The following is a 144179-nucleotide window of genomic DNA, read 5'->3' as shown; positions in this document are numbered from 1 at the left end:
AACTCAAAAAAAGGTTTAAAGAAATGTTGACTTTATACTGCAAGAACTACTGTACCCTGATCTTTATATCTCCCCTGCCCAGGAACGAAGGATCCTGAGCCAGTGGTAGAGTGAGATTATGGGCGATGTTTTTCTTTTTTGTGTGTTTTTCTGGGTACTTTCATCTTTATGTAATGAGCAAGCATTCGTTTTTAACAAAGTTGCATAGTATCTTTATCAACATGTAAGGAACACAGCTGGATTTTAGTCTCCATTCAAAAGCATTCTTCTGTTTCTCCACAGGAGGGCAGCATAAGCACACTAAATAGCAATAATAGTTTCAAGGTATTCAGTCTGAAATTGAACGCTGCTGCTCAGTTGTTTAGTTTGACAGGCTTCTGCACAAATTATTCATTAAAAAGTTTATTTTTCTGATAAATGACGACGTATTCATTGGAAAAACTGACATATAGGAGACAAGACGAGTAACCTATAGTCAGTGACAATTTTAGATTTGGTAGATATTTTCAGAGCATTACACCCCCCACAAATAGGATATACATTCTTTTCAAGTGTACATGAAACAATTTCCAGGATTGATCATGTCCTTGGGCACAAAAGAAGCCTGAACAATTTTAAGAATACAGAAATTATCTCAAGCATCTTTACTGACCACAATGCCATGAAACGAAATCAACTACAGAGAAACAAAGGAGAAAAAAGAGAAAAGCATGGAGATTAAACAACATGCTATTAAAAAAAAAACCAATGGGTCAATGATGAAATCAAAGCTGAAATTAAAAAATACCTTCAGACAAATGAAAATGAAAACATGACCACACAAAATTTATGGGACACAGCAAAGGCGGTGCTAAGAGGGAAGTTTATAGTGATACAGGCCTTCCTCAAAAAAGAACAATAATCTCAAATAAACAATCTAACCCATCAGCTAAAAGAATTAGAAAAAGAAGAGCAAAAACCCCCAAAAGTCAGCAGAAGGAAGGAAATAATAAAGATCAGGGAGGAAATAAATAAAATAGAGATTAAAAAAAACATAGAAAAAAATCAATCAAACCAAAAACTGGTTATTTGAAAAAGTAAATAAAATCGACAAACTTCTGCCCAAACTCAAAGAAAAGAGCACAAATAAGCAAAATAACAAAAGAAAATGGAGAAATTACAACAAATAAAATAGAAATACAAAATATCATACGAGAATATTATGAAAAACTATATGGAACCAAAATGGATAACCTAGAGGAGATGGACAAGTTTCTGGAAACATACAGTCCACCAAGACTGAACCAAGAAGAAACTGACCACTTGGACAAACTGATCACTAGAAATGAAATCGAATTAGCAATAAAAAAACCTTCCTACAAATAAAAGTCCAGGATCAGATGGCTTCACTGGGGAATTCTACCAAACATACAAAGAACTCATACCAGTCCTTCTCAAACTCTTCCAGAAGACTGAAAAGGAGGGAATACTCCCAAACTCATTCTATGAAGCCACCATCACCCTGATACCAAAACCAGGCAAAGACACAAAACAGAGCATTATAGGCCAATATCACTGATGAACATAGATGTAAAAATCCTCACCAAAATATTAGCAAATAGAACGCACCAGCACATAAAAAAGATTATACATCATGATCAAGTGGGGTTCATCCCAGGGACACAAGGGTGGTTCAACGTACGCAAATCAATGTAATACATCACATCAACAAGAGAAAGGACAAAAACCACATGATCATCTCAACAGATGCAGAAAAAGCATTTGATAAAATTCAACACCCATTTATGACAAAAACTCTCACCAAAGTGGGTATACAGGGAACATATCTCAACGTAATAAAAGCTATATATGACAAACCTACAGCCAGCATAGTACTCAACGGTGAAAAGCTCAAAAGCTTCCCACTAAAATCTGGGACAAGGCTGCCCACTCTCACCACTCCTGTTCAACATAGTCCTGGAAGTCCTAGCCACAGCAGTCGGGCAAGAGAGAGAAATAAAAGGGATCCAAATTGGAAAACAAGAGGTAAAAGTGTCACTATATGCAGAAGACGTGATACTATATACAGAAAACTGGTTTTCTAAAAGGTCCACACAAAAACTACTAGAACTAATCGAAGAATTCAGCAAGGTAGCAGGTTACAAGATTAATGTTCAAAAATAAGTTGCATTTCTTTACACTAACGATGAATCAACAGAAAAAGAAAGTAAAGAAACAGTCCCCTTTAAAATGGCACCCAGAGTAATAAAATACCTAGGAATAAATCTAACCAAGGAGGTGAAAGACTTATACACAGAAAACTATAAACCATTGATGAAGGAAATTAAAGAAGACTTAAAAAAATGGAAAGTTATCCCATGCTCCTGGATTGGAAGAATCAATATTGTTAAAATGGCCACACTGCCCAAGGCAATCTACAGATTTAATGCAATCTCTATCAAATTACCCAGGACATAGTTCACAGAACTAGAATAAATCAAAATAAAATTTATATGGAACCACAAAAGACCCAGAATTGCCAAAGCATTACTGAAGAAAAAGAAAGAGGCTGGAAGAATAACTCTCCCAGACTTCAGACAATACTATAGAGCTACAGTCATCAGACATCATGGTGTGGGTACAAAAACAGACATATGGACCAATGGAACAGAATAGAGAGCCCAGAAATGAACCCGCAAACTTTTGGTCAACTCATCTTCGACAAAGGAGGCAAGAATATACAATGGAATAAAGACAGTCTCTCCAGCAAATGGTGTTGGGAAACCTGGACAGCTGCATGTAAATCAATGAAGCTAGAACACTCCCTTACACCATACACAAAAATAAACTCAAAATGGATCAAAGACTTAAATGTAAGACAGGATACAATAAACGTCCTAGAAGAAAATATAGGCAAAACATTATCTCACATACATCTCAAAAATGTTCTCCTAGGGCAGTCTACCCAAGCAATAGAAATAAAAGCAAGAATAAACAAATGGGACCTAAGTAAACTTACAAGCTTCTGCACAGCAAAGGAAACCATAAGTAAAACAAAACAACAACCTACGGAAGGGGAGAAAATTGTTGTAAAAGATGAAACCGACCAAGGCTTGATCTCCAGAATATATAAGCAGCTCATACAACTTAATAAGAAAAAAACAAACAACCCAATCCAAAAATGGGCAGAAGACCTAAACAAGCAATTTTCCAAGGAAGAAATACAGATGATCAACAGGCACATGAAAAAATGCTCAATATCACTAATTATCAGAGAACTGCAAATCAAAACTACGATGAGGTATCACCTCACACCAGTCAGAATGGCCATCATTCAAAAGTCCACAAGTGACAAATGCCGGAGAGGCTGTGGAGAAAAGGGAACCCTCCTACACTGCTGGTGGGAATGCAGTTTGGTGCAGCCACTGTGGAAAACAGTATGGAGATTCCTCAAAAGACTAGGAATAGACTTACCATATGACCCAGGAATCCCACTCCTGGGCACATATCCAGAAGGAACCCTACTTCAAAAAGACACCTGCACCCCAGTGTTCATAGCAACACTATTTACAATAGCCAAGACATGGAAACAGCCTAAATGTCCATCAACAGATGACTGGATAAAGAAGTAGTGGTATATTTATACAATGGAATACTATTCAGCCATAAAAAAGACAACATAACACCATTTACAACAGCATGGATGTTCCTGGAGAATGTCATTCTAAGTGAAGTAATCCAGAAAGAGAAAGAAAAATACCATATGAGATTGCTCATATGTGGAATCTAAAAAAAAAAAAGGAACATAAATACAATACAGAAACAGACTCATAGACATAGAATACAAACTTGTGGTCGCCAAGGGAGCGGGGGTGGGAAGGGACAGACGGATTTCAAAATTTGTAGATACTGACAGGCACATGTAGAATAGATAAACAAGATTACACTGTATAGCACAGGGAAATAAAGTGACAATGAATATATGTATGTTCGTGTATAACTGAAAAATTGTGCTCTACACTGGAATTTTACACAACATTGAAAATGACTATAACTCAAAAAAAGGTTTAAAGAAATGTTGACTTTATACTGCAAGAACTACTGTACCCTGATCTTTATATCTCCCCTGCCCAGGAACGAAGGATCCTGAGCCAGTGGTAGAGTGAGATTATGGGCGATGTTTTTCTTTTTTGTGTGTTTTTCTGGGTACTTTCATCTTTATGTAATGAGCAAGCATTCGTTTTTAACAAAGTTGCATAGTATCTTTATCAACATGTAAGGAACACAGCTGGATTTTAGTCTCCATTCAAAAGCATTCTTCTGTTTCTCCACAGGAGGGCAGCATAAGCACACTAAATAGCAATAATAGTTTCAAGGTATTCAGTCTGAAATTGAACGCTGCTGCTCAGTTGTTTAGTTTGACAGGCTTCTGCACAAATTATTCATTAAAAAGTTTATTTTTCTGATAAATGACGACGTATTCATTGGAAAAACTGACATATAGGAGACAAGACGAGTAACCTATAGTCAGTGACAATTTTAGATTTGGTAGATATTTTCAGAGCATTACACCCCCCACAAATAGGATATACATTCTTTTCAAGTGTACATGAAACAATTTCCAGGATTGATCATGTCCTTGGGCACAAAAGAAGCCTGAACAATTTTAAGAATACAGAAATTATCTCAAGCATCTTTACTGACCACAATGCCATGAAACGAAATCAACTACAGAGAAACAAAGGAGAAAAAAGAGAAAAGCATGGAGATTAAACAACATGCTATTAAAAAAAAAACCAATGGGTCAATGATGAAATCAAAGCTGAAATTAAAAAATACCTTCAGACAAATGAAAATGAAAACATGACCACACAAAATTTATGGGACACAGCAAAGGCGGTGCTAAGAGGGAAGTTTATAGTGATACAGGCCTTCCTCAAAAAAGAACAATAATCTCAAATAAACAATCTAACCCATCAGCTAAAAGAATTAGAAAAAGAAGAGCAAAAACCCCCAAAAGTCAGCAGAAGGAAGGAAATAATAAAGATCAGGGAGGAAATAAATAAAATAGAGATTAAAAAAAACATAGAAAAAAATCAATCAAACCAAAAACTGGTTATTTGAAAAAGTAAATAAAATCGACAAACTTCTGCCCAAACTCAAAGAAAAGAGCACAAATAAGCAAAATAACAAAAGAAAATGGAGAAATTACAACAAATAAAATAGAAATACAAAATATCATACGAGAATATTATGAAAAACTATATGGAACCAAAATGGATAACCTAGAGGAGATGGACAAGTTTCTGGAAACATACAGTCCACCAAGACTGAACCAAGAAGAAACTGACCACTTGGACAAACTGATCACTAGAAATGAAATCGAATTAGCAATAAAAAAACCTTCCTACAAATAAAAGTCCAGGATCAGATGGCTTCACTGGGGAATTCTACCAAACATACAAAGAACTCATACCAGTCCTTCTCAAACTCTTCCAGAAGACTGAAAAGGAGGGAATACTCCCAAACTCATTCTATGAAGCCACCATCACCCTGATACCAAAACCAGGCAAAGACACAAAAAAGAGCATTATAGGCCAATATCACTGATGAACATAGATGTAAAAATCCTCACCAAAATATTAGCAAATAGAACGCACCAGCACATAAAAAAGATTATACATCATGATCAAGTGGGGTTCATCCCAGGGACACAAGGGTGGTTCAACGTACGCAAATCAATGTAATACATCACATCAACAAGAGAAAGGACAAAAACCACATGATCATCTCAACAGATGCAGAAAAAGCATTTGATAAAATTCAACACCCATTTATGACAAAAACTCTCACCAAAGTGGGTATACAGGGAACATATCTCAACGTAATAAAAGCTATATATGACAAACCTACAGCCAGCATAGTACTCAACGGTGAAAAGCTCAAAAGCTTCCCACTAAAATCTGGGACAAGGCTGCCCACTCTCACCACTCCTGTTCAACATAGTCCTGGAAGTCCTAGCCACAGCAGTCGGGCAAGAGAGAGAAATAAAAGGGATCCAAATTGGAAAACAAGAGGTAAAAGTGTCACTATATGCAGAAGACATGATACTATATACAGAAAACTGGTTTTCTAAAAGGTCCACACAAAAACTACTAGAACTAATCGAAGAATTCAGCAAGGTAGCAGGTTACAAGATTAATGTTCAAAAATAAGTTGCATTTCTTTACACTAACGATGAATCAACAGAAAAAGAAAGTAAAGAAACAGTCCCCTTTAAAATGGCACCCAAAGTAATAAAATACCTAGGAATAAATCTAACCAAGGAGGTGAAAGACTTATACACAGAAAACTATAAACCATTGATGAAGGAAATTAAAGAAGACTTAAAAAAATGGAAAGTTATCCCATGCTCCTGGATTGGAAGAATCAATATTGTTAAAATGGCCACACTGCCCAAGGCAATCTACAGATTTAATGCAATCTCTATCAAATTACCCAGGACATAGTTCACAGAACTAGAATAAATCAAAATAAAATTTATATGGAACCACAAAAGACCCAGAATTGCCAAAGCATTACTGAAGAAAAAGAAAGAGGCTGGAAGAATAACTCTCCCAGACTTCAGACAATACTATAGAGCTACAGTCATCAGACATCATGGTGTGGGTACAAAAACAGACATATGGACCAATGGAACAGAATAGAGAGCCCAGAAATGAACCCGCAAACTTTTGGTCAACTCATCTTCGACAAAGGAGGCAAGAATATACAATGGAATAAAGACAGTCTCTCCAGCAAATGGTGTTGGGAAACCTGGACAGCTGCATGTAAATCAATGAAGCTAGAACACTCCCTTACACCATACACAAAAATAAACTCAAAATGGATCAAAGACTTAAATGTAAGACAGGATACAATAAACGTCCTAGAAGAAAATATAGGCAAAACATTATCTCACATACATCTCAAAAATGTTCTCCTAGGGCAGTCTACCCAAGCAATAGAAATAAAAGCAAGAATAAACAAATGGGACCTAAGTAAACTTACAAGCTTCTGCACAGCAAAGGAAACCATAAGTAAAACAAAACAACAACCTACGGAAGGGGAGAAAATTGTTGTAAAAGATGAAACCGACCAAGGCTTGATCTCCAGAATATATAAGCAGCTCATACAACTTAATAAGAAAAAAACAAACAACCCAATCCAAAAATGGGCAGAAGACCTAAACAAGCAATTTTCCAAGGAAGAAATACAGATGATCAACAGGCACATGAAAAAATGCTCAATATCACTAATTATCAGAGAACTGTAAATCAAAACTACGATGAGGTATCACCTCACACCAGTCAGAATGGCCATCATTCAAAAGTCCACAAGTGACAAATGCCGGAGAGGCTGTGGAGAAAAGGGAACCCTCCTACACTGCTGGTGGGAATGCAGTTTGGTGCAGCCACTGTGGAAAACAGTATGGAGATTCCTCAAAAGACTAGGAATAGACTTACCATATGACCCAGGAATCCCACTCCTGGGCATATATCCAGAAGGAACCCTACTTCAAAAAGACACCTGCACCCCAGTGTTCATAGCAACACTATTTACAATAGCCAAGACATGGAAACAGCCTAAATGTCCATCAACAGATGACTGGATAAAGAAGTAGTGGTATATTTATACAATGGAATACTATTCAGCCATAAAAAAGACAACATAACACCATTTACAGCAGCATGGATGTTCCTGGAGAATGTCATTCTAAGTGAAGTAATCCAGAAAGAGAAAGAAAAATACCATATGAGATTGCTCATATGTGGAATCTAAAAAAAAAAAAAGGAACATAAATACAATACAGAAACAGACTCATAGACATAGAATACAAACTTGTGGTCGCCAAGGGAGCGGGGGTGGGAAGGGACAGACGGATTTCAAAATTTGTAGATACTGACAGGCACATGTAGAATAGATAAACAAGATTACACTGTATAGCACAGGGAAATAAAGTGACAATGAATATATGTATGTTCGTGTATAACTGAAAAATTGTGCTCTACACTGGAATTTTACACAACATTGAAAATGACTATAACTCAAAAAAAGGTTTAAAGAAATGTTGACTTTATACTGCAAGAACTACTGTACCCTGATCTTTATATCTCCCCTGCCCAGGAACGAAGGATCCTGAGCCAGTGGTAGAGTGAGATTATGGGCGATGTTTTTCTTTTTTGTGTGTTTTTCTGGGTACTTTCATCTTTATGTAATGAGCAAGCATTCGTTTTTAACAAAGTTGCACAGTATCTTTATCAACATGTAAGGAACACAGCTGGATTTTAGTCTCCATTCAAAAGCATTCTTCTGTTTCTCCACAGGAGGGCAGCATAAGCACACTAAATAGCAATAATAGTTTCAAGGTATTCAGTCTGAAATTGAACGCTGCTGCTCAGTTGTTTAGTTTGACAGGCTTCTGCACAAATTATTCATTAAAAAGTTTATTTTTCTGATAAATGACGACATATTCATTGGAAAAATATATATCGGAGAGAAGACGAGTAACCTATAGTCGGTGACAGTTTGTCTTTATCTTTACACACGTGAGGGAAAAAAAACAGCTATGCATTTTTTAAAAAGTAGCCCCCCACCACCCATACAACTGTTTTCTAATCTGCCGTTCACATCAAATGTCTCTTGAGCATTTCCTGCTCATCTAAGTTCTTTGGCATGGTGGTTTTTAAAGGCTGCCTGGTGTTCCAGCCTATGGGCTCATTGTACCCTGCTTAACTGATTTAAACTGGTCATTTAGGTGATTTTAACTGTCTTTGAAGTATAAAAGAGTCGCCATGTATAAAATATACATGGAAAAATATATCACCCCATTAATCACTACTCAAATTCGATACATGTTATTTTTTGCCATTTTTACTTCAGATATTTTTAAGAAAGAAAAGTTTACAGGTAGAGTTGAAGATCCCAGTATCCAATTAATTAATTTCCTTCCATCCCCGAAGACACCTCTGATCAGAAGCTGCTGCTTCTTTTTCCTATCCTTGGTCTCAGGTTTTAATTACGAAAGTAAGTTACACACACAATGTAGTGTTGTTCTGAGCATTTAAATTCTAAACATACATGTAATCACAAGTGCATGCCCTGTATTCACTTAACTTTAGAATTGAGATTTACCCCTTTTGATTTAGACCTAGTTAATTTTAACTGCTCTAAGATACTATGATTTATAAATATAATGTATTAACACATTCCCAATTGATAGGCATTTAGGCGGGTTTTACTCATTCTCCCTGAGAATCACTGCTCTTGTGGTGGGGCAGGTGCACATAGTTTCTCTCGGGGCTGCGCCGAGAGGTTAGGAGTCTGGGATTCCAGAAGAGGAATGGCTCATTGGAAAGGGTGACTGAGCCTCTTGGGCTCCCCTGGTTACCGCTGAATCACACTCGTGAGTTACCTGTTTACAATTCAGCTGGCTGTGAGTCTCATTTCCTCACGTCTGTGTGAGGTAGGAGGCCTGGCTCTGAGCATCGTTCCACGCTCACTGGCAACAAGGTTTTGTCTTTTGTGAATTTCCTATCCGTAGCCTTTGCTTATTTTCTGCTTGGGTTTTTTTTTAATATTTTTCTTACTGATTTGTAGATATTTTACATCAACAACATCTGATTCAGGCAGGGTCTCTAGAGGAAGCACGTAGCAAGCCTGGTTATTTCAGGAGCGTTTCATAAAGGGACTGTTGACAAACAAGGGACAGGTTGGGGGCAAGTGATGAGGGGTGTGCGGGACCCAAGCTGGGCAACTGTGGGCCATGCTCACCACCTCAGGCCTGAAGTGGCAAGGCAAGTGTGGGCAACCATTCTCCCTGAGCAACCATTCTGGGCGTTTCCATGTGGATGGCAGGACAGCAGCCAGCCCAGAGAGCTGGGGAGTGGATGCAACAGAGTCAGAGAACGTCGCTCTCCCTGAGCCATCCAGGCCCCGTGGCCTTCTCCTTCCCGCCAAGGAGAAATCTGCTCACCTTCCAGGGCAACAAACCTGGAGAGCCTTCACCTCCAGCCCGCGTGGAGAGTTTTGCTTGCATCCCAGGGAGTCATCTCTCCGGAGGGGAGGAGGGCAGGCCACCCACAGCCTGGGTAAGAGCTTGCTTTCCTAACTCAGGGCTCCTCTGCGCTGCTGTGTCCCCTACATGTACCAGTGGACATCACTCTCATCACATCGTTCTCTGGGATCTGGGGAGCAAGACAGCGGGTCAGAACACTGCCCCAGCTGCTGCCTTTTGCGATAATCAAGTCTGTGTCTCTGACCAGGGTTCTGATGCCTTCCGTCAGGATCTGCACCTGAAACCGGGGCAGGCTGACTTGTTAGCTTGCAGGAGGGTAAAATCCCAGAGCCTTCGCAGTTTCTGACTTGCCAGGAAAAAGCAGAGCCCAGGAACCAAGCCAAACTGTACTTACAGGAGCGAAGCTCTGGTGGAGGGACACAGCCAGCCCCTCCACAGGGCAGGAGCAGGGCAGTCAGCACGCACCTCCTGCCTTGTCTTCTCCCCTGGAGACCCAACCTAGAAACCAGAGGGGACAGAAACACCTGACTCAGTTCTTAGAGGTCCCCAGCAAAGGGAGGACCATAGGGAACGGACAGGGGCCCAGCAAAGGCGTCTAGCATCATGAATGGTTTTGTGCTTTGCAAATTTCTTCTCTTAGAACATGGCTTGTCTTTCCCTCCATAAACATGGTCTGTTTGATAATGATTTTTTGCTGTGTGTTCAGACTTGCTTTGTGTCCTTTCACCTGGGCCGTATCTATAAATGTTCCCTGTACTGTGGTGTGCTGGCGTCTATGAATGTCCATTAGCTCAAGATAAACAGCAACAATAATAGGGACTGATTGGAGCAGGGTGTGTGGGGTGGGTTGGTTAAAAAACAGTGCAACTACAGTCCTCATCAACAACAACACGCAAGAGGGTGGGTGTTTTTATAAGTTAGAACGTGGCTTTCCTTTCAAGAAATCTGCTGTGCAGTACAGGGATGGATACCTGATTGATATTTGAATTCCCTTAGACCAAAAGGAGACAGGGCGGGGTTGGGGGGAGTGGTAGGCGGCGCTGGGATGCTGGGCAGGCAACCTGAAGCTTTCACTACGAGGCTGTCCAAACTAAAGCTAACTTTCAAAATTCAACAGTAAAACCCAAACAATCCAATTGGAAAATAGGCAAAAGACATGAAGAAACATTTCACTGAAGAGGATACACAGATGACAAACTCATGAAAAGATGTTCAACATCATTAGCCACTTGGGAAATACAAATTAAAACCACATTGAGATGTCATTACACACCTACTAGAAAGGCTGAAAAAAAAAAATAGTGACACCACCAAATGCCGCTGAGAATGCAGGAAAACCTGACCACTCATATGTTAGTAGTAGGAATATAAAAAAAGCTGTAACCACTGTAGAAAATAATTCGGTAGTTTTTAAAAAATCTAAACGTACACTTACCGTGTGTCCCAGCAGCCGCGCTCCTGGGTGTTCACTTGCCCGACGCCCCAGAAGCCAAAATGCTGAGGTGCTGAGGTTAGCAGCCAAGACGGGGTTTATTCGCAGGGCAGCCAGGAGACAGACTCACCTCCCCGAAGGCAAGGGGATAAACATAAAGATGCAGAGTGGGCTGACGCGCGGGGAGTGCGGGGAGCTAGAGGAAAAGTGACTCGAAAAAGGTGCGGGAATCGTCGTTCTGCGCAGGCGTCGCTGAGCTTCAGGCCTCTGCTCGGGCCAAAGGTCACTCGCGCATGCCCAGTTGGAGGGTCGGTGGGCCTATCTAGTCTCAAAAGCCTCAGCTGGAACCAGACACAGCTGAGTCCAAGCTCCCGGCAAACAACTTGGGCAAGCTTGTTTAGGCTACGTACTCTTTGGAGGACATGCAAGTCTTCTGTAGCAACGATTAACGTGACCTTGATTACTGAAGGCAGGCTACAGGTGAAATGGAGTTAACTAATGGTTTAATTACAGTTTCATGGGCATTGATCCCAGAAATATGAAAACTTTTGTCTACATGAAAACCTGTACACAGTTATTCATAACAGCTTTATGTGTGATAGCTAAAAACTGGAAACAGCCAAAAATGTTCTGTGAAATACGAATAAACTATAGTACATTTACACCATGGAATGTAATTTAGCAGTGAAAACAATAGCAAAAATGAACTATTAATACACACGCAATAACTTGGATGGATCCCAAGAGCATTATGCTGCATGAAAAAAAAATCCAGTTATATATAATGTAATCCTACTTACGTAGCACTCTCAAAATGACAAAATTATTGAAATGGAGAAAAGATTTGTTGCCAGGGGTTAGGGATGGTGTGATGAGGGGACTGGGTATGATTTTAAAGGGGTAGCGATTGAGAGATCTTTGTATTAATGGAATAGCTCTGTATCTTGATTGTGATCACAAAAATCACACAAATCTATACATGTGATAGCACAGAACTATACATACACATTGTCACATTGTACCAACGTCCATTTCCTGGCTTTGATAGTGTAGTATATTGTAATTACATAAGATATAGCCACTGGGGGCTTCTGGGACTGTGGCAGAGAAGGAAGCATCAGGAATCTGTCTTCCCACCTAAATAAGAATTGTACTGGCAGAATCTGTCTGATGTAGCTATTTAGAACTCTAGTACAGGAAAGGCTTGCAACCTCCAGTGGAAGACTGGGAGGGTAAATTGTGGTTAACTTCAGTCAATTTCAGCTCTTACTGCAGTAGCAGCTACCCGTTCTAACTACATGCTGTCTACAAGAGACTTACTTTAGATCCAAAGACACAAATACATTGAAGGTGAAAGGATGCAAAAAGATGTTCCCTGCAAATAACAACCAAAAGAGAGCAGGGGGAGCTATACTAATATTGGATAAATAGACTTTAAATTTAAAAATTTACAAGAGATAAAGAAGGACATTGTATACTAACAGAAGTTTCAATAGAGCAAGAAGATAAAACAATTATAAACATTTATGCACCTAAGCACAGACCATCAAATATATGAAGCAAAAATGGACAGAATTGAAGGACAAAATGGACATTTCTACAGTAACAGAGATTTTAATACCCCACTCACAGTAATAGAATAATCAGACAGAAGACAGTAAGGGAAGACAGAATTTAAAGAACACAGTAAACCAACTAGATCTAATATATACAGAACACTTCAGCCAACAACAACAGCATACACATGGAACATTTTTACAGGATAGAGTGTACGTTAAGTCACAAATTAAGTCTCAATGGATTTAAAAAGACAGGTATCATACAAAGTATCCTCCCTGACCACAATGAGATGAAGTTAGAAAAAAAACTGGAAAATTCACAGAATTGTGGAAATTAAATAACACACATTTAAACAATCAATGGATCAAAGAAGTCACAAGAGAAATTAGAAAATACTTGGAGACAAATGAAAATGAAAACACAACATGTCAAAACTTACGGAACACAGCAAAAGTTTTGCTGAGGGAGAAATTTACAGCTGTAAACGCTTACATTAAAAAACAAGAAAGATCTCAAATCAACAATCTAACTTTACAACTTAAGGAACTAGCAAAAGAAGGACAAACTAAACCCAAAGCTAGTTGAAGGTAGGAAATAATAAAGATTTGAGCAGAGATAAACAAAATACAGAATAGAAAAACAATAGAGAAAATTATTAGAGAAAATCAGGAAAACCAAAAGTTGGTTCTTTGAAAAGATCAACAAAATTGACAAACCTTTGGTTAGATGAACTAAGGAAAAAAGCGAAGACTCAAATTATGAAAATCAGACATGAAATGAAAGTGGAGACATCACTACTGATTCTAATTGTTCACCAACAAAATGGATAACCTGGGAGAAATGGACTTATTCTCAGAAACACAAAACCTACAAAGGCCAAGTTATGAAGAAACAAAAACTCGGAATAGATCTATAACTAGTAAGGAGGTTGAATCAATAATCCAACATCTTCAAAAAAGAAAAACCTTGGACATGATGGCTTCACAAGTGAAAGAAGAACTAATACCATCCTTCTTAAACTTCCCCCCAAAAACAAAACAAGACAAAAAACTGAAGAAGAGAAACACTTCGTACTCATTCTACGAGGGCAGAATTATCCTGATACTGAAGCCAGAGAAAAAGACACAACAGGAAAACTACAGACCAATGTACCTTATGGACATTGGTGCAAAAGTTCTCACCAAAAATATTAGCAAATCGAATTCAGCAGCATATTAGAAGGATTACACACTATGACCAAGTGGGATTTATAACTGAGATACATGGATGGCTCAACATGAAAATCAATCAATATAAGGAAGAAAATGAAGAGAAAAAACACACAATAATCTCAGCTGATGCAGAAAAAGCATTTGACCAAATTCAATATCCTTTAATGATAAAAAAAAAACACTCAAACTAGGAATAGAAAAAACTGCCTCAATGTATTAAAAGCCGTATATGAAAATTCCACAGCAAACATCATACTCAATGGTGAAAACTGAAAGCTTTTGTTCTCAGATAAGTAAAAGGCATGAATGCCTATTTTCACCACATTTACTCAACAGAGTACTGGAAGTTCTAGCCAGAGCAATTAGGCAAAATTTCTTTCTAAATTAGGAAGGAACAAGTAAAATGATCTCTTTTTGCAGATGATACGATCTTATACAGGCAGACCTTGGAGATATTGCAGGTGTGGTTCCAGACCACCACAATAAAGCAAATATTGCAATAAAGCCAGTCACATGAATTTTTTGGTTTCCCAGTGCATATGAAAGTTATGTTTGCACTATACTGTAGTCTACTGAGTGTGCAACAGCATTATGTCTAGAAAACACTGTTACATGCCTTAAGTAAAAAAATACTTTATTGCTAAAAAATTCTATCATCTGAGCCTTCGGCAAGTCCTAGTGGTAGTGGTAACATCAAAGATCACAGATCACCGTAAAAATCTGATAATAATGGAAGCGTTTGAAATATTACAAGAATTACCAAAATGTGACACAAACAAAAGTGAATCAGTGCTGTTGGAAAAATGGCACCAATAGACCTGCTTGATTCAAAGTTGCTACAACCCTTCTAAAACTGCATTATTGTAAAAACCACAGTAAAGCAGAATGCAGTAAAATGAGGTATGCCTGTATGTAGAAAACTCTAAAGATTCCATCAAAAAACCTGTTAGAACTAACGGATGAATTCAGCACAGTAGCTGGATGCAAAGTCAAGACAGAAAAATCAGCTGTATTTTACACACTAACAATTAACAGTTTGAAAGGAAGACTACGAAATAGATTTCATTTACAATAACCAAAAAGAATAACATACTTAGGAATTAATTAAAGAGGTCAGAAACTTGTGCAATAAAACTATAAGACACTGCTGAAGGAAATTAAAGAAGACATGAATAAGTGGAAGCACGTCCCACATTCATGGGTTGGAAGATTTAATGTTGTTAAAATGTCCCACCCCGTCCCTTGGAGTGCCCGCAAAAAACAAACTTCCTTCGGAGGGGGAGACGGTTACCTGGTCCTTCCTTTCATGAAGGAGGCAGACAGTCCTGGTTCCAGCTTTATGCAGTGGTATCAATTTCAGTTCCCTGTCTTGGTGGATCAATGACATATCTTTTATTCCTATGATGGTATTAAAACTCCAGCCCCTAACAGTGAGGGTCTATATTGAGATACAATCCCCTTCTACCCCGGGAAAGTGATGTTTTTCTCTAGCTAGTCAGTGAATTTAATATTTGTATTGTATTTTTTATGGCATGTCTATATGTTTGTAGAAATAAGAGGATCACGGCATGCATTCTATCTGTCTGCCTGTTGCCAGATCTGAAAGTTGGAGTCTGTTTCTAATTTTTCAATATTGTAAGTAACGCTATGAGAAATGTCTTTGCCCAGTAATCTTCACGCACATCTCTGGTTATTTTCCTTGGGTAAATGCCTAGAAATGGCCAGAGTACGAAAGTTTTTAAGATGTTTGATATACAATGCCGCATTGCCAACCCCAAAGAAGGGACTGCTTTCCATTCCCTGAGAATTCCTGTTTCCCTGCACCCTCATCAACATTTGAAAACGTTAAAAAAAAAATCCACCATTTAGTTAGATTAAAAATATAATGTGAAAACAATATTTTTTACACTTTGAACAGGTTAGAAAAAAATCAAAAGAAGAATAAAATTGTGTGACATTCAAAAATTCTATGAAATTCAAATTTCAGTATCAAGAAAGACAATTTAATTGGTACACACCCATGTCCATTCGTTTACATACTGTCTATGGCTGCTTCCAAGGTGAAGTGGCAGAAAAAACAAGCAGTTGCAACAGAGACCTAGGGCCTGCAGTGCCTGAAATACTGACCATTAAATAATTCCAGCCACTTACGGGGGAGGAGGATGTAGAGAAGGCAGAAGTGGGCCCCCAGTTCATACGCCTGTGAGCCAGTAAAGACTGAGATAATGTCCCATGTTGAGTTGGTTATTTTGAAATACAATAAAAATTAACAGGGAGGGAAAACAATTCTTTTAACTGGAAGATCACAGGATACATCCTGCATATTTTTCAGGACAGATAGTTTTTTCTGTGGGGCAAACAGGTCAAAATTATACCACACGGTAATGGCATTTAAGTTCTAAAGAAAAGAATCTGCGGAGAAATCTATGCAATATATAATTTGTCCAGATGAGTTTTCATTTGGGGGAAGAAGTTCTGAAATATTCCCAAAGCACTTTATTCATCAATTGAAAATCCTCCCCAAATAGAACTATTGGGAAACCGTGGTATGTGGGCTGGGAAAGCAAAGCTCCTTCAGTTTTTTGAAAGGAATAACTTTAAAAATACTGAAGTGGCTAAATTTACTTGATGCAGTTAAGATTTAAACTTGTTGATTTTAACATTGCTGTTACATCTGAAATAAGCTTATGTGATGTTCTGGTGAGAAAAAAAAAATACAGGTAGTATCCACCCTACTGATAGAATGTTGGAAAACGGGCCTGTTTGACCCGCGCTGATAGAAGTCGGAAGAGGGATAACCCTGTGAGGTCAGTTCGGTGTCTGGAAGAGGCCAGGAGGGAGCATCTCAAGTGCTGATGCGGGTGCCAGTGAGATGGATGAGTTTGCTTTGTAAAAATTCATTGAGGTTTACACTTACAATCTGTGCACTTACCTGTAGCTTAGTTATGCTTCAACAAAAATTTTAGAGAGAAAGACCAGTGATGAGGGGGCCACTGCTTGGCCGCATCTTGGAGCACCTAGTTAAATCAAAGCAAGCCAACGTGTCTTCGGTATTTTCTCACTTTTTGTTTCTTACTTAGCTCTTCTGTGGCTCAGCTTTCATTGCTCTCCTCACTACCTTTCTTCCCCTGCTCTAGGGGAAGGAACTCTTCTTTGGTAGCAGACCTATTCTGTGATAAATAGGAAGTAGGCAGCCATTACCCAGGTCCATGCATTTGTCACAGATATTTATTACTATGTGACAAATCACCGCTGAAGTAAGTGGCTTCAACAACAGTATTTTATTGTTTGCTTGTGATTCTGGGGGTCAGGCAGAGCTCAGCATGGTGATTCTTTTCCTGCTTCGTGGTATCGGCCATAGCGGTCTAGGATGGATGGTGCAAAAAGCTTTAACTCACAGAGCTGAGCCCCTCTATGCTCCTTTCCACGTGGCTCTCCTGGGCTGCCTTTGTAGTGCGGCAGTCTCAGAGTCATCAGACTTCTGACATGGTGGCTGACTCCCAAGAACAAGAAAGTGGAAGCCTCTGTTCTCTTAAGCCCGGGGATGGAAGTCCTAGAACGTCACTTCTACCATATTATACTGGTCAACGGAAGCCACGGGTGTGCTCATTCAAGAAGAGGGGAAATACTGATGACAGCAGAGACCCCCTGCCCCTTTCCATACCATGGGAGACTTCTGTCGAGCTATTAATGTGACATGTTTATGGTCCAATCACCCAAGCGCCATTTATAATAATTCAATAACGAATACACATGTAATTTAATAATTTGTAGTGACAACTTGCAGAATTAATTGAACTGGAACTTGTCAATTTTTTTATAGATTTACTTTATTAGTAGCTATAATTTTTTTAACATTTTATTTTTTTAATATATTTTTTAATGGACATACTGGGGATTGAACCAGGGACTTTGTGCAGGCTAAGCATGTGCTTCTGCCACTGATCTATAGCCTCCCCCCCCAATTTTTCATTTAAAATGAATAAATGTTATTATATACTCTATTGAGCATGAAACTCAAACAGCACAACGTCACCACAACAGCGATTACTGTTACCTGAACTCTGGTCTAGGCCAATGCTTCCTAAATGTTAATGTGTGGAGGTCTGAGTGAGGCCTCATGGTGCTGCTCTGTGGACCACAGAGTGTGACTCATTGTGATGGGGCACAATCAGAGGGCAGTGGAATTCAACCAATCAGAGCCCAGTACATTCCAAAGCACATACTGGCTGCAAATGGGGTTATTCAGACCCTCCATCAACACTCCCTAGTTAAACTGGCATAGTGTTAAGCTGATCCTTTATAAAGAACATAAGTCATTAGGGATGAAATAATTTATTCACATGACAGCCAATCACACACACATACACACGGCATGCACACACACGCATGAAAATTCATAAATGGATGAGAACATGACAAGGGCAGAAAATTAGATTCAGATTATGCAAAAAAACAAAACCCAGAAACATAAGCACCTTAGGAGGAATGCATTTTGAATCATATTAGACCTTATCAGCTCTGCATGGGATCTGGAGGGCTGAGCAAGATTTCTGAGTTTGGGTGGAATTTATTTGGTAAACAATATTGGTATTTGGTCATATTATTGACACAAGGTTGCAAAGATGGACCTGTGATTTTTTTTAATGTAACCACACTATTTTGGACATTGTACAGCCCTTCAGAAGCAATGATTATAGCTCTCAAAAGTTGGGGAGGTGTGCACAAAAAAGATCTATTCATTTACCAATTTGATAGTCGGCTTATTTAAGTTACAAATTCAAATGCCTAATTTTTTCCTTAACCTTGTTTTGACTTTTTTAAAACTGAAGTATAGTTGCTGTAAAATATTATATAAGTTACAGGTGCACAAAACAGTGATTTACAGTTTTTAAAGGTTATACTCCATTTATAATTATTAAAATATTGGCTATATTCCCCATGTTGTACAGTACATCCTTGTAGCTTATTTTATACCTAATAGTTCACACCTCTTAATCCCCCACCCCTATACTGCCCCCTCCTCCTTCCCTCTCCTCACTGGCAACCACTAGTCTGTCCTCTGTATCTGTGAGTCTGCTTCTTTTTTGTTATATTCACTAATCTGTTGTATTTGTTAGATTCCATATTTAAGCGATATCATACAGTATTTGTCTTTCCCTGTCTGACTTATTTCACTTAGTGTAATGCCCTCCAACTCCATCCATGTTGCTGCAAGTGGCAAATTTTCATTCTTTTTCATGGCTGAGTAGTATTCCATTGTATATACATACCTCATCTTCTCTATCCATTCATCTCTGATGTACTCTTAGATTGCTTCCATACCCTGGAAATTGTAAATAATGCTGCTATGAACATTGGGGTGCATATATCTTTTCAAATTAGTGTTTTTGTTTCTTTTAGATATATACCCAGGAGTGGAATTGCTGGGTTATATCGTAGTTCTATTTTTAGTTTTTTGAGAAACCTCCATACTGTCTTCCACAGTGGCTGCAACAATTTACATTCCCACCAATAGTGTACAAGGGTTCTGTTTTCTCCATATACTCACCAACATTTGTTTGTTATTTGTGTCCTTTTTGGTGCTAGCCATTCTGACAGGTGTGAGGTGCTATCTCATTGTAGTTTTTCCTTAATCTTTTAAGTTCAGCCTAGAAACTTCATTACTGCTTTTTAAAATTCATGTTTAAGTCTAGCAAATAATAGCAACGAATTTTAAGAGGCCTTTGGAAAATACTTGACCCCACTTGCAAACTTAAACACCTTTATGAATTTTAAAGTACATTTAAAACTCCTAGTATACTGCACCCAGTTACCTTTTGAATCACTTTAATTGTCACAATTAACAAATACATTCCCAAGCACGCACAAAACTTTAGAATCTAATAAATCAAACTTATAAATATAGTGAAACCTAAGTTCTCTTAAAATATCCCAATACTATATAAAATTAGTTTCCAACTAAAATCACAAGTTTAAATTAATTATCCAATTACATATTTTACAGTGGTTTCCAAAGCTCAAAAATTCTTTGACACTTTAGAATCTGAAAAGGAAAATATATGTGTATAACTGAATCACTATGCTGTACACCAGAAACTAACACAACATTGTAAACAGACTCTACTTCAATAAAAAAGAAAGTAAAAAAAATTCTTTGAAACTTTATAAATGAATAAAATATCAAACATGCATAGATTTCTTCTTCACCCCAAACATGAATTTGATAGTTTCGATTCTCTTAAAAGTTTCTGTACTTTTCCCACATCCTCCTGGGCCTGAGAGATTCGTTCCATTACAGGTGGTAATTACCATCCCATGACTGAGCCTGCATACATTCCCACGATTTGGGCTGGCCTCTGGCTAGATTCTTGTCAGTGACCCTATTGGGACACTTGAAGCCTATACATGATTGCTATGTCCAGGATGCTATCCTTCAAGGGGCGTGGTCTGAAGACCCTGACCCTTAAATTTCGGCTGTACACATCATTCTACGTACCCAGGAACATTTGTGGGATTGGCAGCTTGATCCTTGCTTGGATTTTGCATGTACGTGGTTCTCAAAATTACATGTTTTTCTCTCTAGCTCTAAAGACCTTTGCACTTGAGGAATCCTAAGATCTGTAAATACCCTTTTATCTGCTAATAAGATCTTTGGAATCCATGGAATCTTTCTAGAGGCTTTGATCAGATTGGATTTGGATTTTAGGGCAAAATTGCTTCAGAGGGTGGTGATGGTTTCTTCCCTAGAGGCACATCATGTCTTTGGTGTCTCTCTTCTTGTGATTTCATCAGGAACACATATTTTTGTGGCTATTGCAGATTATATTCAATTTTGGATCTCTTACCTGGCTTTGTCTCAGCTGTGGTCCCCGATTTTGAGGTCATCTTATTGACAAGAAGGTGTAATGTATATGATTAACAAGCTAGTGCTTTATTCCTTCAACAAATTTTTATTGGTCACCTGCTCTTTGCAGATATACAGTGGAGAACATAACATGCTCTTTTCCTTCTGTTGCTTCTTGCTCAGGGCTGCTCAACCTCAGTACTATCGACAGCTGGGGCTAGGTAAATCTGTTGTCCTCTGCTTTGTATGAGGTCTGGCAGCCTACAATCCATGGTCTCTACCCACTAGATTCCAGTGGCACCGCCTCCTCCCCCTCTCCCTGACCTTACCCCCAGTCTTGACAATAACAAATGTCTCCAGATATTGCCAAATGTCCCCGGGAGGCAAAATCACCCCTGTTGAAGTATGCAGAAATCGTAACAGGCTGTCTCTGTTCTGAACACAAAAATGTTGATAAATGTCAGTCTGAGATACCTGGTTTGAATCACATCTGTGATGGACAGAATACTGCCCCCCCTCAAGATGTCCGGACATGTCCTAATCCCCCAGATCTATGTTTCCTTACATGGCAAGTGGAACGTTGCAGATGTGATTAAATTAAGGATCTCGAGACAGGAAGGTTAATCTGTATTATCCAGGTGAGCCCAATGTAATCAAAAGGGTCCTCATGTGAGGGAAGGAGGCCAGAGTCAGGGAAGGAGAGAAGAGATGTAAGCTGAGAGTAGAGGAGGGATGTGATTGCCAGAAGTGACCATGAACCAAGGAATTCGGGCAGCCTCTCGATACTGGAAAAGGTAAGGGTGCAGAATCTCCCCTAGAAACTCCAGAAGGAACACAGCCCTGCTGACACCTTAATTGTATCATAACAAGACTCATTTTGGATTTCTGACCTCCAGGATGCTAAGATAATAAATTTCTGTTCTTTCAAGTCACCATGGTTGTGGTAATTTGTTATGGCAGCTATAGGAAACTAATGTGACATCCAAAATTCAGATTCTGTCAACTCAGCTGTTTTTATGGAGTTCCAATGGAATTACAAATTTCTTTTGTTATTATGGAAAATTGTAAGCCTGTATAAATTAGAGTACAGTATAATGAACTCCCGTGACCCATTACCACCTTCAACAATTATCAGTTTATGATGACTTTGTTTGAAGTCCACTCACTCCCACTCTCCATCACCCATATTTTTTTTCTCTTTTTTTTTAATTGAAGTATAGTCAGTAACAATGTGTTAATTTCTGGTGCACAGCACAATGTTCCAGTCATGCACATACATACATATATTTGTTTTCATATGCTTTTTCATTAAAGGTTATTACAAGATATTGAATATAGTTTCCTGTGCTATGCAGAAGAAATTTGTTCTTTATCCATTTTTACATATAGTAGAGAATATTTGAAAATCTTGAACTCCCAAATTTATCCCTTCCCACTCCCTTTCCCCCCTGGTAACCATAAGATTGTTTACTGTGTCTGCGAGTCTGTTTCTGTTTTGTAGATGAGTTCATTAGTGTCTTCTTTTTTCTTTTTTAGATTCTACATATAAATGATATCATATGGTATTTTTCTTTCTCTTTCTGACTTACTTCACTTAGAATAACAATCTCCAGGTCCATCCATGTTGCTGCAAATGGCATTATTTTATTCTTTTTTATGGCTGAGTAGTATTCCATTGTATAAATATACCACAGCTTCTTTGTTCAGTGATTTGTCTATGGACATTTAGGTTGCTTCCATGTCTTGGCTATGGTATATAGTGCTGCTATGAACATTGGGGTATCTTTTTGAATTAGAGTTCCCTCCAGATATATGTCCAGGAGTGGGATTGCTGGATCACAGGGTAAGTCTATTTTTAGGTTTTTAAGGAATCTCCATACTGTTTTCCACAGTGGCTGCACCAAACAGCATTGCCACCAGCAGTGTAGGAGGGCTCCCTTTTCTCCACACCCTCCCCAGCATTTATTGTTTGTGGACTTTTTAACAGTGGCCCTTCTGACTAGTGTGAGGTCCGTCACCCATATTATTTTTAAACAAATCTTAGATATATCATATTTCCCATAACTCTTTCCAAATATATTTCTAAAATATCTGGACTATTAAAAAAAAACTGAAATACCATCATCTAGCCTAAATTTAAAAAAATAAATCCTTAACATCATCAACTACCAGGGAGTGTTCACATTGCCAGTTGCCTCATAAACATCACAGACGTTTTTTTCCAATTGGTTTGTATGAATCAGAATTCAAACACATCCCGTGCCATGCTACTGATTCCTATGTCTCTTCAGCCTTTTTTTTTTTTTCATCCACAGGCTGCCTTTCCATCTCCCTTTTTCCCCCTTAGAGTTTATTTCTTGAAGAAACAAGGTCATTTTGGGGTATCAGCTGGGATTTTGCTGATAGCATTTCCGTCCGAGATGTTAACTGTTCTTCTGATGTCTGTATTTCCTGGAAGCTGGTGACCATATCTAACAAGGCTTTGATCTGAAGTCAAAGCTACTTTTCTGACTTTTTTGGCAAGACTGCGTCATAGGTGGCATGGTCTTCTGAGCAAACACATCAGGTTTGGCCATCTGTCTTTTTAATGATCTTAGCAGCCATTGAAGTTCAGCACCAGAATCCAGTCAATCCATGGAGGAAAGTGTCTTCATCCTAATTCTAATTCCATCACTCCTTCTTCAGGATTAGCTGGAATGTTTCCATAAAGAGACACTTCTCTCATCTGCAGGTTGGATAGTCAGTGGTCCAAGGTAAATCTGAACTTGGGGCAGCACATGGCAAAACTGAATTCTTCTGGTCTACGGTGAATGTCAGCCATTACTGTTTATGGGAGTCAAGCGTGTCATACCTGGGGCTTCTGAGTTTGCTGGGATTTCTAGGGGCTGTCAGGGCAGGCTTCTGGGTTCTGGGATTTCCTGGCACTAATCAAGACTCTGTGGGCAAACTTCGATAGATTCTAGTCCCCACTGAAGCAACAGCAGGAAGCTGGGGTCAAGCTTCCAGGCATATTAGTTTCCTGGGGCTCTGGTAAACAAAGTGCCACAGACTGGATGGCTTAAAACAATAGATACTTTTCCCTCACAGTTCGGAGGTTAAGAGTTTAAAATCCAGGTGTCAGCAGGGCCACGCTCCCTTTGAAGGCTGTTGGGGCGAATCTGCTCCAGGCCTTTCTCCTAGCTCCTGGTATTGCTACCAGTCTTTGATGTTCCTTGGTTTGTAGACATATCACTCCAATCTCTGCCTCCTTCAACACATGGCCTCTCTCCTGTGTGTCTGCGTCATTTCTCGTCTTCTAAGGACACTAGTCATATGGGCTTAAGGGTCCACCCTACATTAGTATGATCTCATCTTAATGTAACTAATTATATCTCCAATGACCCTGTTTCCAAGTAAGGTCACCTTCACAGGTATTAGAGATAGGACTTGAACATATCTTTCTTTTTTTTTTTTTTTCTGAAAGTCTACTTTTTTTTTTTTTAACATTTTTTATTGATTTATAATCACTTTACAATGTTGTGTTGAACGTATCTTTCTGAGGACATAATTCAACCCGCAACACCAGGGAACACAGGGCATGGGAGTCGTGGACGTTCTTCCTGCCTGCAGTGTCATGCTGACCTTGGAGAGGTAGCTGGGCTGGCAAAGAAGTTCTGAGGAACAAGTGGTTTGATGTGCAAGGACAGGGCCTACCCCCCAAAACGATCTTCTGTGCTCTTGGAGAAAATTGCTGTCCTTTTGGAATGTTCAAAGGACATAATGACTAGAAGTCAAAGCTATAGACAGGATCCTGCGATCTGAAGGGCTAGTGCCTGTTTTCATGGTCTATCATCACCACCTTGAAATTCTGAATATTTTTAAACAAGGGGTCTGCTGTGGGCTGAATGTTGGTATGCCTCCCCACCCAAGTTCATATGTTGAAATCCTAACCCCCAATAGGATGGAATGAGGAGGTGGTATATTTGGAAGGTGATCAGGTCCGGATGACGGAGCTTCATGAATGCGATCAATGTTCTTTTAAAAGAGACCTCCCAGAGCTCCCAGCCCCTTCCACCTTGTGAAGATGCCACAAGAAGTCTGCAACCCAGAAGAGAGCCCTCACCCACCCAGGCTGGCACCCTGATATTGGACTTCCCAGCCTCCAGAACTGTGAGAAATAAATGTGTGCTGTCTATAAGCCACTCTGTCTGAGATAGTTTGTGAAAGCAGTCTGATTTTCATTTGGCACTGCAAAATGTAGACTGCAAATTGGGTAGCTGGTCCCGGGTGGGGAGAGGAGACAGGCACAAATCAGACGCTGCTGACAGCATGGTTGGCTCGGGGCTGGCTTTTTGCCCATTTCTACTTCTGTGCCAAGTAAGCCAGGCTGAACTTCGTGGACACATGGCCTAAAGCTGAATGACAAACAAATCCAGACTCTTAAGCACACTCCTTATACAGAGTAGGTGTGGATGCTGCTGGTGATCACACTTTGCTCAGCATCTGGAGTAGCGCTTGGCACCTTTTAAATGATAAATAAACCCTATTGATTATGAGGTTGAGTAAGGAAAACACCATCCAGATGGCTCTTTGAATCAATATTGTAAAACTGCTTATTTTTAGATGCCCACACGCCCACACCATCCCCTTCCATGTGTGTAATACAGCACTTCAAAAGCCAGTGAGTCTGGGCTGGCCATTTCACTGAGGTCCCCCTTGATACTGATGCTACTGGTCCATGAATCACTCTGGGAGCACAAAGAGTTGTGGAAACACAGAGCAACTGGTTCTAAAGTTGGGAGGTGTAACAGGGAATTTCTGTGTCAATGTGACTGGACCACAAGATGCCCAGATATTTGGTCAAACATTCTGGGTGTGCTCCTGGGTGAGAGGAACCTTTGAATCAGTAGACTGAGGAACACAGATGTGGGTGGGCCTCATCCAGTTCATCCAAGACCCAAAGAAAACAAAAAGATGGACTCTCTTGTGAGTCAGTGAGTAAGGGGGAACTCCTCCTGCCTGACTGATTGAGCTGGGTCATCTGTTTTTTTCCTGCCTTTGGACTCATCAAACTGATCATCAGGCTGATGTTTGGAAATATCAGTTCTTCTGGGGTCTCCAGCACACTGGCCTTGAACTGAAGCTACATCATCGGCTCTACAGGGTCTCCAGTTTGCTGACTGCAGATCGTGGGACTTGTCAGCCTCCATAATCACATGAGCAAATTCCTTAGAAGGAATCTCTTTTTATATATAGATGTGAATGAAAAATATTGCCCACCATGTCAGTAGACAAAGGACGCTGGGGCCCTCAAGCTATCAGCCACTACCTGATGGTGAGCCGGAGGGAATTCAGGATGGAGACAAGCAGGCTGCCCGCTGCTGAGCCCTCAGCCTCTGCAGCCACCCCCGAGGGGACTCAGGATGGGAAAGAACAGGACACTGACCCTAGATAGCTAAGGTGCATATCAAAGGAATGACTTCAATGAGCCCGTATTTTCCATCTTCCCATACATGGAAAAACGCTAAATTCCTTAACTTGAGATACCTGGTTTTCTTTAACTAACAGTGATCGTTTGATGTTCCGACCACCTGGTCCTTGTTCAAAAAACTCCTATGTATCCTGGCTCCTCCCCTACCTCTTTAGAGCTGTCCCTTAGAGCCATCTGAGAGGCGGCCTCTTAGGCTTGAAGTCCTCAGAAAGTCTGCCAGATAAAACATAACTCTCACAGACATAGAAAACAAACTATGGTTCCCAAAGGGGAAAGGGGTAGGGGGGAGGGATAAATTAGGAGTTTGGGATTAACGTATATGCACTACAATATATAAAATAGATAAACAACAAAGACCCACTGTGTAGCGCAGGGAACTATATTCAATGTCTTGTAATAACCTATAATGGAAAAGAATCTGAAAAAGAATATATATATGTATAACTGAATCACTTTGCTGTACACCAGAACTAGCATAGCATTGTAAATTGACTATACTTAAATAAAAATAAATTTAAAAAGAAAAAAATTACACATAAAAACAGAACTCTCAACTTTTAGGTTGTGCATTTTTTCGGTTGACGTATATATATCCTATTGGTTTTGATTCTCTGGGGAACCCTGACTAATACAGCGCTCAGATGGAATAGCTGAGGTTTGAGCTCAAGGCAGTTGCTTGTTAGCAGTGACAAGATCACACTGGGCTAGCTCCTTACATTCGCTGGGTTTTGATTTCCCCACGGTAAAGCCTGCATAGTACAAATGTTACTGTCAATTACACATGTACCATAGGGCATCTCTACCTCAGCACTAGGGACATTTGGGGTGGATGATTCTCTGTTGAGGGGCTGTCCTGTGCCTTGTAAGATGTTGAGCAGCAAGCCTTACTTCTACTCACTAGATGCCAGGAGCATCTCTCCACCCAGTTGTGACCACCCAAAGTGTCTCCAGATGTCAACAAATGTCCCCTGGGGTGCCACAATCACCCCGGTTGAGAATCACTGATATATAACAAACATCTTGGGGTTGTTGTGCCAAGATCTAGTGATATAACTTGTGTTCCAAAATTGTTCCATTCATGCCACAAAAGAGACTAATTTATGACGCTAGCGACGTCAAGTGAAAAAAAAAATTGTTAACGACCCAGAAACTGCTCATTTCTGTGTCGGATAAATCCGCCTTCTTGTTTCTGAAAGCCTGAGACTTCCAAGCTGCTCTGCTTGGCTCATAAAACAGAGGGCTGCAGTTTGAAGAATCTGTTTTTCCAAACACACAGGGGACCAGAGTCATAATCCTAAACAGGAGAGAACCGAGCCAGGAGGAAGCATCGCATGGTATGCTGGCTCACGGCAGCTGTGTCTCCAAAAATTATGGTTTGCCTGGAATACATTTCCATTTGGCTCCTTAGCATTTTGTGAAACACAGCCCATGGGTTGGGAAGGACAAGAAGTAAAAACGTAGCCTTCGGAGGGGAGAGCTGGAGAGGACGGAAGTGGGTAACAAGTGTTCTAAATTTGGGAGAGAAATTGGTCTCAATTTTTTTTAAACCTGAGGTAGAATAAACCAGGTACAAATAGAGTCCGCCTACAATATAACAGCCATGAAATGATTCCAAGGACACTGCCGTACGCTGAGAAGCCAACACACAGCAGAATAAAGCACTAAAATGACCAGACTGCCTGGTTTATCCACACAGCTGACCCTTCCCGAATACCCTGCATCTCTCTGTAATGGAAGATGAGGAAATGAGAAAAATTTAATCTTGAAACTGCACAAATCAACACCAATCAAACTGCACAGATCTACACAAATCAGGGAAGTCCCATTTGAGAAAAGCGCTCCCAGGCTCCCTGGCCACAGTCAAAAATCTAAACAAGGGCTTTTCTGATCACAAATCAAATCAGGGGGAAAGGGGATGGGAAGGGATACATTTGGGAGTTTGAGATTTGCAAATGTTAACTACTATGTACAAAAACAGATAAAAAAACAAATTTCTTCTGTCTAGCACAGGGAACTATATTCAGTATCTTGTAGTAACCTCTAATGAAAAAGAATATGAAAATGAATATATGTATATATATGCATGACTTGGACATGATGCTGTACACCACAAATTGACACACTGTAACTGACTATACTTCAATTAAAAAACAAACAAAAATAAAGGGAAACGCAATTAAAGCAAAAAAAAAAACAAACCAGAAAAAACAAGTCAAATCAATGTCTAAAGTTAAAGACTTAAAGCCATGAAATAAAATAAAACCCAGGGAATAGCCCCCACCCTGTCTCCTTCCAGTTCCAAGCCTGGGGAGAGGTCTCGGATTAGGGATCTTGGTTCTCCTCTCTTCCTTTGCAGTCCCTAAACCGGCAAGACAGGAATTAGCCAAAACTCCATCTAATTGCCACAGTTTGTGGATTTGCATTATTTAAATAGATGGGAAGCGCCCATAACTGAGTAACTATTCCAGCATTTAAAGAATGCCAAACAATGAGCCATTTCTTCTTCAGACCCACTCCGGCCCATTTCCGTTTTCCTCTTAACATATTGTGTAGAATTACCCAATGTGTCACTTCCTAGAACACACGATTGTTTATACAAGTAAGCAAGACTTCTCTGGCTGTATTTATTCTCTCCTTTTAGACGTGATGCTTGCAGCCTTCACGGTGCTCCCTTTTCTAGAAGCTTCTCAAGGATTGAATGTGGATAGATGCTATTTTGTACCTTCCTTTATAAAATCAAGGTTATCCTTCGGGAAGTGGGGTGGGAAGATAAGGTGGAACCCAAGAGAGTAAAAATCTGCAAAGTCTCTGTTTACTGTCTGCCATGCAAGGAGTGTGTTGGATTTACTCCTTAACAAGCACTTTAAAGAAACTATTCTGCAATTCATACTTGAGGGCATTTTAACAGTTTAAGAAAAGGGATTTCCCAGAGGGTCTGTGAGGAGAATAAGTATTTGCATCTTGAGTACCCGGAACCTAAGTGGATTTTTCCTGAGCTGTTTTTCCATCAGGAATCTTGGTGGGAGGAGAGGTCACTGCAACGTTTGTGCTTTTGTTGTTGGCCAGGCTGTGGTTTTAATATGGAGGCAATAAAGAATGCATAATTGCACATGCAGCAAAGACTAAAACTCCCCTCCCTGCATGTGTTTTTGGTCCAACATAGAAAGCCCCGCTTGACAGTAAGAAAGACAGGCAGAGTCTCCCTAGTGATTAACACACACACACACACACACACACACACACACACACACACACACACACACACACACACACGAGACTTCTCAATTTCTGACCAAGCTGGAGAGGCAAGAGTCCCTTCATTCCCCCACCAACTTCTCTTCCATCCCATCTCCCTGCACAGGTCTTTAGGGATAATCAGCGGCAGCCTGGGGCAAACATTACAAGTCAAAAAAGATGGATGGAGCCATAAACGGGCCTTGGTCACCCCCAGATCTGACCTCTTCCTTTATTGGCTCATTTTAGGAAGACAAATGCGATGGGCCTGCTTCACTTATCTGAGTCAGAGAGGTCAGGGGCCGTGGTTGGGCGTGTAGATTTTCAGTGAGGGTCTCTCCAATCTGTCCTCATTGGCATGCCGTGTCACACTCCTTCTGACTGAATTCCCTTCTATGAAAGTGCAAGTGAAATTGGGAATACCCGTAGGTGTTGTCATGCTGGGCAGATGATTTATATTTGCTCAGTGCTTGGAAGAGCAGGCAAGCACAGCAGACTCTCTTAGGTCAGGCTCCCTAGAAGCACACCTGCGGTGGGGGTTGTCAGGCGGGTGACTGACGTGGGCATGGGAGGTGGGCTAGGGCAGGAGAGGAGCTACCAAAGCCTTGGCAGCCCAGGGGGAGCAGTGGAGGGTCAGGTGCACTAGAGTTTGTCCCACCAAGGCGAGGGGGCTGGGCTGTCACACTGCAGGAGCAGTCCCTGGGGGGTGGGCTTAACCTCTCAGACATCTGTCAGCCCAGGGTAATCCTCTGAGAAGGGCGTGCACCCCAGCCAAGGAGATCTGGGTGGGGCGCCCCATCTGCCAGCAAATCTGCAAGTACTTGATGACAGCAGCTACAAGTGCCAAGGGGCAAACGCTCAGGACTCAGGAATCTAAAGACCCGAGTGTCGGTTTCCTCATCCAAGATGTCTTCTTTTTGGTCCCAGAAGGCCTCCCCTGAGTCCCCAACTTGAAACTGGCATCCCCGCTTCGTTAGTAGACAAGTCACTGTCACAAGTGCCTATTTCTTTGTTTAGTTCCTGGCTTGGGGGTGGAGGTGGGGCACAGAGTCTATCCTGTTCTCTGCAGCATCTCAGCGCCCAGCAGGGCACCTGCACAGAGTATGTCTGCAGTACACAGTTGCCACCAGGCTGAAGGAAGACATAAGATCTCGTCCTCAGTGGAAAGGCAGTCAACATTTGCCCCTTAGCTCCTCATCTGGTGTAGCTCCCCCACCCCTTTCTCTTTATCTGATACTTTTTCATCTTGCCTTTCCTTCTGTGAGTCCTTTGATGTGTCTGGGTGTCCTCCCTCTCTCTCCACCTCTCTCTGTAGAGGTTGGCTTTACTCCAGGGCATTCCAGCCCCACTCAGGATAATTTCGAGTGATAGTGCCCAGAATTGTGAAATTCTGAAATGACATGATGCCTGGGAGGGCGGGCGGGAAGGCAGCTTCAGCCCGGCCAGGTTGGGTGGTAGGGTGACTGATCGTGGGGCTGGAAGGGAGAGAGGGCCAAGGTGGCGGCAGCCCCTTTGGTAATAAATCAGGCCAGTCAGAAGGGAAGATGTCCAGGCAGGGATACTCAGCACTTGGGAATTCTCTGGAACATGCAAGATCCCAAAGTAGTTGCTTTTTTGATACTCTCCCTCCCTTTTCCTTGGACACTTAATAACTGTCTATGTTTAACTGAAAGGACTCCAGTGGTGGAATTTCCGGCATAGGACATTTGGGTGGGGGCTGATACTTGGGGAGCAAGAAGTTTCTGTGCTTCGGTGGGAGGGGGAAAGAAAGGGCCTCCCTCCAGTATGTCCCAATTAGCAGTCTCCATGAATTCACGTTCTTTTTCGAAACAATTTTTTCCCCTTATAAAAGTAACATAACGATTTTACAGATAATTTAAAAGGCAAATAATGAAAAAAAATCATCCCACCGAAGGAATGCAAACTTATGTGAGCATCTGGGGAGGTTTTCCTCCTGTCTCTTTCCCTATGTAGCTAGATTTGGATCGCTGTTAGGGTTTTTATTAGATATTTTCCTATCACTGTAACAGTGTTTTAAAGCCTCCGCGATACTTTTCTGCACTTCCTGGCATTAAGTCTTGCGGCCAGGGATCTGGAGCACTAGAGTAGCAGGGGGAATTTGGAGCAAGAGAGAGCCCCATCTTTGGACTGCAGTTTCTCCAGCTATGAGATGTGAGTGGAACATAAACTACCAACCACCATAGAGGTTCCATGTTTTAGGAGTTGATCTAGCTTCCTCGCCAGCAGTGGCCTACTTGGGTCTCTGCTCAAACTATTGGATCCTCTAGCCTGGACGATGGGAAAGCCAGGGAAGGTCAGGGAGTCCTGCCCAAAGCGGGGACTTGGGATCAGCCTGCTGGGGCTGTCTTGGCAGAGACGCGAAGTAGCCACCTGCCCAGCTCCCGACTTCCAGTTGGGTCTTGCAGGCCCCATCCTAGAGGATCAGCCTTGTGTTCCTCCTCCAGCTACCAAGCTCCCTCAGCCTCCCTTCAGAGGCCTTACCCACCCTCGCGGGACTGTCTTGTGTATTCGGGAGCCCCAGGGTGCTGCTCCCTTCCCCCATCGAGTGGACAGAGAGGAGACCCCAGACATGAAAGGCCCGAGAGTGGGTGCAATGAGGTGATCACCCTCTTCCCCGGCAATTGTTTGGGCCGCAGGAGTCGGCCCCAGTTAGGCCGCGCCTGCAGCCCGGGTGGGGCGCCGTCCTCCCAACCCGCCTTCCTCTCCGCAGTGGCCTGGGGGCGGACGGACGCGGCGGCGCCCATCCTGGCCCTCGTGCGGTTTCCCGGGGAGGCCCGAGGAGGTGGTGGAGCCGGAGAAAAGAGGGAGGAGAGCATGGAGCAGGAGGGGAAGGAGGAGGAGCAGTGGGTGGGGGAAGGGAGGAGCAGCCGGCTGAGGAGGAGGAGGAAAAGCAGCGGGCGGGGGTGTGGGCTGGGGAGCTGAGTCGCAGAGCGCGAAGGAGACCCCAGGGGAGATTGGAGGCGGAGCAGCCGAGGGAGACTGAAGGGCCTGCAGCGAGCGGGGGAGGAGCCGCCGACGGAGGAGAGGTGGAGGGGGGGTGGGGGGGTGCCAATGGGGCGGGGCCTGCCCACGCCCCGCCCCCGGTCGGGCGGTGCCGAGGAACGAAGATGGCCGGGCGCGCCGCGGGAACTGAGGGGCCGCCGGCAGTGGCGGCAGCAGCACTGGAGCTGTGACTCCACGCGCAGCGGCGACCCGACTGACTCAGGCGGTGCGAGCGGCGGCGTGCAAGACCAGGCGGGCGGTGGGCGGCGAGCAGCAGGCGGGCGCCGGTGCACGGGCGCCGGGCGGAGGATGTACCGGGCGCGGCGGGCGGCTCCCCGCAGCCGCCCCCGCGCCCCGGGCGCCGGGCCTTAGTGCTGGCGGAGGAGGCGGCGCGCGTGGGGCGGCCGGGCGGCGGCGGTGGCGGCGGGGCCCGTGCCGTCATGCCGTGGCTGAGCGGCGGCCGGCGGCGGCGGCGGGGACAGCCGCGCGAGGCCCCGCGGGAGCCGCCGCCGCCCGCGCAGCCCCAGCGGGAGCCGCCGCCGGCCGCGGCTCCCACCGCGGTCCCCGCGCCCCCCGCGCCCTCCGCGCCACCGCCGCCGCGGGCCCGAGAGAGCGCCGAGCTGCCGCTGCCCGCTGGCTGGGAGGAGGCGCGCGACTACGACGGCCGTGTCTTTTACATAGACCACAACACGCGCCAGACATCGTGGATCGACCCGCGCGACCGGTAAGGGGGGCGCGGGCCCGGGCTGGGATTGGGGCGCCCCATCCTTCGGGCCCAGGGAGAGGACACCGGGAGGCCTCTGGGTCTGGGCGAAGATCGTGCGTCCCCGGGGCCCGGGCGAGGATCCGTGCGCCCCCATCCCACGGGCCCTGGCCGGGAATCAAGGCGAACCCTCTCCCGGCCTCGAGGCCCCGGATTGCGGAGCCCCGCTTCTCCGGCCTCCACCGCGGGCGGACACTCTGACTTGGTCCCCTCGTATCACCCGCTGACCGATGCCTTGGGAGCTGGGCGCCTGGAATTTCCTCTCCAGAGGCTGACGGATGGCCCTCTCTTCCTTTTTCCGCCACGGCCTCGCCCATCCCTGCTGGGCCTCTGTGGCCCACCGCCCCCGGCTGTGGCCCCACAGGCGCCCCCGGTCCCGCGGTGGCCAGATGAGCTGTCATCTGGGTGCACAAACTTGAGCCCCAGCTTCGTGGTGTGGGTTCCTTGTATGGCTGGCTCAGCCTTATTTCCATTCGAAGACTGTGCCAGATGGGACACTTCAGGGATTCCCGATTCTTTAGGGGTAACCATCAAACTGTGATGGTTACTCTTTAGCGCCTTAAAAACTCAGTTACAATTCTGACGGAAATAGCCTTGTGTACTCTGGCCAGAATGGACTGATTAGACCCATATGCTTTTGGGATAAATGGAAAACAAAAGTTGTATTTTAGGTGCCCTTTTTGTGCAACATACGAAGAGAACATTATCGTATTATTCATGTAAGTAAATCCTATGGAGTGAAAAAGGGAGTCTTCTAAAAGCACTACCAGATTGAGATGAATTAAATTCACGTAATGACGTTTTTCCTTAACTTTTTGTTCGATAGTCTGCTGATTTCAGTGGGTCAACTGCTTTTGTAGAGATGCATTTTTTTTGTGGAGTTGGAATTCTGTTGAAACCGAGCGTTTCCAGTGATTATCTGATATCTTGTCCTGTCTGGAGCAGCTTCTTTCCACGGTGGGCCTGAGTGCCAGAAAGGAAATACTGCAAGCTTCCCAGTGATTTTAAGACTTGAAAAGGGCCCAGCGTGGTGACATCGCTCCTGCTTCCTCCTACCTGTACAGGAAAGGCAGCGCTTGCATGGCACTGGCGCTTGAAAATCAGCTTTTGAGGACGGAAGCTGCTGAATTATTGTTTGAAGATTTCTCTGGGTTCAGATGGGGAAAAACAAAGAAAGGCAAAAGGGTCATGATTCCTTAACAGTATCTTGGAACATTGCAAACTTCTGCACTCAGAAACTTAGATAAATGATAGCACACTTTTATGGCTTAATAAGATGCTTAGTTATTTTGAAAATCAGGTGAGATCATATTATAATTTTAACCAAAGGCTAGAGCCACAGCTGTCTGATCAAGCCTTAGAAGGTTCTGGAGTTGGTAGAGCTGCTTGGAGTGTGGTGCCCTTTTGTGCTATGTGTCTGTCAAAAATCCAAACAACTGGAAAATGAACCAATTAAAAATACTGTTTTGCTTAGAAAAGGCTGAGACTCATTTTATGAGGGTAATATAAAACAGTTGTGGTTACATGGAAGCGGGGATTCGTGATGAGAAGTATACATGTAAGAATTTCCATTTTTAATGGTACAACCCAAGTCATAGGTGAGCAGACCCTACAGAAATCAGCTTGTAGAATCTTCCTTTCTCTGTGTTTCATACACATTTCCTATGTCCCTCTTTCCAGAAATCTGGGTTACTGAATGACATTTTCACCCTTTTCAGGCATCACTTATGTTATAGATTTTTAACAAGTCCTGTTTCTAGTGTTGAAAGTGTTGATCGAGTGAACAAAAGTGGATATTTTACATTTTTCGGTAAAGTAAAAACGTGTATATTTTTATGAGACATTGTTTTTATAGTGAGTGAAAATTCAGCAGGGGACAGCTTGCACTTCAGCTCCCAGAATACCTTGCCCGAAATATGTATGGAATGTTCAGCAAGCCACAAACATTTAAGTGGTGTCTACGGAAGGGTGTAAATGGTGTAATAGTCATTCTTCTTTTTCTTTCAGAACAGAGCCCTGACAATTTTTTATAGGTGACTGGTTATCCTTTAAAGTATCCTTTAAAGTGATTGATTTTTATGGCGTGGAAAAAGCTGTGTGTCGGGACACCACATTTTCTCCATGTGCATCTGACAGTTAAAATCCTTTTTGAGTCCCGTTTGATTCACACGACTGGAAAGCAGTGTTCAAGAAATGAGGACTTTCCCCAAACAGCTTCCAAATGGAGAACTGACAGGAGAGGCAAAGAAGTAAATAGGTTTTTAAAGAAAATGAAGTTATGGAGGAAGAGATAAAGGTAGTAGATGAGGTGAAAATTGTTGCTGACTTAAAATATCATTTCATATATAATTTATTAAAACTACAATAGCATAAAATATTCTGCTGTAAGCAAGTTAACTGAGGGCCAAGGGTTGTAAACAATCTCTTCTAGAATTTTATAGTAATTCCCTTCCATGTTGTGTTTAGCAACGTTCGATATTGCTGGCTCAGGGCACGTTGGTGAATTATCGTAGCTGTACTTTCTTTTTCAAGTTACAACAAAGAGGTTGCAAACCTAAGGAAACATCTTTACAAATGTGGCTACAGATATGTACAAAATCTCAGTATTTTCAAAACAGAATTTCTTTAGTTTATATACCCACCTTAGGTTTAAATTCACTATCTCTGCAGATCAGTACTGTGCATATAATTTTCATAGTTTTCTGGGGATCATACCCAAAAGCTTTGTTAAAAAATATATAGTTAATTCACCATTTCTATGGCTGGTAGCTTCTTGTGGGTGAGTCATGTGTGGACATTAGTGGCACATAGGTATTCTATGTATATTAACTCAGAGTTCAACGGCCACTGTATGAAAAGGTATTTATTTACCACTTAGGTGGAAAATATGGGAAGAACTTCTTGGCCTCCTTTGGAAAAATGCAGTGCCTTTGACAGTTGTGTATATGTCTGCTTCTTGCAGGGCTGTGCAGAGACTATCCTGTAGATGGACTGAGCGATTGAAACTTCATGTTCTGTTCCCGATAGCTCAGTTGGGATTGTATAATACTGGGAATGCTAACCTCTAGCAGTTTAAGAATGGTGGGCCATATCCCGTTTAAGATCAAAGCAGAGTAGAAATGATCTGCATGATGGTAGAAGGCCCAGATTATGTCATGACAAAAACTTTTAGGGATCATTTGTTCACGAGATGGGATTTGATTTGTGCCACATGGAGGAATTCTGTGCTATGTTAAAAGTCCTTTGCTTTAAGCAGAAAACAGGCCATGGTTCCAGAATTTGCCAGGTTGGAGCCCCACATAACAGGTCCAGATGACATCATTGCCACCTTCTTGGAACCTTTATTCAGTGTTAATTAATAGGAGGTTGACTATATTTACCTTGCAGAGTCTATTTTGGGATTGTATAAACTTTCTGAGAAACAGATAATGATTTCTCCATTTTTCATTCTTTAAGATTATAGGTAGTGTTTGCATATACATGGGGGAATGTCTTGCTTTTAAGGCCATAGAGGGTGGGCTCCTGTAAGAATTGTCTTCCATCTAGATTATCAACAGCCACTTCTTGGTTTATTCTTGGTCTAGTATCTTTTTTTTTTCTTTAAGAAAAGTGGAAAAGTTGTTCACTTCCAAAAATAGCTCCTGGATGTTTGGAAATCTTAGTTTCCTTTTCTTCTCTTTCACTGTGATTTTCGAAGTGGAAATTATGTGTTTCACCTTCTCTGGTAGGTTCTGTTGCAGAAACCCTTGGGTCAAGTGACATGTTAGAGGTCACATGGTGAGCTGGATGAGCTTTCAGCCTGGCTCCTTTTGCTAATTGACTGCCTTTCCAGTAAATTCAGTAAAATTAATCTGATGGCACAGAAGCAGAGCTAAATTCTACTGACTTCAGTTATTCCCATTCAGAGCCAGTAAAATGAAGGAATATTTATAGATTCTTGGCTTCCTATGTGTTGGGACGGTAGCTGGAGACCAAATTTGACTGGGAGATGGGAGATGAACGTAAAATGGAGACGTGACGGTCACCAGGCACCTTTATGAGGCGGTGGGAGCTTCTGAGAAAAGGAGAGCTCAGTGGAGCCTGGGGGTTCCAGATCCTTGTCTGTCATCTCGTAGGTCCATTATTTCTCGTGCTTTCTCAGTGCTGGGGATGAGAAAGGGGAATGCGAGACAGGTGCTGGAGGTGAGGAAGTGCTGGCAGTGTTTGGAGTAAAAGAAGGCTCCGGTCAGTTTCTTCGTGTAAGGCAGGTCCGACTCGGCCAAGACCACGCGTCGCTTGAGCCCTACAGCTTTGGGGTTGAAAGAGCCGGCGCTGTCTCCTTCACGCTCCTCATCTTGCCCTGGAGGGCCACAGCCCAGGGGTGTGTCCCACTGGCTGCTGGCAGGACGGGGACTTGAGCAGAGTCTGACCCTGATCCTGTGCTCTGTCCAGTATGCCGCCCAACTGCCCAGTCCCTACTCAGTTTTAAGCATGCTGCCCCTGTTCAGTCATCCTTTCGTTTAGTAACTGTTCCACAGCCTCTCTGTCTCAGGCACTCTTCCAGGGTTCAGGACTCCAGTGACTGAGCCCCAGCAGACAGGTGCCTGCCTCCGTGTGGCTCACACAAGCTTCTGTCCTTTTCCCCAAGGCCTCACCATGCTGTTCCTGCCCCCAACTGTCTCCTTGCTTGGACCCCTTGGTTATGGGACGTACGGGCAGTGCTTATCGTGTGTCAAGCACTCTAGACACTTGCGTGGATGCTCTCACCGAGGACCCACAAAGGCTGCAGGAACTGAAGGTGGACAGGTGATGGAACTGAGGTCGGGGGTTGACTTAGTAAGCTCGCTTCCCATCGCCAACAGGAGTAGCGTCAGTCCGATTCCAGAGTTGGGCCCAGGTCCACTACCTGTACCTGACCCTCCCCTGGCTAGGTAACTGTGTGCCCTTGTACTGTGTTATACCCACCTGTTACTTTTATCTTGCATTCATTGTTGTTTGATATTTAACACCCCCTCCCCCCGTCCCGTAGGTAGAATAATGGCCCGCCAAAGATGTCCATGTCCTAGTCTTGGAAACCTGTTAATAAGTTACCCTCCATGACAAATGACATTTGTAAGTGGGATTAAGTAAAGAATCTTGAGATGAGTTGATCATCCTGGATTATCTGGGTGGGCCCAGTGTAATCAGAAGAGTCCTTATAAGAGGGAAGTAGGAGGGTCAGAGTCGGAAGGAGACACGACAGCAGAAGCAGTTGTTGGAGCCATGTGGCTGTGAGCCAAGGAATGCAGGCAGCCTCTAGAGGCTGGAAGAGCCAAGGAAGTGGGTTTTTCCTTCGAGCTTGCAGATGGAACATGGCCCTGCTGACACCTTGATTTTAGCAGAATGGAACTGATTTTTGACTTCTGACCTCCAGAACTGGGAGATAATAAATGTGTGTTGTTTTAAGCCGTTTGGTTTGTGGCAGTTCATTACAGCAGCAGTCGGAAACGAATACACCCATGTGCTGTTTTCCCAGAGAGGATGGAAGCGTCCGGTCAGCTTGGTGTCTCTGAGAACAGCCGCGCTGGCTGATGTTTGCTGGGTGCTTCGGGGGTCCTGTCTTAAGCCTTTTACATCTGTTTTCTTGGGCTCCTCACAACACCCCTCGGAGTCCTGTTCCTTGTGGACTGAGCCTGGAGTTTCACTCACGTTAGGCACCAAGTCACACTTGATGAGCTAGCCAAATATGGGTGACGGACAGGGTGGATTTCCAAGAGAAGAGGCCAGTTGGAAACTGTCGGAGGTTTTCATGGATGTCATGGGCCAGAGCAAGACACATGCGGGGCACTAGGGCTAGAAAAGCCAGCAATTATAAAGCAGAGAAATTGTGACGGGAACAGGCATTGCACAGGATTGCCCAGGACTTAGCTGTTGCTTGAATTAAGTCAGGTGAAATCAGGAGGGTAGTGGATCAGAGGACTCTTTCTGACACCTTAGGAGTAGCTGAGACTCACCTGGGGCCAACCTGGAGGCCTCCTATTAACCCCACTCCTAAGCCTTCACTGTTTTTGCCACCGTTGCTGGTGATGGTGCGTGTTCAGTGACTTGGTTACATAGAGAGGCATGCTGAGTCATTTAACTTACTGTGTTGCTGATAGGCAGTGTCCTAAACAGGTATGCAAACTGGGCAGGTGTTACTTTAGACCAGAGTTTCTTAGCCTCGGCCCTGTAAATACTTGGGGGCGGGTAGTTCTTTACTGTCAGGCTGTCCTGTGTGGCGTAGGGTACTTAGCAGCACGCCTGGTCTCTACCTTGTGCCTGCCAGTAACACCCCCTCCATGTTGTGACAACCCAGAGTGTCTTCGGATGTTGCCACGTGTCCACTGTGGGGCCAGATGGCCTTATTGGGAACCACTGAACTGCTTCTTCCTACCTGGTTGCAGTGGTTCGTGTTTAGGAGCTGAATTTGTTTCGAGCGGATTGACAGTTACTGTGATGTTACATAATAGAGCGTAAGGCCACAGAGGCCTGCTTTCTGTGTTTCCATGAAGAATAGATGTTAAACATGTTTATGTGAAAAAGCCTGAATTTGCTAACTGTGCAAATAGTAATACCAGTATGTGAAACTTTGGGAAAGTAGTATGGATGTATTCTTCCATTTGTAGAATATTATCAATCAGTAGGTAGTGACTGAATGTCAAGTGTATACACACACACACACGTGCGCGCGCACACACACACACTCAGTGGAGTGGAAGACAGTGAGTCCGTTAGCACGTCAATGTTCTGCAGTGTTCTGCATTAACTCAGAGCTGGCCTGGCCTTCTGGGGAGGGGGGCGGATAGCGGGCTGCCTGAGATGCCCCGAGACATCTCCATCCCTTCTGTGAATGAAGGAGCCACTGGGGTGAGGGCTGCCTCTGCCTTTGCTCAGAAGCTCTAGAAAGACAGGGCAAGGGCATCTTGAAAAGCTGCTTATGGAGCTGTGGAATCTTAAGTGTTTTCCATCTGAAGCATCCTCTTTTTATTGACGCTCAAGGGGCTAAGTCGGGGAGAGGGAAGGAGGAATGGAGCTGGCTGGTCCCATCCCTGGGTGACAAGCCCCCGCCGGCGGGTGGTGGGACATTGAGCCAGGCTCAGATCTCCTGGGAGGCTCCTGTGAGCCAGCCTCAGTGCCGTCAGGACATGGAGCATGACCGTGGTGACGGTGACATTCCAGGCTGCCTGGAGCTCAGGCAGGACGCCGGATGGCCACTGCAGGACGTGAACTGTTTCTGCCACTGGAGCTCTGTCCTGGCGAAAGGTGCCTGTCTCCAGTGTGGGGAGGCCTCTAAATGTCCAGGTTACCTGGATTTGTCCTGAAAATTATTCCTGTGAAAAAAAAAGTTGAGATATAATTCACATACCATAAAATGTACCCTTTTAAAGCATGCAATTTAGTGGTTTTTAGTGTATTCACAAGGTTGTGCAGCCATCACCACTATCTGATTCCAGAACATCTTCATTACCTCACAAAGAAGGCCTGTACCCAATAGCAGTAACTCTCCATCTCCCTCAGCTCCTGGCAACCACAGATCTGTTCTCTGTCTCTAGAGATTTGTCTGCACTAGACATTCCACATACATGGAGTCCTACAGTCTGTGGCCTTCCGAGTCTGGCCTGTCTTGCTCAGCATGATGTTTTCGAGATTTGTCCATGTGGCAGCGTGGGTCGGTGCTCCGTTCCTTTTCATCGCCAGTGTTCCCTGGTGTGGCTCCACCGCATTTGGGAAGCTGCCCTGAAGTGCCGTCCCTGTGCAGATGCTCCCTGCAGAATATGGGAAATAGCCCTGTCTTTAATTCCATTATGTCAACTCCCAGCTGTTTTACTCACAGAATGACCGTTCATATGTTTGCAGTGTCAAAATGTAAACATGACCTTGTGTACTCAGTGAACAAAACGAGGTCTCGGGCTGACTGGGATCAGCTGTTGTCTGTTCTCGTTTGTTTGCCACTTGTTTTGGCTCCTTGATAACTAGGAGCGGGCTTCTCCTCTGGAGCTGTGCACAGTCAGGCTGGCCTGGAGCTTTGGGAATCTGGCACCCTCTGCACTTGGGCCAGGCCACCCGGTGTTTTAAGCTCCCCTAGAGATGACTGTGTAGCCCAGAGTCCCAGTTTTGTGCCAGGGCTAGTGGACAAGTGAGATACAGGGGGTGCTGATGTTTAACAGGCTTGGAGCTGGGACTCTCAACATGGAAGACTTGATGCATGTATTCAGATTTCTCTGCATTTTGGACAAAGATGGTCATCTTTCATTTTGAAGGAGGAGAAGCCGCGCTCGTCCTGTGGACCACCTGGACAGACCTGCATTCAGGTCCTGGCTGTCATTTGGCTGGCTGCACCTGCTTCTAACCTCTTTGAGCTTTGGTTTCCTCCCGTATCTGGGGCCAGTGCGGGTGGTGGCCAGAGTTCACAAGTGAGGGGGCTGTGTGTAGAACCTGTGTCCCGATCTCTAAGGTGGCCTGAGTTGTTCGCCTGGAGAGCACTGTGTTGCATTGCAGTGAGCTTGGAAAGCCACCGGCCTGGAGGACCAAGGCAGAAGCCCCCAGTCTGTGCAGGGGTAGAATGGGCCCACTGTGTGCCTTCAGAGAGAGGCGTGACTGTCTCTTCAAACCTGTTAGTACGGGATTTGTTTGTGTACCTGTTTGGGGGAGTTAGTGGCGGGACCGTGAAGCTAGAGCCGGTGTGGGCAATATGTCCTTTTCTCCCTTTTGCTTTTTGAACCATGTGGCTATATTAACTTTTCAGAGAATTAAATGAAAAAAATTCAGGAGAACAGGGTGCTTTTGTAGACACGAATTTAAGATGCCCTCTCCCATCCCCCTTCCCCAGCCCCCTTCCTCTACCTCTATCCCCTACGTGTAAATTTCTCTGGCAATTTCTAGTCCCTGATTTGAGCCTGGAATACATTCCTGTTTCTAATGATGATGTCACTACTCAGTATAGTCAGACGATGTTGCTCTTAGATGGATATTTTCAATTCTGTCGCTGTGCATTTGGCATTTTAAAATTGTAACATATAGCTCTTATACAGCATACTGCTTGGGAGGTGCGCATCCTGTCTTTCTTGAAAAATGTCTCCTGCCCCTTTTCCTGGGTGTCTGTTAATTTTTGGAAGTGTTAGTTACGTTGGGACAGAAGGACATGTTGGATGAAACTCAGGGGGGTTTGGAATGGGGGAGTTTTAGACTTCTAGCCCAGGACGACTGGCAGACCTTGCCTGGCAGGTCAGGGACGAGGCCAGGGTCACACCCAGCCAGCTTGCTGGGCTCCCATCTCCAGGATGGGACCTGGCATTCAGAGGGCAGTTCAGGGATGGTCTGGCTGCAGCCGCTTGTGTTCACACTCTCCCCTCCATTCTCCCTCTGTCCGGAAATGCCCCTCATGCACACTGGCCTACTTCTAAGAGAGAAAGTTTTTAAAGAGGGGGTGATCTGTCCTGGCAGGCAGCCCTTCTGAGACCTGTTGTACTCATTTACGAAGCTTAATGCACTTTGTGTGATTGATCAACCGATCGATGCAGCCAGAGGGGTGAAAAACAGTAAAAATTAATTGTTCAACATCCTGGCGACCAGAGAGCTGCCTGGTTGAGTTTTTCTTTGCAGCCAGCTATGCTTCTCTCCTGCAGACCCCGCTCTAGTCCTGGTTGGTGCTGTGCTCTGATACAGAGGTGTGCGCGCTACTGACTGTGGATGCCCTTCAAATGTTCAGGCCCACAGGGACCAGGGGTGTTTTTCTGTTATGTGGGGCAGCCGTGAAGCATTCTTGCTATGCGAGAAGGACACTGGAAATAAGCAGAATGTAAGAAAATCCCACCTGCTCCTTTCCCAGGGAACCAGTGTTATAAAGGCTTGCTGTGTGTCCTTCTCTGTGCCTCTACCTAAGTATATGTGCATAAGCCTAGACCTTTGTTTTGGTAGTTTACGTAAATGGGATCTTGCCGGGTTTTTTTTTTTTTTTTTTTTCTGTGACTTAACCATTTTCATTCAATGGTATGTCTTGGTGCTCTTTCCACTGTCAGAATATACAGATCTACCACCATTCTTTAAAAAAACTTGTTTTTGCTGAAGGTAGACATCACATAACAAAATAACTCATACTAGGATAAACAACTCAGTGGCATTTGGTTCATTACCAGTGTTGTGTAACTACCCCCTCTACCTCGTTCCAAAACATTTCTCTCACCCCAAAGGAAACTCTGTTTTCATGAAGCAGTCACTCTCCATCCCTCCTCCCCCAGCCCTGGCAGCCACCAGCCTGTTTCTGTGCATTTGCCTGTTCTGGACATTGCATATAGGTGGACATTTCATATAGGACACACACACACACACACACGCACGGCCTCTTGTGTCAGGCTTCTTTCACCTTGCCTAATGTTGAGGTTCATCCACATTGTAGGGATCTGGTTTTGTGCTTTTGCTTTTGGTTTAATGCAGAGGACACACTGTCATGTGATCCTGAGGGCAGCCGTGTGAACTTTGCCCATGGGAGCAGCTGTCACCCTTTAAGAAAAATCAGTTGAGGGTCAAAGAAAAGAGATCCACTTAATGTAGCTTTTAGTTTCTTACTTCGAGAAAGAGAGAAGTATAAAATATTTCACATTTCTTTTTAGCATTAGGGACAGGAAAGCCAAAAACTAATATGTGGTAGGCTTTTTAATAATCCAGATGCTCCGTCTGTGCCAGGTGTGATGGAGGCTAACACATAATTAACATCACCTAGCCCTTTTCCTCAAGGAGATGAAAATGCAGCTGGGGAAACAAAGAGAACCTATATAAAATAATAGGGTAACACTGCAGCAGTCCCCAGCCTGCTGCCAGGGGGTGGGGCATCCCTGACATCAGAGGATGCGGAGGGGCCAGGTCCGCGCCTGCGCCTGCGCCTGCGCCATGCCACCACGCAGTCCCTAGATTGCCTTATGGCTGGATTCTCTTACATGTACAACGAGAACAACAATACTGGTCAGTTGACGAACTGATGCTTGCTGAGTGTAAACTGTTTCCCAGATGTGATGGCTGGCCCAGGAGATCTTAGGACAGGGGTTGGCAAATAGCAGCCTACAAGCTGAATCCAGCTGGCCACCTGGTTTTGTGCAGCCTGCCAGATAAGAATGGGTTTTCCATTTTTAAATGGTTGAAAAAGAATCAAAAGAAGAATAGTATTTCGTGAAAGTTCTGTGGAATTCAAGTCTCAGTGTCCATAGGTAAAGTTTTACTGGCGCACAGCCACGCTGGTGCAGTTGTTTATTGTCTGTGGCTGCTTTTGTGCTATAACGACAAAGTTGAGTCACTGGACAGAGACCACATGGCCCACAAAACTGGAAATATTTACTGTCTGGCCCTTTACAGAAAATGTTTGCTGACCTCTGATCTTAGGAGAATACGGAGTCTAATCAGGGTCTCTATTAGTCACTGGGGGTAGGGTGGATGGGAGCCCGGGGCGGAGGACACAGGATAAGAAGACCCCGAGGGGAAGTCTAGCCAACTAGAGAGAAGGGGCTCGGAATCATGAAATGCAGCGGGGAACCCTTTCGTCAAGGAACCCTCGGTAGAGACTTCTCTTTACCCTGCGAGAGGATGTTGCATCTATATCTAAGTGTCATAAGACAACCAGGGAAAGCTGATTAGGTCATTTAAACACTGAGTGAATTAACACTACAGTTGACCCTTGAACAATTTGGGTTTGAACTGTGTGGATCCACCAGATTTTTTTCAATTGTAAATATTACAGCACAGAACTGTGGATACAAAAGGACCGCAGATACAGAGGGGTGACTATAAGTTATACAGGGATTTTTGACTTCCTGAAGGGTGGGCGCCCCTAACCCCTGTGTTGTTCTTTCCAACTTTCTATGAATATATAATTATTACAAAATAAAAAAGTTTTGAAAAAAAGGAAATTGGAAAATGAAGGAACCAAGCAGAGATCTAGTTACAGTTTTTAAATTTTAATTTCCTTTCCTTTGAGTCACTTATTTACATTTTATTCTGCTTTTTCTATACAGTACCTGGCATATAGCAGGTTCTCAATAAATGTTAAATACGTTTATGCATGTAGAAACAGGTTTTATTTATTTATAATGATAATCTTGTGTTTCTGTAGTTCACTTAGTTTTTCTCGTATATTCTAGAATTCTCAAGAGCAGTGCTTTCTTGCCAGCTACCAGAGCCCCCCCTTTTGTTGGGGTGGCCACCCTTGACTCAGGGAGTGTGATCCTCTGTGCAGCTCCTGGTGAAGTCCTGACTGCTGTAAGCCAGTGGGTCTCAGGTGGGGGCGATTTGGCCCCCAGGGGGCATTTGGCGATGCCTGGAGACATTTGTAATTGGCACAGCTGGAGGTGGGAATGGGGTGCTACTTATATCTAGTGCGTAGACTCCAGAAATGCTGCCAGATGTGCTGCGGTGCACAAAACAGTCCCTGCCACAACAAAATGCCCTGGTCCCGAGTGGCACTAGTGCCTGAGGTTGCTCAAAGCCAGTCGTGGAGCATCTAGGCCTGTAGTTGGCCGAGGCCGGAGCTCATGAACCACAGCTGTCCAGCGAACTGTGAGGGGAGAGCTGAGACAGCCATGGCTGGGGAGACAGCCCCTTGTTCCCAGAGACCTACGTGGAAGTAACTCCTGCTCATTGATGTCCTGTCTCCACCTAGACGTGGAGCTGGGCAGGCAAGTTGCTGCCTTAAAAATCAGCAGGAAGCTGGCTGCGAGGCCGAGGGTGGCAGGGTAGAAAGGCTGCACCCTTGATGAGGTGGGTGGGAGGGCAGTTTAAGGTTCTGGAGCTGCCTGCCCATAGCGCCTTTTCTTACATGAAATGTAGAATAACGGTCTCCTTACCTTTTAAAGTGCGTTGGATGGGGGTTCTGTTACTTGCAGCCAGCAAAGGCAGCCTCGCTTATGCACTTCTACCCCATGTCGCCCTGTGGGTCCCATCGCTGGCGGTCTCGCTGGGGCGTAGGCTGCCGTTGAGCAGCTATACTGTTGTTTATTAAATATTCTTCTGTTTTTGACCATTCGGATTGCCCCTGATATCGATGATTATATAAGTACTGCAGTTACAATGCTGCCAGTGTGCAGCTTTCTCTGGAGTGGGCTTTTTTTCATGTTCGCCTTAGGAGGTCTCGGCATGGGAGGGGCACAGTCCAGCGGCTGGTTGGTTGGTGGAATATGCTTCTCTTTTGGAACGTTTTAGAATTATGGAAAAGTTTCAAAGGTGGATCGTTTTCCTCGTTGTTAACATCCTGTATCAGCATAGTACATTTGTCAGAACTAAGAAGCCAACCCTGATACGTTACTAGAAACCAAACTCCAGACATTATTTGGATTTCACGAGTTTTTCCACTGATGTCTTTTTTCTATTACATTGGTCTTTGGAATTATTAAATTGTTGATGTTTGTATGGTTGAAACCTAATATTTGTAAGTTTTTCCTACATCTCTCTTTTGTGGGTGTTCATTTATCCTTCATGCGTTTGACAGACTTGTTAGATGTGCTGTGAGGTTGGGGGGAGTGCAGGGATTCTAAAGCACCGTGGAATCACGGCCCCCAGGACACCTGACTCAAGGTAGAGGTTCTGGCTTTGGAACACAGGGAAGCACACAGGAGCTTGCATATGCTTTCAGGAGGACTACAGACCTCTCACATCCCATCTGTGGTTCCCAGAGTAATAGAGGCTTGGTTTGAGACAGGCAGACACCCCCAGGGGTGCCTGCCACGCACCCTGTGCATACTGTTGAGAGAACGGATGCATGCTTCTGCGTTTGCCATCCCTAGTTCTGGTACGTCAAGCAGCAGCCATGGTACAGTGATTCGTGGAGAACCTTCTGTGCTTTCTCTCCCTCTCCCAGCCTCACACCCAATCCAGCATTAACCTGTGGTGTGCAGTCACTAGATACGATCCCCAAGTGCTGGATAGGTTTTGCACGAAAAAGGAAGTAATGGATGGACCTCAAAGACACTATGCTAAGTGAAAGCAGCGGACATAAAAGACAGCATGTTGTATGATTCAACTGATACCAGATGTCCAGAACAGAAAAATCCATAGGGGTAGAAAGTGGATTAGTGGTTGCCTAGGGTTCGGGTAAGAAAGGGGAGTGACTGCTCATGGGCACCCAGGGTGTGATTGAAGTGATGGAAATGTGCTGAAACTGGGTTATGTGTTGCACAACTTAGTAAATTTTCTAAAAATCATTGAATCATACGTATAAAATGGGAAGATTTTGTGGTTTGCAGGTTATACCAGAGTAAAGTTGTTTCTAAAAGTCTTTTAAAGTGATCCCATTTTAAAATTCAGGTGGTTGCCTCGCCCTGGTAGTTGGACAGACCAGGCTACAGAGATTAGACTCAGCAGCCTCTAACTGTGCAAGAGGCTTCTGGGCTTCTCAAAATGTCCCTACAGTCACCAGGGACACATACCAAGAAGCCACATGTGAACATTGCCCAGCAGTTTTGCCACCTGTGAGGAGGGAGTACCACTGTGTAACAAGCTGGTAATCGTTACTAGATTGAAAATATAGTTGATTTCACAAGGGCAATGCCTCTTTCATGCCAAGGAATTTATCTTACAGGACGACTCACCAGCACGGCTGTCTGGTTTAGAAAAGTTGACATGATATCTGATTATGTGGCAGTGTTTGGAGTAAAATGAAGTTTGTGGATAAAGGACCAAGGATGCTTGGGCCTTTAATACCAGCATTTTTGTCATTCACATGTTTTTGGATGAACCTCTTAAAATTGTATTATATGCCTTTTATTTCTTAGATATATTAAAATGTAAGATTTTCTTGATAGTTAGGGATTAGTGAACATGGGCGTTGGTATGTCCTTGGAAGGTACCCATAGCCACAGGGACCACCCAGCTGTGGTTAGCCTTGATTTTAGATGTGGATGGTCTTGAGTCTGGCTCGATGTGTGCCCTAAGGCAGTGTTGGGGCTCTTTGAGCCTTGGTTTCCTCTGTTCGGAAACAGGGACACTCAGGTCTAGTGTATAGTAGACACGCACATTCTAATTGTTCTTGTAGTCATACTAAATGCATAGTCATGCAGCTTAGTGATTCCTCAATGTCTTGTGTCATCTGCCTTTCAGATTTTCCTCCTTCCATTCTGTCCCAGCTGCCCCTGAGTTGCTTCCCTAGCTTGCTCGCAGGTGTAGAGCACCGGAGACCTACCAGTGGAAAGACAAGCGCTCGGAGTGCGTGCTATTTTTCCTCCCTGCTCGGAGCTGTTCTTTGCATTCTCTTGGTTTTTGTGGCTGGGTAAGTGAAGTTGCTGGAAATGAAATGTTACCAACAGATTAGAGCAGAGCCATCAGGCTTTTCTGGCAGAGGACTAGACAGTAAATATTTTAGGCTTGGCGGGCCATAGGGTCTCTGTTGCAACTGCTCACCTCTGCTGTTAGAGCTCAAAAGCAGCCACAGGAAATTCCTAAATGTGGATGTGATTGGCTGTGTTCAATAAAAATTTATCTATGGAGACAGGAGGCAGGCTGGATTTGGCCCTTGGGACCTAATTTGCTGACCTGTGATGGATCATGCTTGTTTGTGTTCTGTGTTAACACAACAGGAGTGTTTGTATCTTCAGCTTTCATTATAGTTGTATTAGCTTAGATGCAAATCTGAAAACATCCCAAATATGTCCAGAAGTATTGGTTTTCAGGTATGGGTGTCATCTTGTTCTGGAGCTTCATGTTTGTAGCACTCAGTAATGTTAGAAATGTTAAAAAGTCATGTCATATGATTAGACCTTGTTCCAGAATTAATAGACAATATTGGACAGGTATTAAGAATAGGAGAAGTTGATTCAAGGTCAAGATCTTCAGCTATGTTTTCTCGGCTACCTTGCACGATATCTACAAGACAGTGTTCATATGTGTATTAACAGCTGTTGGATGTACATTGAAAGGCACAGGTGAACTTACTTTGGGGTTGAAGTGAAGCACGTCCAAATCATTGTGCCGTTTGGGCTCTGAAAGGGAACTCTCAGAATGCATGTCCATCCTGATGCCTCTGGAAAGTCTCTGCTCTTGTAAGGCTCATGCCAGGGGTGGGATATGGGAGAGTTGGTGACATGGGGTTAGAGAGGTGGCGAAAAGTGTTGAGTCACTTCAGCAATTCACTTAGATGTGCTCCGCACAGCCGGTGCCCCAGGCTGTCAGAGAGATTCCCACCCCGGGTTTGTGGATTCCACTGCAGCAGTGATTCTCCTCTAGGGGTGGTATTGCCCCCAGGAGACAGTTGATGCCTGGAGACATTTTTGGTTGTCACAGCTTGTGGAGGGGCTTGGTACTGACATCTAGTGTAGTAGTCACCTGTCTTATCCCCCCTCTCTGAATCCCTGCTGGCTGTGGGGAGTGCAGGGCTCCGTGCAGTGGAGGGCCTGGCGCTGGTGTTTACATCAGCACAAAGGTGCTGGGCCTTTTCCCTGACGGGGACTGCAAGGAATTCCACGGAACAGGAAGTGCTATGCAGCAGATGTATTTGGTTCTTGTTATTTTAGCAGTTGAGCCGTGTATTTGAAGACTATCTCTTTAGAGAAGATTTACATGCACTTTTGGGTTGCCCATATAATGTTGTAAATTCTTGTATTTAGAAACTAATGTGTTTTTTTTCTTTCTTATTCCATAATAATAATAATAATAATAATAATAATAATAAGGATGGGTAATTGCTCTCTAATGGTTGGATGGTTTGGGGTCTAAAATGGTGCATCTGAGCCCACAGTGGCCAGCTTTGCCACATTGTGACTTTTCCCCAGAAGCACCGCGGCGCCGCTCTGCTTGCCATGGACAGACTGCTTCTGAAGGCACTCACGTGGATCATTCTGTGATTGATCCAGCCCAGGTTAACACGAGACTGCAGTCTCATTAGCCTCAGTATTAAGAGTCCAGACACCAGAAACCAAACCGTCCTCCCCCCAGTATCATAAACCTCCAAAATGTCACCATGCAGATGGCATATTGACAAAAATGTCAAGGATTACCAAAAATAGCTTCTTGCATTCACATGTACTTAGGGGAGAAGGACAGAGTACCATTTGCATTTTAAGCTGCTGAGGCTGGCGGTCAGAACCAATAATTCCTGTCAGAGCAACTCTCAACACTCAGCTCTATCTTGGGGCATTAGACATAACTTTCTGCTTCTGTATAAGAACTCATGTACTTACTGTACCTTTAAAATTATTAATAGAATTCTTTTTATTATGCCATTTATCACCTGGCTCCTTTAAAAATATGGATCACTATAAAGTTTTAAAACTTGTAACTGATAAAATACTTGTTTTTCCTGAGTCATTGTCAGCATCTCAGTTCTAAATCTAGTGCCAGCTTAGTAAATATTTGGAAAAGTCTGTATTTCCTTCAGGTGGGCTAATTTTTATCTTGTTATGTAAAGCAGAGAAACATAGACTTTCTTTCTATCTGTTTTGGGGTGCTCAGTGTCACTCTTTCATTGATTGGAGTGGGTGTCATCCCTCTTTTGCACCAGTGAAAATAACACCCAAGCATGTTACTTCGGAGATGATTGCTTCTTTGATCATTTTCAGGCTTATAAAACCACGTGGATTAATCCCAGCCTGGTTGTGGGGTAGGAGGAAGAGTCCTGCAGGTTCTGCCATCGTCGTGAGCCATGAGCTTAGTTTATGGAATACTCCAAACTCATGGGCAGTTCACAGACGGCAGCTAGTCCGCGTGGCCCGGGAGCGCTCCACTGATCATGTCACAGAAAAACCAAGCGCGCCTTTGCGTCTTTCCTCTTTCCCGTGGTCTTTTTCACGTTTCACTGTTGTTGGGTTGCTTTACCTCGCCACCTGGAGTGAAAGAAGGTGCCTTGGCATATTCCAAACTACTAAAATAAACAAAATTTTCCACGAACCAAACCAGTGACATAATGATACCACAGACGTGTGAATTACTGGAATTGGTTTTGTGAAGCAGTTGGCTGGTAATGTTTGCAAAGTTGGGAGGTGGAAGAAGTGGTTGGGGTTTTTCTCCTCACCAAAAAGGTGGCCCTACATTAGTTGTTCCCATATTAAGTTCTTTCTTCCTCCCATGAAAGTAAAGGCGAAAGAGAAATGTGACCTTGAGGCCATTATTCTTTTGATAATCAGGTCTTACACTTACTGGAGAAATAGGATCAGAATTAGAACTTTCCAGAATCAGGGGAAAAAAGGAGCTGTAGAAAGAATGTCAATGATGGTGCAGTTTGTCTGTAAAGAAGCAAATGAGGACTAGGAGGAGCGGTCCCTCATGGCCTCCACTCAAGTGGACTTGTACAGTCAAACAGACCTCCCCACCTCGGATCAGTTGCACTCAGGGCAGATTTCTGAAGCCCCTCCAGGAGCTGTCGACAGTGAACAGCGTTGGAACATCATAGGCTTGAAGCCACAGGCATCGTGGCGGTTCCAAGGTGGTCCTGCTCCTCAGGTTCCTGCAGGAATCACAGACCAAGCATTAGCTGCTGGCAGTTGGGCCGGGTCCTTTCCGCCAGATGCCATCTCTCCCCACGGCTTGTCAGCCAGCTCGGACTTAGATCGGTCTTCATTTTGTGGAGCTGCCTTGGTTGGCAGCTTCCATGTCTCTTCTCCCTCTGGCCCTCGTTGGCTCTCATCAGGGTCTATTAACATTTGTCCTTATTCGGATGTCCGTAATGAGCACACCGTGGTCCGATGATGTTGAGGACATGTCTCCGGTTGGCTTTGTGGTCATCTGCATGGACTAAACTCTGAGTCCATCCCTCATCTGGGAGACATGATTTTGAATCTGTACACTGTCCTGGTTCTGTTGCTTTTGAGTGCTTCGTAGCTGTGACTTTGTCATTACCTTTGTTTTTCTGAATGTTGCACATCTATTTACGTTGCTTTCAAAAAAGCATAGTTTTTTTTTTTTTTTTTCAGAGAGAAGGAAGGCAGCGTGTCACACTCTTTGTCCTTGGTGAGTGTAGCATCAGATCGAACCCTGAGGTCTTAGCCACAGCAGTGCTCTCATTTTATATTCATTTAAGGTTGCATGTGTATGTGTATATATAGGGGCCACCCTAGGAGATTCCGATCAGCAGGGCCCAGGAAGCCCCTGATGTCCATTCTTCTCCTATTTATAAAAATTGAGGTGAAATTCACATAACTTCAAGTTAACCACTAGCCGTTTTAAATGGTTAATTCAGTGGCATTTCGTACATTCGCAGTGTTATGCAACCACCACCTCTATCTAGTTCCAGATACTTTCATCACCAAAAAGAAAACCTTGTACCCATTAGGCAGTCACTCCCCGTTCCTCCCTCTTTCCAGCCCCAGGCAACCACCAATCTGCGTTCTGTCTCTCTGGTTTACTGATTCTGGACATTTCATTATAAATAAAATTAGAGAACAAATGGTCTTCTGTGTCTGGCATAATGTTTCACGGCTCATCCATGTCGTAGCACATATCAGGACTTCATGCCTTTTTAGGGCTGAATCCCATGTCATCGTGTGGATAGAGCACATTGTGTTTATTTCTTCATTTGTTGATGGACATTTGGGTTGTTTTCACCTCTTGGCTGTTGTCAGTAGTGCTGCTGTGACAAGCACGTACACGTATCTGTTTGAATATCTGCTTTCAGCATTCTTGGGTATATACCTAGGAGTGGAACTGTTGGGTCATATGGTAATTCGATGTTGAGCTTTTTGAGGAGCCGTCAAACTATTTTCCACAGCAGCTGCACCATTTTACAGTCCCACCAGCAGTGCTCAAGGGTTTCAGTTTCTCCACATCCTTACCAACACTTGAGATTTTCTGTTGTTCTGTCTGTTTGCTTTTTGAAAAAATAGCCATCCTAGCGCATGGGAGGTGGTATCTCATTGTGGTTTTGATGTGTGTTTCCCTAATGGCTGATGCTGTTAAGCATCCTTTCATGTGCTTGTTGGCCATTTCTATATCTTGGAGAAGTATCTGTTCGATTCCTTTGCCCATTTTTTTTCGTTGGGTTGTTTGCCTTTTTGTTGTTGAATTTTTGGAGTCACTTATATATTATGAACCCTTATCAGATATATGATTTGCAGCTGGTGTCTATTTTTGAAAAGTTCTCTTGGTGAGTTCAGTTATCAACCAGGCTCAAGAACCACTGATCTGGACCAGTGATTCTTGAGGCTTCCTACAAAACACCTGGGAAGCTTTCTAAACACAAACAAATGCAGCCCCTTCCGTCAAGCTACCTGTGGGGTTCTGATGAACCCCCTCCCCTCCAAACAAACAACTCGCTGGTGAAGCAGTAGTTTAACTCAGTAGTTTAACTCAGCAGTAGTTTAACGACCTAGCTAAATGAACAGGCGTCATCAAGAGAGAATCCAGCAGTTCCATAGAGGATCAGCCGGCATCAGCTCCCTGCTCCCCCTTCTCCAGAATGTTCTGTGCAGAGCATCATGCTCACTCACAGGACGGCCTGGGCCCCCTGCAGTACCGCTGAGACTTACCCTGTCATCAGGCCTCTCAGGAGGTGAGTTTCCTGTGTGCCTGCGGGAAGGGCCCCGCAGCATTCGTGTGCACCATGTTGAGCTGGGCGCTCCCTCTTTCTTTTGGGTTTCTTCTGAGGGAGAACACCCTCTTGGGCCTTGCTTGAAGTGTTTCCACCTTGATCACGTTAATGTGGAGTATTGCGGTTTTCCACTCTGAAGAAGGATGTTGTCAGCCTGCTTTCCCTCCCCTGCCTCATCACCCTTCATTCCAGAGGGTGGCTGAGGGCTTGACTCAAAGCTGAGAAGGTGGGATGGTTGTATGGTGGTTGGTGGAGCTTTCTAGTGAAAGTTCTCATCTGATAGGGGCTGGGCATGGGGGCAGGAGAGGGCACGCTCCCCAGGGTTCTCTGTTTCAGATCTGTTTCAGATGAAAGTCTCTTAAGAGGAAACACCTTCTGCTGGTCTGGCAGTGTGGTCTGCAGCATCCTTGATCACTCTGGTGGGTTCCTTCTTGCTCCTAGGTTTCTTCCTTCCCCACACCTCCTGCTCCGGCCCACCCCCTGGACTCCCCCTCTTGTGTCTCCAGCAGGTCGAAGATGACTGACTTCCATACTCACTATGAGAACAGCGTCAGGATGCCTAAGAGCAGATTTTGATGGGCAGGAAAGGCAAAGAAAAAGGTCACCTCAAAGGGATTCAGTTCCATAGAAATGCACATGTTTTATTAAATTCCAAGTTAAGGCAAAAGGTCTATTTTCTGGGCGGTTTTTATAGGATCATTTTACTTAATGTGCTATGTCATGTGCAGCCTTCGAAAGAGAAGGCAAAGGAAAGTCTGTTTTGAATAATCAGTCTTCTAGTCAGCCATACATCTCGTGCTTAGCACTTGCTTAGCCAGTTTTAAAAGTCGATGACTATTTTAGAGCCACGGTCTCCCTCCGAAAAAGGAGAAGCTGACCCCAGGGCAGGTGTGGCGTTTCACTGTTTACCACGTGCAGCAGCTTACTGTCATGAAACATGATTAGTCCTTGGGTTCAGTTGGCACTTTGCTTTTCTCTCCTCTGCCAGGCTATACACTGGCTGGGGCCTGCCCTCATCCCAGAGCTTTTCCTGCCCTTGGCAAGTGGCAGTGCCATCACCTACCCCTGAGATGAATAAATAATGATTTGATTATAGTGCTAAGGATATTTTAAATATTCAAGGTGGAATTCTCAGTTTGCAAAGCAGATGCTGGTTAAAATCACTGAATATGTGCTTCCCACGTATAGTTCCTGACCCCGCTCACCTGCCACCTTCCCTCTCTGAGGAAATGTCCCCCACCCAGGAGACAGACGACTGTTTACCTCTGAGCCTTGCTTATACAAGTTGGCTCAAGCTGCACTTCAAGTTGTAATTATCTAAAGAGCATTTAAAAACTACTGCTGCTCATGCGCCACCACACATCAGTGAGGTCCAGCTGCCAGGGTGAGTGCAGAAGTCCCCACTGCCCCTGCTTGCAGCCGGTGTGGAAATCCGCTGTCGTACGGACTCTGTCTTGTTCACGGTAATGAATATTTGGTGATGATTTCAACCCCATCATGAAACTTGGGCAAATAAGCCTTGACCTTGGAAACTGAAAACATTGAGGTTTGTAAGGGGGAAAGAAAGGTCGAACAGCTATGAATGCCACTGTATTCTTGTTTTGGAGCAGTGAGGGAATAAGGGTTTGGTGTTCTGCCGAACAGAAAGATCACTTATGCCGGTGTTGCCTTGCTTCCTCCTCTGAGCTTCCGAGGCTCTCTGTGTGTGCCCCTGCCATTGAAGGGGTTTGTCAGGTAGTGGCGATTTGTTATTTATTTGCTCCCTGGCTGAGCTGAATTCCTGGAGGTTAACTCCTGGCACCTAGCATTTCAAATAGCTTTTTTGCAGTGCATATTTGAACAAATGAATAGCACTTTACAGTTTTCATAGAGCTTCTCCTGGGGTGGGTTGCCCAAGCTCTCTCATCCTTAGCCAAGATTACATGCCTGAGACTGTGAGCATCATTTATACCAACCTCGTGCCTGCCTCTGCTTGGCAGGAGCTCCCTGTGCATTCCATCTGTTTGCTGGGCCATCCTCCAGGAAGGATTTTCCCACCTCTTCACCTCACCTTGGTGTGGTGATTATAGACTCTCACAGCTACCGGGGCTGGGCCCCCAACCAAATTGCCAGATGTCAGAGGTAACAGGGAGTGGTGGGGACTCTGGCATGCTAGTGAATGGACTCTTCTCAAGGGGATGGCCCTAATCAGCTTTAGCCATTTTTTGTCTCTGGGGACTGTAATCCCCATGTGCTAGCTTTTTTGGTTTTCCAGAGATTCAGAAATTCAGCTGTTTGAAATGAAATCTCCTGAGATTAAATGTTGGAAATTCATGGGGGTTTTGGTAGAATATCTGCGGCCCTGCACTGCAAACCAGACAACACGTTTGCGGGCTGAGTTGGCCCTGGGGCGGCCTTGGAGTCATGTGCTTCCAGCTCTCGCTACCTGGTTTGCAGTGGAATGCAGTGATGGCCACACTTGTCTGCAGGGATCTTGGGAAGAGGAGAGGAGAGGTGAGGGTGGTCCTTTGCACTGTAGGATGTTTAGCAGCATCTTGGTCTTCACTCACCAGACTCAACGGCACCTCCCCTCCACACTTGTGACAACCACAGATGTCTCCAGACACTGCCAAGTGTCCCCGGGAGGCATGGCCCCTGGTTTGAGAACCACTGTACTAGTGGGATTAGTGAACCAAAAAGTGTCAATGTATTTTAAGACTTTAAACTTTAAAATATATGCTGCTTGGAGAAAATCCTTCAGTGAGCTGTTGTCTGCTGCCTCTCTCTGCTCCGTTTCACCCCGTCTCCTTCCCCTGAGAGATCAGCGTCCCCCCACTTCCCTGTGAGAGTCTGGAGCAGTGCTGTCCAATAGAATATCCTGTGATGATGGAACTAGGCCATGTCTACCCTGTCCAGTCTGGCAGCCAATAGCCACATATATTTCTTGAGTACTTGAAATGTGGCTAGTGTAACTGAAGAATGAACTTTCCATTTTGTTTAATTTTAAGTAACTGAACTTTAAATAGCCACTGTGCCTAGTGGCTGCCTCAGTGGCAGGTGCAGGAAAGCTCCTCTCTGTGGCACCCCCAAATCACCCACCCTGTCTCAGAATGGCTCTGCTGAAACTCATATCAGTAGCAAGTTTTGAGGTGACTTCTTGTTGGTGTGTGGTTACTATTGAGTTCAGCTCCTTCTTCTGTTACCTTCCAGCATCCCAGGTAGGAAAGCAATCTAAGGAAATAAAGCCTAATTGAGATACCAAGGAACCGGACTGCCCTCTGGCCCCCTAAGCCTGCCTGGAATGTGTTTGCTTATAAATCCTAAGGGACTTGATTTGGGAATGGCTTGCAGGAGAGACCCGACAGGAGGATGCAGTTTTCCCTTAACTCATTCCATTCACTTCCTCCTCTTCTAGAAGTTTCTTCCCCACTGGCCTATATAGATGGATTCTTCATCTGTTCATCTGTCCCTTTCTCCTTCCATCCTTCTGTCCATCTTTCAGCCATCCCTGTGTCCATCTCTGTATCCTTCCATTCTTCTCTTCATCCATCCATCCCTGTTTGTCTTTCTTTCTTTCCTTCATTCCATCCTTCCATTGACCCATCTCCTGATCCAGCTATGTGTCCATCTATGCATCCCTTCACCAATCCCTTTGTCCATCCTTCAGCCCATCTGTCCCTTCCTCCATCTGTCCTTCTCTCTGTCCATTCTTTCCTCCACCCTTCCATCTCTCCCTTTCTCCCACCATCCTTTCACCTGCCTTTCACTCCCTCCCTCCCTCCATCCATCTGAGCGCAGTGCACTCCTGCTGTCGGGTCAGGGTCTGTGCCAGGTGCTGAGGAGGCAGGACCTCTATGATCCTTGACTTCGTGATGTGCACAGTCTAGTGGGGGCATCACCACGATAGACCTTAAGCTCAATGCCTTCCTGATGTCACTTAGGCGGGAAACCAGCAGGGCCCTGGAAATGAGCAGAAGTGGTGACCAGGGAGCCCTTGTGCTCCTGTTCCCCTTCCCAGAGAACTCAGCCGCGATGACGATGCTCACCACCTTTGGCAGCTCTCAGGACCTGCCTCTGCCACTGTTCCCCGGGCCCAGCGCTCCTCGGGCCTCGTCCTTTCCTGCCCACACGTCCAGCCCGTTTTCCTACTGCCCACTTTCTCTGCAGCTCAAGGGGCCTTTCTACAAAGCAGAGCTGATGATCGCGCGTGTGGCCTCTGTTCCTCCTGACTTCGTGCTACTGCAAAATGCAGCCTTGCTCTTTGTCAGGTTGCCCCCTGCCTTCTGGGGGAGGTTTCCTTTTGCCACACCTGTTCTCACCTGACCTGCGTGAGGCCTGGGCAGGTCCCCAGTCTATTCAGCAGCCTCTCGTGCCCTCTCTGAGCAGGTCAGACATGACCTTGATGCTCCTCTCTCTCGGGCCTTGAACAGCCCTCCACCCCACCCCCGCCGGTAAAGCTGACCCTTCCCCCAGGAGCCGTGCTGTCTACCTGGCGCCTCTTCCCCTGGGTGGGAAACCTTGGAATCAGGGTTCCCGAAACTGGACCTCCCCGACAGGCAATATTTTGCATGTATATGAGGGCAGCCTTTTGGGTGTATGTGTAAGCACATTTTTCTGGGGAGGCAATCAGTGGCTTATCTCAGATTCCCAAAGAGATCTAAGGCCTAAAAGAACCGCTGTTCTTGAGAACTAGCCATTCCCTGCATCCTTTCCTGGCACGTGTTCCTTCATCAGGGCATGATGGATGACTGAATATCTTAGATGTTCAGCATTTTCGCCCTGTGCTTCTGTTCATAGATTCAGATGGTGATATATGCAAAGCTACATCTATAAAGACTGGAATTCTGTGCCAAAATGAAAACAGATTAAGTAACTGCTAAAAAGTGGTGTGTGTGTGTGTGTGTTTGTGTTTGGTGGGGGGAGGTAATTAATGCATAAAAGAGTGGGTGATAAAATCCTTTATCTCTTACTCTTAGAAACCTGGTGCAGGCCTTCCGCAACTGGGAGCAGTACTCAGGAGAGAGCTTGATCTTGGTGGTATTTGCAAAGCTGAAATTGAGATCACAGAGCGCAGAGTTCAGTGCCGCTCTGCTGCTGTGTGCCTGTGTGCCGCTCGCTCGGCTGAAAGGATGGCCAGATCGTCCAGGGTCGCCTCCCCCTGTGATGCCATTTCTAAAGAATGTTATTGTTGGGCCTCTTCACTCTCCTTGGCCAGTGGGGTTTTCCTCTCCTATTTCAGTTGAATTTTCTTCTTCCGTCAATTGTTACTATTTGTTTCTTTTTTTCCCAAATCCTTCCTTAAAACGTCCCCTTTTAATTTTTAAATATCCCTTCCTGTCTGTTGTATTCAGTAGTAAGTTAAGAACCGAACTTTTATAATACTTTGTTTTTAAAGGAGTATTTGAAGTCCCTCACCCAGTATTTTGGCCGTATTAAAAACAAGAAGGTGGTCATTGACTTCCTGAAGTGCCCTCTCCTCAGAGCAGTCATCATTAATAATTTGTCAGGAGAGTAAGGGAGAGGCAAATGATTTAAAAGCAGAATATGATGTGTATGTACTTATTCTTACAGCAGTAGTGCTGCATCTTTATTTCCAGTGTTTTCTTCAAGAGTGGTGGTTCCTGCCCGATTGGCTCTTGGAACCCTTTCATTTTGGCTTGGAATCCCTTCCCCGAGCGCGGTGGGAGTGCAGACAGCCGGCTGCTGACCCGAGCGGGCTACTTCCGAGGCCCTTGGTCTTGCCACTGCTTAGGTGCACGTCCTGAGCTGTTTGGTCCTAGGTAAAGTGGGGGTGGTGATAGTGGACCCAGCTTCTTAAAGTTGTTTCTCTGATCAAAGTCCGTTTTCCTTGTCCCTCTGAGCACAATGCGGGCTTTGCCCCTGGGCTGGCGGGGGTGGCGGCACTCTTTGAGTTGTGTCTGCAAAGCCTGCAGGGTGGTAGGCGGCAGCCCTGCGCATGAAGGACTTCAGTCCTTGTGTGATTGGATACGTCCATCCGTGGGTATATCCTGGGGTGTTGCCTCTCCTAGTACTGCTGACGGCTTCAGAAAGTAAGGAGACTGTTTTGTATCCAAAGTTTCATGACATAGTATGGACCGTACCACTCTTGTGAGGTGTGATGTGCTGCAATATTTTCTTTTTAAACTAAAACACCAATTGGGACCTACTCAGTCGATTTCACTGCTTACTCATGGGTTGTGACTGTAGCATAAGCGCATGATATAATGTGATGGACGAATACAGAGGATTGGAAATAATCGGTTTAGATAATGTTTCAATACACGTCCAGCTATTTGGAAGACATCCTGGGACAACGATCAGCCATGACTTAGAATTTGCGGTTTAGAATCGCCAGATGTGTGTACCAGCTTTACACGAGTGAGATGACAGCCACCTCTGTCCTTGGATTTTTTTTTCCTTCTCCTCAGTGTCATATGACTTGGAATCCTGAAATTGTTTCTTCCCACTGTAAATGAAGCACTTACTAGGAATCTCAATGCGTGTGTGTTTTTTACACACCTTTTAGTAAGGTGTAATTTACATACCATAAAATTCACCACTTTAGTGTATTTCGATGAGTTTTCATAACTGGACACAGCTGGACGACTGTTACCACAGTTGGGTTTTAGAACATTCCCATCTCCCGTGCCCCATCCCCTTTCCCACCCCAGTCCCCAACAGCCGCTGATCTGCTGATTGACTTTCTGCTTGTGTATTTTGGAATGCCTGCTTTTCTGATCCCTCTTTGTAGAAGGCGGGTTCCAGAAGTCAGCCTCTCCTGGGAGTCGTCATTTCCCTACCCTTCCACTGAGAACCACAGTGGCCCAGGTTCTCCCTGGTGGCCAGCCGGCCTGATCTGGAGCCCACAGAGGAGGGGCCTCTGGGGTCCATCGGGAGGGGGCTAGGTTCTGAGGGCGGGTCCGTGCATGCTTGGGGTGGGTGCGGAGGCTGGTGGGGCAGCTGTGGAATATTGGAAGGTGCCAAGCTGACTCTGGGTCTCCTTGCAAGGGAGGGCCCTCCAGGATGCCATTCCCAACGTGACAAGACCACCTTTCCTATCGCTCCAGTAAACAGATCCCGAGCACCTGTTCCTCTCATCCCTGAAGAGGAAGCGATGCATCCGTCATGCTGCAGCCCACCCCCTTGGGTCCAGTCTCTCAAACCTCATATCTGCACACCTGCTCGTGAGCATATTCTGTTGAGACGAGACATTTGAGAACAGCTCTAGTGCAGCCGTGGACATATATTTGGTGTCAGGCTCCAGTTGCCACGGATCAGGTCCAGTCTGAGACTTGCCCTGCATGTGCAGCGGAGCACAGGTTGGGGTGCACCCTGGAGCTGTGTGGGGGCAGGTCAGAGTTGGAGGAGATGCCATTCTTGCCCAAAAGGAACAAATGCTATGGGAGATACGGTGTGAACAAATAACTATGTTCTACTTAGAGTTGTAATAAAGGTCTCAGAGGAGAGCGAAAGTACTGAGGCTAGACCAAGAAAGGACAACTTCCTGCCGGGGTGGGCTGGGTCTGTGTGGGAGGAATCTGGGCCACATCTTGGAAGACGCATCAGGATTTAAACAGGAAGGGGGCGGGCGGGAAGCATGGAAACCGGAAAGAACAGTCCAAGTTTGGGGAAAGCTGTTCCCACGCAGTTTGCTGGGAGTACAGACGGACAGCCAGGGGCCGGAGGGAGGTGAGACAGTTCCCTGTGAGAGGTTTTGTGGTCTGAGAAACCTGGCTCTTTCCAGATCTCCGCTAAGGCTTGTGGAAGACAGCTTCTCAGGTGGATTTTACTGGGACCCCCTGTAGAATCAGACTGTTAGAGGATGAGGTGAGATCCTGGAGCCCTGCTCTGCGGTGCGGTAGCTACGGCCACGTGGGCAAGTGAGCGCCTGAGATATGGTGAGCCCGACGAGAGGTGGGCTCGGAGTATAAAACACACACCAGATTGCAGACTTCATACTAAAAAAGGATATAAAATATCTCATTTATAATTTTTATAATTGTTACATGTGCAGCTGATAGTATTTTGGGTGTACCATGTTAGATAGAAAATATTATTAAAATAATCTCACCTGTTTATTCTTACTCTTTTAAGTGTGGCTACTAGAAATTTTGTAATTAAGTCTGTAGTCCTCGTTTCTGCTGACCTGTGCTGCCCTAGAGAATTCTTTTCACCAACTGGGCTGAAGTTTGTCTTTATTTTACTCTAAGTTGTATCACTGGAGCTTTTATGTGAGAAGAACAAAGTGTTTTCACTTATCCCGGGACTGCTCACTTGATGGGCTTGATGAGAAATTCTTTTTCTGTTATTTTCAAGGCGGAGGATCCTCGTGGGTGAGGCACTCAGGCAGATGGCTGCAATCGGACGCCCCTTTGGGTGTGGTTTCCTTTGGGGGTAGACTTGCATCTTGGCCTGTGGTTGGCTTGCTCAGCCCTGCATTCTGGCACCCGAATCCCAGGCTTTTAAACTCGTACAGTATTATGCTGCTAAATCAGAACAATAATGACATTCCCCTAGTTTTTAGAGGAAAAAAAATAACGTGGAAGGAAAATGAATGTTTATGGAGTATGTAGTAAGTTCCCAAAAACCTTGATATTGGTTACAGCCTTGCAGCCCCAACCACCCCATAGTAAAGATGAGAAAACTGAGGCACAGCAAGATAGTCACTTGCCTGGGCTCATCCTCACTAGTAAGTGCTTAAAGTATAGTTGCCTCAGTTGGAAGTTTTTCCTCCCATAAAGTTCTAAAAACTTGTTTGCAGTCTGTGTCCATTGTCAGTATGAGTCAACAAAACTTACCGAGAAAGACCTTATGCTTCTTCAGTCACCAGTTCTTGGTCTTTTTCAGGTGTTGTGACTTCCGTTCATCAGTGTCCGAACCGTCTGAGAACCAGTAGGATCCTTGGGGAAGTAGAGCCCCCAGGAAGTGTGCTGGTCTTCTGACGTACCTCCTAAATTGGTTTGTCTTTGGACACTTTTTTTCTTTGCTGGAGGAAAGAACATCTTGCTAACATCTTGCCTTTGTCCACCCTAGATTCTCAGCTGTTACTTAATAGAGGGACTGGGGATTGAACCCGGGACCTCGTGCCTGCTAAGCAGGCACTCTACCACTGAGCTCTGCTCTCTCCTCCCTGCCTCCACAACCCTCAGGCCTGTTGTTTTTTAAATCAAAGACGGTGGAGACTGGAGGTCTGCAAATGTGGTCTTGTGCTACTCAGGGAAAGGGGTTCACCCACCTCCAATCCTCTGTGGTCATTTGTCGTCTTGTGGATTCACTGCTGTTCATAAACCCCATGTCTCCTTTTTCCCTGAGATGTGTTTGTGCTTCACATCAGCCTGGGAATTTGTCCATGAACCATAACTGTTAGTTTTGTCTTGGAGTCAGTGTAAAGACTGATGATATATAACTTTTTTTTTATTCTGAAGAAGTCTTAATCTTTTCACATGGAAATCACGAATGTAATTCAAGAATAATTCTAAGACTTTTTACTAAAATCAGGTCATTCATGCTACGTGAATACACTGAAATGCTGATTGTGATGTTTAGACTGAGTTCTAGTATTATTACTCTTTACCCAAAATTCTAGAATTGGGATTAGGTGACACTCGCCAGGTCAAGTATACGCGTGTTCTAAGTAAATAATAAATGTGACTATTTGCCTTTTCAGGACTAATGTGGCAGGTTTATGGTACATTCAGTGCTGTTTTAAACTTGACAGAAATGAGGACTCTTTCTAGAAGAGCTTCTCAACTTCTTTTCAGGGGTAACTGCCATCTCAGGGAATCTGCTGACAGCCCTGGACTGTGCTCATCAACATTCCTGTGTCATTTCAGGGAGGTCGGGGACCTGCTCACTGCCAGGTGAGAACCTGGCCCTCAAGTGTCAGTGCTCCAGCATTGAAGCTGGAGAAGCACTAGGACAGCAAACAGGGTCTAATTCAGTATGTAAATGAGGACAAAGAGATTGCAGTCCGTGTTCTGGCGGGCTCTGGAACTCACTGTGAGCCAGGTGTGTCAGAAAAGGTGAAGGGACTCACCATAATTTCTTGAGGATTGGTTTGGAATGAGATTGACGTGAATAGTATCCTCTCTGAATTGCATATTAAAAACAAGCATGAGTTGGAAATATAAAGATGTTCTGGGAGACTGGAAAGTATAATCTAGGCACCAGAGGATTACCCTGGCCTCCTTTTGATAAAGGAAATATGTTCAGAATCAGTGTTTATGTGTAGATACAGAGAACAGAGTTCTGGTTGCCAGAGGGGAAGGAGTTGGGGAGCTTCATGGGTAAGGGAGGGCAGCTGTGCCGTGACGGCAGGAAGCTAAACTTACGGTGGTGAGCACGCTGTTGTGTCTGCAGAAGTCGAAATATGTGTGCATGGAACTTACATAATGTTATAAACCAGTGTTACCTCAATTAAAAAAAGCAATTTCACTATTAGAAAGATTGTATATCATCTAAATCAATTCATTTGCCTTCACGGATTGAAAAAAAAATCAGCGTTCATACTTTACCCTCTTCTCCCTGCTCTCACCTTCCGCTGCCCACCTTTACTTTTCTGCAGTGTGTGATAGTCGGTGTTAGATATGAACCCGGCTGGGAGGGAGGGCAAGGCTCTCGAGGCGCTGACTGCGGCCTCCTGCTTTGCCCACCCCCGGCCCCGCGGTCTCTCTGGGGGTGTCTGTGGTTGGCAGAGTCATGGCCTCCCAGGATGTCCGCGTCCTAACCCCTGGAACATGTGAGTGTGTTACCTGCCATAGGTGGAAGGGACTTTGCAGATGTGACTAAATAAAGAATCTTGCAATGGGGAGGTTATCCTGGAGTGTCTGGGCAGGCCTAATGTAATCCTGAGGGTCTTTGTGAGTGGAAGTAGGAGGCAGAGGAGGGAAACCCAGAGGGATGGCCTCCTGAGAAAGACTCAGCCGGCCATGGCTGGCTTGGAAGATGGAAGGAGCTGCCACGGCGTGCCAGGAAGTCTTCAGAAGCTGGACCGGAGAACCGATTCTCCCTTGGAACCTCCAGAGGGAATGTGGACTTACTGCTGCTTTGGTTTTAGTTCAGTGAAATCAGTCTGGACTTCTGATCTCCAGAGCTGCTAGATGCTAAAGGACCACCAAGTTGGTGGTCATTTGTCACAGCAGCAAAAGGAAACTAATCCAGTCTGAAGCAGGGCTGCTGGAGAATGAGGGGGAGCAGGAAAGGGAGCGGGTGGAGCTGGTCTTTGGGCTGGGACTGAAGCGGCTGCACCCAGCTGACAGGGCCCATGAGGTTTGTTGGATCACCCCCATTTGAAAGATGAGGAAACTGAGGCAGGCCCAGAGGGAGAAGGAATGACTTGTCCGAGGTTTCATGGCATAAATGGCTCTCTTGGAACTGGCACTGACTGAAGTAGCCCAGTGCCACTTCTGTGTGTGTGTGTGTGTGTTCTGAAGACATGTATTGTCTCTCTCCTTAATGTCTTAAAAAATTGTTTTAAAATCACATTTGAAGACTCCAAACATACAGCAGTAATACACTGTTCAAAAAGTGAAATAAAAAAGTGAAAATAATCAACACCAGTGCCACTTCTTAAAGAGCCTGGCAGGATGCAACGGGCAAAAGGGAACAAAAAGAAGCTGATGTCCGTCTCCTCAGCCCCATCTCGTGGACCAACACTGGTCATCAGAACAACAAGCAAAACAAATTCATTTCCTCTGCTGAGGCCGAGAGGAGCCATTTGTTAAGGAGAGAATCTGTGATGGGAATATCTCTAAGTGGTGGTTGAGGGCGGGGAGAGCCGGCTACTGTCCGTTGGATGCTGCTCTGATAGGAGGACCAGCCCTGGTGAGAGCTGGCCCGGGGGCCATAAGATAACGTCGTCAGTGCTGACGCGTGGGAACGCCGGGGGCCCTGCTTCTCAGTTCATTGTGCAACTTCCCACATTCTGAAGATGTTATGAAACTTATGCTCTACTCCCTACCACCTTGATCCTTGAAAGTGGAGCCTGCTCATGCCATACAGATTTATCCCGAGCCCTTGAACAAATGCATTCAGAGTATCCCCAGAGGGTGATGAGAAAGACCAATTCTTGGGTCGCCAGTAGGAGTGTATGCTGGTGGTAAAGCACTTTGAAGTGTTTATCAGATGTTTACTCTAAGCTTGTATCCATTATCTACAGTAAAATGCAGAAAATTGGAATGTACTTGAATAGATGACTTGAGGTGCCTGGTAAAAAAGTTATGGTTTACTGCATATGATGGTAGCTTCTAACATGATAGAAAGCGATGCTGACAAAGACTCAAAGAACATAAGGAAATACACAAATGAAAAAAATCAGTGTATGAAGCTGTATCTGGTATGATATCAGCTGTGGGAAAAATGTAGGAAAATAAGCTAAAACATGAATCCAGGACTTCTGGATTATAGATGATTTTATTTCCTGTTCTTTATACTGTACTGTCTGAATTTTTTGCATTGAATTTAAGATAAGGAGAAAAGAGCATCATATCCTTCAACCTTGTAAATTTACTTCTGGGAGTCTTTCAAAGAAAGTAATTGTAAATACAGACTATGAGCTTTATTCACAGAGATGTTCCTTTTATCATAGTTTTAAAAATTGAGATATGTCACATATAACATAAAAGTCACCATTTGAAGAGTACAGTTTACTAGTTTTTAATATAATTACAGTTGCACAACCATCAAGCACTATCTAATTCCAGAACATTTTTATCACCCCTAAAGGAAGCCCCGTACCTACTAGCAGTCACTCCCCATTCCATCTTTATCTCCAACCCCTGACAACCACTGATCTACCTTCCGTCTCTGTGAGTTGCCTATTCTGGATGTTCCTTATAGACGGACCCATATAACATGTAACCTTTTGTGTCTGGCTTCTTTCACCTAGCACAGTGACTTCAACGTCCATTCCTATTGTAGCGGGTGTCAGTACTTAATTGTTTTGTTATGGTCAAATAATATTCCATTGTATGCTTTATTTACCCTTTCATCAATTGGTGGCTCTTAGTTGTTTTCATCTTCTGGCTATTGTGAATAACTCTGCCGTGGACATTCTTTGGTGTGGACATATGTTTTCATTTCTCTTGGGGGTACAGTTACTGGCTCATATGGAAACTCTGTTCAAGTATTTGAGAAATTACCGACCTGTTTCCCAGAGCAGCTCTCATGAGTATTTATACTAGTAGAAGTTAGGAAATAATGTAGCTGTCAATAGTAGGGGAGGGCTTAGGTAAATTATACTGATCCGCTTAGCAAACTGTTTGTGGAAATACAGGTTATTTATTCTTAGACCAGGTGCTGGAGGGGTCAGAGACAGTTGAGACAGGGTAATTGTTCACAAGGAGCTTAATTCACCTATTCCAGGTGATGTTTACAAATAATTTATAACAAGGAGGATGGAATACTTAGGCTATAGTGTTAGACCATCTCCAGTAATTTTTGGAGAGACTCAAGGTATGAATTAATAAGTTACAAAATTAAGTGGAAAAGGCAGAAAAGAAAATTGTGTATACTGTATGATCATGACTATGTCAGAAAAAAACAAAGGGAACACAGAAAAAAGATGAGGAAAACACACCAAAATAGGAATAATGGTTGTATTTGAGTGGTTCTGTGAATGGCCATCTGTCTCCTACTGAGGTATGTTTCCTAAACTGTGTGTAGTAGAGACAAAAATGCCCTGGAGTCTGTGTGTGGTGACTGTGGGAAGGAGTTAGTGGGGAAGATCTAGCATCAAGTTTTTGGGGAGATGAGAACTCAAGAACCTGGACTGGCATACCTATGGGTGAAGGCGGGACCTTGGGCTTGCCTTGAGGGGCATGGGAACACCAGTCTGGCGCTTTCCCCTGGCCAACTCAATGCTGCGCACTTTTGTAGAGACCACTGTGCTTGAGGAAGAGACATTGGATGTCAGCGTCTCCACGCAGTTGGAGGGATGACCATTGGCAGGATGAGGGGTCACAAGATTGTCCAGGACAAAGTCCACCAGCTTGCTGAGGGTGCTGATTGTCCCAGCCAAGTCTGAGATCTCTCCTGGGTGGCTCCAGGCCTCACCCTGCCATGCAGGAATCAGGCTTTTTAGCCAGCAACATCCAGATAGCACTCCTTGCTGAAAAGCTAACACCAAAAGAACTCTACTGTTCCAGACTCCCAGATACTGCCCTTCTGACAATAAAAGGGAGCCAAGATTTATTCAGCTCTCCTCATTGTAGCAGTGGGCTCAAATAGATTCTGAAACCGGATAACTCATCTGAAGTGATTTACCCATTACTGAAGTCATGTTCCCCACCAGCACCTTTCTTGGGAGAAAAATCATCATTTTGATACTGGTACAGTTGTGAATATTCATGGTGGCATGTGCTGGACAACAGAAAACCACGAAGTCTTTGTCTCATAAATACTTTGGAATGATAATGAGGATAATAAATTTAGACATTCTCCATGCTGTTATTGAAAATCATGCCAAAATTTGCCCTTGTGCACTGAAGTGACACCTGTCTGGAAGTCTGGCAGGTGTGTCATCCTGATAAATAGGTAGACAAGTCAGAAGAGCAGCATATGTGTCTATTTTAATGTTCTGGAATAAGACAAAAGGCCTCCTCTACATCTCACTGCTTCCTAATAGTGGGTAGCCTGGGCCATCACTACAAATGTCCACTTCCGCATCTGATGAACTAGGAAGGGGCGTTAGGACTCAGATATTTTATTAGTTTTCTATTGCTGCCTCACACAAATTACCCTGAAACTTAGTGGCTTCAAATGACAGTGTGCGTTCAGTCCCGCAGTTTCTGTGGTGCAGGAGCAGTTTGGCTGGCGGGCCTTACTTGGGGTCTCATGGGGGTATTGTGGTCAAGATACCGGTGGGCTGCAGACATCTGAAGGTTTGACTGGGGCTGGTGGGTCCACTTCCAAGGTGATTAATTCCTATGACTGGGAGATTGGCGCTGGCTGTTGGCCAGAGGCCACATTCTTCCTTATGTGGGTCTCTCCACTGGGCTGCTTGAGTGGTCTCACCACATGGCTGCTGGTTTCCCCCAAAGCTGGCGATCCAAGAAAATAAGGTGGAAGTATGATGTCTTATACTTCACCCCGGAGGCCACATACTGTCATTTCCACAATATCCTGTCGCTTGCACAGCAGAGCCCTCTTTGGGGGGGCGGGGCATGTGAGGATGTGAACACCGGGAGGCAGGACGCATTGGGAGCCGCTTAGGAGCGGGCCGCCATGGGTGTCCTGCTGCACGTGAGCGTGTCTCACGGTGTAGTGGATGAAAGCGGTGAGTGGGTTTATGTGCTTCTCCCTGCTGCGTTCTTCCTGCCCGAGGGATCCCTGTCCTTGCCTTCTAGTTTACTACTTCTGTCTTTTGGGAGCTGGACATCTGTATCGTTGAGCCCGTTCACACTGCCATCAAGTGAGTTAGCAGGCTCAAAGTGTGAGCCCCACGGCCTGAGGAGATCCACGGCAAGGACTTGGTAACTTCTCGCTCTTGGTGTGAGCTGGGCCCCGAGAAGCGTGACTTCTCGTCAGCTGGCTTCGAAGTACTGAGTCTGTGGATGATCGTGCAAAATCCAGGCTTTCTTTAGAGAGGAAGTGGAATCAGAGATTCATGGATTCTGTATCGAGCCAAAATAAAATTCACCAAAATGATAGTATATCTGTTTATTTTTAGAACAAAGAGTGTGGAAGTGTTATTTTAATTACTTGCAGTGTTTATTGGATAGGAAATGGAAAACTCTGAACTTGCAATAGTTCTAGAACAGTTCTGAATTGTAAAGTAAGTGAATTGGGCTCAGCAGTGCTGTCAGTTCTGTCTTCCCACCAGTATTTGTTGACTAAATGAGATCACATATGTAAACATGCTTAGAATGCGCCTGTGCTTGGGTATTCTTCTGTAGGCTTATACGGGAGTCTGGAATAGCAGAGATATGCTCAGGACTCAGTTTCTCTTAAAGTAGCATTGTTTTTGTTGTGGTGTGATCCTGTTTAGGACTTGAATCGTGCACAACACCCTGCTGTTACCTGTGTGACTTGGAACCATGCCACTACCACACCATTACTGACCTGTAAAGGGATTGTGCTGTGGTTGGTGTTTCGGGGACGGACAGACAGTACACAGTAGGCTCATCTTGTGATGTTGTGGGTTTTGAGTGCATCGTATGTGAGAGGATTTCCATGGTGTATTTTACCTTCTACATATGTATTTCTGTTTTGATACTGACTGGCACTTCTTAAAACCATATGTTTAAAATGAAGACGAGTTCAGTCAGTGCCGTCCTAATGGTGTTTGTCAGTTTCTGAATGCTACTTGGAGAGACAGAGTCTTGTCGAACCAGTTTGGGGAAATAACGTGTTGGAAATTCATACTGGTCTTGTCGGGTTTGGCTGTGGTTATGGTATCTCACTTTCCTGGAGCCAGGGACTTGAACAGAGATGTGGGAAGATTGAGTTAGTGAAATTTAGGTTATCAGATTCCCATGCATACCAGTCAGTATGCGTTTATAAAGAGAACTGAATAGATAGCTGCCCAGACTCAGACAATTATTGGTGCGGCCTGTTTTATGACAGCTGTCTTGTCAGTCAGTGTGATCATGACGTCTAGGGGAGGGGAGGCTCTCCTTAAAGAAACCTATCTGGAAAACCTCTCCTTTATCTATCTGTGTCAAGCCAAGGGTCCTTGATCAGATGGACTTTAAGGAGAGAGATCTGTAGACAATGTGCTTTTGTTGTTTTTCTCCAGAAAACAAAGAGGACCCTTTGCAATTTCTGATTCCCACTGCATAAGGAATACAGGGCAGTGTTTAGTAGGCGTCCCCTTGTATTGTTCCCGTGCTTGTTTGGCTTTTTGCATTTGGTCCATGGTTAATGTTTAACTCCTTAACTTCTGACCACTGGTAGATGAAACTTACCAAATACATTTTAGATAGAGTAGGGTATAATGCACAGAAACCGGAAGTTGTGAAGGGGGAACATTTGGCAGGGAATGAGAACAAAACAGAGGTGCTCGCCTATTGTTGTGGCAGAGCCACATTCCATTGTCGTCACCTCATTAAACATACCGCTTGGAAGAAGATGCTTGTTTTACCTGTTTTGTAACTGTCAATATCTGTTTTCGCTGGCATTTAAATCTGTATTTTGAGATAGTAAAAAAAAAAACAAAAAACTGTGAGTGTACTGATATTACTTAGGCAAAGCCAGTGAACTAATTTTCCAACCAAATAGTTGGAGCAAAAGCAAGTAGATAATATATGATTTTTGTGTTAAAATCAAATTCTAGAATTGATTCAGCAAACTTACATGAAATTGACCTGACTTTCAAATTTGCTTTCATAATTTTATTTTGCAGGATAACAAAGCCATTGACCTTTGCCGATTGTGTTGGGGATGAACTTCCTTTAGGATGGGAAACTGTATATGATAAACAAATTGGAATTTATTACATGGACCACATAAATAGTAAGTAGAGTGCCACCTTGAGTTATTATATATGAATGAGTTTTCATGTTGATCTCAAAGATGCTAGGAACTCTTTCTGTAGATGAAACAGTTATTACTCTCCAAAGCAGCATTGAACTGGATTTTATAAATGTCATCTGAAGTATCCATTAGCTGAGCAGGTATGTAGCTACCTGGCTTGTGTGTTGCTCAGGACTGCATGGAATATGTTGAATGGAGAGTTTTAATACCTAATAGAAAGAATAAATTTCCCAGGCAGTCTACTAATAGAAACATCTCTCAAAATGAGAAGATTGTTTTTTGCAAAATGCAACTTAACTAGTTCTTGGAACAGTAAATGCCCAAGTGGTTGCCTTAACTTCATTTTGTCTTATGCATGTGATTTGATTTGATTTGAGCTTTGTGAAGGGAGAAACTAATGCAAAGACTACAGCTAAAATAAATGGTCCTTGACTATGCCGGCCTTCTTTGTGGAGTTGTTGAGAGCAGTGATTCTCACCCAGGGCTGGTATTGCCTCCCAGGGACACTTGGTAATGTCTGGAGGCATTTTCGATGGTCACAGCTGGGAGAGGTGCTCCTGGCATCTGGTGGGTGGAAGCCAGGGGTACTACTCACAGGGCGCCCCACAGAGGCTGAGCTGCCCCAGTGGTGCTGAGATTCACATGCTGCCTTTGGTTCTAGATCTCTTCTCCACCCCACTCCTGGCTTTCTTCTGCCTCCTCATCAGCCTTCCTCCATCGAGTACCGCTGGGGACCCATTCCTCTCTCAGATTCACATTTTCTCTCTCTCCCATTTTTGTTCTAGCTGCCCTCAGTGTTCCTGCCATTGTCATTACTACTGGGGACATGAAGTTTCCCTTAGTGTGCTTTCTGTCCTTGGAGTTATTAAGTGTGGGAGAGGCTGGGAGGATGCACAGTGTATGCCGTGTGAGTGTGAAGCTCCTCCCTCACTCGGTCTCATGGCTCCTTGTGTCCCCATAGTGTGATCGGCCCAGGCTGGTGCTTGTAGGACTGACTCCCGCATTGTCACTGGCCAGCCGGCCTCCTCAGTTCAGCGTTAAGGAACCTACATGGCGAGCCTTCCTGTCTCTGTCCAGGCCTGTGGGGTTTCCGATCCATACACTCGGCTTCCCCTTGATTGCAGCTCCTAACCAAAGACTGGGCAGCAGGATGAGTACTGCCTCAGTCCTGCTGCCCTCCCAGGCGGTTATCCACGTGGCACGAGGGCTTCTAGGCGGACCCACTGCGCAGTGGACAGGGTGCAGTGCTCCATGAGGCTCCATCTGGGGCAGCCCTCCCCCCGGCCTGGCTGAGCTGGTGCCCTCGTTTGCGTGTGTCCAGGTGTCTTGGCCATCTGGGCCACCTTCCCAGCTGCAGGGTGGTCACTCTGGCAGGTGAGGGCTGCTGGGCACAGGGGCACCAGGGCCTCCTCACCAGGCTTTGGCCTCTCTGGGCCCAGGTAGTATGACTGAACAGCACAGGCATTCACCTGACATGACCTTTCTGGAAAGCCTGCCTGCCTGCCACTGAGGCCTAGGTCCCGTTCTGGCTCGTCTCTTGTAAACCCAGCTCACTCATCCCTCTGGGCCCCCTTCTTTGCTGCGGGTGTTCCTTTCTCACTGAGTCACAGCAAGGGACCTCTCCGTGCCGGCCACTCTTGAGGCCCTGGGGACACAGGGAAGTGAGACCTAGTCTTTACCTTCAAGGATTCGACGTGACACGCTAGACATGACCATGAAACCCCAACCTGAGTAATCACCAAGGGCTTTCTTTCGGCCACCTTGAGTCTAACTGGGATGACCCAGCACCATGGACGGTGGAGGGGGAAGGTACCAGCTCCAGGGCCAGGGCCCTGCCCCTCCCGAGCCTTGCTCCCAAGAACCCAGCTCTTGATAGCACAGCTTTGAAGCTCTTTAAGGGCACAGAACCTGAGGGGTCACATGTTAAGTTGGAACTGTGCAGGTTGACAGTGGAGTGAGGGACCAGAGGGTCCCTGGGTTGATCACCTTCAAGGTTCCCAAGACCCTCGGGTGTGCTGACCAGAGTGTGAACAGAGCCTGTCGGCCGAGGCAAGTCTCCTGGCTGAATCAGCGTCAGAGACATCCAGGCGGTTACACCACTGTGACTCTGCCCACGCCCAGGCCCAAGCCCACCAAACCTGAACGCTAGGTCAGTGTTTGTTATTTCTGTTTCTTATTTCCCCATGTGAGCTTTTAAGGCCTGGAGAGGCCTTCCAGGAGGGGCCCTGGGGTAGCAGTGTGAAGAGGGATAGTAGGGGTTGTTGCTGGGACAGGGTTTAAAAGGAAGAACTTACTTGAAACATCCTAGCAAGCGCTCGTGTGTGTGTGTGTGTGTGTGTGTGTGTGTGTGTGTGTGTTTGTGGCGAAGATGATGTAAAATTTACATTTTTTAAATCATTTTGAGGTGAAATGCACAGAACGTGCGATTAACCGTTTAAAAGCATTATAGTTGGGTGGCGTTTGGTGCATTCACAGTGTTCCTCAACCACCACCTCTGTCTAGTTCCAGAACATTTCATCACCCCAGGGTACAACCCTGTACCCCTTAGCCATCACTCCCCATTCCTCCCGCCAGTCTCCTGTCCCACGCAACCCCGAATCTCCTATATGTCTCTCTGGGTTTGCCTCTTCTGGACGTTTCATCCAAATGGATCCTACAACATGTAGTCTTTTGGGTCTGACTTCTCTCACTTAGCGTGAGGTCCTCGAGGTCCATCCATGTTGTAGGATATCAATAGTTTATTCCTTCTTATGGCTGAATGACACCCCACTGCATAGGTAGACCACATTTTATTCATCCATTCACCATTTGGTGAGATTCCCTAATTTTTCCATGTTTGGGCTGTTGCAGTAGTGTACTCAGGTGCACTTGGAGTAAAATATTTTGCAGGTTTATTTAGGATTTGGGTGGGGAATTTTATTAGCATTTTTCTTCTAGGAACTCTCCTTAATTTTGTTTTGGCTGCCGGCAGCCTGTATATAATGACCAATATGGCATCATTGTAACAGAGCCACTGCAGCCTGCGGTCTCGATGTTGGGAGCAGGACGCCACTTTCCGTTTCTTACTGCATTTAGGATGGCGCTTCTGTGGAAATCTCCACTAGGAATTCGATTGCCGTGAAGGAAGGGAGCCTTCCCGAGTCTGGGTGTCTTGCCCATTTGATCACTCCATCCCTCGATGTAAGAATCTGATCTCAGGACTGTAGTCCTCTGTACGGAGCAGATGGCCCCTTCTGCTCCGCACTCAGTGAGCCTGCGGTCCACAATCATAGATTGCCTTCTGAGTCTCAGACTGACGAAGGGCCCTGAGAATATAAAGATGACTGGGGCTGTGCGCCTGCTTCTAGGGGCTTGGAGTTTAGATGGGAAATAAAGAAATACAAAAACAGTCATGCGGCGAGTGGTCAGAGCAGCAGTCCTAGCCATTGCACAGAGATATGTGTGCTTGGTGGGGCAGAGAAGGCTTCAGAGAAGAGGTGCCTTTGTAAAGGGACTTAGACAATGACATGGTTTTCTGGTGGGCAGAGGAGGACAGAAGTGATGTAAATGCACGGATAAGCGTTTCCAAAGATGGGGACTGTGGAAAATTTAGTCTGTGTAGAGGATGTCTCTGGGGAAAAGGGCAGAAACTTGAAATAAAGCTGGCAAGTTAGTTTCAGGACTCATCACGTGGAGGATATTGGACTTTGTGCTTTAAGAGAGGTTCACGTGTTAAAGAATTGCAGGCAGAGTTGGGAAGGTAACTTTGGTGAACACACTGAGGGTGGCTCTCGGTGGGATGAGTCAGGAAGCCTGGGTGTTTCTGGAGAGAGATTGTGAGGGTCTGATTGAATTAAGGGGAGATGGAGAGACGGCATGTCATCAGTCATTGTTATAGGTAGGGGCAGGAATCACCAATTCTGGATGCCCCACCAAATATTCTGGGTGAGGGCAAGGGGTAGGAGTCCTCTGAGGTGGGGTCCCAGGTTGGCTGAGTGGGCAGATCCCGGTGGTGCGGCTCCCTTCGGGAGGGCAAGCGACAGCAGCAGGCGCTGGGCCACCTGCCGTGGTTTGGTTTCGGTTTAGGTAGTGAAAAGGCGCTGTGTGAGAATGAGTCCAACTTTGGATGATTGACTCAGTTACTTTGGGTCCGTCCACGTGGAGATGTAGCTAGAAGGGAGTTGGAAGGAAAGGATGGGGCTCAGGAGAGGTTGGAGCCAGAGGTAAGCATGAGCCCTTCCGGGAGCTGGTCTAGTGAGAAAGCCAGAGTGGAAAGCGGGGCGGATTTATGGGCGGGAGGAGATGAGGAAGTTCACAAAGAAGGCAGAAGGACGTGGTCTGGCATGGGGGGAAGGGGAGGGAGCAAGCCAGTCACAGGGACAGCAGAGCTGATAGTATCCAGGTTGGACAAGTCAGGGAGAAGAAGGTTGGATGCATCTCTTAGTTTGACAGTGACGAGTTCCTTTGGGTTCATGCCCACCCACGTTTACTGACTGTGTGAACAACTGTCTGATGTTGTCTTCCCCTTCAAGGAACTGTTGCATATCTACAGAGCCTTGGTCTCCTCTCAGCGGTGGGTATGTAAATAGAAGATGATCCACACTTTGGGAAGGTTCCTTATGCAGACGCTTCCATAATGAACATCCTGGTAGTTAATTAATTTTCATATCGACCAGTCACATAACTGCACAATTATTGGTCAACCTAAAGATTTTACTTGAAGTCACTTATGTCCTTACCCTTTTCATTTCAGAGCTTACCCAGATTGAGGACCCCAGAGAACAATGGAGACGAGAGCAGGAACGGATGCTGAAGGAGTACTTAATTGTAGCCCAGGAGGCTCTCAATGCCAAGAAAGAAATCTACCAGATTAAGCAGCAGCGGTTCGAGCTGGCTCAGGAGGAATATCAGCAGCTGCACAAAATGTGTGAGGACGACAGCCGCTCATACGCCAGCTGTGAGTTGCCCGGCTCCTCCAGTGAACACGCGCGACTTTAAGAGCCATCTCTGCTAGGTTATCTGCAAAGCCCGAACTTCACTCGGGCGAGGCAGCTTCATAAAGTTTCTAATCACACACAGACAGGGGATCAGCCTTCCACACGGGAATCGATGGTCATTCACTACCATCCTTTAGCAAATATTTATCAGATGCCCACCTTGTGCCCAGGCACAGTGATACGGTGGAGCCTAACAGAGGAGAGGTCCCTGCCCTCAGGGAGTGTCCGAGCAGCTGGGGAAGGGAGGACATAAACAAGTACATTTCAGGTCGTGACACAAAACCATCTCATGCCTCATATTTGTCTGTGTGGGAAAGGGCTTCACCTGGAGACCCCTGCAGTTAATCCTGCTTGTCTGGGCTGATCCTTGGGAAAGCCATACCACGCTTCTGTTGATCGTGGATGCACAGATCCAGGAGCCTCCACATGTCAGGCACCTGTCTCTTTGTAGACTCCTTTCTTGGGCAACACACTGAAGGTGGAGAGACTCAGTATAGCGCAGAGAATTGGAGAACTCTCTGCCCCTCAAGTAAGATGGACGCACACTGACGTTCTCCATAGGGAGCCCCTCTTAGCTTCAGAGGGTGCTGGCTGTGGGCTCCCATTTCAGTAGGACTCTGCAGATGCTCAGGTGTTGAAGGAATCAGGTCCAGTCGCGGAAGCCAAAGCATTTGGTTGCTGACTCAGTCAGTCACTGCCTGAGCCAGCCCCTTCCCACCGGAGTTGTCACACCCAGCAGCCCACCGCGGGTGCACGCAGCCATGGCTGTCCCGGGGCCCGAAAGCTTGGGGAGAGTGTATGAAGTTGGTACCACAGGGTTTCTTTTTGTGAAAACCTAAGTCTAGCCGAGACTTGGAAGGACTTACCTGCGGCATGACTGCCGTGTTGCCAGGGATTTGCTCTGTGACCCAGCTTAGAACGTGGAAGACATGGTCAAAGCTCTATCCTGTGTTGCAGGTCAGAATGGAGTTGAGGTCAAGGGGCCGTACGTCTTTTTTACTGCAGCTGCTGTTGGAGGTAAATAAGCCGGGGTTTCCCCTCTGTCACAGGAATTTGAGATGTTTGTGTTTCCATCTGCCGTGAGAGAATGCAGGCTCAGGTACAATGATATGTTGTTTCTAGGCTGTTTTCTCTCATTCTTCAGACATTGGTATGTACTAGGATTTTTTCTGTTTGTTTGTTTGTTTGTTTTTAACTGTCCATCAAAATGTGATGGGTCAGCTCAGTGCTAGTTTTTAGAAAAGGCTGGTTTCTTCATAGTTCTCTTTACTTATAATGCCTGTCTCTGATTTTGGTAATGGGATAATACTGGCCTCACAGAATGAGTGGGAACATGTTCCTCCTCCCTAGTTTTTGGCAAGAGTTTATGTGAGATTGGTAGTGCCTTCTTAACCGTTTGATAGAATTAATCAGAAAAGCCATCTGGACCTGGAGTTCTTCCTGGGAATGTTCGTAACCTTTAATAGATACAGGGGTAATCAGATTTTCCTGTTTCTTCTTGAATCAGTTTTCGTATTTGTGTGCTTCAAGAAGTTCGTCTCTTTCACCTAATCTAAAAATCAGTAAACTTCTGTAAAGGGTCAGCTGGTATTTTAGGCTCTGTAGACCATGTGGTCTTAGATGCAACTACTCAAGCCTGTTGTTACCATGTAGAAGCAGCCAGACACGATACATAAATGAATGTGTGTGGCTTGATCTGATGAAAGTATAAAAATGGGTAACAAGCTGGGTTTGGCCCACAGGGATTCTACCGAGTGCTAATCCAAGCTGTCAAGTTTATGAAGTTTTTGTAGAATTCCTGTATGATTCGTTCAATGTCTGGACTCTGAGGTGGTGTCCTCTCTTTGATTCATGATATTAATCATTTATGTATTCTTAATCAGCGTAGCTAACCTTTTATCCATTGTATGTATCGTTCTAGTGAACTGGCTTTTGATTTTCCTTTTTTCCCCCCAATTTCTTGTCTCTCTTCTATTTTATTGATTTGTCTTCTTTATTATTTCCTTCTTTCTACTTGGTTTGGCTTTAATTTGTTCTTCCTTTTCTATCTTCCTAAAGTAGGGACTCAGATCATTGATTTCAGACCTTTCTGATTTTCTCACATAGCCTCTAAAGGTATAAATTCTCCTCTAGGTACTACTTTAACTGCATCCCACAAATTTTGGTATTTTCATTTTCAGTCAGCTCAAAATATTTCCCCATTTTTTTGTGATTTATCTTGTGACCCATGGGTTCTTATAAAAGTAAGTTGTTGGGTGCTCACTTTGGCAGCACATGTGCTAAATATTGGAACGATACGGAAAAGATTAGCATGGCCCCTGTGCAAGGATGACACGCAAAGTTGTGAAGCGTTCCATATTTTAAAAATAAAAATAAAAAAATGAAAGTAAGTTGTTGGAACTTTTAAAAGATATGTTGTTGATTTCTAATTTAATTCTGTTATGGCCAGAGACTAGACTATATAAGATTCCAAACTTTTAGTATCTACTGACATGACTTTTATGGCTCAGTGTATGGTCTCTTTTAAATGATCCCATAGGATGACCAACTCAATGGACTTGGTGCCTTGAGGTCACATTTAGCTGAAGCATTGGTTTATAACTGTTTCTGAGAGCTTATAGTTAGCGATTCTAAACCTTTCCAAAAGTTACTTGGTGGAAGTAGGTTGAACCATATAAAATTGTCCTTTTTATGGCTTAAAAGGGGCCAAATATTGGCCATTTCATACAATTCAACCTAATAGAGTGTTTCATCCCAGGAGCCTTTAGGCACCTCATCTGTTCCATGATTAGGTTTGGTTAGGTCTCCAAAGAGGTTTTCCAGTCAGTCGTTCTAGGAATAGAATAGGGAAAGGACATATCAGAAAAACTTGGCAGGAAGTTTCTTGCCAGTAATGGAAAGGAAATATTTCGTCAAGAGAAGATGTGTTTTATATACTGGTTCCTATACTGGTGCAGCCCGGACTTGAGTTGCAGTGAGCATGGGGACTCGGGACTGGAGCTGCTGAGGATGCTAATATAGGAGGACCTAGTTACAGCCTGTTGGATTCTATACCCAGCCCTAGGGGGGTGAGGGGTGGGGTCCCATGGCAATGCCAAGCCTAGAGGGTAGGGGCGTTCAGGATTGGTCATCCTGTGGAGCTGGGACATCCCTCAACATCTGTTTTTGTACTTCTGTGGGCTTTTTACTCCCTTGACATTTGGGCAAATAGGGAATTGGACTCAATTTCATTCCTTCCTGTGTGCCATAGAATTTTATTAATGCCCAGTAAAAAAGAAATACTCAAGGTGCTGTCTGTGAAGTCCTGTATGAAGAAACCTTGATTAGAGGAAGATGATGACTCTGTATGTTGACTTGAGATTTTAATGTGCTCATCAAACTCCACTCCCCGACCCACCAGAGGTCCCTGCGTAGACACCATCTCTGCATCTACTCCTGTAGGTGGCCTCGGAGGCCACATGGGGCCTCCCTGTTTTCATGAAGGGCTGGAGATGCCAGTGGATCTTGCTGGAGCCTATCTCAGGGAAAAAGACTACGAATGGAGTCTAGGAATTAATCCAGGCAGTTTATAGGCTGCTGTCCCTTGGGTTTTGATAAACTCTTCGAATTTGCCATTTAACCTGAACTCCATCAAGGAAGACTCTGTTAGATACGACCCAAATGAACTATTTCTGGCCACAGGCTAAAGTTCAAGACAGTGATCCGGCTGGCTCGAATCATTGTGCTGTAACGGATGTCTGCTCCAGAGGCCTGGGCCCCCATCAGGAGCTGCTGGTGGCAGGATTCATAGCACGCCTGGACTCCAGTTGGCCCCATGGGCCTCACACAGCCCAGATCGCTCTCATTGCTAGTCATCTAAAGCAAAGAGGCGTTTCCTTGCTCTGGTACTGGAAACAGAATGATATCTGGACTTATTTCCCATGATTTCCTTCATTGGCAATGACTCGAAGCGAAAGGAACCCATGTGGAATGGGCTGGTGTTTTCTCAGCATTATTGTGGTTGCCACATCATGAAGCACTGTTAACACTGTGATGTTATCTTTGGGGTATCCACAAGAAACAGTATTGAGTGGGCTAAATTAGTTCTTCAGGGCTCCGTACTCAATAAGTGGTAGACCTTGGATTTGAACCCAGATCTGTCTGTGTACATAGTCTTTGGGGCTGTGTGCTTTTCTGAGACATGGAAGAGGTAGCTCAGAAGAACTGATCATGGTTTTGGAACACCATGCCTTCCCATTGTTCAAATTACCTGGAAATAAGGTCCAATTATAAATTGACAGGTCATCTGGCAATTACACAACACTGAAAGGGGCACGTGGAGGGCAGAGCACTTTCTACTTCTTGACTTCCTTATGGCCCATAGTAGGATTGCTAAACTGTTCATTTAGTTTTCAACAGATATTTATTTAGCACCTGGTGTTGATATATACTAAATGCTGGGGACATGATTTATCCCTCATGGCTGATTGTAGGGGAAAGTGAGGCAGAGGAATTAACTAGAACAGCCATTTCTAATATTGGAGCAGAAGGATATGGGGGGAGCACAGGAGGAGGGGACCTCTTCCATACCCTGTACAGATTTCCCCCCAAGTCATGGAAATCACCGGAATAAAGCTCTATTCACTGGAGAGGAAAGATTTTGTGGCAGTATTGGGCCATCTGGCATCTGAGAATACCAGGCCTTAACCTTTGTTGTCTCTGACTAAAGCAAACTCATGCTTTGCTGGATTTGAGCACACACATCCCCATGAGACTAAGAACCCAAATCTGCTTTATTCCTGTGGGCTTGTGAGCTAGCTGCCTGCTACCCAGCCCTGCTTTATGCTTTGTAGCACACCGAGATGGAGCTTCTCTGCGGTGGGAGCCTTCTCTCTGAGACACACCCACTGCTTCCTCTCCAGCTCCATTTTGTAGCGTTTTCTCCCACTTCCTCCATTGCAGTGTCCTTCTGTTTGCCTTCTTTTTAACACTGAAGACATTTGTTATTTCAGAAATTTTTTTTTCTGGAGTTACTCTTTCATTCTTCCTGAGAAACTCTAGCCTCCCAGTGCATTGAGATGAAGTACATGACCATCTGCAGGATATTTTGGAAGGAATTCTTGCTTGGGGTAAATTACAGTCTGAACCACAAGTCAGCAAATTATGACCCACAGGCTGAATCCTGTCCGCCCTGGCTGTTTGTAAATAAACTTCTGTTGGAACATAGCCACGTCCACTCACTTACCGATTTAACAGCCACAGTGGCAGAGCTGAGGAACTGGGACAGGGACATATGGCTCACAAAGCCAAAAATACTGACTATCTGCTCCTTTGTAGAAGAATCTGCACCAGTGGTTCTCACCCTGGCTGCACTAGAGGAATCTCCTGAAGGGGTTTTAAAAACTCTTGACTGCCTGGACCCCACTCCCACCCCTAGAGATTTTGATTTAATGGCTTTGGGTGGGGCCAGGCTCCCCTCACCCTTTTTTTTTTTTAAAGCTCCCCAGGTGGTTCTCAGAGTTGAGATCCACTTGTCCAGGTTGATTGTGACGCTTCCTTCTGGCAGCAGCAGGAATAGGACTTTGTTTGTTACCCTGGCTCCAAGGAGCTCCTAGAAGTCTGCCCCCAGAGTCTCTTTCGGTGGCTGGGAGAGAGTGGGCCTTGTCTCGGGTGAGAAAGCACTGGCCCACGCTGCGTTCCTGGGAGAGGTGGTGGGGAGGCTTGACCTTACCAGTCCTCAGTCCTGCCAGCATTCTTGCTGAGGCCCCGAGCCCAGTGCACAGACTGTCATCTCCCATTGTTTCTCTGGTGAAGGGTTCTCATCTAGTGTCTGGCGTAGGATAAGGGCCGCAGGCCCTCGGTCAGCCTTCTCTCATGCTTCACGCAAGCACGTTGGAGCAGGCGGGGGGTGGGAGGTGGTGGAAACGGTGCACACAGCATTTCCCCAGGTACTCGGGGGTGACTCCGTCTTTACGGTCGCAGCAGAGTGCACGTGTCTACCGCACCTCCTCGCCCGTCCTCGAGAGAGAGTTCTTGGTTTGGGTTGGTGGCCTCTTGTGTCACTTCTTCAGGTTACCTCTGAGTGGGCTAGTTTAATATTTTTGTTCCTTGGCCTATGATGCCTTTAAAAAAGAAGTCACGCCCTCTTTTGTTGGCCTTGGTTATTTATATGCCTACCTTGGTCGCAACTCTGCTAATTAGTACCTGTCAGCATGGAAACTGTCAGGGCTTGCTGTCCTTTCTGCCGGAGTCCTCCTGGGCTCCCTCGAGCAGCTCCCTACAGAGCTGATGCCTGGAGGCGCACACCTGGTCCTGAGGAGCCATCTGCCCAGGGGATGTTTTTGGAGAGGGACTACTGGTCTTGTAAAGCATGTCACACCCCTGGGGGGATCTCAGGTTCTCATGGCACAGAGGAGGCCTGTGTGAGAGAAGGAGACAGAGACAGAGGACATGTGGACATACACATTTCTCCTTTCAATAACCCATAAAATCTCATCCAGAGTGATTACTGGGGTCTGCAGCATTCTGAGTGCTAAATACACAGATCACCTTCACCTGTCGGGCACGGGGAGCTGGAGGGCCATTTCTTCTTACACTGGAAAAGCTAATCTGACCCACAGGAGCCCAAGTTCTAGACAGAAGTCCCTCTTTGACTGATGGCACAGTGTAGGTCAAGTCATTGCAAACTCAGCCGTAATCTATAAAGTGGGGAAACATGATCATGATCTCTGGCAAAGATTTTTGTGAGACTAGATGAAATAAATGTGAAAGGTACCCTATAATAGCAAGGTTTAGTAATTTACATTGTTGTGGTCCAGCTAAGCTATGACCTTATTATTATATCATCCAAAACAATGCTGTCTGCCTGAGTGGACGCCTTAAGCTATTTAAAAGCTCTGCCCACTCGAACTCTTCAAGCGAGAAGAAAGCTTCAGAGATGAAGGTCTGGTATTTGTCTTAGACCTTGAGATGGGAGACGTGTCTTCACAGAGGAAGACGTTTCTTTTTCTAAATGTTGTGGTACACATGCCATTAAAAACGGGGTCTAGAGTCCTGAGCTGTTCCTGGGACTCCACAAATGGGTTCCGTTAGACTTACTGGCAGACATAGGAACTGAGAATTTGTCTTTATAAACTGAATTCTATTGTTAAAAGTGATGCCAGTGTTTCTGACTCTCCTTAGCATTTGAAGATAAAAGGTACTCACTGTCTTAGGTACTTGAGTTGCCTTTTGCCTCATCCCAGTCCTCGAATTTTATAATTTTAGAAACTGTAGCAGAGGTATCATGAATGGAATCAATAAGTAAAACCTCTTTTATCATTTTAGGATGGTTTCAGCTGTGAGTACAGAGGACTCACTCCCCTGGGCCCAGACCAGGAGGACAGCCTTTGTCACCTCCCAATATCCTCCAGAGGTGGGGCGCCTCCCCATTGGTGGACTCAGTGGTGGCAGCTCAGTGATGTCCTGGGTTATCAGGCTCCCCCTCCAGGACTGGGTCAAGGCTGAGTGTCCTGGGGTAGGGGCGGATGCCCGACCGCCTCAGGGTTCTGTTAGTTACCCACGAGAACTCGGGGCAGCTTGCCGTGAGTCTGTCCATCTGTCCCCACTACACCTCTCGCATTCATTTCGACTTCCTTTGCCAGTTTCCCCTGTGAAATTGCACATACACAGAGTTCCGGCAACGATTTCAGATCATTGTCACTGATGTTTAACATTGCAGTTAACTTCTCTGGACTTTGGTGGCGGGGTTACTTTTATACCTGGAGTGGGAAAGAGCGCAGGCAATGACTTGGCATTGTCTTCCTCAGCTGCACCATGACAAGTGGACACACGTGGAAGTGAGGAGTCAGCAAGCCCTAGGCTCATTTGCATGTCACCTGGGCCCTGAGTGGAAGCCCCTGAAGCTCAGGCCTGAGAAACTAAGTCCCAGGAGTTGAATGTGGAAATTTTATAGAAATAATTTCTGCCTCTTAAGGGCATTGTTTGAGGTGTTGCTTTTATTACTGGTCTTAAATGAAACCAGAGAGTCAGACAAGATGGACTTTGTGGGATTTGGAAATAGACATTCTTCATCTAAGAAAGAATTCTATTTTAAAAACATTTTACTCCATGTCTTTGAGAGATTACAATTCTAAATATAAGAACATTTGAGATAAAGGTGGCAAACACGTAGCTCCTCCAGATATTTATTTCCAGTAGATTCTAGTAATTTGAAATTCTGACTGATGGGGCCTTAAATAGATTTTCCATAGGACTGTTTTGTTTTTTTTTAAAGGAGGTATCTGAGCAGCTCTGATGAACTTTGGATGTGGTTCTATTTGAGGACATTAAATAATCTTGCTGTTTAAACCACTGAATGGCTTTGAGCCATCTTCTCCAATACAAAATCAGGAGATGATTATAAACTAGCTTCTAGGTGTTGGCACCTAGTTACCTGAATGACGGCCTTCGGTACCCAGATCAGAGGAGCAGAAGAACAGGTACTGGCCCTGCAGATGGGTCTTCGGAGCAGGTGCAGTTACTGCAAGTGACCCGGAGGCAGATGACGCCAGTGTGGGCTGACTCACAGATGAGGGCAGAGGAGCCTCCACAGCTCAGGAAGGGATAGGAACCAGGTCACTGCGGCTTAGAGGCCTCTGATAAAGGAGACAGAAGCATCAGGAAAAAGTGTTGTGGAGCGTGGATGGGGTGCTAGAAATGAGAGACGGCCGTGGGCTGCTCCAGCTGCTGAGACACCAGAAAAGGCTTGGCTGACTGTGCTTAACCCACAGCTGGACAGCTGTGCGTGTCTTATCCACTCCCGGTTACTGGCCGCTCGTGATAACGATGCTGTGTCTGTTTGAAGACCTTAAATCGCGTGCTGCACTGCTGAAGGAAGCATTTAGCTACGTGATGTGACTTAGCTAAACACCCATCGAAAACAAGCTGCTGGAACAAAAGCGTGGGCGCTTCGCTTCAGCCTTCGGGGAACCGACAGTGTGGAAGAGAAGCTTTTCCTCGAGCCTGCCAGATACCAACACGTTACTAGAAATCATCTTTTCCATTCTACTGATCTTTAGTATTTTTTCTTTCTTATGTCAGAAATCACTTAGGTGGAGAATATTGATATGAAGAAAGTAAAATCTTCTGTAATGAAACCATTAGAATAAGCCCAGTCAACTTTGGGGTTCTCTCCTTCCAGTGACTTCCTTGTGTGTGTGTGCATTTTAAAAAGAAATAAAAATGGATTTGTACCATATGTACTATTTACATAATAAGAACAGTTTTCTATACTATAACCATACCTCCCCCAACCTCCCCCCTCCCCCCATGTATATATGGTTTTTAACCCTGGTTGTTTTGCAGTTGCAATAAACAGAGTTTTGATTTACCTACAGCCATACATTTTATTATGTGGATTCACGTAGAAAGGCCTCATATAAAAATCAAACATCAAGACTTGAGGTTGTGAAATGTCAATTCTTGAGGAGCCAGTGCCAACTTGCAAATCTCAGACTTAGAATTGATTACTTAATACGGTGAATCAGAAGATCCTCTCTGTGTGTATTTATTTATTTTAAAGTATCCATTGTAAAATCTTTTTCTTCTGTTTAGGCTTCTCTGGATATTCAGCAAATACAAAGTACGACCCATACCAAATTAAAGCAGAAATAGCAAGTCGTCGGGATAGGGTGAGTAAAATGAATGTTTTCACACCTAGAAGCCCGCGTCTGTTTTTATGTAACACCACTTACCACGGTTCATTTTCTGATGGTCAAGGTCTCTAACATACCCGTTTTAGTAAGATTTTCAGTTTCAGGAATTATTACATTTGGTTTTACTTTCCACTTCTTTCCCAGTAGGAGGGGAAAAGATTAATTTTAAAGTGTTAGCCAATCTAACAAAAATTACCTGTATCCCTCTGTGTGTTTCCTGGGGCTACACTCAGCCCCCATTTGGAAAGACTGGGTGACATCAGGGCCCGGCCTCAAAGGTGCACTTCCCTGTATCAGCGGGATGCCAGCCCCAACCCTCGGCATCTTTAACATCTGTTGCCCTTCCCAGGTTGCTGCATTCCCAGAGAAGCCTTGCCTGCGGTGGCGTTTAACCTGAAGGTTCTGATGCTCCTTCCCAGTGACGCTGGCTCTTTACGTGCCACCTTGTTTCATCCCTTCCGCCCCTTGGGTGTCTGGGAGGGGGAACGGTTTGTTGCATTTGCAGCAAAGCACGGGAGATGTCTTGGAGACGAGGCTGCATCTTCTGGTGTCTCAGTCCCTAAACCAGAATGTTTCTTTTATTAGTGTGGCAGTTCTCAAATTCTGACACACCTACGAAAAACACCTGGGGAGTCAGTTCAGAGTGTGAGCTCCAGGCCTACCCCCTGAGCTTTAACACAGGCCTGCAGTGGGTCCCAGAATCTGTTTAAATAAGCCCTCCAGGTGACTTTTCAGGTAGTGGGAAGCCACGCTTTGAGCAGCCATGTTTCTCATGTGGGATCTATGGGGAGTGAGTAGAAGGGAGGATGAAAAAAGTATGAACAGGGTTGCTCATTGCAGTGTGTAAATCAGTACCTTGGAAAGGAGCATCGCTGTCGGTTCCAGGGCTCCAGGTGGGTAGAGGCCTGTGAGTGATCCTGGACTTGTGTATCTGGGGGAGCCAGCTCTTCCACTGAGGCTGGGTTACATGCCCATGGATGGAAGTTCATGGAGGGGATGGTTGATCCAGTCAATTGCAAACTAATTAGAAACTTAGATGACAATGCTGACGACCGTAGAAATCATTTTTCACAGATGGTTTTTGGAAAAAAAACATGTCATTTGTCTTTCAGCTTTCCAGATTAAAACGAGAGCTGACCCAGATGAAGCAAGAACTGCAGTACAAGGAAAAGGGGGTGGAGACCCTGCAAGAGTGAGTGGCCTGCAGTGTCAGAGGGAGAGGTCCCCTGTGGTTTCCTGTTGTACTGACCTGTTTGGTGCCAGGACACGTGTCCTAAAGCTTCATGGGTGTTCGCTTTTATGCTTTCATTTGTGCTCATTATTTGTCAGTGCTAAACATCAGATCTCTCTTTTCCCTGAAGATACTTCATTTCTTTAAATGGAAATACTTGGGAAACAAGACCTTTTGTTTGTTTGTTTTATTTCGTTTTATTTTATTTATTTTTGCATGCAGTTTACTTTATTAGTATTTTTTTTAAATCAAAATATAGTCAGTTTACAGTGTTGTGTTTATTTTGGGTGTACAGCATAGAAGATCTTTATTTTATATTTAGGGGACAATCCTCATTCTCTGCTAGAGCCTGTGGGGATGCCTGCCCTCCCCAGTGGAGGCTGAGGAGTGGCCCGAGAGGAGGGTTCTGGACCTGGCCTTGTTCTTGGGGGACCCACCCCAGCTTTCCAGATGGAGCTGCCTTGCGAGGCGGCGTTTGGTGGGCTGCTGTGTTGTCACTGCACATGTTCACTCTGTGCTGTGACAGCCTCACAGGGAGGAGAGGAAACACGGGGACTAGTGCTCGGCTTAAAATGCTTTGCAGATGAAAAGCAGTCTGCCACCTTCCTCTGAGTCACACAGGCCATGTATGGGATGAAAACAGCCTCTTTAGTTTTCTGATACTGAAGGTTGGCTCTCACGTTTGGATCGAATCATGCCAATTGCTATTATTTATTGAGAAATTTGGAAAAGCTTTTGTAAGCATGGGCAGTGTGACTACCCCACCCCTCCTGTAAAATCCTAACTCTAAGCACAGATAATGCATGAACCATTGTACGTCATTGTACTGTTACCAACATTGATCTAAGGCATTCTTAAAATGACTTTCCTCCAGAAAATTTTCTGCTGTTCTTGCTTCCCAGAACCTCCCGTGTATTTTTTCCAGAGCACCTCACCAAGAGTTTGGCTACTTAAAACATTTTAAACTCAACTTGTTTATCTTGGTGAACGTTCCTGGCTAGCAAGGAAATCCATCATTACGCTTGGGTCCAAGTGAGGAAAAAAGAACCTTTTGTATTTTTTTTTAAGTCTGTGTATGTTGTTAATTTCTGTAGATGGGAGCTGGCTGTGAACGCAGTCTCTGGGTTAAGGATAGATTTGTACGTGTGTGCGTGTATAATATATATAAACTTCTAATGATGGAAAATGTCAAACATACACAGAAGTAGAGAGAAGAGTATGATGGCTCCTTCCTGGGGCCCTCACTGCAGTTCAACAGCTAACCACACGATGGCCAGTCTTGTTTTCAGTCACTTAGCCTCATTCCCAAGCCCTTATTGCGTTATTGAAGTGAATCCCAGAATCGTATTTAATCCATAAATATCTCTCGTAAAGGTATGGGCTCCTTTTGAAAACATAACTGTAATACCTGTGGCACCTAAAAGTAATCTCTTAATGTCGTCCCCTCTCCAGCACTTTTTCCTATTTCTCTGGTTTGTTCGGGTCCAGTTTCAGACAAGGTCCACACAGTACATCTGGTTAGTGTGTCTCTTAATTTCTCCCCCACTCTCCTTTTTTCTTTTCTTCTTTCTTTCAACAAGTTACTCGTTGCAGAGGCTAGTCCGCTCGTCCCATGGACATTGTTGCTGGAACGTGCATGGTGTCATGAAACGTGCTCTCCCCCGTTTCTCTGTGCAGCTGGTGTCACTGATCCAAGAGGCGTGATCTGACTCAAGTTCAGTTTCCTTTTCTTTTCCTTTTGGGGAGCTAAGTTTGTTTCGTAGGTAGTGGTGGTACCTCCGTCTCTGGCTGTCTCTTTTTGCGGTGTGGAAGTTATCAGTGGGTTCTGGTGGTGTTGGCCTGATACATCCATTTATAACATTTCCCATCAGCTTTTCACCTAATGCTGTGCACGGGTAGACACGAAAGATTTCAGGAGAAGTTCTCAAAGGTGGGTTTGCTGGGTCACAGGGTAACGGCCTTGGTCGTATCCTTAGATATCTCCAGGTTGTCCTTGGGAGAGGCAGTGCCGTGTTGCATCCCCACCACGCATAGATGAATGTTCCTCTTCCCACAGCTTGGCCAACAGAACATTTCTGCCCAGGTCTGTGGCCTTGAAGTTGAACTTCTGTTCTCCTTGGCGCTCTGCGGTGGCCACCAATGAAGTGCATCATGGCCTTGCTGGTCCCTCTCCCTGTTGGGAATCGGCCTGTTTTCCTCCATGTGGCAGCCGTTCCCTTTCCAGATGCCCGTGCCTCGACAGGCAGCTGGCTCCATCCCTGGCTTTGCTGACAGCTGCAGTCAGGCTCTGAGGCTGCTCAAAGCCATAAGGAAATCACAGCACCTAATCCAGAGCTGGAGCTGACCTGGTTCTCGTCTCACACTGCAGCCTTGACAGTGCTGTGTGTCTGTACTTCTGTGACTATTTGGTTGACATTGGTTTTCAGGTGATTGAAAACTTTTTTTTGTTCAATGCAGCAGAGTTTCATTTTTCTGCATGGCGTCATTCTCGGGATGATCCATTTGCTGTATTTTTCATTCTGGAGGAGCCAGTAGACCTGGTTCACAGAGGTCTCATGGACTGTTACAGAGAAACGAGACTTTTCTGGCCTCAGGTTTTTTGTATGGAAGTGACATAACCCTTTTCTGCAGACTTTATCAGCCTATGGGGGTTGTGGTTTGTGACACTAAATATGCTGTATTGGAAAGCCTTTTGTCAGAAGATGGATGCAAGGAGACATTATTACATAAATGAGTCTAGATTCTCTCTGTAAGAAGCTTTGGGCCACTTCCTTGGCAGATGTAGTGCTGTGAGATGGATGGCCTGTGTTTCTGCCTCACATTAGAGACTCTTGGTTCTCCATAAAACGGCTAAGATGGAAAACCACATGGCCAGGCTGTGCTGGGATGTAGGGGTGGCACCATTCCGTGTGTGGGGGCCCATGGTGCATCTGTAGCCGCTCTCCAAGGAAGAGGAATCAGGACCAGTTGTCATAAATATTTTATTTGTAGCTGATGGCATTCGTAGCAGTGCTATCGAGCCCTGAAGCTCTGTTCCAAGGGAGAGGGAATGGTTCCCTGCTTGTTTTGTTTGTCCTTTTCTCATTCCATTGGTGCTGATAGCTCAGATCAGCTCTGGTGCTGAGTTTTGCTGTGAGTTATGACATATGTGGCAAGGAATTTATTACTGATAGTAAAGTACTGGAGTTGGTGAATTGTTTAATTTTTCTCCCGTGAGTAAGTAGACTCAGCATTATCCTTTTAATAATAATCACTGCAGACGTTGCAGGCCAGGCCTCTGCTAAGTAAGCTCTTTTCTTACGTTTTCTCACTAAATGGGAGAAACATCTTTAGTGTCCCCATTTGAGGCATGGGGAAACTGAGATTTAAAGAGGTGAAGTGACTTGCCCAGGGTCCCACTGTAGAGCTGGAGTGTCACTCATACTCACCGGCATTCCAGGATGCTTTTGTGAGTGGAAAATAAGACAGTTTGGGCTGGCTGTTAAGGATCGGATTTTCAGGTAACATGGGGGAAACAGTTCAGAACCCAAACCTCTGTAACAGTGAATCTGGAACATGAAATGCGAGCTAATGGCTTTCCAGAAAAGGAGTTCATTCTGTTTCTGGACCAGAGTATCTTCAGCCCTGAGGGCTTCCAAGGCCTAAGACTTAGGTGTGGAAGATGCAGCCAAGAACGTGCTGCAGGGGCCTGCCTGCTCTGGGAAGGCTGGAGCCAAGCCTCGCCTGGGTCAGTGCTCTGCTCCCACCACCCAGAACCAGGCCTCTTGCGCACGGCCGGGGCTGCCTGGGCGGAGGGGTGGGTGGAAGGAAGTTAGTTTGAATGAGTGGAATGAAGGAAGGACAAATAGATACTTGGACTGAAGGAAAGAATGGTGGAGGTGAGTGGTCAAGAGAGTGATAAATTAGAACCAGAAGGAAAGAAAAATAGAGGAGCCGTAAGAATTTCTGACTTTTGTATGAGGCGTCACTGTGGAGAGTTCACCGCTTTTTGCTGTTTCCCCGTATATTCTTCTTGCACACAGGTTTCATTCGTATGTTTATTTAATAGACATTTTGGACCACTAACCCAGATGCTGGGGATAAACTAAGACATGATCTTCCTCTCAGAGAAGGAAGTTTAAAATCTCAGGAAATTATTAAGCCAGTGATCTTGTTGCTTAGTCGTTGGTAGAGGACACAGGAATCCTGCCTGGACCGTCCTCGCCCGCATAGGATGCTCCTGGCGCCGAGGGAGCCGGCCGCCCGCCGAGTCCTGTCTCTTTGTGTTCAGCACAAACAAGGAAGGTTTTAGGGGATCTTTATTTTTCTCCGCCAAAACGTTGTTTTTAATTGTTTCCCATCTTTCTGTGAAGCTTTTGAGTTTTTTGTTATTGTTGTGCAATGGAATGTTATAATCTTGCACAGAATGACTTGTATTTCTTTTTTTTAACCAGGATTGATCGTAAGATGTCAAGTGCTCACACCAACTACAAACTGGATGAGGCACAGGCTATAATGAGCGAGCTCAGGACCATCAAGAAGGCCATTTGTACAGGCGAGAAGGAGAGACGGGACCTGATGCAAGTAAGATGCCCTGCTGCTCCTCAGAGCCCGTGTCCACGTGTCCGCCCACATGCTTGTTTGTCTCTTATTTAAAACTTAAAAATGTATATGTTTATTTACTCTATATATTATATGCTTATTATGTATATAATCATACATATTTTAAAGACATACATGTATATACGTGTGTATATATGATATATGTATGTGTACATATATACATCTATAACTATACACAATACACGTATTAGTTCCCTAGGGCTGCTGTAACAAAGAACCACAAGCCAGGTGGCTTAGAACAACAGAAATTTATTCTCACAGAATCTGGAGAACAGAAGTCCGAAATTAAGGTGCGGGCGGGTGTGGGCTCTCTCCGTCGGCTCTAGGGGAGGCTCCTTCTGTACTCTTCCCGCTCCTGGGGGCTGCTGGCCATCCTTGGCTTGTACGTGCATTGCTCCAGTCTCTGTCTTGATCGTCACATGGTTCTCCCCGTGACTCTGCTTATACATTTTCTCTTCTTATAACGACACCAATCGTTGGATTAGAACCCACTTGAATCCACTGTGACCTCATCTTAATTCCATCTGCAGACTTTCCTTCCACAGAAGCACACATTTCCAGGTTCCGGGGGTGGGAACTTAAACATTTGTTTTTGGTGGACACAGTTCAAGCCACAACAATGGGTGAGACATTCATATTGTTTTAACAATCAGAATGATTCAAAAAACTATCAAAAGCGTCTTTCTATCACCCTATTCTCTCCTCTCCTGTAACTACTCTTATTAGCTTCTTGTACCCGCTTCCAGGGTTTATGCAGACATGTCAGAGTATGAACAGCAGTCTGGCTGCCCTCACAGAAAGCTCGGCCTGTGCCTGCTGTCCTGCGGCAGCTCCCCCTGTCACCGATGACACCCTGTACCTTTCCCCATCTCTCTACCCACAGAGCTGCCCCCTTCCTTTTTTTTTTTTTTTAGCTGCCTCCTTTCTGTGGATAGATTTTTTTTTTTCATTGTCACTTTATATTGCTTAGTTTTTTTGCCCCTTGAACTCCCATAGTTTCGGTTTTTTTAGAAGCAGCCGAGCGTCTGCAGAGGGACGCACACTGGGCCCGTGCACCCTGCTGGCATGCGGCTGGTGCTGTCTGTCGTGGCTCTCCTTCTGGGCCTGGCTAGCACAGTGACTGAGCCCCTGGCGCTGGTAGGCATGTGTCTCAATTCTGCAGCATGTAAGACACAGAAGGACATGGGAAGCAACGCTCAGACTCAGAGGCCGCGTGAGACAGGCGCACACGTCACTTCCTCTCGCAGCAGCGCTTCCTGACCGCCAGGACTCCAGATCCCAGAGTGGCCCCTGGAGCTCGCTGAATTGCAGATTACCATCCCTACCCTGGGTCTGCTGGGTTAGACGCTCTGGAGGTGGGACCCAGAAATCTGTATTTTCAGATGCCCTTATTTCCAGGCCATGAGAGATGAAAGGTCAATGGTTAGATCTTCCCCAAGCGCTGGTAGCCGGGGGTGTAGCCGCTGCCTGCTGAGGCCTCTGTGCGCAGTGTTGGATGAGTCGCTCTTTGGAGGTCACCCGAGTCGTCTAAGCCTGAACCCCAGGGGTGAGCTAGGTGGTATTTCACCACAGGGCACGGAGGCCTCGCCCTAGGAGGTTGAGCTGGCCTCCCTGCCCTGTTCTTTCTGAGCGTGCAGAGCGGAGCAAGCCACTGGTTGCCTCAAGTGGGTTCTCCCCACGAAGGCTGGAGATAGAATTTCTGGCAGAAGCTTCAGGCCCCAGCATCTTCTCTGAGACGCTCCAGGGAGAGGCACAGGCAACGTCTTCTCCTAGTTAAATCAAATGAGTTGTTTTGTCTTTCTTACCCGACCATAATATCGGCCCATTCCAGGATGCCTTAGTCTGGGTCCAGAGCCAGCTCCGTGAGCTAGGCTGTGCCGGGCGCCCTAGTGTCTGCAGAGACAACTGCCGAAGACATGCATTCACAGGTCGGAGAAAATCTCATTTCCCTTTAGCTTTCACCAGAGGGGCTCCACGTGCCAGAATTCATACTTACTCTAATTTTTGGCAAACTAACATCCATATAAGATGACTTTTGATCATGTAGAATTACGACTGAAACATCAGGTTATAAAAATCTGTAAACATCGTCTGGGAGCTGTTTTTTCACCTGCTATGTGGTTTTAAAGATCTTAAGGTAGCATTCATCTCTGTCAGACTTATTTATTGATGGAACATTTTGGATGGGAATGCCCCCCCTCCAGCTTCATGGAGGTGTAGTTGACAAATAAAATTGTATAAATTTAAGGTGTACGTGATGATTTGATAGACATATCTATTGTGAAATGATTACCACAATAAAGTTAGTTAACACGTCCGTCACCTCACGTGGTTACCTTTCTTTTTGTGTGGTGAGGACTTTTCAGATCTACTCTCTCAGCAACTTTGAAATAAGCAATATAGTATCGTTTACTTACCGTCCTGTGAACATTCAATCCTGGGAACTGATTCCACTAACACGTGGGACTTTGTACCCTTTGACCAACATCTCCCCGTTTCTCCGGCCCCTGGCATCCACCATTCTACCCCGTTTCTCTGAATTTGGCTTCTTTGGGGGGAATGTTAATTTTTTTCTTTAGGAAACACAAAGATTTAAAAAACAGTAAAAATGGTACCACAGTTGTTCTCTGTGTTGCTCACATGCTGCCGGGAGGACTCAGTTGCTGTCTGATTTAAAGTACTAAGAATTTGATGAAAGGTGCTTATGGTGATAGACCTTTGTTTTAAATCTGATGAGAATGGAGGTCGGGGTGGGCCAGCTCTCCGGTAATGAAGCTGCGACCTGGAACAGGAAGGCAGTGACTGCTTTTAAAGGGAGGAGAAGTGTTTCCATCGCTGTTCAAGTCACTTGTTTCATTCTCTTCCAGAGCCTGGCCAAGCTTACCGATGGCTTCAAGAACAGCTTTTCTCTTACGGAGCCCCTGCAAGAGTTCCCTCACAATCCAGGTGATTCCTTACCTCAGCAGTTCTGCGACGCTGGGTCTCAGACCGACATCATCGGAGAGGTACGCTCAGCCGGGGGGAGAACCAAGTGTGCCACGCGGCAAGAGGGCTGCTTTCGTGTGGCCGACACTCATTTGTTTTCATTTTCCACCTTTCTTCAAAAACGTTTTGGCTTTTGTGCCATTAATTTTAAAGAAAAAATATTGTTTCTTACATCCAGCTGTCTGGAAGTTTCAGTGGCCTGGGATGCAATTGAATAGCTTATTACCTCTGTCCTTGTGATTTGGAATCTTATAAATGGCAGAATCCATTTGAGAGTTGAGTTTGGATGTGTTTTTTGGCAGATGTATGACTTTTTAGAGTGTGGGATCAGCGAATTTTTTCTGCAAAAGTCCAGATAGTAAGTATTTTAGGCCTTGCTTGCCACGCAGCGTCTGCCTACTCAGCTGTGTTGAAGTGTGAAAGCAGCCTTCTGCGGTATGTGAACAAGTGGATGGGGCTTGTTCCAATAAAGTTCCAATAAAACCTTATTTACAGAAAGAGGTGGTGGGCCAGGCTTGGCCTGCGAGCCATGGTTTGCTGAGCTCTGGCTTAGACCAGCGATTCTCAAAGGCTTTGTGACTGTGTCACCCTTGAGTTATACTTTGATACTATTTCTTCTAAAAATATGTCAGGAAATTGAATTGAATTGAAATTAACTTTGTTTGGGAATTGGAAGAATTTCATAATGCCCCTTTTGATAATTAGTGAAGCCTTGAGTTAGCCATAAAAACGAAGTTGCCAATCATCATCTGAAGCAGGGTAGTGAATACTTAAAGACACTGCTATTGTGATGTCACTGAGTGAAGTTTTACATTTATTTGTTACAGGTAGAAAAACAGTTTGGATGGCTTCTTTTTCTTAGGGCTTATTAAGTAAAGATGAAATATCAATGGAATGCAGAATACCTTCCTAAAATTAAAAGAAACAAAAGGGAAAAAAAGACATAGACTAAAAAACTCTGGGTTTTAAATAATTAGCTAATATTTTAAAATGTTGACAGGTAGTGCCTCTTTGAAGAGAATATAATATAGTAAATAGTGACTCTATGTCTTGGATGTCCCGAAATCCCCTATCTTCAGTATTCCCTCATTGTTCTCAAAAGTACACTTAGACATTTTTTGACCAGGTATCTTTGATTTATAACAGAGAAGAATCTGTAAGTCAAAAATGTCTGGAATTTTTGCCTAAAGATTTTGGCATGAAAGAAGGAAAGAAATACAAGACTTACTGAATTCCATAAATAATCCATTGCTGCTTAACGTAAGGTTAGAGTTAGATTTTTTAGAGACTTAACTAGTTTGAGAGAAACAGGTAAGATTGCAGGTTCTCTAATGATTTAGGTTAGACTGTCTAGAAATGTCAGGTGGGGAGTGGCTGGCTATACTGCTATAATAACTTTAGCAGTGAATTATCATTGTTCATGAGTTGACTGGGGCTGGCCCTGGGTTGGCAGCTTCATGGCTGTTATCTTGATTTAAGTGGTTGTTTCCTTCCTCTTTTGACAGATGAGAGGATCAAGGTGCCAGGTTACCTAAGGTCATACAGCCAAGGAGAGGCAGGTCTGGGTTTGAATCAGTGCCTCTGATCCCTAAACCCCTGTGCTTTCTACTACATCATATTGTTATAGATAAGTATATCAAAAGGCTATAACTGTATTAGTTAGCTCTTGCTGCAAAACAAAACACCCCCAAACCTAGCATTTCAAAACAGCACACTTTTATTATCTCACACGCTGTGGGTCAGGAGTCCAGGCTGGGTCCTCTGCTTCAGGGGCTCTCATGAAACTGCAGTCAAGGTGTCAGCCAGGGTTGCAGTCTCATCTGAAGGCTTCACTGGGGAAGGATCTGCTTCCAAGCTCATAAGATTATTGGCAGGAGTCAGTTTCTCACAGGTTGTTGGACTGAAGACTTTTGTTCCTTACCATATGGACCTCTCCAGCACTGCAGGCAGCTTGCTTTGTCACAGCATGCAAGACAGTAGAGCCTCCAGCAAGAAGGAAGTCACAGCCTTTTGTCATCTGATCACAGAAATGATGTCCTGTCATCTTTGTGGTATTCTATTTATAGTCAAATCATGGGTCCAGCCCACTCGAAGGGAAGGAATTTCACATGGGATGCATCCCAGGAGGTGGAGGCCATTGGGGCCCTTCTTAGATGTCCACTACCTCACTTACTTATCACTTTGCATTAGTTTTGTGCAATGGCTGTTGATGTAATCAACATACTTTTCACACCCACGGCTTTGCCAGCACAGATTTGTAAGCCATACAAGCCTAACATTGGCATCTAACAGCTGGGGTACATGCTGCAGGGCTACTGGGAACTATGAAGCAGGAACCTGTTGGATCTGCTTGGCTGTATAGGGTGCTGCTTTTTTTTTTTTTTTTTTTTTTTACAGAAATGTCCATTTTATTCTTAAAGAGTGCAAAAACAGAGCTCTAAGGTCCATAAATAGCACTGAGAAGGGGTTTAAGAAATGACATTTATTTGTCTTGAAGAGTCAGCTTTAGGGGTCTCTAATAAACAAGGTGACAAGTAGCTCATTTCCAGTGTAGACACGTGTCCAGAAGCACAGCAGCTTAAATATATTTATTCTGAGGAAACTGTGGAGAGGGGCCTCAGATAAGGCTATTGAAGTATAAAATTGTGACACATCTCCTTGGCGAATGCTTAGTCCCTTGTAAAGCATTTCTTCTTGCCATTCAAAACAGTAAAGATAAAGAAATTCCCCATTGACCCGTCTCAAAACTCACATCAGAAAATTCATCACTAATCATTCAAGTAGAATATTTTCAAATATTTGTTGACATGAGATCATTAAAAAAAAATAAAGACTTAGTGGGCATAATATATGGCCTAGGCCGGATCTGCAGATGGAGCTGATTTACTGAAACTAGAGTCATATATTTCTAGGAATGAAGGAAGAAGCAATCAGGGTGAGCCTCAGTCACCTCCCATTACAGGTCTTGTTCGTTTTGTTTGGGAATTTAGTGGCTTCAGTGTAATTGATACGAACGGATTTAGGTGCAAGTAGTGATCAGGTCAGAGCACCGCATTTCAGCTCTGACTCCTAAGGTGATGTGTGCTCCGGCCCCAGGCTTCTCCAGATCTTGCCTTTTTTCCTTTCGCCTTTGGTTCTTTAACGGACTGCCTAACAGTCGAAGGAGTCCTGTAGCCCACGCCTCACACAGCTTGTCCGTCCTCTTCAGATCGTGTGCCTTGTTAGGTGAACGCCATTACTCTGTATTTACTGAGGAATGAGAGCATGGGATGAATTTTTTTGCCCCTGTATAAACTTTGAGTAGTTCCCTATTTCTTTGAAAACTTAATTGGTTGTCGTCGTTTGGAATAGGTGAATAGATGAATATACTTCTGCGATTTAAAACAAAAATCCACCAGTGTTGGGAAAGCAAGTCTTTCCAGCCCGACTCCCAGCTTCCCCTGACCAGAGGTGGCCGCTGTTATTTGGTGTTTTCTCCCAGACCTTTGAAACATGGAAATTAGAAGACAGATTAAAATATTCTTCATTGCTGCTGGAAGTTTACGTGAATTTTCTATTTTGAAAATAGCTTTTTAATATGTTTCCCTTTGTTTTTTCTTTCTTCTGTTCTGGAAAGTTCGTCTTTGATGATAAAACAAGACTTGTGGACCGAGTCAGGCTTAATTGGCAGTATGAGGAAGCCAAAAAGAGGTAAGAAGCATTTAAAATGTGAAATTCTTAACATTGCAAACAGTTATAAAGACAGGATTTAATAAAAATAGAGACTTTTCCGGCTTTTCTTATCCTCTCGGGTAGTTCAGAACTCCCTCTCTCCTCCCTTGCCCACCCTCCTCCCTCCTTCCCTCCCCCCCTTCCTTCCATCCGGCTGAGCATCAGTCCCTTAGACCAGCTTAAGCAAAACTATTTTTTATATATGTGGCTTCTAACTACCCAGGTTAATGGAGCAAGCCACATATCTTGGTTTAAAAGACAGTTGAATAAAGATTAGGTCAACAAGTGATGGCGGTACCTAATCTGCTTCATCTTGACTGAGAGAATTGAAACATAGTCATTTCTGTTGCCCTGTGTTGTCCATCATCTGCCTTCTGAAAATCGAGCCTTGACCTTGTTTGTGCATTTTCAAAATGTGTCTTTCCCTCCCTCCTTCCCTCCGTCCCTTGCAGTCTCAGCCGTGAGAGGCGGGAGGTTGTCCTCACAGGCCGGCTGTATTTTGTGCGCTGGGCCTGTTTTCAATATTCTGACCCTGCCCTAGCTTTCCTGTCCTCTTTTTAGAGACTTTCTCTCTTTTGGGCCTTCTGGAAAGAGTCTTAAAACCAAATCATTTCAAAATATGTGCTTCAGGAAGCTGTGAAGCCTGTCTTTTTCAAAAAGTTTCTTTAGTCACATGTGATCTGCTGTCTTGGTGGCGGGGTGGGGGAAGCGCTGGAACGCCAGGCAGAGTGAGGGGGTCTGTTCTGGAAACTAAAGAGTTGGGCCTGCGCATTATCCCTTATTGTTCATGGATGTCTGGAAATCCGCTTTCTTGCCTTTTTAGCAAATGTAAAAATAGCAACAAAAGCAGATCATATGACTCACTGCCAGAGGGCCAGCTTGAACTGACACGGGCCTCTGTCCGCTCAGAGCCTTTCTACCCAGTGCTTCCGGCTCTTCGTGATGAGTTTGTGGCGGACGTTAAACCCCTGCACGGCTGCCGCCACGTGGGTTCAGCGCGCTGCCTGTCCCCTGGCTCGGGTGCCCCTTGCCCCGTGCAGCCCGTCCCTTGGGCTCGCTGGTGTTTGCAGCCACCGTTGTCCCTCCTGCATCGTCCTCTGCTCCTTCTGCCATGTTTCTGCTGCCCAGTGTGGGTGGTGGAATTTGCTGTGCTGTATTAAAACGCAGAAAATAGACAGTTGCTACACTGTAGAACGTAATTGTTACGCGTTTTGCTGTGACGTTTACCAACCATGGCAAGAGATTTCTTTGTTTTCTAGAGATGATGTCTGTACACGGTGAGTAATCTTTTAAATGTTGATGTAGTATATTTGGGTGGAAAGTCCAGTATTTAAGAAAATTATTCAGGGAAGAACACTGTACTTCATCAATATCTTTTCAATGAAAAGAGGATTTCAAGATGACCAGAACCTTGTTAGGAAATCACTACAGGTGCTAGAGGAGGGTCCTGTCCCTGGCGCGTCAACCTTTGTGGGACAGTAGGGGCTGCTCAGAAATGCCTTTCTGAACTGCATTGGCAGCTTTTTAAAATCAGAGGAGCGTGGCAAAGACACCTGGGCTCACTCACACGAGCACTGCCTGTCCTTTTCCCACGAGCACGTTGGTTCCTAATGGGGCGGGGGCGAGATGGTGGGACTTCATCCCCCAGGGGACTTCTGGCCATGTCTGGAGCCATTGTTGGTCTCCAGACAACTCTGGGGGAGGCGCTCCTGGCATCCAGTGGGTGGAAGGCAGGTGCTGCCCTACCTCCTGCAGCGCACAGGACAGCCCTCAGCGGAGGATGATCCACTGTGCACGTCACTAGTGCCGAGGCCAAGGCCCCCCACTATGTGCTGGAGGAGTGTGACGTTTTAGCAGGGCCATCGTGACTTGGTTTCTTGACGGCTGCTCTGTGCGGGTGACCCCAACAGCTGCATCCCACGTGGTGGGCAGAGAAGCCGCTGGGAAGCTGAGAGATTGTACTTCCACCCAACACCTGCCTTGTTCCAGGAGTTTCAAAGAAATTGTGTGGTTTATGTGATGCCATCAAGGCATATGGTCTTTAACCTGTCTGGGAGATAAACTACCCCACAGCTAACAGAACCAGGTGAGGATGCCAGTGGTTCTGCCTGGGAGTGGGGACACCCGCAGGAAGTCCCTGTGGGGGTTGTGTGTGTGCGTGCGCCCGCGCACATACATATATATACATGCACCATGCACACGTATGCTTGTGCATCTGGGTACACACATGACACGTGCATTTTACATGTGTACTGCATATACGTGTTTTCCTCCCTATTTTTATTACATAAATAATACATGATTACATTGTTTTTGTCAAAGGCACAGCCACCAGAGACCCTCCCATCTTCCTCCTCTCTAGTCCTACTTCCCACCATTAATGATGGGAAGCCTTCCAGTTTTTGTCTAAACATCTAAATAAATGAAGCTCAATGTAGTTAAATATAGTATATGATGCATACCTTTTATAATGGTTATAACCATCTTCTGTGGATGGACATCTAGATGATTCCAGTTTTTCCTTTTCACATCTATTTTCAGGCTCCGGCCTTGCAGAAACAGCTGTTTCCTTGGACAGATACTTAGCAACATTGAAAGTTCTAATAGATACCACCAAATCATCTTCCAAAATGACTTACACATTTTACACTGCCACCAGTGGCAACTGACAGCCCTGATTTCTTATCTCCTTAGCATTATGAGGTATCATCATTCTTTGTAAATTTTATTAGAGTCATGGGTAAAGACATTCTCGCAGTTGTCACCTGCTTTTTCCCTGGTGAGAAGGGTGCACTTCTGCACTGATGGTGCAGTCCAACATAGTTGTGTGTGACTTTTCGTTACTTAAATTGCCAGGTCTGCATTTTTTTTTTTCCAGACAAATGCTCTTTCCAGAACATGTTCGATCCCATCAACCACTAAGGGGGGTGGGTGGTAGGTTTTGCTCCCCAGGGGGTTTTTGGTTCTCATGACTGGAGAGAGGGTGCTGCTGGCATCCAGTGGGTGGGGCCCAAGGATGCTGCTAAACAACCCACAATGCACGAGACGGCCCCCCGTGGCAAAGACTTAGGTGGCCCAGAGCCTCAGTTGTGCTGCCGTCTAGACACCTTACTCTCAGGCTTCTTATCTTGCTCCTAAATCCCTGCTGTGTGTGGACAGCATGGACCCAGGAGCAGATCTTCCACTAACTCAGGGCATCAGCCACGTGGGCCCCCTTGGTGTCCCTCCACATGCCAGGCCTCAAACCTGCCAGGCAGACTCCCGCTGTAGTGCTTGGAGTTGGCAGAATAATGGCCTCCAAGATGTCCATGTCCTAATCCCCAGAGCCTGTGACTGTGTTCCTTCCATGGCAGAGGGTACTTTGCAGATGGCATTAAATTAGGGACCTTGAGATGGGGAAATGACCCAGGATTATCTAGCTAGGCTCAGTGTAATCCCAGGGGTCCTTATGAGGGAGAATCAGAGAAAGAGACACAAGGACGGAAGCAGGGGTCAGTGAAGCCGGGCTGCGAGCCCAGGCACGTGGACAGCCCCGAGAAATAGCAGCCAAGTGGATGCTTCCCTACGGCCTCCAGAAGGCTCAGGGTCCTGCTCACCCACTGTTGACTTCTGACATCTGGAACAGCAGGGGAATAATGTGTGTTGTTTTAAGCCACCAAGTTGGTACTTTGTTACAGAAAGAGAAGGAAACTGACGCAGTGCCCTTGGCCCTTGCTGTTTCCTCTGCCCGCAGTGGAATGCTTTGCCTCAAGTGGTCATGTGGCCTCTGCTCTCCTGGTCACTTCCCTGATCATCCTGAATAAAGTAGCACCCCCATCACCCTGATTCTCCTGGCAAATGTCATCACCTAACCTGTTCTGTACTTTCATGTTTGCTTTTTTATCATTTGTTTTTCCCTGTGAGAATGTAAACCCCATGAGGGCAGGGATTGTTGTCTGTTTAGGTCATTGCTTTAATTCCAGCAGCTGAATACCCAGTGAATATTTATTGAATGATTAAACAACAGTCCTGTTTGGTCATACTTGCTCTTTGCCGTTCAGCCCTGCGAGAGGGCAGGTGGAAGGGGTCCTGGGGCCCAGGTGAGCTCCCCACCAACTGCTCTGCTCCTGGCTCCCCTCCACGGCCTGCTGTGAGCCTGGGGATGTTTCCCCTTGACTTCAAAGGGAAAGGGCATCAAGACATGCATGCTTTTTGGGACCTAACGAGGGCAGGGGACAGTCTCTCCATTTCAGGGTCTGTGTTCACATGATACATCATCACTCCGAGTGCAGCTTAGGGTTCCTTGGCCTTCACTCAGGTCATTCAAAAGGGCTTGTGGTCTTGGAACCCTCTGTAATGGATACTCTTCTTGGCTGTTGGAGAAAATGGCATTGGAGCTGGGCCCTGAAGGATGCTGGAATTCCGGCTGCCCATACTTTGGGGAAAGGCTGTCTCCATCAAGAAGGGAGCAGGGATCGGGGCGGAAAGTTGTGTAATTGTAAGATTCCAGGGGGCAGGGGCTCATTCTGCAGCAGCTGGACCAGCCTGTGTCTGCAGAACAGAGGGAAGCTGAGGAGTTGAATGGAGGATGCCATGAGCAAGGAGGCAGGACCACGTCTTGGGAGAATTGCAATTGCCAGGCATTCTCGGTCTTTCGGGTTGGGGATTTCAAGTGTGACCCATCCAAATGGTGGAATGTCCAAGAAGGCAAGTGGAGGTACCAGGATGGGAATTTTCAGCATATTGACAGTGCTTAAGTCATGGAGTAGCTGAACTCCCCTCTGGAGAGAGGACACACTGAGAAGGGAGGAGAATCCAGGACTGGGCTGTGAGAGTCCACTAGTTATTGGCTTAGTGAGGATGAGGTTGGCCAGAGAGCTGCAGAAGAAAGTCCAAGAGAATATGGCTTGGAGTGGGCAGAAAAAAGAAGAGAAGGTAAACCTTGGAAAACACTTACCTCCAGGGGACCCATGGCAGAGGAGGATGGGCTGGCGAAGGGTGTCGGGAAGGAGGTGGAGAGAAGTAAAACCAGCGGGTGGACGGACAGCCTGCTTCCCAGGCACTGTCCCAGGGCATCCCTGGTTCACAGTGCCCAGGGTAAAGGAGGGCACTGTCAGTTTCGTGAAGCTGATTTGCTGTGTTTCCATTTGAGGAACTCTTCTTCTGATCATTTTTTTTCTGTTAAGGCCTCTTTCTCTTACAAAATAATGATTCTAATTGGTGCAAGTTTTTTTCAAAGCCTCTTTTTAAATTGAGATATAGTTGCTGTACAATAGTATGTAAATTACAGGTATACAGTGTAGTGATTCACAAATTTTAAAGGTTATACTCCATTTATAGTTACTATAAAATGCTGGCTATGGTCCCCATGTTGTACAATATATCCTTGTACTTTATAATCAAAATCTTTAGTTTGGAAAATGAGAAGTTGGCAGCCTTGCATCAGCCCCACCCCTTCCTTAAGTCGTCCCAGCCTGTGGGAGAAGTGATGTAGGTGGCGCTCCCTGGAACCACGGGAGGAGAACGGCCCCAAAGAGAGTTCTCTGGGGCTCGCTTTATGGTCAGGGATCACTTAGAAGGTGGATCTTGATTTTTGATAATTAGTTTGATGCATTCATCAGACTTGCAGCTGCTTGAAAACATCCTTGAAGCATTCTTGTTGCCAAGTTGTTGATTGTAGCGCCCTCTGTTTGGCACTCCGAATCCTGGTCCCCTGATTCGGTGGCAGAGCCCGGCTCCAGTTCCCGTGGAGTAATCAAATTCTGCCTCCAGTCCCTGAAATTGCTTATAGTTATGACTTAACTGGAAAGTGAGTTCGTTCCTGACTTGTAACCTACTCAGCTGTAGGTCCTACAAGTGCCAGCTGCATCTGGCAGGACGCCGGACTTATAGCGTGGTCAGGACAGCCCTACGCCCCCCAGCTCCCCCTCCTCCGGTAGACATGTTAAAATTAGGGTCTCAGAAGCAGAGCCACCCAGCACCAGGGCAGGGATTTTATCCCAGTTGCATTTTCTGTGTGTCATTTCAGACTGCCTCTAAATGAGACACATGATTAGAACAGCGCAGACTTGGGAAGAGAGCTGTGGCAAGCAGGTCTTTGCCAAGAACTAAATCTAGAACCGACATTAATGTTCCAAAACCTGACTGATGAGGACCACTGTCAAAACACAGTGGCGCTGAGGTTTTGTCCAGGGACGGTCTACATGGCCACTTCCACGATGAGCATCGTTGGAGAAGAGGGTCCCGCATACAGGAAAGTATCATGTCCCCCGTTCACCCACCAGTGGGTGGAAAAGAAGGCATCACTTTTAATGGCAGTGTGATGGCAAAGACAACTGTCTCCTTCCTGTCCTTTCACTCCGAGGCTTCCATTGTTTTAGTGCCACAGTTCAGCCTTCTGTCTTTTCGTTCTGCCTCCCCACCCTTGGACGTCAGTCTCCCCACTTCAATTTCTGAAATCATTCTGTCCCGCAAAGTTTAGCTTCCCTGCCCTCTGCAAAACCTCCTGGGCTTTGCCACTTCTGAATGGGGGAGAAGTTTATGTGTTTATTGATTTCCTTGTGTATCTGGATACAAGATTGTTTTTCTGAGTTAGGAAATTGTCAAAATGCAACGTTCTGGACAATGAGGGGTTTCATGTCTATTCAGATCTAAAGGAAGTTTATGGAAGTGGAGCTCATAATTTTAAGCAGAGGTGTGATTTCTAGAGAATTCTCTAGACCAAACCACCACTATCTTGGTGACTAGTTTTGTGTTTTCAGCTCTAGGTCATGTGAAATACCCCCAAACAACGGCTTCTTCCCTTTCTCTTCAGGAACATCACTTTGGATTCCCAGGGCAGACCTTATGATAGGACTATTTTCACACTATTGGTTAAAAATTTTAGAATTGTTCAAAGCCAATTTGGAGGAGCAAGTCTTCTTGAAACAACCCTGATGACGCAGATGGCTCCTTATTTTTAACCTAAGAGCACTTGTTCCAGGACTGTGCACAAACTGTAGCTGTTTCCATGGAAACACTCGCAGGCCTGATAGGAACAAAACATTCGGCCCAGTTTGTCTGTGTCTTAGTCTGTTGCCAGGATGGGTCCTGCTGTTCCTCTGTTGTCGGGAATTGGTGTGGTGTTAGGATTCCAGCTGAATTTGATCAGTCACTTGGATTTTCCTCTCATTTCTCAAGTGATTGTGTATCTGGGTTTGGGCACAGGGCACGGCGGTAGGAAACAAAGGAAAGCATCTCTGCTGTTGTAGTCTCACCTTCCCCACTCAGGCCAAGAGAAGGAAGCCCGGGGACCATCTGCTTCCACATAAAGAAGCCACTCTCTGAAGGTCCGTTCGTTCAGAGACCAGAGATGAGGGCAGGAGGGATACTGGGGTATTTATAGGCCCTTATTCCGCCACAGATTCTAGATTTAGACTTCTCAAATTTCCAGTGTAGAATAAAGAGTTAAGCCAGATGGACACTGATTTACCGATATTTAGTTCTTTGAGCCGAAATGGTTTCACCATCCATCTGACTTAGATCTCAGCTGACACTTCCACGAACTTTTGCTGTTCATTTAAATGGTTACTTACAAAAAGAAAACAGAGAATAGAGACGAGAAGTAGCAGATCTGTAGCTGTGATTGACATTGGCAGGCATGGGGCTCTAAGGTGACACTGCGTCTTGGAACGTGAGCTGGGATCCCTCACGTCCCACCACCGTCAGTGGGGGTCACGGCTCGTTGGGAGTTCGTTTCTGTTCCGGAAAGCAGCAGTGTTTTAGGAACGTGCAAAATTTTGTAGAGCACAAAATTTAGGTATCAATTCAGATAACTGGGGATTACTCTGGATATGTAAAATATGCCTCCAAACTGTGTAATATTAAAAGTGCTTTCTTTTCCTTGAAAAATGCAAATCATACTTAAGATTTCCATGTGAATTGCAAAGGTCTGAGGAGTTCCTGCAACATAAATGCAGGTTTCCATTCTTGGTTTAATGGTGCTTGGGTTGTAGCAGAAAAGGTGTTTGGGCAAAAATAGTAAGGGAAAAATGATTCACATTTGACTTCTGTCTACATTAGGCATGTTCAGGAGAGGGATTTGGGAAATCACATAATAAATATGAGACCTGAATGCTTGATTGAGGACTTGCTTTCATTTCTTCACCATCATGAGCACGAGAAGATATATTTTAAAGCTTTGAAAGACATATGTGAGAGATTATATATAGGCCATAAAATGGATTACCTATTAAAAATAAGAATCAGTAAAGAATACAGCTGACTTGCAAGGAAAAAGAACTTGCCAGTTTTAAGTTACTCTCAGTTCTCTTTAAAAATGAATTTGACAGGGGAGGGTACAGCTTGGTGGTAGAGTGTGTGCTTAGCATGCACGAGGTCCTGGGTTCAATCCCCAGTACCTCCATTAAAATAAATAAATACATACATACATATATAAATACATAAATAACCCAAATAAATACATAAATACATACCCCCCGAATAAAGTTAAAAAAAAAGAATTTGGAAAAGTTTCTTCTTTGCAAACTTTAATCATGACCTTGCTTTGTTTCCATATATTTAATTTCACTGAAAAGATATTTCAGAAAAAAGCCTTTCTAGAAATGGTTTTTCCTTTATTACGCAGAGTTGGAATGATGGTGCTTGCAGGAATGGGGTTCCATCCCACACTGCACATCAGCTGATTGGCGTGGATGGAGAAGGGGCATCGTAACTGTACATCCATCTGTATTTAGTCTGAGGGGGAAGGTCCTCCAGTAACCCTGACACACGGTGTGGGGTGGGGAGTACTCGCAGGTGGCTGTTTCCAGGCTGGCAGCACGGTAGTAGGGGCATGTTGTTTTAAAGGGAAAGCCATCTTGCCTCTTCCTTGGCGAATGCACGAGAAACCACTGAAGGAATCCTTCTAGAGCTTTTGGCTTCCAGGACAGACAGATGGACAGACAGACATGTGCTTCTCTCAACCTGGCTGAGAGCAGGCCCCAAATGTCTGCCTCCAGAGTATGATTCTAAAGAAAGAAATGCACTTTCTAGTATGTGCCAGTGTTCTTTTAAATTGATAACTAGCCCTGAGATGAGCACGTAGCCAGTTGCATTGTTGCGACATTTCATTGTAAAAACAATATTCTTAAGCAACCTGTGGTTGCCTAGTGCTCAATTCAGCCCAAGCAATTTTCCCAGTTGGGTTATAGGAAGTCAGCTTCATCCAGATTTTGTTTCTGCTACAGAAGTTGTCCCTCCTCATTGTATCTTGACATCATTTTCTTGCGAGCTGTAGAAAGCAACAGTGCACTGTGTCATCGTGGCCACCGTTCTACTGCTTTTATGCTCGCAGTGGGCAGACCTTTTGAAGCTTGCCCTTTGTCTCTCCTCCCTCTTATACATCATTTTTTTCCCTTATTCTTTTTTCTGAGAGTGGATATGACTTGAGATTCCTCTGGAAAGAGTAGGATTATCTGGGATTGGCTCTCTAGCCACCCTCAGCAACTTGAATCCTTGTGCAATGGCAACTAACCTGGAGCTGCCAGCTCAGATGGAGTCCTGATCTCCTCATGTGTCGACCTCAGAGAACTCAAATATGTCTCCTGTAGTATGAGAATTATTCATGTCTATTACAAGGTAATACTGCTAACTTAAATTGGGCTCAAATAGGCTTTCCTATGGATCAGTTACATTGAAATGAAAAACTATGAGGCCGCAAGGGATTTGCTCACTGTTGTACATCTCTTTTATATTTGTTGCTTACCTTTGACTTGGCTGATCTACAGTAGAATGTTCCAGAAATTTCATTGGGTCTAATGTCTGATTTGGCACTAACTTATTGATGGTTCTGTTTGGAGGGTTTCCTTGGGCCTCAGTTATATGACTGCCATAACTTTTAATCACACTCATTAGACACAGGTGGACGCTTAAGCCCCAGTTGGATTCCTCACCCCGTTCAGCTCTGTCATTAGTGTTTTCAGTGACGTGATTTGGCGCTGTTTTTCCAACACATTTTCAGGAAATTAGTTTTAAGTTAGACAAGAACTTGCCGATTAAAGCTACTGACGTTCAGCTATTTTCTGTACCTTCTTGGGGAATTGAGCTTGAAGTCAAATGTGTACATTTTAACTATAACTTGTAAACTCTTCTTTTCATGACTGTGGGTTTTCTGCTTGGTTTGGTACTTGAAGAAGGAGCCTTGCGCGGTGCTCCAGCCTCGCCCCGTGCTCATGTCTAGTTCAGGAGGAGCCTGGATTGGTTCAGGGCTAGCCAACAGACCTTAACACGTGGACCAGTGCCAGTTGATTGGCAGTATCTGCAGGAAGCACCGTGTTGAGAAGGAGTCTGAAGTCTGGACCCAGAGGGAAGGATGCCAGCGTGGATTAGTGACCTGGGCACAGGATTGGGCAGTCTCAGAAGCACTCTCGCTGTTCCTGTTTTAGTGAAGATCATCACACTGGTGCCTAATGCAAGCCCCTAAGAGCTGCAAGGCCAGTTAGCATCCTGCAGACCAGGCTGGTCTGCCTGAAAGCAGAGGCTGTCAAACTTAAGGGAGCAGCAGAAGCATCTGGAGGGCTGGTCAAAACCCAGGTTGCCCAACCCCATCCCCAGAGTGTGACATTCAGCTGGTCTGGGGTGGGGGCTGACGTTGACATTTGTAACAAGCTCCCTGGTGACGATGAGGCTGCCAGTCAGGGACTCCACTTTGAGAACTGCTGCCTTACCTGTCCTCACAGCTCTCTGGGACCTCAGAGAAGTATTGGAAGTTTGGTTTGGGGCCCGTGTGCCAACCTCCGTCCTCCACAGCGCTGGGTTCAAGTCAGGTCTGGAGTTCATTGTTTCTGCCCAGAAACAGCTAAATCATCTTTAGCCACATATAAACTTAAAAGGGCTTAAAACATTCTACTCCTGCTTTGAAAGGTTGCTCTGAAAACATGAGTCACATCTATTTCACTTACTCTCCATTCAGCACCACCCCAGGACACCAAAAGTGATGCCGTCTGTCTGCTAAGCAGGCATGTGGACGTTTAGGAACAGAGAAAGTGACAAGAAGTGGAGTTTTACACCTCGAGGATGGTCGTGCTGACACATTTAGTGAGGCTGACTGGTTTGCAGCCATGCGGATGACCCCACGCCACTTCGGCGCTCAGCGGGGCTGACTCCTTTTGTATATTTGCTGGTGTGTGTGTTCTCTGTTCACACGTCCGGCTTTTGTTGAGTGTCTGCTCTCTGCAAGGCGTTGTGAATTTCACACACGGTCAAGGCCTCCGGTGCAAGAGAGCGCACCAAACCAGAAGACCTAGAGCCCCAGGCCGCAGGGCTTTTCTGTTAGAATCACTGTAATGGGAGCATTTCTCTCCTGGGGTTTTCTCAAGGTGGGGTTAGCAGGTAGGCACGGCGGAGAAGGCAGGAGGCCAGAAGCATCTCTCGTGTGTCCAGCACAATGTTTAGCTCCTGAGAGGGGGCCACGGACAGAAATGAGCCAGCACCGTCCTGCCCCCAGAACAGCGCCACTTGGGAAACCCCAAATCTGAAACAATGCCACGCACATGGCCAAGTTCGGGACTGCCAGCCTTTCGTCAGTTCTTTGAAGCAAGCGTGATATGGTTACTCATAGACCACGGCAGATTATATAGGGGACTTATACACTCATTTTTATTACACCTCATTTCCAGATCCTTTATTTTTGTCGTTTAACCTTTACTCTGTGCTAATTCTGGTATTTATCAGTGTGAATTTCTAGAATCAGTGTGACAGTGCTGAGAATGTGGGAAGAGGATTTTTTCATAAAGTGCACGGGTGTTTCCGTGTCCCTGTCTTGCAGGGTGTCACATATCCAGCAGCAGCTGGCCCAGCTGGATACCGAGTCCTGGCCGGGCATGGCCGAGGCGGACAGGGACCGGCTGCAGCTCATCAAGGAGAAGGAAGCCCTGCTTCAGGAGCTGCAGCTCATCATCCAGCAGAGAAGGCCCGGGGAGGACGTGGCGCGGCTGGAGGAGGAGTGGCGGCGCCTGGAGGAGGAGATCCAGCGAGCCCGGGCCACGTCGGTGCAGGGCGCCACAGAAAGGTGGGCTGGCCACGGGGGCGGGTGGCCCGGCCTCCAGTGGAAGACCGCCGGGAAAGGCTGAATCAAAGAATTGCGTGTGGCTTGAGCAAGACAAAAGCAGTCTGTTATTTTGGCTTTTATGACCTAAGTGTGCTTTTTTAGAATTTAGTCATTCAAATCTAAATCAGTTTTGGGGAATTTAGAGTTGAGTTTCTTGTTAGGAAAATACACTTGCTGTCTTCGAAAGCCACCAATGGACTGTTTTCTTCCCTACAGGATTCTACTTCAGGAAAAAAGAAACTGTCTACTTACGCAGCTGGAAGAAGCTACCCGTTTAACGTCCTATCTCCAGTCCCAGTTAAAAAGGTAGGTGACTTTAAAAGAGAAAACCAAACTTGATTATCATGTTATAATTACGTGCCCATGAACTTCACAGTTCCCTTCAGCTTGGATTTCTCTCCCAGAACTTAGAACCTGGAGTGGTTGTAAACACAGAGCAGCAAAGTGGATACATTATACTTTTAAGAGGAGCTGCTAATATATGATCCAAGGAATATGAGGATAATCAAGTGTGACTTCAGAATAACAGATCTGAAGTCAGATTTATCCAAGGGTTTTGTAACTCCCCAAATCAGAAGTGTTTGTATGCACATGTACATTTTTATTTGGGGTTTTTGTAAGGTGTGAACATCTTTAAAATAAGATCTGGATGCTCAAGAGGTTTTCAAGGGCGTACTGTATTGTGAAGTGTAGCGTTAAGCGCTTCTCTGTATCACCCTCAGTAGTTCCTCCTCAGAGCACCTCCAGGCGGTTACTGTTATCACAGCACCGGGAGAAAGTGGGAGGTGCACAAAGGGCAGAGCGCTTGACCAAATGGATTCAGCTAGTCCGAGTTGGAGCTGGAACTTGAACTCGTAGCCATAAGTCCTTGAGGTTAACCACTGCTCTCTACCAACATTAAAAGCAAGAAAGGAAATATTCACAAAGGGGCTTTAAGATGCTCACAGGTGTTAAAGGCGGGCCGGGGTGGGGGGTTCGTGGGGGAAGGAGGCAGGACTGCGTTCCCTCGGGGCGCAGAGCAGATGCTCGGCCCACAGTGGGGATCGGCGGGCTCCCGGTCTCCGGGCTGCTGTCCTCAGCTCCGGGCACTCTCGTTGCAGCCTGTCCGCCAGCACCCTGACGGTGTCCTCGGGGAGCAGCCGCGGCTCGCTGGCCTCCAGCCGCGGCTCGCTGGCCTCCAGCCGGGGCTCCCTGAGCTCCGTCAGCTTCACCGACATCTACGGCCTCCCGCAGTACGAGAAGCCCGACGCCGCCGAGGGCGGCCAGCCTCTGCGCTTCGACCTGGTCCCCTTCGACTCCCTGGGCCGGGACGCCCCCTTCACCGAGCCCCCGGGCCCCTCCGGCTTCCACAAACAGAGGCGCTCCCTGGACACGCCCCAGTCCCTGGCGTCCCTGTCCTCCCGCTCCTCCCTGTCCTCGCTGTCCCCGCCCAGCTCGCCCTTGGACACGCCCTTCCTCCCCGCCTCGCGCGACTCGCCCTCGGCCCCGCTGGGGGACGGCGGCTTCGAGGTGCCGGGACTGGGCGCCCTGGACCGGCTGCGGGCTCAGGCGTCCGCTCCGGGGGACGAAGACCTGCCGGCCACGGCGGCCCTGCAGCCGCACGGGTTCCCCGGGGACGGGGAAGGACCTCGCGAGCGAGGACCCCCAGCGGCTGCGGCTCCCACGGGTGCAAGTACGTATTGATGAGCCCGGCGGGGGTTCCGGGGCCTGGGAAGACCCAGTTTCGAAATGAGGGAGGAAACAGCGCACTTGCACCGAAGCCCGCTGCCTCTGCAGTTGCACAGGGAGCCTAAGGTTAGGACTCTTGATAGGGTGAGGAAGCGCCTGCCCGCTCTGTGTCGTTTTGTCGTGGGTCCTTGAAATGTCACTGAAACTGGCAAAGTGGGCTTTCCCAGGCATTTCGCTTATTTGCAGAAAATGCCTAATTGTTGAAAATGAGGGTAAGAACCACATATTCTTACACACTCGGAGGCTGACAAAGAGGTCCTGGGCCTTAATGAGCTCTCCGGGGCGTGTGCCCAGGTGGAACTTCTGTGTGTTCCGGCCTCGGCCCTCCATAGGGACTGGTGTCTGGCCAGAGACCCGCAGAAATCTCTACTCCTTCGTCCCTATGACTTCATCACTTCACCCTTTGCCCTTGTACTTTTCAAGGATATAATTCTATCAAAGGGGAAGATGCAAATAATTGGCATATGTTCCAGAGACCTGCCAGTGAGCATCCGTCATTTCTACCCAATCGATTTCCCTGGTGCTCTTCAAATCAAGAAACATGTAGCCACGAAAATTTCATCCATCTAGTTGTTGTTAATTCAGCTTCTACTTGGTGCCAGGGTCTGTCAGCTTGTAGCTCACATGGAAAACCAAACTACTGTTTAGGGAACATTCTGGCTGCAGAATCTGGGCTTCAACCCTCCTTATCTTGACCCCAGGTGAGCCAACCTCTGGAGACTTATACTTCCTTCATTTTCAGAGAGGATCAAGAACGAAACCTCTCATTCCTGAAGTTCAGCCAAATTAATTAACTTTTATTTGTACAGCAAAACTGTTTTTAGAGACATTCCATTTAGGTGAATGCTGGGTAATTTGTATAGCATAATTGACCTCTACCAGGGGTGTTTTTTTGCCTCTGGGGGATAATTGGCAGTGTCTGGAGACATTTTTGGTTGTCACAACTGAGGGGACTGGTGGGGAGGTGCTACTGGCATCAAGTGGATGGAGACCAGGGACGCTGCACAGCACAGTCCCCACCACAAAGAATGAGCCAGCCAGAACATAAATAGTGCCGAGCCCGAGAAACCCAACTCATGTCTTACGAAGTAGTTTAGCAAGGATAGGAATACAACGTGAGTGCAAAACCAAGTGGTGCAGTGGAAATGGCTTCGAACTTGCAGCTTAGAGACTCAGGTTCTGTTCCTTGTCCCGTTGACTCACTAGCTGTGTGACCTTGAGCACATCCCTGGACAGACCAACTCTCAACTTCCCTGCCCTTGAACAAGGTGATCTTTATGGGCTCGTCCATTCGCCGCCATTCTGTTACTCATCAGCTTTTCACGTATAACCACATTGGTTGTCACATATAGGTGAAATAATAGTCTCTTCTGGCATTTATGTGTCTAACCAGAGCGCCATTATGTTCTGAGGCAGCCCCGGGGCTTTTTGGCACCTCTCTTTTTGGTGTCTTCCCCTCTGTCTGCACACACACCTTTCATATCCCCAGACACTTGATTTCTGTAATTCACTTATACAGGGGACCTTCATTTGCTTTGTTTTTCGTTATAATCACAAGTTCAGTGGTCCCTGTCTACTCCTTTCATTCAAGAGAGAAAATACAAAATAAGGACAGAATTGTGCCTCTGTTGTTGCTTGAGCTTACTTTTCTCAGTGCCCCGCTCTGCCCCCACCACACCAACTTTTCGTTAAAGGTTGATAAACAAGAGGATCTGTCTCGTTACGCAGCAAATCCAGACAAGGCCCAAAGCCCCTTTGGGGAGAGGGGAAAGACAGGGTGCAGAGGAGAAGAGCTGGCTTAATTTTCTTATCCTGATTTATTTTTCTTTCCCTCTTCGTGGCTGATACTACAATGCCTCAAACATCTTATCCTGGGAGGTCTTTGCTCGTGCTATGGTCAGATACTGCCACCTGGTGGTGCGTTCACATATGACATGCTCAGGAGAACTGGGCCCGTAAAAACCAGGACAGTTGATGCAGTGGGTCCTGCTGGCTGCTCCCAGGGGGCCAGGTTGGGTAACCAGCTTCAGGCACGGACACGGGGTGACTCCTTGCCTCCTTTGACGCTTGTGGGAATGCCAGAGCCTAGAGCCATTGTGACTTCATAAAGTTGGCGAGGATCTTGGTTCTCATTGTTACCCCTTGTTTGGACACCTGAGGTCACATGGTTCCCTCTGGCTCTCCAGTCTGATTCGGAACAGTACAGTCCAAGTTTGGCTCAAGCACATTTTAGCCAGATAAAGTTTTTCTAACAGAAGATTCAAAATTGCCCAAATGCGTAAGGCAAGCTCTAGGAATGCCATTTCTTTGTGTTTTAAATCGATCTGAGGGGACAGAAGGTAGGAGAGGGGTGTGGGGAAATAGACTGTGATCTTTAACAGCTTTTACGTGTTTACCACAGCTTTATCTTCCCAGAATTTTAAAAGCCAAAGGTGTCATGATTTTGAAATCCATTCCTATTTTCATTTCCTGTTGGTTTTTGCTAATATAAGTCCATAAATGTTTTGACTTTGTTCATCTGTTCTTTGATGTTTTTATTACAGTCATGCCCTGTTTAAAATCGTTGGCTTAAATTCTACACTTTTTTCACTTTCTGCTTTTCTTTTTATCTTTTCCCATGCGGCTCGACAGAAACGTTCACTGTAAGTGACCTTGGAATTCTCCTTCGCTTGTTGGTCGGGCTGTGGTGCGTCTTTGTGCAGTGAATCTGTGTATTTAGGATGGCCAGGGCTGGCCAGGAGGACATGGCTCCGGGCTGTACTTGAATGTAGCTCAGTAGTTACTCTTACCACTGTTACTGTCACCTCAACAGTAGTCACCCTGGCGACCGAAGTTGTGTAAAAACTTTTCTAAAAGCTTGAAGTATTTTTCCTCTTTGCACTTTTCCCCAGTCTTTAATGCTTGCATTATTTTCGTATGCCAGCTGGCAGCTTGGCCCACGATGTGATTTTCATCTTTTCATTATACTTTCTTCCTTTTTGTCAAGCAGTGTTTGCTCCTTTTAGGTCTTGGTGTCTATCTGTCTGTCCGTGTTTAATGATAGAAAGATCAGGGATTTTTTTAATGAGTTTGGAAGATTTTTTTTTTAATGGGGAGAATGGGGATTGAACCCAGGACCTTGTGCGTGCTAAGCATGTGCTCTGCCACCGAGCTCTCCCCTCCCTGTGGAAGATTGTTAATTGCTTACTGCATTGGCCTTGCCCCCAGCCATCCATCTCGTTGCCTTGAAGGCCAAGAGCAGACGGTGGGGTGTGTGGTGGGGGTCTGTGTGTGCTTTTTTCTCACCCAGGGCTGAGCGTACTTCCTCCTGTGAACGCCTGCGTGCGGTTGCTGCGTGAATGCGCTAAGCCGGGATCACCGAGGATCGGTCCCTTCATTTCTCTCTTTCATGCACCTTCCTCGCAGTGAGAGAGTTTTGTCAGAGTTGCACCGTGGGGTGGACTGGAAGTTAAGTGGATCCTTGTGTGGTGCAATTTCCTTGAAGGCGTGTACAGCCGTGTCAGGGCTGGGGAGGAGGGCGCCAGCAGCTGTGTTTGCAGGGGGTCCTGCAGGGAACTGAGGGGCGCCCCCTACAGTTCAGAGCTAGGGCTCTGGGCCCTTCCGTGGGCAAGGTGACAAGAAGCGCTGGGCCTGGGAGTCGTGATCTACCATCTGAGAGGCGGCGCCTCTGGCCATGCCAGCTGGAGCCCGTTTCTGTCCCTGACCGGTGGCCCCCAGGCTTGGAGCCACAGGCCTGTGGAAGGTCAGCTTTTGTCTGCAGTTAAGATCGTGAGACCAAGGACCTCAGCCCTGCCTGTTTTGTGCCCTGTTTAACGTGTTGGCTGTAATTGTGTGAATAATAATTTGGCTGAAAAGAGAGATGATCATCAGTGGATTCGCCATTTCTCTCAGCTTATGCACAGATGTCTAGAGTTTCAGTTTCTAGAGCTTAGATGGCTCAAGAAAAGTAGACAAGAGGGACCTGCATTATTAACAAGAGGCACGGTGGTGACAGAGATGGGCTCAGTTTGGGGCTTCGCCTTTGAAGCCTGTGTTTAGAACCCCGTGTGCCACTCTCTATGAAGCGCCGAGGTCCTGTGTCCATCGTCACATTTAGCAAAGGGACGGTGTATTTTTATTGGTTTTGTTAAAAGGAACTCATTCCTGTGAGGGAAGGAGTAGAAACATTTGATGAAATAGTAAAGGGGAGAATGTCAATGGTTGTCTTTGGCTCTTGTATTAAAATACATATGAGACCAGAATAAGCTACCCAGTAACTGTCCTTTCTAATCCCAGGACACGATTCTGGAAGCAGATCTGGGCCCAGGGCTGCTGACTGCCATTAGAGGGTCATGGAGACGTTTGCAAGGGCTGAGTCTGGGTGCATCTGTGTCCTCTGACTTGAAATTCACTGCATTTTGTTGCAGTTTATTTTGATGATATAAAAAAATTCTGTTTTCTGATTATAAAATAGTGTAGTGTATGTTGATTGTATAAAATACAGACAATACCACGCAGCATAAAGAAGGAAATAACGCTCCCCTACCTCTCAGAGAGCGCGCTGCTGGCCACTTTTGGATGCCATCTCTTTCCTGGTCTTTTGGTGTGGCAATGTCTGCAAGTGCCATGCCCAGGGGCTTCCCACCATCTTCTGCTCTGTGCGCTCATCGAGGAGGTGAAAAGAGATTTATGACCATTTAGAGAGCTTTTAAAGAAGTAGCCAGGAGCCTAGTTCTTCCATTTTTCAATATAAGAAAAAAATAGAGTGCAACGAGTTTGAACTCAAGTCTGTGCATGTGCTGGTGTGTCTTTGGGAACTTAGTCCCTTTGTGCCCGGATGCCCAGTGTTCATTTCTTGGCCCCGTGGTCCCCGGCCTCCCATGCTGTCCCCTGCTGACCCCAGCTGTGTCTCTTACTTGCAGTAGTGACTCTTCGAGAAGACAGCGCCAAGAGGCTGGAGCGGAGGGCGCGCCGCGTGTCTGCGTGTCTGTCGGATTACTCGCTGGCCTGCGACAGCGGGGTGTTTGAACCCCCCACCAAAAAGTGAGAAGCTGGTCTGCCCGCCTGCCTGGGCAGACTTCCCACCGCGTGGCTTGAGAGCACGATAGGGACCCGTGCCAAGACCTGTGCGCACTGACGCCGTGTGTGCAGCCAGGGGACGCTTCTCTAGCTTCCCTCCTCGTGGGAGAGTGGGCCTCCGCAGCCTGCGCGGAGCCCCTCTGCTCCCGCGTGACGGTGGGGGCCGGCCCGGTCCCGGTCCCTGCCTGTAGGATGGCTGCTTTCTCGCTGGCCCTGGGGAGCTTAAGGTGCAGCCCAGAGCAGCTGAAAAGGGAGATCCAGTGTGTGAGAGACCTGCCTTGCTAGAAAGGACATGCATTAGAAATGGGTTTCCTCCATCTTCTCCCTCCTTCCTTTCCTGGTTCAAGGAGTCACTTTGCAAGGACAAAACCCTTTTGGGAAATTGGCCATTCTTTTGTTTGAGACCATTGACGTCGTTTGACCTCAGGCATCTGTACACATTTCAGTCCTTGCAGACCTTTTAAAAGTGTGTTTTGGACTTTGTCCTGACTATGACATGTGGTTTTGAGAGGTATGCAGGGACTTTGTCAAAAACACGACTTTGTCTGTGGGTACCCTGTGAGATGGCATCATGCATCCAGGGGACCTGTCCCACCCTTTCAGTCACTTAAAGTATTCATTTATGTCACAACTTAGTAAAGCCCTCCTCAGTGAGAAGTACCACTAAGGTGACAGCGCTTCTGCCGAGCCTGGGCACCAGCTCTCCCAGGAGTAACGCCTGACTTTCCACTTGTGCTCAGGAGTGAAGATGCTGACGAGCTTGCGCATGGGGACGCTGGCGGGAAGGAGGGGCCCCGCATCCACGTGGGACTTTTGTGAGTACAGAAGACTCCTTCCCTGCTGCTTCTAACGGCGATGGGCCGCCCAGTGACTCAGCTACATGCACAGGCCGGCAGGGGCGGAGGGACCCACGCAGTCTGGGTGCTGCTCCCTGGCCTGGGTACCCCGAGCCTGCCTCAGACCCCAGATAAGGGGACGAGTGGCAGGAGGGAGACATGAACAAGAGAAGATCCACTGCTGCCCTCTGGTGCTGAGTCACAGCTGATGACAGTCACCTATGGAGCCGGGGGTTCTGGGCCAAGTGGCAGGGGAATCACCAGTGTTCGCTGCAGTGAGGTGGGGAGCCCCTTTCCCTCCTCCACCCTCCCTGCAAGGAGTAGCTGGGTGGTTTGCAGCACAAAGCTTTTTGGTTGCTGGTTGCAATTTCTGTAAGGTGGTAACCAGCAGTGTTCAGACTAGCCAGGCAGGTGTTCGCGTCCGGACAGCTTTCTTCGGCTCACTCTAGTCATTCTTGTCGAATGTTTCTTTTTTTTTTTTTTTAAAGTTTTAAATCTTTAAAATAATTAAAAAAATTTTTTGTGTGGGGGCGGTAATTAGGTTTATTTATTCAGTTATTTTTAATGGAGGTGCTGGGGATTGAACCCAGGACCTCGCACATGCTAAGTACACGCTCTGCCACCAAGCTGCACCCTCCCCTCTCGTCCAGTGTTTCTGAGTGCTGGCACTGGTGGCATTTGGGTGGCTCCTTTGTGGTGTGGGCAGGAGGGAGGCTGTGCACGGGAGGACGTGGAGCAGCGTCCCTGGTCTCCACCCTCTAGGTCCAGGAGCGCCCTCTCCACTCAGTGTGACAGTCAGAATTGTCTCCAGACTTTGCAGGTGTCGGGTGGTGGGGTGGGGAGCAAAATCACCCTCCGTCGAGGGCCACTGCAGTAGTTTGAGTGGAAGAATTTCTCCCCCGTGGGAAGTGTGCAGTCTGTGAACTTGGTTTTCTTTTCCAGGCTCGACAGTGCCAGCGAGTGCCTCCTGGTCAAAGTGCTGCAGCTGCAGAACTTCGCGGGGCGGGTGCTGAGGGAGGACTGCAGAGTGTAAGGACTCCCCGGGGCCCGCTCCACACAGTGCCGCTGCCTGGCCTCTGCCTGGCCTCTGCCTGGCAGTTTGGGGAGGGAAAAGCCCGTTTGGGAACCTGCATTTACAGCAAAACACCAGGGAGTGTCTGCCTGAAATATGAGAGGTTGTAAGGTTCTGGAAGAGTCACGTTTGTCAGTGGTGCTCGTGGAGCTGGGCTGATTATGCGTGGCGGCGGTGCCAAGACAGTGCCATGTGCAGGTCGGCAGCGGCCTGTGGGCTCCTGGTCACGAGGCTGGGTGGTGACACAGCCACATTCGGCTCTGTCATCCGGTGAGGTGCTGGAGAGGCCTCAGGCGGGGCTCAGGGGCCCTTGTCTGAGCCGGAGGCGCCCCGTTGTGAGCGCCACAGCCCGAGGGGGGTGACCACCAGAGGGGCCCGCTGACCCTGGCAGGTGAACGCACTGGGATGGGTTTTCAGGCCCCATCGTGCCCTCTGTTCCGTGAGTTGTCCTTGTCAGCTGGCCTTCTGACGGCCGCGGAAGCAACCTGGTCTCCAGTGGCTGAGGGCTCGCCCTGGGCCGCTACTCAGCCTGATGATGTACTTGGCGACATCCCCCGATACTCGGGCTGCTCCTGCAGGCCAGCTTCTGCACCGGGGGCGTGGGGCAGTGATCCCAGCCCCGCAGGCACCCTGGAGGGCTAGCAGCTGGGAGAGGGAGCCAAGGGGCTGGGGGGAGACCACTACAGATGGTTTCCAGGAAAGACGCTGAAAGCAGAACCTCTGTTTGAGTCCCCTCTAAAGTTGTAATGACTGATTTTTATGTGTTTTCTTTGTGCCAGTTGTTTTTTTTTTTTTCCTCTCTTAATCTCCAAATGTAGGTCAGTTCTTTGAACTTTTTCTTGATTGAGAAAAGGAGTTTTTCTAAAGGACTTGGCAGTCCTACCTGTGGGCATTCAAAGAGAAGCACGTAGGGGTGTTCACGTAAATGGTCCAGGTATGTCTGTGCAGATGTGCCAGTAAGCGCTCCCTCCGTCTGCTTTCCCCCTCTCGGTTCCAGACACATCCGCGTCTATCTGCCACCGCTCGACTCCAGCACGCCGAACACTTACTGCTCTAAGGCTCTGGAATTCCAAGGCCCCCTGGTATTTAATGAAGTTTTCAGAATCCCTGTGCATTCGAGCATGTTGACGTTGAAGTCCGTTCAGTTGTACGTGTGCTCAGTGAATCAGCAGCTGCAGGAAGAACTGCTGGTACGGTACCCCCTCCCCCTCTCATTCCTTCCCTCCTCCCCCCTGCTTTGTCCTGTGCCGAGTGCTTACAAATTGTCAGGGTGTTAAGTGATGTCTGTAGCTGGGAGTACGGACAGGGCTGATAAAGGCCCTTACCTTGTCACGTGTTGTGTAATTTACACACATGATCTCAGCTAGTACTTGCAAACCCCCAGTGCAACGACTTCCACATTATCTACATTTTCAGTCACGGAAACTAACAAGTAGGGCTGATAAATTTGGTGAGTAGAAATGCAAGGTGGTCAGTTAAATTTGAATTTCAAATAAGCTATGGCTGCCTTTTAGTACAAGTATGTCCCATGTAATATTGGGCATACTTACGTTTTTTTTTAAAAAATCTCTTGTTAATTTGAAATTGAAATTTACCTGGGTACCCTCTACGTTATCTGGCAATCCGAGAACTGGACAGTCCGCCTCCCACCAGCCAGCCTCTGCGGGGCTGGGACTTGGAAGCCAGGGTGCTTTCTTTCCAAGGCTGGAATTTTCCCCCTGGTCCCGTTCCCTCAGTGGCAGGATTAGAGATCGTCGAGTCCCACCAGTCCGCTCTCATTTCAAAAATCCCTGCCAGAATCATTGGCTCTTTGAGTGGCAGGCCCCAGCCTGACCCCCACTCCGGGGTGTCCGTTCTCTGCCCTGGTCCCCTGCAGGCACTTTCTGATTGGGCTGACCAGCAAGCAAGGAGCTACCCCCGTTAGGACCCTTTGCAATGACTTTGATTTTACTGTGGTCCTTTAAATAGCAGTGAATCATCTTATGTCCTTTCTGATGAAGGTTGAAGGGTGCCCTCGATGCCCGTTGGTTGTTAAGGTGAAATCATTCAGGGCCTGTTCTACTTCCTGTTTTTAAACCACCGTGCAGGGCATCGCTCAGATTAACCTGGCCGACTATGACGGTTCGGGCGAGATGCAGCTGCGCTGGTACTCCGTCCAGGTGTTCACTGGCCCCGAGCCGCCCCGGCGGGAGGACGAGCGGCCAGGAGATGGCGCCTCCCGGGACCCCGCGCCCACCGCCTCGGGGAAGACGGTACGTGGCCCGGCTTTGAGGCTGGCTCTTCCTGGGGACATCGTTTCTAGGAGACATCTGTGTAGACTTCATCTGAGAATACAGCGGCAATGAAGAAGCAGGGCTTTAAGGGACGTAATGAAAACAGAACGTAGTGGTGCACGTGATCATTTATGATCGTGTTTTTAAACGTGTAGTGTTCACAATCTCGAGTGACACTTTGGTTGCTTTAACATTTGAGTCCTCAGAGCTCCATGAAAAGGCCAAGTTGCTGTCTGGCTGTCACCAGTGGGGTGAGCTGAGGACGGCCTCCGGACTGTCAGCAGGGATGCTCACCGTGGGCCATGCTCAGCGCCCACTCTCCACTGGGCCGCCAGAAGCTGTTGGTCCAGGCTGGTTCTCAGTGGTGTCCCTTCTCTCCTGCAGGATGCGGTGACAGTGTTGCTGGCTAGAACCACAGCCCAGCTGCAGGCAGTGGAGAGGGAGCTGGCCGAGGAGCGAGTCAAGCTGGAGTACACAGAGGAGGAGATCCTGGAGATGGAGCGGAAGGAGGAGCAGACCGAGGCTGTGTCTGAGCGGTGAGAGCCGGCCTGGGACGGGACTGGCCTGTGGTGTGTCACTTAGCCTCTGTAGAATGTGCTGGAGCCTTTGCCCAGAAGTTGGGATTCTCATGGGGAGTTGTATGCAGGTCTGGACTTGGGCAGTACTTTGACCCTAGCTCCACATGTAGGCTTTTCACCTTCCCTCCTGTTCCCGGATTTCTCTCAAAGAGGGGAATGCTGACTGACTCCGCTCTGCCCAGATTGAATACAATAGGGCCCTTTAAGTTTTGGTTTTGGTTTTTAACTGCTTTATTTAATATCATCTCTCTACCGTACAACTCACCCATTTGAGTGGACAATTTGATGGTTTTTAGTGCAGGCACAGACTTGTAGCACTGTCCGCACACCCGATTTTAGGGCATTTTCATCATGCTGGAGAGAAACGCCACACGCGTTAGCGGTCAGCCCGTTCCCCCTTGCCCCGGCCCTTGGCCACCGCTCAGCTTCCCGCTGTCTCCGTGGATTGGCCTGTTCTGGGCGTTTCCTCCAAGTGGAATCACGCGAGGCCCCTTTACGTTTTCCCCGAAGCAGGCTGTGAGTGAACCTTCAGTGGGTGCAGACCCGTCTGCGGTTGCAGGAAGATCTCAGATGAGCAGGCACCTCAAGTGATTGCTCTCCATTGGGTCCTTTCTGGAGCCACTTCCATATTGCTTTTCGTCTGTGTTTTTCCATAAAGAGCAGCCTGTTTCCAAAGCTTGCTATTTCTTCCTAATAGGTTTCTCTGGATTTCTTTTCAAAGAAATTTATTTTCGGGGGGGGGAAGTGCATGGTAGAGGGGAGGGTGTGTGTTCAGGGGTTCAGGGATGGGCAGGAAGCTGGGAGGGGTCGGGGCAGGGTTCTGGGATCCTGGCATCTTCAGCTGCTGAAATTGGGTGGGACAGACAGACAGACACTCTTAATGAAAGGCCTTATAGTGCCATTTTCCCTAGAAAACGTAAATGCCTTTCACTTTATGAGAAAAATCAACAGTCTACAGTCACTGAAAGCAAACATTGGGCATCTCTGCTGCTGTGTTCTGAATGCAGCAGTGACCTCAGTCCCTTGATGAATGTTTTGGGGCTTTTTGCTCTGTCCACCTTCAGGAGTTGGCAAGCCGACTCGGTGGATAGTGGCTGCAGCAGCTGTGCCCAGACCAGCCCCCCACACCCAGAGCCCTGCTGCGTTGGCGTCGACTCCATCCACAGACAGACGTTTGCGGGCCAGGCGGATCCTTACAGCCCCGAGAAACTTCGGCCCCCGACTCTTAAGGTAAGGAGAAAAGGTCAAGGGATTTGACGGAGCCCCTGAGGGTTTGCCTCCCATACTGGGCACTGCCCTGGCAGGAGGGGTGTGTGCCCCATGTGAGGGAATTGGTGGAGGAGATGGGCAGAAAGAAACCGAAGCAAGTAGGCTTGTGTGCAGGACGGCATGGCATCCGGCAGTATTTGACTGAGAGCTGAGGAAAAGCAGTGCGTGGTCTAAGATCTGTAAACAGCTTAAAGTGTGCCCAGCGGGTACCCTGGAAATGTCTAGCAACTGTAAATTAAAAGGAAAGGACAACTACAGCTAAAAAGGGTGGTTTCTTAGTCATTTACCTGCCTTCTGGTGATGACTGATTCCCATCTTCAGGGCCACACATCATGACTCAGGGTGTTTCCTGGGTCCCTAAGGGTTTGGACTTTGTAGTTTTGCTCCCTTGTGACATTAAGAACAGCGAAGCAAGGGCAAAGGTATAGCTCAGTGGTAAAGCACATGCTTAGCATGCACAAGGTCCTGGGTTCAATCCCCAGTACCTCCATTAAATAAATAAATAAGTAAACCTAATTACCTCCCCCCCAAAACAAAAAACAACAAGAAAAAAGAATATTCAAAGAATGGCAAAGCAGCCTTTTGGCCCTTCTGTTCTCCTGATCTTAGAGGTGCCCGTCGCCATCATCTCCAGTGAGGGAGTCTTTGTTCCCAAACTATTTAGCTCATAGCAAATGAAGAAATAGAGTCCCTCCCTTGGCATCTTTCTAAGGTAGATTAAACAAATATTTTTTTGAAGATATATAAAGACTTTCCACATTTGAGGAAATAAATAGACATACAAATGTAAGAAGCTTGACAACTACAAGTAGGGTAAACTTGGAGTGACCCACGCCAAGACACACTGTAATCAGACTCATCAAAGATAATGGTGTAACACTGAAAGCAGCAAGAGAGAAGTACACACTCGTGTGTACAAAAGTTAAAGAAAATTAAAATATTGTCTCTACTATCAATAACTGTATGATGCAATGAGCAGATCAGTTATATGCATTAAATCCAAAGAACAATTTCAAAGAAAGATGAAAACAATAGGTAACAATATAGGTATTGACTGTAATATGTAAATACGGAATTCAGGATAAATTACCAAGGGAAAACCATCATGCAGAAAATCTGAATAATGTGGAGCATGGAAAGAAAAAGAATGGATTCTAAAATGGCATAGAGTGGGCACAAAGCAAATACAAAACCCAGCATCAGTATACTTCAATAAAAATGTATATTTAAGAATTAAAAAAAACCCACGTTGTAAACTGACTATACTTCAATAAAAATATATATTTAAGAGTTTAAAAAAAATTTTTTTAAAGAAAAAACCCAGGATCAGCAGAAAGTTTTAAACAGGCACCATCAAGACTGGGTAGAGGAGGCAATAAAAAGATTGAGCCCGAACTATGTGGAAGAGTGGAGATAAAAGTAGATCTTATGGCTAATAGAAGCTCTAAAAATTAGGATAAAGTGCCTAGATTTGCACTGATGGGTCAGAAAAGAGGCGTGGCATCTTAAAGTGGTGACCTAAGGAAAAGGTGTTTACAGAATCAACCTGGAGATGAAATGAAAAATAAACTAAGATGGGTGGAGAATAAACACAGTTTACACAAAAAGTTCTCACAGTGATCCACAGTAGAATCCATTAAAGACACACTGAAACCTGTGGATACAATGATGTCTGTTTATTTACTTGACAGCATATAACGTTTTTCTGATTTGAGGATACCCTGCAGATGTTATACAGCTGAATTTTTCAGTGTTTTCCTAAAAATAATGACGGTCTTATAACCACAGTAGTCACCATCAGAAAATTAACATCAATATTATCGAATCTATAGACATACTTAAATTTAACCAATTATATCACAGATGTTCTTTAAAGAAACAAAAATAATTTTTCTTATAAAGATTCCAGTCAAGTTTTGTGCTTTCTCTTCATTCTTCTGGGACATTTCCTCCATCTTTGTCTTTTATGACCTTGACATCTTTGACAAATTCCGGTCCGTTATTTTGTGGAATATCCCTCCCTGTGGGTTTGTGTGATTTTTCCTTATTAGATTTAGGTTGTGTTTTTGGCAGAAACAACTAGATGATATTGTGAACATGTTCTACTGCTAATTAAGTCGTCTTTATTGTTGTTGTTAAAATGACGCCTGTCACGTTTCTTCACAGCAAAATTAATATTAGTACCTTGTAGGGAGTTGTTCCATCTTGATTTTTTTAGTTTTCTTGTAAGTTTGGAATCACAGATTCTTTTGTCCTGTATATCGTAATCTAACACTCTCATTTAGTTTGATACTAATTTTATGCTTTAAAAAGAAAACATGAAATTGTGAATTCTAGTCTTTAGTAAAAATCCTGATGCAGCCCCAATAAACCAGGTCTCTATAGATAAAATAGTTTATAGATCTAAAAATCAAAATACTATTTTATGCCATAATGAGGGGAAAAGTCCGTAAATTTTGGCATATGATATCAGGTTAGGAATCCTATACTTAGGCTAACATTGAGGCTGGGAAAACAGAATGTCATGATTAAATCTAAGAGTTATCAGTAGGGTAACTTGGGTTCATTCACATAAATCAAAAGGGACTAAAAGTGACCAATATTTTGACTTTTAGATCTTTAAGCTGTTTTCTCTCTAGAGACAGTTGTTTGGTGACAATGCTGATTTATTGCTTGCATTCTAGAAAAAGTCATGGTAACAAACGAATTGCTATCTAGGTTGATAAGGAAACCAACACAGAAGATCTCTTCCCAGAAGAAGTAGCAAGTCTTCCGAAGGAGAGGCCTGGCCGCCGGGCCCGCGGCTCGCCCTTCGTCCGCAGCAGCACGATCGTCCGTTCCCAGACCTTCTCGCCTGGAGCACGAAGCCAGTACGTTTGCAGAGTAGGTTGAAGTTCCTTTGCCACTTGCATAGTGGCTTTCTTTATTCCTCTTAGATTGTGTTTTATTTTTCACTTCTTTATGCCAAAAGGCATATCTGTTCTCACAAATAATACTAATCAGCGAGCACCCTGCATGTGTGGGCATGAAATTGGTGTTGGTTTCCTCACCCTGCCGCCCTGTGCAAATCTAAGTCTGGATTTCTTCAGGATCCTGGTGTGTCTCCCCAGATTTGTAGTGCTGGGAGTGCACGAGCTCCCGGTCAGGAAGCAGGGCGAATCATTGCTCCATAGGTCTGAGGAGTAACAGATGGAAACAGGGACTGTCCTGCCTAGGGTTGAGATCAGGAAGTCAGGTCACTGAGTGGTTAGGAGCTCTGAAGTAGAGCTGTATCGGGGGTCCCAGGAAGGTCACAGCCCTGAAGACTCAGGGTGCTGAGGCAGGGGGTGTGACCCCCCACTTGTAAATTTGCACCCTGTGGGCGGTAGTGGGAGACGCTGGATGGTTCTCAACCTTGGCTTCACCTTGCAAACCAGTCATGTTAGGGGAGTTTCACAAAATGTTTGTGCCTGGGTTCCACCCCCAGGAGTCCTCAGGAGCACGGGTGGGGAGGGGCCGGTAGCAGAGGTTTGGGAAGCTCCCTGTGGTTCTGATGTGCACACAGGGTTGAGGATGCTGGGATAGGTAGTGCAGGAGACCCCACATGCTGTGGCACATAAAGCAGGACAGCACGTTGGAGGTTGGCTGACCGTGGCTGTGGGACAGTGACTGCACGGACTAGGAGAGGAAAGCATCGTGGAGGATGAGTGGTCACGAGGCAGCGGCCTGGAGAGGGCGTCGGGGTTGAGGAGGGCTGTGACCTTCCCTCCTCTGAGCCAGGCCTGTTGGAGAAGCACCTTCCCTTCAAGGGGCTGCCGGGTAGCTGCTCCCTTAGGGCAAAGCCAGAGTCAGATCGTAGGAGAGAAACAGACCCTCAGACCTGCCCAGGAGACTGGGAGTGCGGTTAAGGGCTCCCCAGGCCCACTCAGCCTCCGAAATTTGCTGGGACTCCATGAACTCAGAGAAGCCCAGCCAGGGGAGCGCACCGGAGCCTCGGTGTGCGGTGAGGGGGAGGGAGGGTGTGCGGTGGGGGTTGGTCTGCTCATTTGGTTTGTTTTCATTTTACCTGAAACTCCTATGTAGGTTGTATTTTAACTGAAACCCAGAGTCTTGGTAAAAGCTCTTAAAGTCAGAAGTGTGCTTGACTACCTTGGATGAGAAACAAAATCATCTTAATGCAGAGTACACAAAGAATGAATGTTGAATTCCTGAGAGTGTCTCTGAACCTCAGTCTTTTTGGTGCAGCTTTATCGTAGTGACAGCGACAGTTCAACGCTGCCCCGGAAGTGCCCCTTTGTCCGGAACACTTTGGAAAGACGAACCCTTCGCTATAAGCAGGTATGTGCCATGTAGACTAATATGCAGTCTATACATACCCTGGGAGTTATTTCTACAAACCTGAAAAGGTACTGTTTTAGGTAATATTAATTAAAAGGTAATATGTTTATTTCCTTGTTTATGTAGAATAATTTTTTTAAAGCGTATGTAATATCAACATGTTAACACTATTTCTTTATTTCCTAAGATAATCTCATGAACTTAGATAATATATGATCTTTACATTTTAAAATATAAGAAATTAATAAACAGTCACCCATTCTGTATAAGAGAATCTTTTTTCTTTCTGACAGGGGAATATATACAACTTAGAAAATTTGAGTCTTCCAGCATAGAGCACTCTTCTACATAGGACTGTTCTATGGTTTTTGTTTCCTTTATACACCAAGTTTTTTCTCCCCATCACTCCAGTTTACAATTTTGTTACTTTTAGTTTGTGAGCTAGTGGTTCCCTGTCTTTCCCTGGCAAAGACTCTTTTAAAGAAAAAAAATTCCCAGATTTCCTTGTGGCGGTTGTATTGAGAGTAACCCTTGACTGAGAATTAAAAAATACATAATTTAGCTACAAAAATATATCTCAATGGCAGGGCCATTGACACTTTGGACTAGATCATTCTCTGTTGTGGGGGACATCCTGTGCACGGTGAGATGTTGAACTGCATCCTGACATTGACCCACTAGTTGCCAGTAGCCTCCCTCTCCTAGTTATGACAACTAAAAATGTCCCCACACGTTGCCAGGTGTCCCCTGAGGGGCCAAGTCACCCCTGGTTGAGAACCATTGAGCTCTGCTGTGAGTGCTTTTAAATGAATTTATGTTTATTAAGTCACTTAATATTTGCATTTAACGTCTGTATATGTGTAAAATAATGTCATGTGTGTATGAAAAGCATAAGAGTTATTCAGGCCTCTGAACAGTACTGATGTGCTCGTGGATTTGTGATTTCGTTGCAGTAACTGCCTTCCCCAGGGCTGTTAGCCGTGGGAGGGGCAGGACTGCTCTCAACACCATGTACGAAGTTCTTTTCTCATCTTAGGACTTTCTTGAACACAGCACATTTGCTACTTGAGGCTTATATGGAAGAGGAACGTTTTTGACAGCTTGTGTGTGTATTTCTGGGTGCATGCGTACATGCATGGGTGTATGTGCATAAACACATCCATGTGTTTATAAACAAGAAGCCCTCATGTGGTTTATAGCATGCTTTTTTCCCCTTATACAGTAGATCATTAAGATTTTGCCACGTCAGTGTATTTTTTCACCATTTTACAATGGCTGCATCTTATTGGCTTTGGAATGTTTTGATCAGTTTTCTCTTGTTAGATATTCAGGGATTTTTGGTCATAAATGTTTTGCACATCATCAGTTGTACTTTTCAAATGCAAGTCAAAATGAATTTCAGAGCTAAAGAAAACGCACCTGTTGTGGTTTTTGCTCTCTGTTGTCACATAGCACCTGTGCAAGCCGGTGCCCGCCTATCCCATATGGGAATGTCTGTTCTCCACACTGGTGCAAAAACAGGCCATTAAAGCAGACAGTTTGCAGGTACTGAACCGGAGGTTGCCACTCATGCCTGAATCAGGGTTGTGTCAGCATCCGGCCGAGGGTCATCTCCGTCCGGTCGCTGCTTCCCCGCTGTGGCTCCCGGGGAAGAAGCTGCTGGAAGGGCCGGATGCGCACTCACGTCCACGGTCTCCAGCCCTGCAGGTCCTCCCTGGCGGCGCTGGGGGCCCGAACATCCCTGGACCTGGAGCTGGACCTCCAGGCATCGCGGACGCGGCAGCGGCAGCTGAATGAGGAGCTGGGCGCCCTGCGCGAGCTGCGCCAGCGCCTGGAGGACGCCCAGCTGCGCGGCCACACCGACCTCCCGGCTTGGGTGCTGCGGGATGAGCGCTTCCGGAGCCTGCTGCGGGAGGCCGAGAGGCAGGTGAGGAGCCCCGCCCGGCCACCTCGCCACGCCCGGGCGTCTGGGCCAGCTCTGCTTGACCCATCAAGCCTCCCCATGGGGAGCCGGGTTCCCCTTCCTCCGGCCGGCGGCTGTTGTCCTCCGTGGTTCCAACATAGCTGTATGAGGGGCCTGGAGGGAGGGTCCCTGGGTCCCCCGTCTGCGAGCCGTGAGCCCAGAGGAGCTCCCAGGAGGATTCCCTGGTGGTAGCCTGCTGATCGGACCGGCTTTTCTCCCCTTGGGGTCCCCAGAGCTGGAAGGGGCTGCACTCGCTTTTCCTGAAAAGTACAAGTCAAACCAGCTTGTCCATCCTCTGTTCCAGACAAGACAGACCAAAGTTGACTTCCATCAAGAGCAGGCAGCCGAGAAGATGCTGAAGAAGGCCTCCAAAGGGGTGTGCCAGCTGCGCGGGCAGAACCTCAAGGAGCCCATCCAAGTGCAGACGTTCAGGTGGGCAGAAGCCCGGGCCTCACTTTCCCTCTGACTCTTTACCCTCAAACCCTTGTCCTTATAAAAGTAAAGGCAGGACTGAAAACGACCCCCAGGAGAACGAAGCAGGACTCCCCGCAGCTGTTAGCCTTGGCAGGATTTACCCAGCTCTTTTTTCTCTAAGCACTGTTCTTTTCATGTCACTTGTAAGCATAATATGGGTTGAACTCTGCGTTTAGCTTTTAAAAATTTTTTTAGTTTTTTAAAAAAAGTTTTTGAGTTTCATGGTTTTATTAACACAAATACAGTGTGCGCACGAGCTGTCTGTTCGTTTTCTTAGCTGCGCAGCCTGGCGTTGGGACTGGTGACTCTGACGGCCAGCTGGGCTGCTCTCTCCACGATGGCTTTGTGGTTCTTGGAGGAGACGTTGTGAGCAATCTCAGCACAGTGAGATTTGTTGCACATCAGCAGCACTTCGAGCTCCTTGACGTTGTGGACCAGGAACTTCACTGGGCAGCGTGTGCTTTGTTTTCTTGTTGCTCCTGTAGCTAATGCTGGGCATCAGGATCTGGCCCTTGAACCTCCTGTGCACCCTGTTGTCAGTGCCTCTGGATTCCCGCCAGTTCCGCTTAATTTTGACATATTGGTCTGACTGGTGCCGGATGAACTTATTGGTCCCGTTTTTGACCATCTTGCGCTTCACGAGGGGTCTGAGGGCGGCCATGATGCCGACTAGGAGACCGCGGCCACCTCCATAGGTAGCACCAAGGAAGAGAGTAGGCTTTTTTTTTAATTAAAATACCCCAGGCCGTCACATAGTGTTGTCTTTTTTGGCCTCATCTGATAGGTATAATTTACCTGTTTTATATCCCACTTCTTTCCAAATGTTTGCTATTGTAAACAACACAGTGGTTTACATATATATATACATATATGTATCGCCTTTGTCTTTTTGATTAACTTTTTTTTAATGGAGGTGCTGGGGATTGAACCCAGGACCTCATGCATGCTAAGCATGTGCTCTACCCCTGAGCTATACCCTCCCCCTTTAGTTAACTTCTGATTGAAGCACAGTAGACATACAGGAAAGTGTGCATATGGTACGTATGAAATATTTCAGTGAATTGTCACTAACACTATATGGCCAGAATCAGACGTTATCAGCAACCCCAGATTTCCCACACCAGAGTAACCACTATCTTGCATTTGAATAGTGTAGATTAATTTTCCCTGTTTTTACATTTTTATATGAGGAGAATTACACAGTTAATATCTATATTCTTTTTGTCTGCTTTTTAAAAAGTTGAGGTAAAATTCGCATAGCATAAAATGAACCATTTTGAAGCAAACAGTTCCATGGCATTTAGTACAGTCACAACCTCTGTCCAGCTCCAAAACATTTCCATCCCCCTGAAGGGAAACCCCATTACTCGTTAAGCAGTCACTCCCCATCCCACCCTCCTGTCAGCCCCTGGCAACCACCAGTCTCCTTCCTGTCTCTATGGGTTTGCCTGTTCTGGGCCTTTCGTGTAAGTGTTGGCATACAGTATGTGGTCTTTTGTGTCTGGCTCCTTTCACTTACGATGTTTTTAAGGGTCATCCATGCTGTAGCTTGAGTCAGTGCTTTATTCCCTTTTAGGGTGAAATCCTATGTACCTGACTTTTAGCCTTAATATTTTTATACCCTGAATTTTTACCTCCTCATCATAAAAGAATATAAAATACTATGTCTTCCTTCAATTATGACTTAGTTTTCTATTTGGATGGTTTTCTATTTATTCATTCATTTATTCAAAAAGCAAATATTTAGTGGGTGTCTCCTGTATACCAGGCACTGTTCTAGGCGCTGGAGACAAACCGTTGCCCTCATGGGGCTTCATAACTTCTATTAAAATGTAGAGAATCTGTGTACAAACAGGTGAGATGTGCTCCTGGGGATTGAAATTCAGTGTGTTGTATGAGTAAGAAAAGCCACCCCTGGTATCAGCCTCTTGCCAGCTTTCATTGCATCGATCTCAGCTTCTAACCTCTAATTCTTTCCAATCTCAGGGAGAAGATAGCCTTTTTTACAAGACCAAGGATTAACGTACCTCCTCTGCCCGCCGACGATGTTTGATGCAGCGCTTTGTACACATGAAGTATTTATCTGCCCATTTTATTTTCATGAAGTTCTTAGACTAGCTAAATTTGTCTTTAAAATATTTGTGCAAAGCTATTAATATACACATTTTGTAAAAAAATAAAAACAAAACATATATCTATACATATATATTTTATAATAGTGACGGCAACAGGGCTTGGTTTTTCCTTGTTGTGAAATTGACATCTCTAAAGACAGGTTATTTTATAAAAGATCAACTATCATGTTAAGAGTGTACAGTTTTTACGCTGTTTTATTTGACTTAAAGGCTGGAAGACAGAAACGAAGTGAGTTCAGGCAAATTCACTGTATTGTAATTTATTTATAGTACTTTTTTTTTCCTTGAAGGAAAATACCGACTTTAAGATGTATTTTAAGACTGAAATTTTGTTCTTCAGTATTTGTCATGCAGTAGAATGGAACTTTGGGGCCGGTTTTGTTTCTCACACCTGAAATGCAAACGCTCTGTGCTAAACTCGTCACTCATGTCTGTTTCCCGTGTGTGCATTTATCACGTTCATTGTAAGTTTCACACCTTCTGTGTTCTGTTAAGATGCCACGCGCAGGGGTTCGGTCCCCAGTCAGTGCCGTGTGCGCCTGGCAGACCTCGCTCTCCCACGATGGCCCCTCGTTTCCGTCTTGCCTTCCGTGCGCCTTTCCGTGCGCACCGCGAGTCTGAAGCCGGTTCCCGAGCCCCCGTGGCCTGTCCACGGTGACCGGCCACATAGCCGTCCTCACCCGGCCTCGGGCAGCCCCGCCTTTTGAGTCCGCTTCATCTGATCCTGACCAACCAGGAAGGTGGTGGTGGAGCCCCGCTCTGCCGCTCTGTCCTGATGGAACCTGAGAGGAGACGTAGGAACACGCGATCTCAGTGGGGCAGTGGCCCCGCTGATGGAGACAGTCACCACGTAGACCTGACCGCCTCTGAAGGCGCTCTTTTGAAGAAGCAGGCGTCTGTGGGTAACGCAAGTTACCCAGCGAGTCACTCCCAGGAGAGTGTGTGCTTTAAATCAGAGCCCCCGCACCCCCCACTGGGGTCTACCCAGTATTTCTTCGGAAATCTTAGAACTAGTTCACGAGGGAAAAATTCTTATGTAATAAAACTGTACCATTCTTTTAAAGTACTAAATGGTATAGTTTGTCTAATCCATATTTATTACCTATGAAAAGCACTCCCCTGCACAAGGCCTGGGTTGAGGGGTGAGGTGAGCCACGCCAAATGCCAGAGAAGCCGGAGCCCTCCTCCTGGCCTCCCCGCCCCCACACCGGCAGTGCACCGCCCCCCCAATCAGCAGCCTCTCTTCTCGTTAATCTGTAACTGCCCCTTGTATCACCTGCCTTCCTTTCCACGTTTATTAAAATCAATTTTGTAAAAGCATTTCAATGACACGCGACCAATCACGGACAGCGAAGTCATCAGTGGTGGTGAGACTGAAAACTTTGCTTTTCCACAGTTGTCACCTCTCGCTATGTACTTCTGCCTCTAGTCTCGCTTTTTTTTTTTTTTTTTTTTTTTTTTGCTGATTTCCCTGTATACATGCCCACAACAGAGGTAGAGACACACAAAACATCAGTCCTGGCCCAAAGTGCCCCGTGGGCGACAGCCTTGCTGAGCAGCTCAAGGGGGTGGCAGGACCTCCTGCCACCAGCTGTTGGAGCTTTAAACTCGGAGGGAGAATTGGGGTGTGTGGGAGCACATCATTTACTCCAGACGTGGGGGTTCCCTGCCCACGGGATGCTCCCAGTGGATTGCGGGTTGAGCCAGATCTGCCAACCCCTCTGGAGCAGCAACATGGGAAAAACCACTCCACCAATACAGGAAGCTCTCAAGGGTTTTCATATAAATGTTACTGCCTAGTAGGTACAGATTTCCATTTGCAGTGGTGCTTCCCCACCCCAGAGTTAAGGAAAAAAAAAAAGAAATCCCACTTTGCCCCACCAGAAATAAATGCTGCCCCCGCTTTGGTATCAGCTCAAGGGGCGCTGTGTTTGCGCCTCTCCCCACGCTCCTGCCTCCCTCCCGCATCTGTCTGCCTCTGCACCTGAGTGGGACCACAGTCAGCAAGGAGAGAAAAGCCGGGCAGATGAAGGACTGAAGGACGGAGAGGGGGTGGATTCTGTGCCAGCCCCGCGGGCAGGACACTGAGCACCTAATTGGCTTCTCTTTCTCGAGTTGATGTTGCAGCTTCCGACTAGTTAAGACCACCACTCCCTGGAAAATATCCCACCCGGCAGAAAAGTGAAATCCTAGCGTCTTAAGGGGTATTTTCTTATGTTGAAGTTTGTCCATAACCGTGCCTTGTGATAAGAAAACTGCCGTGTTTTGTCAGCAGCGTTAGTCTGGAGATGATCCGAAGTCTGCCACCAGGGTCCTTTAGAAAACAGTCCGATGAGTAAAAGGGAATTTGGTCTTCACTTCATCTGATCACTGAATTGTTACCACTGAAATTGTACCTTCTGTTGTGGGAATAAGTTATAATCAGTATTCATCTCTATTTTTGTCACTGTTCTAATTGTCATTTGTATTGTTTGAAAATATTTCTTCTATAAAATTAAACTAACCTGCCTTAAGAATAGAATGAAAATGTGTGTGGTTTTTTAAAGTGTAATTACAGAGACTTAAATATATTAAAATGTATGTAATTTTTTTCAACATGAGAAACGAGGCATGAGGACAGAATGGGACAAGGAACACATATGCAGCCCTCCTGTGTTCTGAAGCAGATCCCGAACCTTCTCGGTCCAGCTGGAAACATTTCAGTACATCTTGCTAAGAGAAAAAAACACACCCAGTATCCCCATGGCATCTTAACATGTAATAACTCAGTAGCATTCGGTACCCATGGTCCACCTTTCCACTTGTCTCAAAGGTCATTCTTTTTTTTTAATACCTGTTTCCTGAGATTTTTTTTTTTAGGTCTATGATGTTTTGGGGGGAGTGGAGGAACAGCTTTCTTGAGATAGAATTTACATTTCATTATATTCACCCATTTAAAGTATGTAATTCTGCAGTTTTTAGTATATTCAGAGTTTAGTATATTCATAGTGCAAAGGCCACAGTGCAGTTTAAAACATTTCCCTCACCCTAAAAAAACCCTGTGCCCATTAACAGTCACCCCCCAATCCCACCCCTGACCTCCCAGCCCCTGGCCACCACTAATCTGTCTGTCTCTGTGGGTTTGCCTGTTTTGGACGTTTCCTAGAAATGGAATCTCACACTCTGTGGCCTTTGTGTTGGCTTCTTTCACTCAGCATCGTCTTCTCCAGGCTCATCCACGTTGTAGTACGTGTGTCAGGACCTCACTCCTTTTTATGGCTGAATAATATTCCTTTGTGTGGATAGACCCCATTGTGTTTATCCATTCAGCAGTTGTGGACATCTGGGTTGGTTTCCACTTTTGGGCTAACAGAGATGATGCTACTGTGAACATTTGTGTACAAGGGTTTGTATGGACATACGGCTTTATTTCTCTTGAGTCTGTACCTAAAAGTGGAATTGCTAGGTCATATAGTAGCTCTGTGTTTAACCATTTGGAGAACTGCCAGACTGTTTTCCACAGCAGCTGCCCATTTTATATTCCCACCAGCAGTGTGCAAGGGCTTCAGTTTCTCCACATCCTGGCCAACACTTGTCATTTGGATCATAGCCATCCTCATAGGTGCAAAGTGGTGTCTCACCGTAGTTGTGTCTGTGTTTAATTCCCAGGATCCCTCCCTGCCCCCACCACACCCACTCCCTTGTAATCTGTTGAAGAAACAAGGCTGCATGTTCTGAGTCTCCCACACTCTGGGTATAGTTTAACATGTTCCTCTGACCTTTATTTCCTATAAATAAATACTGGAAAAGAAGCTGTTGTTGAATCTAAAAGCTTACTCTGATTCAAGTTCATTTTTCTCCTTTTTTGGGGGGGGCGGGGCAGGATAGGGGGCAAGACATAGGTTCACCATCAGTCTCCAGGGAGACTTGGTTGCTTGGTGCCAGGGGTATTCACTAATGCTTGGTTGGTCATTGTTTTTAGGGTTTTAAATCAATAGTATTTTTTTAAGGATAAAGGGAAGATTGAATATCATATAATGACTCATTTGCTTTATCCCGTGTTACACACATAAACCACCATTTCAGAATAACAGTCCCAATGCGACCACCGATACTACAATGACTGAAAACTGCTTGACATTTTTCTTTCAGTAACTTGAGCCCTTAAAGTCTATCACTAGGAATATGCAGTCAAATCACTGTGTTTGAAAGTAACTTGGAATATTTCCTTTCTGTGTGGCTAAGCTACCAGTTGGAAACACAGGTGTTTCACTTTATTTTGGATTTAAAATTTTATTTTGTAATTGTGTGAAATATCCACATGGTTCCAAAGACAATTCTACAAAATAAGGAATCTCCTTACAGGTCACCATTTAAGACAGACTGGCTTTCCCTGCATAAGCAGCTACATGAGCACATACCCAGGAGTGCACACGTGTGCACGTATCTATACACGAATAAGGACACATCTGTGCTTGTCCTCACTCCCCTCTCTTGGGTAAACTGTGGCACACCATACACATTTTTCACCACCTGCTTTTTTCTCGTAAATATATCTGAGTTCACCAACATCTTTACTGGTTGCTGTAACAATTGACCACAAACTGAGTGGCTTAAAACATGAGAAATGTATTCTCTCACAATTCTAGAGACCAAAACTCTGAGATCAAGGAGTCGGCAGGGCTGCGCTCCCTCCAAAGGCTCTGGGGAGGGCCCTTCCTGCCTCCTCCCGCTTCTGGGAGCCCCCTACAGTCGCTCCAACCTCTGCCCCCATCTTCACGTTGCTGTCTTCTCCGTTTCACTTGTCTCCTAAAACACGTGTCATCCGGTTAACCCGAGGTGATCTCATCTCAAGATCTTTAATTTTGCCTCTGCCAAAGCGCTTTTTTTTTTCAGCCCCGAATAAGGTCATGTTCACAGGCTCCACGTGGACATATCTTTTGCAGGACCATCATTCAACCCTCTACCGTTGGCCCTCTGGCTCCCTCAAATTCACATCCGTCCCACATGCAGAATGCATTCACCCGACCCCCACATCCCCCAGAGTGGCACATAGAGGCATTCTCCATTCCTTTTTGCCTTTGCACACTGCAGTAGTGGACGTACCATAGTTTATTCAGCCATCTCCTGGTGATGCTAGTCTTCCGCTATTCAAAATAATTCAGCAATGAAACCCCTTCTGCAGACCTCTTTTCATACTTTTGCCAGGGTTTCTAGGGGATAGATCCTTAGATGTGGGATCTCTGGGTCAAAGGCTAAATCCACATGGGATTTCGCTGGGTATGGCCACATTTCTCCCCTAGGGGGCGTACCATTTTGCGTTCTTGTTACTGAACCAAATTTGGGTCCGCTCGCCCATGCGCAGTAAAGCCAATCTACTGACACCAGGTGTGAAGGAAAGTGCAGCATTTATTGCAAGGAGTCCAGGTAACTACCGCTTAAAAGACTCAAACTCCCTGAAGGCTTTAAGAGTAAGATTTTTAAAGACAGGGTGAGGGAGGGGGTTGTGGGGGGCACGGTCAGCTTGCGGACATTCTTCCAGTTGGTTGGTGGTGAGGTCATCAGGTGTCAACATTAACCTTCTGGTTCCAACCGGTCTGTGGTCTGCGTGCTGGTGGTCAGCATGCAGTTAACTTCTTACACCTGGTGGGGGCTTCAGTGTCTGCAAAACAGCTCAAAGGACGTGGCTCAGAATATGACCTATAGCCCTTGAGGAAAAAACAAAGGTCCTTGACTTTGTTTAATGGCTAAACTATTATTATTTTGGCTTGCTTGGCTGTTTTCCTTTGTTTCTGCATTTTTCTCACTTCTCTGATTAAATTTACTCTTTGGAACTCGGAGAAGGCCTAGACGGCCAAAGTTTTTCTACAGACAAGAGGCAGGCAGAGGACATAGTGGGGCGGGGGGGCTGTCCTGGGAAGCCCCATAGGGTCCTGCTCGATTACATTCTCATCAGCAATGTATGTGAGTGTCTCCACGACGTCACCAATAGAATGTTGTCACATTGTGAGTCTTGGCCGTTTGCAGAGTGTGTGCTTTTCTTCTGAGCGAAGCTGCTTGAATTATGGAAGCTCTTTGGTGTGTTTTATTGTCTGTTGGGGCTGCCCCTCCTTCCTTCCTTCTTCTTCAGTGTTTGCTCGGCTATTCCTGCTTATTTGTTCTTCCAAATGGATTTTATAATCAATTTGTCTAGCTCCAGGGGGAAAAAAGAGTTGGAATCATTACCAGCATTGCATTTACAAATTGGGAGAACTGACATCTTTATATTATTCAGTCCTCTTATCTAAGAATATATTATGTATCTCCATTTGTTCAAGACTAATTTTGTGTCTTTCAGGAATGCTTTACAGTTTTACTCATTTATCTTTGGCATATTTCTTGATAGGCTTTGCCTAAAATAAAAATCCAGATAGAGACAGAAAGTAAGTATACATACTCTCAAAGCCAGATATCTTTTTTCAGGCTTTCACGAAAAAGCTAGTGTTTACCCATTAAATAACATGTTGGCTTTAGGAGGTGAATTTAACACACACACACACACAATGTTAAGGATGAATCCATCATTTTCTATTTTCTTGAGTGTTTGTAACATGAATGTGTGTTGGAATTTTCCAAATTCCTTTTCTCCATCTACTGAACGAATCATATGCTTTTCCTTCTTAACTCTAAGAACATGATTGCGTATATTAATGGATTTCCTAATAGAAGACCACCCTTGCTTTTGTAAAATAAATCATGATATATAGATATTAGTGTGCTTTGGAGTTGGTTTGCTAGTGTTTTGATACACTGTAACTTTTTTTAGTGCAGTCTTTGCTGGGTTGAGGATCAGTGTTATACTCCATAAAACAAATGTGCAAGTTGTCTTCTGTTTCTTGGCTCAGAGAGGATACGTTTGGGAGAATTCTGCCATGAAATCATCTGGATGTGCTTCATGCTTTTTTTCCGCAGGGAAGCTTTAAAAACCGTTCTCTGTTTCCTCTGTGGAAATTGATCTCTTTAGATTTGTCTCTTGTCAGTTTTGGCAAGTTATATTTTCCTTGAAAACGATCTATTTAATTTACATTTTCCAATTTGTTTGTAAAGAGCTGTATGGAAGACTGGTTTGTAATTGCCTTCATTTTGATCGTTCTTTCCCCCTTGTCATCCCCAATTTTTTCTACTTGTGTTTTCTCCCTTGTTGTTGTTTTGTTTTTTTAAAAAAACAAGGTTAGTTACTGGGTTATTATTTTTTTAACTTTTATTTTCTTTTATAAAAGAGAACCAGCTTTTGGTTTTACTTCTTGTACTATTTTTCTATTTTATAACTCATGAAATACTGTTTTATGTGTGTGTGTGTGTGTGTTACTTACTTGCCTTTTTTGGTTTTTTTCCCAGTCATTTTTTAAAAATTTTTTTATTGATTTATAATCATTTTACAATGTTGTGTCAAATTCCACTGTAGAGCACAATTTTTCAGTTCTACACGATCATTTACTCGCCTTTTTTGTAGTTGTTTGAGTTGGGTATCTTTATTTTTATTTAAAAATTTGTATTCCTAAACCAATTTAGTGATAGAAATTTTTCTCTCTCAACTAATGTTTTTTTCATTATCATTATTCTTAAGAGATTCTATGATTTCACTTTGTAGTTCCCCTTTGATGCAAGAGGTATTTATTAACGTGTCTTTAAAAACTTTTTACAGATGTAAAACTTTTTGCAAATTTTTGTTATTAATTTCTACTTTCATTTACAAAATAGAAAATCCTGTTTGTGTTATTTTTATTCTTTGGAGTCTATTGAGGTTTTCTTTGTGGCCTTTTTGTAAATGTTCTGTGGAAAGCAGGCACTTTTTGCATAACTAAGGTTCAGAAATTGATTCATACATACATACATGCATGCATAGCAGAAGTTTTCTTCTCTCACAGTTTTGGAGGCCAGAAGTCTGAAATTAAGGTGTTGGCAGGGCAGTGCTCCCTCCAAAGGTCCTAGCAGAGGGTCCTCCCTTGCCTCTTCCAGCTTCTCATGGTTCCAAGCATTCCTTGGCTTGTGGCCCCATCACTCCAAGCTCTGCCTCTGTCTTCTTGTGGCCTTCTTCATGTCTCTCTGTTTCCAAATATTCCTCATCTGTCTCTTTAGAAGACACCAGTCATCGGATTTATGGCCCACCATAAATTTCATCTCTAAGATCCTTAAATAATTACATCTGCAAAGATACTATTTCCAAATAAGGTCATATTCTGAGGTTCTGGTGGACAGGAATTTGGGAGGGATGTTATTCAGCCTACTGTACATACAGAACACCCACCCAAGCTCTGTTTTATTAATTATGGACCATGTCTAGGTTTTCTGTGTGTCTCCTCAGGCCCTGTGTCCTTGAGCTGTCCTGGGTGTACTGACGACGTGTCTGAGTGTTTCTGTTTTCCCACACATCAGTCACATCACTGGTAGTTTCCACTTTTGAAAGCTGTTGCCGTCTTATTAGACATATAAACATTAATGACTCTTAACTTGTCAATTGTTCTTCGTAGCCTTGCACACCGTAAAGTGGCCTTCTTTGGCTTTTCTTCTTTTTTTAATGGAGATACTGGGAACTAAACCCAGGACCCCCCTGTGCATGCTAAACATGCACTCTGCCACTGAGCTAGTCCCACCCCTGCTTCTTCATCTTTCTGAAATGCCTTTTGCTGGGAATTCTTCCGTATCAGATAGTAAAAATGTGATGGCTACTTTCACTGCATTTGTGTTTTTCTTGTGTATCTTTGTAAATCATTTATTTTCAGTCTTTTTGTCTTAGCTACATCTGTTTCTACACAGATTAATGTTATATTTTGGTTTGCTAGATATTCTAAAAATGTTTTCTTTTAACATTTTACATTGATGAACATTATCGCTACCTGTGGGCTCATCTCTGTCACTTTCATATGTATTCAAATGAATGGATGTAATTTTCACTTTGTAGCCCTTCTCTCTCCTTTCTGTATGCGTGTGCCTATGTGTGTGCCTGTTTGTATATGTGTGTATGCATACAAATATGTATGTATGTGTGCAGTATTCAGAAAGGTCTGCATTTTATTCTAATGGCTACCTTATATTAATATCATTATATGTTCTTTTTAGTTTCCTCTCTTTGGTTGATGTCTGTTGGTTCCGTACTATGAGCGATATTGAAAAGAGCAAGTAACCCCCTTCTCCCTCGCCCCTGGATCTAATCTGAAGAAGCATAAGTAGAAGCCCATGGACAAGCTCAGTCTCCTTTTTCTAATCCTTCCCCGCCTCACCCCATTTTCTGATCACCGCGTGTATCCTCACTGTCAGGGCATCTCTGACCCCTGTATCCTCTCTCATGTCTTGTATAACCATTATCCTGTCATAGTTCTAAAGGTAAATGCATATATGTGTCTGTTGCCCACCAGCAGTCCCCTGATTGTTCGCTGTCCTCATTCTGGTGGTCTGCAGCTTGTTCTGAGTCGATTCTTCTAGAAGGGCTGTGGGAACAATATTCTCCAAGTTCTTGCGTGTTGATAACAGTGTGTCTGTTGCCTTTGTACCTGAGAGTCAGGTTGGCTGGGTGTAAACTCCCTGCCTCCCATTTTTCTTCCTCAGGTATCTTAACTCTGCTCCTCCCTTGTCTTCTGCCGTGAAGTGATGCACTCAAAGTTTCATGACAAACTGACGTTCATTTTCATCTAAGTGACTTAGTCTTTTTCATGGATACTCAAAGGATTTTTCTTATTTTAAGCCAACATCTTTACCAGCACACACCTTCGTGTTGGCCATTTGTAGTAAGTTGCTCAGTTTTCAGTGTGCCCTTTCGGGTAGTTTCATGACTTTATTTGATGACAGTGTTCTGTAATTACACTTCCTGCTATCTGTCCAGTTCTACCGCTTTCATTTTTCTTCCTTGGGTTCTCCTGTTACATGGATGTTTGCACTTCTTTGCCTATATTTTATTTTTGTCACTTTCCCTCAGAACCTTTTCAGCCCCTCATTTCTTTTTAGTTTTTAATCCGTTCTTTTCACCTTTTAATATTCAAAGGTGCTCTTCAGCACGTTCGCCCTCTTGTGTTCCTTCTGTTCTTTGTCTTCGTTTTCATTCCTTTCTGAGCCCTTCCGCCTCATTTCTGAGTTTTTCTATTTCCCGTTTATGTTATTCTCTCACATATTATTTTCTCATTTTTTCATTTTACTCTAAACTCTTCAGATTACACTTTTCCCCTATTTTGTCAGCACATCTTTCTAGCATGTTTCTTATTCTCTCTTTTCAAAGAATTAAAAAAACCCCACTACTGTGGCCAAATCAAACTCGCCTCAGTTACTGTAGCATCAAGTAACCCCTCCTGGACCTCTGGGCACCCTCTCCCTCCCTTGGGCCCCCCCCATGTCCCCCAGTTTGTGCTAAGTCCCACTCGCCCTTCAATAGGCTTAGAGTTACTTTCTCAAGGCGGTGGAAAGTGCGCTCCACCCCTGAATACATTTGGCCCCTCTCCTTAATTGTGTCTACTAGTCAGCTCAGGCTGCCCTAACAAAACACCAGACTGGGCGGCTTACACAACAAAAATGTATTTTCTCACGGTTCTCAAGACTGGAAGTCCAAGGTCAAGGCGCCAGCAGGATTGGGTTCTTCTGAGGCCTCCCTCCTTGGCTCGCAGACGGCCACCTTCTTGCTCCCTCTTCACAGGGTCATCGTCTGTGCCTGCACCCCTGGGGTCTCGTCCTGGTCTTATAAGAGCACCAGTCAGATTAGGGCCCCACCCTAATGACCTCATTTTAACTTAATCACCTCTTCTAAAGCCCTTCGCTTCAAATACAGTCACATTCTGAGGTACTGGGAGTTGGGGCTTCAACGTGAGAATTTAGGGGGATACAGTTTTGCCCATAACAGTGTTTCCACATCACCTAGCACTGCTCTCATTAGAGCACCGCCCACTGACAATTGGAAAGGCTCCTTTCCTGGCTTTGTCCCCAAGGACTGTAAGCTCCAAGGGGAGAGGCACCAGGTCGCTCCAAAGTGTTGCCGGCCCTCAGGCGTTGCGCTGCGGGTGCGCCTGGCGCTCCGGCTGCATGAACCGGGTGAGTCAACGAGGCAAGTCTCCAGTAGGCGCCGCTGCTGCGTAACCGGGGACCACAAAGCTAGTGGCTTAAGACAACACAGATTTATGCCCTTACAGCTCTGGAGGTCAGAAGTCTAAAATGGCTCTCACTGGACTGAAATAAAGGTATCAGTAGGGCTGTGTTCATTCTGGAGGCTCTAAGGGAGAATATTTTTCCTTGCTTTTTCCAGCTTCCAGAGGCTGCTTACATTTGTTGGCGTATGGCCCCTTCCTCCATGTCTAATAAGAAAGAACAAATCCAACTCCACATTGGATCTGTTTCTTTTACTTTAACCTTTGTATTCTGTTGCTTTTGCTGTAAGCTAAAAATGTTGCCTAGAGCCCGAACTAGACAGGAGAGCCCATTCTCAAGGCTCTGACCTTTTAAGGTGTAACACTTCTTCATTCATACAGAGACAAAAAGTTGCAGAACAGAGAAAAACATGTGTCTTGTTGGAGGTTTATAGGAACATCGCGACCTGAACTACGTGGACAGCTGCTAGAACAAAGGATTCCTATACCAAGAAGTTAGTAACAACCAACCACACCCCCTCCCCTGTTAGTATAAAAGAAGCCTGAACTCTATCTTGGGTAAAATGGTTCTTTGGGACACTAGTCCACCATCTTCACAGTCTGCTGGCTTTTGGGATAAAGTTGCTATTCCTTGCTCCAACAACTCAT

At 45.5% G+C, this 144179-nt stretch overlaps 1 protein-coding gene and 1 non-coding gene across 3 annotated transcripts; both read left to right on the top strand.

Annotated features, from left to right (window-relative positions):
• Positions 1-33233: 33233 nt before the first annotated feature.
• On the top strand, positions 33234-133915 carry LOC105105255 (protein WWC3). Of its 2 annotated transcripts, XM_031445966.2 has the most exons (24): positions 33459-33517; positions 71368-71477; positions 76231-76434; positions 77432-77491; positions 86048-86124; positions 87261-87340; positions 91813-91942; positions 94849-94986; positions 98583-98656; positions 110463-110705; positions 110961-111050; positions 111845-112416; positions 117374-117494; positions 118271-118345; positions 119309-119395; positions 120436-120628; positions 121526-121690; positions 122096-122247; positions 123354-123519; positions 126277-126441; positions 127783-127875; positions 129575-129802; positions 130143-130270; positions 132299-133915. In XM_031445966.2, exons 2-24 carry the CDS (start codon positions 71462-71464, stop codon positions 132363-132365), a joined length of 3324 nt encoding a protein of 1107 aa, XP_031301826.2. In that variant the 5' UTR covers positions 33459-33517; positions 71368-71461; the 3' UTR covers positions 132366-133915. The 2 variants fall into 2 exon arrangements, with proteins under 2 accessions (XP_031301827.2, XP_031301826.2); XM_031445967.2 differs by lacking the exon at positions 77432-77491 and having other exon boundaries at positions 33234-33517.
• LOC116151147 (U6 spliceosomal RNA) lies at positions 78730-78837 on the top strand. The gene has a single exon (XR_004134923.1). It is a non-coding gene; the product is annotated as a U6 spliceosomal RNA (small nuclear RNA).
• Positions 133916-144179: the final 10264 nt, after the last annotated feature.

The sequence above is a fragment of the Camelus dromedarius genome, chromosome X (assembly GCF_036321535.1).
Source record: "Camelus dromedarius isolate mCamDro1 chromosome X, mCamDro1.pat, whole genome shotgun sequence".
Classification (NCBI taxonomy): Eukaryota; Metazoa; Chordata; class Mammalia; order Artiodactyla; family Camelidae; genus Camelus; species Camelus dromedarius.
This window is presented reverse-complemented; position numbering and strand designations above follow the sequence as displayed.

Bases quoted from the DNA above. Each gene is read 5' to 3' on its own strand.
- LOC105105255 (XM_031445967.2), top strand. From the start codon at position 33,234: ATGCCGTGGCTGAGCGGCGGCCGGCGGCGGCGGCGGGGACAGCCGCGC. The intron at 112,417-117,373 runs GTACGTATTGAT...TCTTACTTGCAG, and splicing joins TGCGGCTCCCACGGGTGCAA to TAGTGACTCTTCGAGAAGAC. The intron at 119,396-120,435 runs GTAAGGACTCCC...TCTCGGTTCCAG, and splicing joins CTGAGGGAGGACTGCAGAGT to ACACATCCGCGTCTATCTGC.